The 141570-nt window shown below is 55.9% G+C and overlaps 1 protein-coding gene across 1 annotated transcript; it reads right to left on the bottom strand.

The window, feature by feature from the left end:
* Nucleotides 1–87962: 87962 nt before the first annotated feature.
* On the bottom strand, nt 87963–137782 carry EFNB1 (ephrin B1). Its single transcript, XM_050310756.1, has 5 exons — nt 137591–137782; nt 108534–108811; nt 94459–94551; nt 93418–93546; nt 87963–92486 (listed from the first exon to the last, which is right to left on the bottom strand). The coding sequence occupies exons 1-5, from the start codon at nt 137704–137706 to the stop codon at nt 92098–92100; spliced, it is 1005 nt and encodes a 334-aa protein (XP_050166713.1). The 5' UTR covers nt 137707–137782; the 3' UTR covers nt 87963–92097.
* Nucleotides 137783–141570: the final 3788 nt, after the last annotated feature.

Raw genomic sequence — 141570 nt, 5'->3', positions numbered from 1 at the left:
GGAGTTTCACCCTGGTCACTCTTACTCATTACCAGTGTCTCCAAACACCTTTAAATTCCTCTTCCCTCTCTGCTTGATTTCCCTCATGTCCTGCATGCTGAAGTCTGCAAATAACTCCCTGAAATCCCTCCCTTCTCTGTGCATTAGGCTTTTAACACCCGCTGCACTTCCCAACAATGATGCAGATCCCATTACAGCTCCTTAAATGTTAATTTGTATTGATTCTACATATATACATAAAAATACACCCCCACACAAACACACATATGTATATTGAGATATATATTGATATCCAGCAAGTGGTTCCCGTAGGTGGAGGGTACTGGAAGTTGGTTGCTGGCACCCCAGGGAATGGGGGAATCCTTCCTGGTATAAAAACAGGGAGGCCAAAGGCAGAGCAGTTCCATCAGCAATAACTCATGAAGCAAAGGGACTTTCCTTGAGGCTTTCCTGAGGTAAAGGACTAGAGCAAGCTGCTGGGCTGGCTCGAAGCTGAGGTGATAGAGGAGCTTTCGTAAACATACCCTGTTTTCAGAGGTTTACCGGTGCTTTTGTGGGCTTTGGAAGGTCAGCAGAGCAGGCTGGGTGCCTGGATCCCACAGGGACCTGGCTGGGGATTTCTCATCTGGATTGTCATTCCTCAGCAGATGATGCTTTAGGACTTCTCCCAAGGGTTCAGCAATGCAGGAGGGGCAGCAGTGCAGGAAGTGTCTGGGGGTTGGGAGCCCTGTTCCAGTGGATCCATGCAATGGATTTGGGACTCCACAGATGCCACAAGACTGAAGCCAGTTCCCTGGTTTTGCCTCAGTTTCTCCATTCTCCATCAGCTCACTTCCATTTGTCAGCTGGGTGGTGCAGTTTGATAAAACTCACCATGGGGGAGCCCACCTGGACCTTCTTCCAGGGCTGGTAAGGGTTGGCCGGGCTTGGAGCAACCTGGTCTGGTGGAAGCTGTCCCTGCCCGTGGCAGGGCTGGAAGGAGATGACCTTCAAAGTCCCTTCCAGCCCAAATGCTCTGTGATTCTATGACCTACCTGGTGGATGGCACCAGGAAGGGAGGGATTCCCAGGGGTTTCTTCTGGGATGAACACCTTGCTCCCCACATCACCCCCCAGCAGCCCCGTGCTGGCACAGTGCCCACCAGGGCAGGCACACAGTGAGCATCCAGCACCCATCCTCCCTGGAATTCTCAGGAGGAGGTGGATTTCCCCAGGGAAAGGGCTGCTTGCCTCCCGGCACAGCTCTGTGTGGCGGTCACGGCAGAGGCAGAGCCGAGGAGCAAACGGCTTTGCTAATCCTCTTGCTTTGATTTCGCAGCTCCAACCGTTTGCAAACACAGCTTTAATCTCCATTCCCAATTTCCAGCATGCAGAGCCTGAGCTCCTCTAAGGACGCTGGAGAATGGGGATGCTCAAATAGAAGTGGATCAGCAGGAGCTGGGCTGAGGACGACCCCACTTTGCACAAGCTGAGAGCCCCTGCAGAGACACTGGATGTCATTAGCCAGACCTGCACCTTCACAGCTGCCTGGTGACCGTGTGCAGGTGCCTCTCAGCATTGGAAAAACTCATTCCCAGTTTCTTTGTCAGGAGAAAATACCTGTGCTGGCTCAGAACTGCTCATGAAGAGCATCAGTGTCACCTGCAACGGGCCAAAGCTTCAGATGGGACTTTGCAAGGGGGAATATTATGGTGCTTTTATTTACCTCAGCATGAGGGGGGACATGAAGGAGCCACAGGGTCCTACATGCCCTCAGCATTCAAGGGGAACCCAGGAGGGATGGGAAGCTGAATGTTTACCTGCCATCAGTTTTCTACTGCATGAGCTCCATCCAAGCCCTCTGTGCATCCTCCCAGTGCACAGGGGCCAGGTTTGAAAATAGAAGAGGGGAGATTTAGATTAGGTATTAGGAGGAAATTCTTCCCTGTGAGGGTGGGCAGGCCCTGGCACAGGGTGCCCAGAGAAGCTGTGGCTGCCCCATCCCTGGAAGTGTCCAAGGCCAGGCTGGATGGGGCTTGGAGCAACCTGGGACAGTGGAAGGTGTCCTTGCCTGTGGCAGGAGGTGGGACTGGATGACCCTTACGGTCCCTTCCAACCCAAATATTCTGGGATTGCATGAGATGCTGCTGAGGGATGGGATGTCACCTGGTGGCAAGCAGTGACCAGCCAGACATCTGCCAACACCTCTGTCCAACACCAGGGGGAAAGCACTGTGTCCCCCCCAAGAGTGTTTGGGAAATGTGAGGCCATGAAAAATTCCCTCTCATTATTAGTTCATTGTCTCTCATCACAGACCTTGGTCCAACTCCTTGAATGATGCCTGAGCCATTTTCCAGTGTGGCTGATGAGTGGGATGGCAGCAGGAGCAGCTCCAGACCTGAGTAAAGGACCTTGACAGGGGAAAGGGAAGGATCAGGAAAGGGCAAGGGAAGGGTTCTTCTCACCCTCTCCTGCTCTTCTCCATCTCATTCATCACATCCCAAACACATTAGCACAGGGTAATTATTAAAGATCAAAGGAAGACATTTGCAAAGGCTGCCCAGGCAGTGGAGCCCAGCAATAGGTTTGGAGAGAGACTGTGGGATTTCAAGGAGAGTGTCGGACAGAGCTGCTGGAACAGCTCAGCTGTGCCTCCCAGTCGCTGTTACTGTGCTTCCTTTAAAACCTGACCCATTTTCCTTCTCCATATTGGCATATTTTGTCTTTTTAAAGTGGAGAATAATTGAGCACACCCAGCAAAACTGCAACAAATGTTTTGTTTGAGCCAAATCTGTATTTTTCAGGGAAAAAGCAGTTGGTGATTTTTTTTTTCCTCAGAGTGAGAATGAGGGAAAACAAGTATGTGCATGAGGGGGAATGGGCATGTGCAAGGAGAAAGGTTTTTACAGTGAGGATGGTGGGGCCCTGGCACAGCTTGCCCAGAGAAGCTGTGACTGCCTCATCCCTAGAAGGCCAGGCTGGATGGGGCTGGGAGCAACCTGGGCTAGTGGAAGGTGTCCCTTCCCATGGCAGGGGGTAGAATAAGATGGGCTTGAAGGTCCCTCTCATCCCAAACTGGTCTGTGATTCCATGTCCAAGCTGGTCACGACACCACAGTGCTCCATGGAAGCTCCCCACCAAGGATCTGGAGTGATGCTCACCCAACATCTGCTGGGTGCTGCTGGCTCAGGATCCACCACAGCCTCGGCTCAATCCCCAGCACATCAGCACGTGGAGCAGGCCAGGGCTTGTCTCTGCTCCCCCCTTTCTCCACACTTGCACCCCCCTGCAAGGAACAGCTCCTGCTGCTGCCATGGCTGCAGCTTCTGAGGGGATTTAGTCTCCTCTAAGTAAACACGGAGGCAGTTGATACACACCTTATAATTACATTGCTCCGCTCTGCAATTATTACATTTTCCAAGCTACAGCTGCTTCCTACTCATTATCAGGTTAAGAAACTTCTCCTGATAGTAACATGGCATTAGCCCTGTAATTAAGAGGCAGAGACCACCCAGGGACTGGCTTCTCCTAGTGAGGGGTGGTGTGCCTGAGCTCCCAGGTGGCTTTCCATGCTGCAGTCCCTTTTCCATCACCCCCACACTGCTCTTCCCTCTCCTTTAATGTTATTAGTTTTAATGACATGCAGGAGCATCCTCACAAATCTGCCTCCATGGTGGAGATGAGCTGAGTGCTCAGCGAGGGAGATGTGCTGAGCCCTGTGTTTTGGAGACACGGACACTGGAGTTCTCCAGGAGCCTCATTCCCAGCTCCAGCAAAGAATTTACCAGGCAATTTTTGCATTTTCCAATTTGCAAACGTGGATTTCCTAAAATCTTTGTTGTTGCAAATGCCTGTTTTCTGCCACCTTGCCTGTGGGTTGGGTTGGAGGCTTCTCTTTGTGTCTCCAGCACGACAAGGATCATTTCTGAAAGGTGGAGCATCATCTGAAGTGACACAGAGAGATGCCAGGGAGGCTGTGACGGTGCCCAGCCCTGGTCCCTGCAGTGCCCACACGTGTTCCCAACCCCAGGATGCAGCACAGCCGCTCCATCCCCATCCCTGTGGTTGAGCATGAGCTCTTTGAGGGGACATACCCAGAGAGGACAAAGTGTGTGGGCTGGGGATGAGCCCTGAGCCACAGATCGAGCAATTCTAACCCTGATCCCAATGAGCCAGGTCACTTTTAATTTGTTTGGGACCTCTTTTGGAGAAAAGGGCAGTTCTCAGCCCCGGGAAGTTCAGAGCACATCACCTCCTGTGCGAGGCTGTAATTTCATGGCACAAGGTCTGGATGGTTTAATGTACTTGGGAAGGACTTTGCTGCTGCTGCTGAATTCAGTTCGTGGCATCACTTGACACCTTTAATTAGAGGAGGCAGAGCCAGGCTCCAGCTAGAGCAGCATATCTGGAGTGGGATCTCATCGGTGCAATCAAATCCAGGGAGCACCCCGGGATGGCCGGGCAGAGCTGGGCTGTGCCCCAGCTCCAGAGCCAGGGCTCGAGCTGCTGCAGACATCCAGCTCCCTCCTGCAGCTGCTTCTCTGGCTCGAGGAATAAATCTGGGAACTGTACTACCTGCTGGAGCAGTTTGCAAAGGAGGGATGGAGCAAACATATTTAAGCTCTTGCTGTGCTCGCCAGGAGCAGCAGAATGTGCGTCTGTGAGCAGAGCGCTGCAAGCCAAGGGACAAACCTCTCCCCTGCAGGAGAGCCGGCAGGTGAGCTCCTGCCTTCCATCATCCCTGCAGCAGAACAAGAACAGCAGCAGGACGAACTGATGATGAAACAGTGCCTCGCACACCTCAGCATCTCCATGTTTGACTACTGCCTTTAGTACCTCCACCTGCAAACCAGGACAGCTGTGGGAATCACCTCCTCGTGGGTCCAAGACTGGGAGCCAGAGGCTGTTCCCCAACACGGGAAAAGCAGTAACAAGTGCAACAAATGCAGGCACAAAACTTCCCTGGATTTGTTTTCAGGTTCACAGGCAGAAAAACCAGTGTCCCCAAGGATTTTTAGAGCATGACCCTGTGGCTGCCTTCTCAAACTCCCTCCCCAAAAGGATAGAGTGACTCTTGGCTTGGGGGGCCACCAATGTCCAGCATTCCCAACACCTTCACCCCATGAGGAGACCAGTAAAGAGCACTAGAGGCTTGGGGCAGGATCACAGCATCAGTGGGTGGCATGTGCCAGCCCCAGGGACAGGGGGACAGCAGCAATAAGCCACAGGGGGCCCCTCCCCAGGCTGTGCCCATGGCAGGCTTTGGGGGATGACGAGGTCAGTTCTTGCTCCAGAAGCTCCCCCTCTAATGGGACATTTCCCGTGTTATCCCGACAGCTCTGTTTTCCAGGCAGTTTATCACCCACCTAAAAATCGATGACAGGCCGGAGTGAACCCCTGACCTGGAGGTATAAATTGCCCTAATTATCACAGTGGCTCGTCATGCGCTGGGTGCTCCGAGCGGGGCCGGGCTGGGAGCAGACCTGCCCTCTGACCCTGCTGCATTTCTCTTGGTTTAAGGGCTTTTCTCCCCGTCCCAGCCTGAAATTCCCCTGGCTGGTGGATTCCGCATCATTCCTGCTCCCTCCAAGCCACCCTGGCACATCTGGAGTCACCATGGATGCTGCCAGGGCCACAGTCCCTGTCAGGCTGAGCACGGGGAGTGGAGAGGCCAGACCATTAACTACCATCATTCCCCTCCTGGCTTTTATTCCCAGTCCTCAGAAACGCTGCTCATTTTCATTTTCTCCAGCCAGTCCATCTTTAAAATGGAGCTAAAGCACACCCCGAGGAGACATCTTTAATTAAAGTTTGAGGAGCGTCAGATAAATAAAGAGGGACCACAATGGCACAGACGTATTCCTGGGAGTGATGGGTGCCCGGGGAACCACGGCAGGTTCCCGGGGAGATCAGGGGAATGCAGAGGTTTCTCCCTGTCTCCTTCCCAAGCCCTTGGCATTTGTTTAGCCCCGGGCTCTGTCCAAGGTAAACGGGGTGTCCGACCCTGCCACCTCTTCCCGCTCCAGTTGCCAGGGGCTGCTGAGAGCCCTGGCAGTTGAGCAGCCCTTGAAAGGCTCCTTTCACTGTAATTAGACATGTAAAAATGAAAAACCTAAGGAAAGGAATTTATGCATCTTCTAATAGCCCTCAAGTGTCCATCCAGCCACAGCCTTTTTTTCCTAAGCTTTTATTTGGAGAGTTGCTGTAATTTATGTCATGCAATTAGGTTTTTGTCCTCAGGCTGTGGGAGGAGCATGAGTGTGGAGGAGAAGGAGCCCTAAGTGAACAGAGGGAGAAAGGGCATCAGCTGTAGCATATGTTGCCTCCGCTCATTCCAGAGAGCCAGGATTCATCCCAGCCCAGGACTGACCAGCCCAAAAGTGTGGACCAGAAGAATGATCAAATGGGAGCAAAATTGCCCGTGGAGCCTGGCTCTGATGGGAGCGGTGCCCACTCCTCCAGAGGACTCGCCGGGTACAGGGTGGGTTAAAGCCACGTCCTTCAGCAGTTGCTAAGTAACAGTGTCCTGTCCTCGGCATCACCCATCTGCCAGAGGAGCATCGGGGTGGGACCCTCTCCCTCCTGCTCCCACCTCACTCCTCCTGCATCTGGGTGCAGGAGGGGACAAGAGGGACCAGCTGAACAGGAATTGTTGAGAGTGTCCATCCCAGAGCCCTGGGGCTGAGCCCCCGCTCCAGCCAGGGGAGGCTGCCACGAGTGCCTGCCATGCAGAGAGTTGCTCCTCTCCTCATTCCTCCAGAAAGGCTTCTCCCGCTGTATTTTCCTGCATGCAGCAGGATAAACCCGGCAGATAAGCCAAGCACGGAGCACAACGTGCTTCCTGTGACTATTTGCTTAAAGTCATGTGAAAATCGGATTCAGAGAAACCCACGGCCCACAGACTCTTTCTTTGCACAGCAAAATCCTTCAACTCAAATCCCCAAAAGAGGGTTTTTAGCTCAATGTCCACTTCATGCCCGTTTTGTTGCCCGCAGTCTCAGCGTGTGGGGGCCCCGCTGGCCACGGGCCACCTCCCGGCCCCTCACTGCCCGACATCTGCCACAAACCCCGGCGGCTGCAGAGCTGGAGAGAGCGGCCACGGCTCCTGCCTGCCCGGGGCTGCCTGCTGGGGAGGCGGGAGGAGACAGAACAGAGGTGGAAAAAAATCCCAGAAACAGTCGGGAACTGCGCGGCCAAAACCTGCACACTCAGCAAACGCTGCATCTGGGCTATCAGCAAAAGGGATCGCAGCCCGGGCAAGGCAGATCCCAGGGTGCAGGGGCCTCTTATCTCCCCCAGACCTGCTGAGTGACTGAGCAAACACGGGCCCCGCTCCCTCATGGAAAATCGAGTCCCTCCTGCACACGCAGGATTTTCTCCTCGCAGTGGTTTCTGAGCCCCCTCCCCGGCGCGGTGCAGCCCCGGCAGATGTGGGAACCAGATGATGCTCCCGGCTCCTGTCTCTGTCAGGGGAAGAACATCACCTAATCTCACACACAGATGGTGCCGCGGATTCCCCGGGCCGGGTCTGACACCTCCCGTGATGTTCACAGGTCACTGCTCCTCGGGGGACCAGGGGGAGCTGCCCGGAGGTGCAGGATGGTGCAGGGGGCTGATCCTAACTCTGCATTCAGGGATCCTTCTGACAGCAGGGGCAGGGAGATAAATGCAGCTCCCGAGCAGCGGTGCCGCTCCGGGGGGGCCCACGGCGCTCCCACCTCCCGGGGGTCTCATCCTGGGGAGGAAAACGCTGGAGTCAAAGAGAAATTGGGTCATATCCCCCTGATTGTCGGAGTAAATGGGACACTGTGTACATTTTATTTACCTTCCTACAGGGCAGATGTAGTGAGCGTGCAATAAATCATTTGTGCAGCTGCTGGGCAACCTCCTGCTGCAGACCCAGCAAAATTCACGCAAACCAAACCTGCCCTAATTACAGCTCCCTCTCCACTCCACTCCTCCCAGCTCCTCATGCACATCCACTTGCTTGTCACTCTCGCTGTCTTGCTCCTGCTTTTCTCCATCTGCTCCTTCCTTCCCCTCTGCTGTTTCCAGGGGGACTCATGCACCAGCACCGTTCCTAACCTCAGCTCCAGTTAGGATAATGCCAGATGGGATGGCTTGGAAAAACCCCTTGAGGGCTGACACATCCAAACCTGCTTTTGGCTGTTTGACCCAGGGTTTCCTCTTTTTCAAGGCAGAGCTAAGAACTCCCCCTTAGATTGAGATTGGATACTGGGAAAAAATCCTTCCCTATGAGGCTGGGGAGGCCCTGGCATGGAGAAGCTGTGGCTGCCCCTTCCTGGAAGTGTCTGAGGCCAGGCTGGATGGGGCTTGGAGCAACCTGGGCTAGTGGAAGGTGTCCCTGCCCGTGGCAGGGGGTGGAAGAGGATGACCTTGAAATGTCCCTTCCCACATAAACCATTCCACCATTCCATGATTCTTTGGGATGTCAGCAGGATGGGGAAGAACTCCTTGGGATGTCACCTGCCACGGGTACCCCTGAGGGTCTGGGAAGAACCAGATATTGTTCAGACCTGAGGTTTCTCCAGCACTTCATCCATCAGAGCAAACAAGCTGGGTCTGCCTGGATGGGACACATGACAACAGCCTGAAATGAAATTGCAGCAAAAAAGATCCAGATTGGTGTTTACAAAAGCCTTTCTAAGGATAGCAAAGCTCTGGAGCAGATTGCCTGGGGCCGTGCCAGGCTCCCCAGCACTCAGATCTTGTGGGAGCTCAGACAAAAAGCTGGGAATCAGCTGGGAAGAGCTGGTCCTGCCTGGGATAGGGGAGTGGAACAGGGTGGGGGGACCCCTATGGACCCCCAGGACACACCCTGGAGTCCATCCCTTTGAAGGAGGCTGGTGGGTTGGAGCCTGAGGCTGGTTCCATAATCACAGAATCACAGAGTAATTTGGGTTGGAAATGACCTTGAAGATCATCCAGTTCCACCCCCTGCCACGGGCAGGGACACCTTCCACCAGCCCAAGTTGCTCCAAGCCCCATCCAACCCTGCTTCCAGGGCTGGGGCAGCCACAGCTTCTCTGGGCACCCTGTGCCAGGGCCTGCCCACCCTCACACCCAGGAATTCCTTCCCAATATCCCATCTAACCCTACCCTGTGCCAGTGGGAAGCCATTCCCCTTTACCCTGTCGCTCTATCCCTTGTCCCAAGTCCCTCTCCAGCTCTCTTGGAGCCCCTTTAGGTACTGGAAGGGGGTCAAAGGTCTCCCCAGAATCTTCTCTTCCCCAGGCTGAACAGCTCAGGCTGAATCAGCTTCCTGAGCAAGGGTGAGGCAGAAGCAGAGCCACGTGTGGACACAAGGTCAGCAGGGACTGCAGCTGAGCCCGGAGGGACATCCCCAGAGCAGGAGGGGCAGGTGGACAGGCTCTCCCAGGACACACTGCAGGGCTCACAGGGACCCCTCATCCCTGGGACACAGCCTGGAGCACCCAGGGATGCAGCAGACATCATTCACTCAGCAATGAGAGCCCTCAGTCCCCCAGGGCAGAGAGGAGCAGCACAGCCAGGGGGACGTGACCGTCCCCCATCGCCTGCCCTGGGAGCTGTGGGTGAGGGAACAGCCGTGCAGCACATGTAGGTCCTGCCTCTTGAGCTGTGGGACCTCGAGGTCCTTAAAATAATCCCAGAGAAATAAACAAACAAACAACAAAACTAATGCCAAAAGCAAATGGAGAACAGACTTATTCCAGTCATTTTCTCCAGCAGAGTCTATTCAAAGCCCAGAGAGAGGATGACACGCTGGGCCAAGCCAAACACCCCTGCAACACATCCCAAACAATGGCTTCACAGAGCACGGAGCCAGAGGGAATATTGTGGTCATTCACTCGGATTTTCTGCAGAACACATGCCATGGCACTTCCCAGAATTCATTGTTTAAACGAGGCAAGGCTTGCCGAAAAACAGGCACTCTTCAGCTTTTCCAGGGAGGGTGGATGCACTGGGATGCTCAGGGAAGAGGGGGAGAATTTCTTTCTTTAACCAGTTTGAGGACTGTGTGTAACTGGAGTGAAAACCCCATTGACTGGAAACAGCAGTTCCAGGGAGATGGAAACTATTTGCAATTCTGGGCTAAGACCAGACTTAACTGAGCCGGGCATTTTTAGCACAAAGCGTTTGGACTTCTCATTTTCTAAGATTAGTTCATCTCTGGAAAGGAAGGAGGACAAAGGAAAAATGCCACCACCTAAAGCAAACAGTAAATATTCTGTTTGAGTTTGGGAGTGCTCCCTCCCTATCCTTTGCTTTTAAATTTCCCTTGCCTTTAGCCTGGGGCAAGGGAAGGGCTTTTGACTCACTGGAAATACTCTCCTTGCTCTCCATGTCTCCCCAGCTGTGATGCCAGCTCATCATTCCTGCTGCACTCTGCATTCCAACACCCTATTTTTCTAATCTTCTTCTTTGTCTGCTGTGTCTGGTCAACAAATACAGCAGTGCCAGGGAAGGAAGAATCCTCTTTGCCTGAAAGAAGCAATTTCTCCGTGAAAATCACGACACTGTTTGCCCAGAGTTACCTGAACCCGGCTTTGCCCTCACATCCAGCCCGCAGCTTAATCCAGACTAAGATCCAGCCAAAATATTCCCTCAGTTTAGGGCGTAGAGGAATATTTCCTGCACCTCAGGAATCTGGACCTTGCTCTGCAGTGCAGGGTTTCTCCACAGCTGAACCAGACCTGGCAGGACAAGCCGGCAGAGCCGACACCAGCGGAGCACTCGCATGGAGCGAAGGCTGCATTCCATGTGGGAGCCATGCCAGAGGGGCTGCACCCCAGCAGATGCACACCAGGGTTTCGGGGTTGTATTTTGGGTGTCCTCCTCCTCTGAGCTGCAATGGGGATGAGCAACGTGCTCATCCCCCACTTCTGCACAGCAGGGTCAGGAACGGGAAAGAAGCCAATTTCCCTTCCAGTGTTCCTGGGCTCATGGAAACGAAGAAAAACCAGAGAAGGAGAAAAATAAAGGGCATAGGGAAGCTCTGACAGATGAAAGGGCAAGGATTGGGCAAGGGGAGGGAGCCTGGGGAGCAAGGAGGTTGTAAGTCATTGCCAAACCACTGCAAATCCAGCGACAAGATTACACTTGGATGAGGCTCCTGGAAAAACCAGCTGAGGGAGGGAGGCAATCTGGCCAGGGATTAATGAGCACTGAAATCCACTTCCCCTGCCAGTGCCCAGTGGCTGCTGGAATTGACAACCGAGCCTGAGTCAGTGCTCTTGGAGAGGTGCAGCCGCTGCTCCAGCGGCACAGAGGCCTGGAGTGAGGCAGCAGACACACGGACAGCATCCAAACCCCGGGACACTCCCCAAGCCCTTTCCCACTCCCCAAGCCCTTTCCCACTCCCCAAGCCCTTTCCCACCATGGCTGGGGCTGACCCTGGGCCCAGAGGGAAGGGGAGGGGGTGGTTTGAGGCTGGCAGGAGCAGAGCCAGGAATCTTGCTCAGCAGGAATAACAATGGGCATCATGCACAGCTTCACTAAAAGAAGGGCAGAGTGGACAGGGAGAGGGCAGAGTGTGGTCCAGGTGGGATGTAGGAGCTTCTGGGCTGCCCAGGGAGGTTTGGAGTCCCCAGTCCTGGAGGTGCCCAAGGCAGGCCTGGCCCTGGCACTCAGTGCTCTGGACTGGGGGACAGGGTGGGGATGGGGCACAGGGGGGATCCATGGGCTGGGAGGGCTTTTCCAGCCTAAATGATTCTGGGATTCTTCCTGGAGCTGGGAATGGAGCCTGTGTCCTCAGGCACCACGGAGCCTGGGATCCCCCAGAGCAAAGGGAGCACCCATGGGATGAGATGCTCTGGTTTTCACCCAAAAGAGCAGTTCAGGGTGGTTCATGTGAAAGTTCCTCTCCCCCATCCCTCCCCACAGCCTGTGCCACCCTAGCCTGGCTGCAAGACAGTCTCCAGTGTCTTCAGAGGGGACAAGCAGGAACCAGGAGCAGGTTTTTGTGTGGGTCAGCCTCCAACCAGGAGGTGGCTCTGGCGAGGGAAGAGCCCACACATGATGGATGAATTCCTGAGGTGAATCTCAGGCTGGGGCAGGACCCAGCTGCCCCAGAGAGGCTGAGCCCAGGAGCTCATGTCACCAGCCATCCACAGACCAGTTGTGAATGATTCAGAGACCAGGCCCAGCAGCAATTCCTCCACAATGACATCCTTGTGGCAGGAAAATCTCTTTTATTAAGGGAAAACCACTAAACAGAAGCACTGGTTTCAGAGAAACAACCATTCCAGGCCCACCAGAGCCAGGGAAGCCAAAGGCCATCCCTGTGAGCCCTGGGCTGCTTCCAGGGGCTGATGGATGTCAGATGCCCGTCCAGGCTGCAAACACACCGGGCTCTCATTTTAATGACAGTGATTCCTGCATTTCGGGCAAGAAACGTCAACATCAGCGCTGCCTTCCTACCCCTGATGAAAGGGAAACAGATCTATTACTATTTTGTCAGTAAATGTTTTTCCTGGCTACGGGACCTGCTGGCTCTTCAAAGGCAAGTGAAAATTTGGTTCCATCCAGCTGTTCCCATGCACTGGGAGCGGGGCCGAGGTGGGAAACCAGGGCTGGCTGAGCTGGGACGGAGCAGACGGCCAGGGAATGACAGACTGGGGAGAAAAACTCATCAATCACCGCTCAGGACCTTCCCTGCTCCCAGGTCTGCCTTCTGGCCACAGATGGAGGCTCTGGGAGCAGAGGCAGCAGCAGGGGGGAGCCCCCCATGGCCCCTGGCTGGGCAGGGGTCAGGACTGGCATCCCTGTGGTGAAGGGCAATGCTGGCTCTGGGGGGGCTTGTTATGGACATCCCACTCCAGCCAAGCTTAGTGCTGAATGACTGGGATGGATCCTTCCCTTCCCAATCCCCATGGGAAATGAATACCTTTGGAATTACTGAGCCAATTCCTACCATCTGCCCAGGAAAGGGACTTTGAGCAAGGGCATGGAGTGACAGAACAAGGTGGAATGGCTTCCCACTGCCAGAATGCAGGATTAGATGGGTTATTGGGAAAAAAATCTTCCTTGTGAGGGTGGGGAAGCCCTGGCACAGGTTGCCCAGAGAAGCTGTGGCTTCCCCATCCCTGGAAGTGTCCAAGGCCAGGTTGGACAGGGCTTGGTGCAACCTGGGCTGGTGGAAGGTGGCCCTGCCCGTGGCAGGGGGTGGAATGAGATGGTCTTTAAGGTCCCTCCCAACCCAAACCATTCCGTGAATCTCTGATTACTCCCTGGATGAGCCTTCTGCCATTGCTCACCAGGACATCAGGGTGAGTCTCAGCTGCAGGGATGTGAAAAGATTTGCCTGAGGAAGCCAAAGGCTGGTTTGCCCAAGTAGCCACGGGCAGCCAGTGGCAGAACCAAGGCTTGAGTGTAGATCCAGTGAGCCTTGACTGCAAGAGCATTGGGATACCTCTCACCCTCCTGAATATTCATGAGCAATCAGTGTTAACAGCTCAGCGGGGAGCTTGACCGAGGTCTGCTCAGGCTCTTTCCATCCTGGCCTGGGTATCCACGTGAGGCTGCCCGGAGCCAGGCGGTGAAGAAAATTAAATGAAACCTCAGCCGACAAACCTGACAGTGGCCTAATTTGGGAAGGCAACATGCCCCAGGCCCTGCCTGCGGGGCTGGGAGAGCAAACGGCTCTAAACGCTCCAAAAATCCCTCCATCCTGCGCCCGCGCCCCAGGAGACTGAACAGCCCCGGGAGCGCCTCCGACTGCTCCCGGATCCGCCGCTCCAGCCGGGAATGCGCCGCGCACCGGGCCGGTCGGAGCCGTCGGAGGGAGCTGTCACTGCCAGCAGTGCATCACTCCCAGCTAATTGCTTGGGATGACTCTGCAGGGCCGCGGCTGGTGCTGCAAAAACCAATCCATCAGCCTTTCCCTCGGGAACATCGGGAACACGGCGATGCGGAGCCGCTTTGCCTCCCTGGGCACCCACCTGGGACAGTCCTTAGGCAGGTGAGGACCCAGATTTTCCTGTGTCTTGTGCACTGGCTGATTTTGCTGGTGCTGCCTTGTGCTCTGCAGCCCTTCAGGTCTCATCCACGGGCTCTCCATCCATCCCTCCACAGGCACCACGTCCTCCCCGAGCCTCTTAACCTTGTGCATGTTTTTAAATGATGCTTTTTCCTTTGGCTTGCACAGCATTTTATCTGTTCTTTATAGCTCTGGTCTCACACAGGGTGGATGCTGCTTGGAGAGAAATAGATGCTGTGGGGGAGAGGATGGGCTGGCTCTCGAGGTGTAACCCTGGCTTTGACATTGACTCTCCACAGGCCAAGTGTCCCCTCTGCCTGTAAAACAGGGACAATGACACTGCCCTGCTGCTGGAGAAGCTGGGAGAGAGCATCAACCATCTTAGATAAAAAGCAGCTTTTTTAAACCAGGTGGTCCTACAAGTGTGGGGAGAGGGAAATTATGAATCATAGAATCATTAAGGTTGAAAAAGACCTTTAAGATCATCAATTCCAACCATCAACCCAGCACCACCACTGTATTATGAGCTCATATTGCTCATATTATGAGCACATCTGGGGTGGACAAGGCTCATGTGCCTTTGGGTCACCTCTAGTGCTTGATACAGACACTGACCACAAAGCCCAAGGCAGAGGGGTGTCTTCTCTGCTTTCAGGGTCTAAGGAATTTGGCTAAATTCAGCCCAACCTCAGTGCACACATCTGTTCCCTCCAGGGCTGTGTGAGTCACAGCGCTGCTCTGATGCCAGCGAGGATGAGGAGCCAACAAAACACCCTGGCACTTGTTCTTTTCCCTGCCAAGAAAGTTGCAAGAGGTGCTGGATGCTGCTCTTCCATGCTCAAGAGGGAGGGAAAGGTGGATTCAGCTCCTTCCCACCTCCCAGGGAGCTGAGGGGATGCTCGGGCTGGGGCAGGAGGGATGCACCCACCGGCTGTGGGATGGTCATCACCCAGCCCGCTCCTCACGGCGTGGGACGAGGTGTGAGCTCACACCCTGCACCTGTAAAGTCCCCTCCCCCTGGAGCCTTGTTTGGCAGCTGTTTCCTAGTTTATTAGTTGTGTTTCCACATTAATCTCTCCATCCCTGCCTGAGAGTTGCCTCCCTGTGAAACGCCATCAGGCTTTTGCCGTTCTGTCCCAACCATTCCCTTTGTGCCTCCTGCAGCCAAAAAGCGGGGTGATGGATCACCTGGAGGCAGTGAGCACAGCACGCAGCTTCCTGAGGGACGCCCGGCCAGATTTCTCCACAGTGGCAGACCCCAAGTCATACCTGGAGCCAGCCCCAGCCAGCTGGCCAGCCCAGGAGGAAGAGGAGCTAATGGATCCCACCGGCTCTCACTCAGCAACAAACAACAGCGATTAACACGAAGTGCGAGAGACTAATTGGACATTTAACCCAACTCTGGCACCGCAGGCCTCGTGCTGTAGCTGAGGAGAGGAAAGACAGAGCTAGTCCTCAGCTGCAAGCCCCTCTCCTGAACCCAGAGCTGTAACCAGATACACCCTGGTTGTACCCCGACTTCCGACAGCCAAAGCCCCCCTGAGGGATGCTCACGTTTGGTGAGCGGAGGAACAGGAGGAGAGAGGAGCTTCATAGAAGTTGACATGAATAAAAACATTCCCAATATGGTTTTGTTTGTCTTTTTTGTTAGTTTTTCATCTCATTTTTTATCTTTTTCCAGTTCTCAGAGAAAAACAAGTTTGGAGAGGTTTCAGCTTTCCCTGCAGTGCTCCAAACACAAATGTAGCGGCATCAATCATCTCCATGTAAACAAGCAGAGAGCCAAGGCCACTGCACCAAGAGTTAGACTTCAGTTATCCAAAATTACCTGCAAACTCCTTAATTTTCTGCCACTGCCTATTATTCAGGGTGAAATCATGGGAAATCCATAGAAGCTGTGGAGTCCCAGTGGCTCTTCCCATAGCAGCAACCCAGAACGGTTTAGATGGGAATGGACCTTAAAACTCATCTCGTTCCATTCTCCCTGCCTTCCACTAGCCCAGGTTGCTCCAAGCCCCGTCCAGCCTGGTCTTGGACACCTGCAGGGATGGGGCAGCCACAGCTTCTCTGTGCAACCCATGCTGGTTTTTTACCACCTTCATCGTAAAAAATCTTCTCCCTTAGTAGCCACACCAAATGCCAAATGAACAGTCAAATCTTCCTGACAGTCTTGGACTGGACAACTCCCAAATCCACAGGCACTCTCCCAATAACCAGCCCAGCATTCCCATCACACATCGATATTCAGGGGAGTCAGTGTTTGTGTCCTTTACTGTCGATCAGCTTTACTGATGAATTTTTATTGGAGCAAATGAGCATTTAGCTCATCTCCCCATGGACCCTTCTCTCCCTGTTGGCCACCAAACCTCCTCTCCCATGTGCCACCTCCACAGCCCTTCCCTCGCCATTCCTCGTCTCAGTACCAGCCCAAGCCCAGCCTGGAGTTGATTAAACACCTCCAAAGGGTTCAGGGAAGGGATAAAAATGCACAGACCACAAAAAGAAGCACCAGAAGGAGCCTGCAGCCCGCCCTCGGGCAGATAAGGTGCTGGCAGAGCGGGGACCCGCAGCTGCCCCAGGTAAGCAGCCGGGATCCCGTAATGCTTCCCAGGCGTGCGGGGCCACGATCAGCTCTCCCTGCCAAGGCAGCGGGGCTAATAAGGGTGATTTATGCAGCGGTCACTAATGGCTGACCTGGGCTCCCATCAATCTCTCCCGGAGCTTTCTGAGGACCGAGGGAGATTACAGCTTTACTGCCAGAAATATGGGAAGCGGCGCAGTGCCGGGATCGGCGCTCCAGGGGGGAGCACGGTGCCTCCCAGGCAGGGGAGGGGGGGCAGCAGGAGCACCCAGCTGGGCACCAGTCCCACCAGCAGCTGTGACGCCTCCAGACAGTGCCAAACTGGGGCAGAGGAGCAGGATCCACCTCGAGCAGCAGCAAGAGCCACTGCTGGAGGTGCCCTGGGCACATCTGGGCTCCCATTGCTCCAAGTGTCACTGCCACGCACAGAGATCTCATCCTGCTCCTAAATTCAAACCCATTTCTAAATTCCCTGCTCTACAGGAATTGAAGCCTTGGGAGTGAACATGAGAGCAAAACCTCTGGGCTGGGATGTTCCACATCAGCCTCCCATGGGCACCCTGGCAGGGATGTGGCGCTATTTTGCTGAGGCAGACATGGGAGTTTGCTTCTGAAATCAAGTATCCTGAGCCAGCATCATTTTTACAAAATGCAAACAGCAAAGGAAGGGTTAATCCCACCACAGACCAGAAAAGGAGGTGGAAATGGAGATACAGGAGGATAAAAGGGCTCTCAGGAGGGGTCAGCTTGAGAGGAAGAGAAACAGAGGAGAGAAAAGGAATTTGCTTCCACAGAAACCCCAAAGGGTTGAAAGAATTTGTGAAGCAAAGGGCCAAAAGGAAGGGGCACAACCTGAGCAAGGTGAGATGTCCCCAGGAGGGGCAGGGACTGTACATCCACAGTCCTGGGTGGGTGGGTGGGTGCTGGGGTGGGGGGTCAGCCTATTTCCTGCTGAAAGACACTTTAATGAAGAGGAGGAGGAGGAGACCAGGCTCATGGATGGGCAGGGCAGGAGGCTCCAGCAACACCTGAGCAACTGCAGTCTTCTCCTTGGCCTGGGATCATTAGACAGAACATTGGCTCAAAAATGAACCCAGGGGCTTTTCAGATGCTCCCAGCTCCTGCCTTTCCCTCTGCACTCTGGGCTGGCTCCTCAGCTGGTTGCTATGGGGAGGAATGAGCAGTGCCCTGGATGGATGCAGAGGGGACATGCTCTGCTCGGGGACCGCCACTCCTCAAAGCAACGCTAAATTGGGCCTGATGGATTGGGAACAGATGAGACTCCGGGGACACAGAGCCTGGCTTTCAAGGTGATGCCTCTACCCTTGAACACAACAGTTGCTGGAAATATCCTGCTAGGACAGAGGCTGTGGGTGAGGGAGCAGATCCCACCCCACTGCATCGTTTGGGGCATCAGGGAGAAAAAATGGGAGCCGAACTCCAGGCAGAGGCTGTGATGGATGCGGCACCTCAGTCCAAGCCCAGCTGAGCACCGTGGGCACGGGCCGTCGGCTATTCTGGCACATCTCTCTCCTCTTGGCATCGTCACCCTCCCTCTGAAGCACATTAAACACTTAGCAGAGCCCTGGAGCTGTCCGCCTCCACGCCAGGCAGCAGCTCCAGCCGCTGGGAAGCGATCCCTTCCCTGGCACCGGCACGGGGGAAATATGTATCGAGGAGAGGAACAGCTCCAAAAGGAAAGACAGAGAGACAACTTTGTTGTCCTGGCCAAATTCGAGCCTGCCAAAATCCGCTCCTCTAAAATGCTGCCTGCATTTTCAATAAATAACGAGAAATCAAAACAAGCCCCGCTCCCTCCCGCTCCGGCTGGTTCGCGGTGGCTGAGCAGACACCTGCCACATCCACTCCTGGCATCGCCGCGAGAATGGATCTGCCCGTATCGCTTGCACGTTTGTCTGTAAAGCTCATTAAGATCCGGCAAGATGAAAGGCAGTACAGAAATGTAAGATCATTATCGGTATCAAAAGAAACACAGAAAACTGCTGCTATAGAGGCAGATTTGTTTCCATATCGAGAGCTGTTCAAAGTTCGCCGAGACGCTCTCTAATAAGGTGGCTGTTATAGGAATCAACTTCAAGAGCTTCTCTCACGCTGGGGAAAACTTCCAAGGACCCCTTTGCCTCTCTCGTCTGTCGCACAAATTTTCCGTGTCACTTCTGACACATCGAAGGCGTTTTCAGTACAGGGAGGGGGATCCTGTCTCCCAGCACTCCTGGCTCGGGTGCTGCTGGAGTCACAACACGCAGTGTGGATGGTCTGGAGAACAGAGGGATAGGACAGACATCGTGTGATGTGACCACAGACATCTCTCAGCTCATCCCCAGCTGCCTCCTTGCCCCTCCCTGGGGAGCGAGTGCAGGCAGAGGCACCCACACATGGGATGGGCCTAGTGCTCACCCCAGCACGCCCTGGGCAGCACCAGCCGCCTTCCAGAGAATAACAGTTTGGATTTAAACACACCAAATCCAGTCCAGGGTGTTCTCCCCTGCAGAAATTCCCCACTGAATATCCCAATGTGCATCAGGTAACCGTGGGGGCAGGTTTAGCCATGGCCATCACCAGGCAACGCCACCACCTCCCACCTCCCACCAGTGCCTCCCAGTCCCAGTGCCAGAGACCCTGGTGTGTGGAGTCCTGCTTGCCATGGATGCTCCAGGAGCCTCCAGGGAGGGACATCACATGGGATCACAGACCCCCACACACAACCTGCAAAGAGGAACCGGCTGTTTTAAAACAGACTCCTGTTCCTGCACTGGGAGGTTGCTGGTGCCAAGCCTCAGGCCCAGAGCTGGCTGTTGGGAATTTGGCTGCAGCAAATCTGCTCCTGCCTGGAGGAAGCAGAAGAGTTAAACTTGCTCAAGGCACCATATTTTTTCCAAGAAGAATCAGCTCTTCCCACACAGGGTCAGTTCTTTTTTGAAACCAGCCTCCCTTTTATCCACAAGAAAATCTGCTCATAATTATAAACCAAGGAAGAAGAGGTTTCTGGAAATATTCATTTGCAGCTGAGCCATTTTCACCCTGGCACAGGCGGAGCCTTCCTCGCTCCCATCTGTCGCGTTCGCGCGGCGGCGATGCCAGCCCGGCTCTGCCACCCAGCGTGGCACAGGCGGGAGGGAGAATGTGACACCGGGGGGGGTGGCACGGGGGGGCCGCCGTGAAACTGGGCAGGACTCGGAGCGCGCGTCCTGCCCAAGATGTTCAACTTACACATGAACAGCTTGGCACCACGAGGGGCTGGGGGGGGAGGAGGAGGAGGAGGAGGAGGAGGAGGAGGAGGAGGAGGAGGAGGAGGAGGAGGAGGAGGAGGAGCAGTGTCTGAGGCATTGTCTGAGCACTGTTAGGGAAGAGATGAATGGGAAAGCCTCACACTGCTGAGTTTGATGGAATCCACTGAGCCCAACCACCTCTTCAGCTGTACAGCACTGAACTGGAGCACGAGGTGCTACTCAGCCCCGAACCAGGCAGCCCACACTGCCCACCCAGCACCCCTGCCTGGCTCCAGGTACTGAGCCCAGGGGATGGGATCCGTGCTCCTTCTGCAGGGAAACCTCTACAGCTTCTCCCCATCTAGTCTCTCTCTCCCTCTTCCGTAGCCACATCCCATTTATGGACGTTGCCATGAATAAATCAATCTGCTGCTTGGTGCCTCCACCTTCAAATATTTATAGACTGTTATTATACTTTTCACTCCCTCCCTGTACACACGTGCCCTTTCCTTTAAATGTCTCTCCACCAAGCTCTGTATATTTAGTTCTTTTAATCCCTCCCCATAAATCTACCCTGATCCACTCCCGGCACTGTATCCACTCATTCCTGTGGACGAGGCACCACAGTGGCTGGACACAGCAGAGCCGTCCAGGAAGGGCTGTTGTCACCTCTCTCAATGGCACAGTGCCTGGGGACCAGGCTCACAGTGTGTTGAACTGCTCCAAGCATCTCCTGGGCATCTTCTGCAATTCCCAGCTCCAGGTTCCAGTCAGACTCCAGCTTTCTGCCCTTGTTGGATTTTGCATGTTCTTATTTCTCTCCTTTTTTCCCCCTCCTTTTTCCCAACTGCAAATGACAAAATTGTGAGCAGCTCCCAGACAAGTTGCAAACCCAGAAATCAGCTATTTCTGGAGATTGAATTTTAACTTCCTTTCTTATTTGCAAATTGCCTTGGAGCAGCTTGTGAGTACCAGGAAATCAGGAGTCAGGGAAGGCTGAGAGTTCACACACCACGTGGGATCCTTCCTCAGTCTGGCAAGCTCTGAGCCATCAGGAGCAGGAGCCCCATCCCCTGGGCTCAACACCCCCATTTGGGAATCACAGAATCATGGAATTGCATGGATTGGAAGGGACCTTAGAGCTCATCTCCCTCCATTCCCCCTGCCATGGGCAGGGATACCTTCCACTAGACCAGGTTGCTCCAAACTCTGTCCAACCTGACCTTGGACACTTCCAGGGGTGGGAAAAGACTGCTGCTCCACAGCACCCAATGGCATAATTCCCTACCCTCTCCAAGCTGAAATGGGGATGGGATATGCAGGGAAGGAAGGTGCTCAGCCTGGTAGCTCTGCTGTGGCCAGCCCTGCTCAGGGAATGTTTGGTTGAGGAATGGGAGAACCAAGTTCACCTTTAAGAGAGGAGCAAAGAGGGAAGGCAGAGCCTGCTGAGGGAAGCAGGTTTGCCCGTGCCAGGCAGGCCCCAAGCAGAGCTGCAAAATCTACTCAAGTTTATAATTTGCTGTAATGAAGCTGCTTCAGGTAACAAACCCTGAGTGGCCACAGCTGAATGGAGCCTTGTGTTCCATGGGGACACAGCAGCAGGCAGGGCTGGAGCAGGGTTCCAATCACTGGGCAGGGTGGCACGAGGCAGGACAGGCCTAGGAGGGTCAGCAAGGGGCTGAACAGGAGTTTTAAAGAGAGTTACAGTGGCAAAGAACCTGGACCCTCCCCAAGGCTTCAGTGGAACATCCCCCCTCCATGGATTGACCAGCTTTGGGCCATCTGGAAACCTCCCCAAAGCCAGAGCATCTCAGCCATCCCACACCATCCCAGCCCCTTCTTCCCTGAGCTGCCAGCCCTCACTTCCACAGGCAGCTCCACAGACTGGCTGCCTTCACCCCAAGAAATGCACATGGAGCTCCTGCCCCCCATAAAGTTGGAAGAAGGGATGACCCTAAAGTCACTGGGGGGTGATGGGCTGTGTGAGACTGAGCTCCAGCCTGGAGTTAAACCCGTTCAGCCCCTTAATTTCTGAGCCCCTTTTTTTCCCCACTCAGCCCCCCAGGACTTGCCCTCAGCCCCGTTTCCCACCCATCAGGCTCCACAGACTGGCTGACTTCACCCCAAGAAATGCACATGGAGCTCCTGCTCTTGTGCCATTAAACCAACCTCACTCCCCTCACAGCTGTTTCTGTGTCCCTCTGCAACTTTGGGGGCTCTCAGCCGTGCAGGCAGAGCCACGTCACAGGACTTTCTGTTCACCTTCAGGGGCTGCTGCTGCTGCAGAACGAGCACCACGTTCCTGCCCTTGGCTGCTGTCACGGTGAACTGGGATCTCTGAGCTCTGTCCCAGTCCAGGTCAGGTGAGGTGGACCAGTGTCCTCGAGCAAGGGGTTCCCCTCCATCAGGACACAGGCTGCTCCCTGGTCCCCAAGCCCTGAGCAGTGGGGGCTGTAATTATCCTCTGGCCCTCGCACAAATTGCTCATTTGACTTTGAGCGCCGAGTGCTGACGCGCTGGCTGGGTTTGGAATTGGGGCTTAAATCAAAGCGCTTCCTCCAGGGAGCTGGGGGAGAAGGAGACAATTAGATTTGAGCCCTGAAGTTTTACAAGTCTAATAAATTTCCTGGTAGCCTGCGGCTGCCGGGGAGAGCCGGGTGGGAGCCCTGGCTGAGGGAGAGCCAGCATTTCTCGGGACAGGGAGCCACAGAGGCACCACCCAGCTCTGTCTGCAGCGGGGTGACTTGTCTGACCCCCCCACTGCTGCCCCTGGCTGCTCTGGAGCTGGGATGGGAACTGGGGGTGCAGACACCAGATTCCTCATGTCCACTGTGACCTCGGCAGGGGGACAGCACAGGCAGCAGTGACAGTCCTGAGTCCCACTCTGCACATCCAGTGGCCTTGGAGCTGGTGGGTGGCAGAGGAGAAGAGGAAGGTCAGAGCCAGCACTGTGGAGAGAAGCAGCTGGACACAGCAGGAAAAGAGCATCTTCTTAATTGTGTTTCACAGCACTGCTGGAAAAGGGGTGGTGGCAGAGAGGTGGCAGAGAGGTGACAGAGGTGTTGGCACTGACACAGCGGGCACCTGGCAGGGACAGGGCAGGGCAGGCCTGGGAGGGGCAGCAGGGTCACCCCCAAAGCTCCTACACTCTTTGGAAGGCACAGCCTGGCCTGCAGCTACTCATTATCCTGCTGGAGCTGCTCTTCTACCGGGACCTAAACACACCCTTCCTCACCTCAGCCATGCTAATGGAGCAGAGGATGGAGGAGGGAGCTCCCTTTCCCCAGGAAACAGCTCCCGACAGCCCCTGCAGCGAACCCGCTGCTGCCACCGCCAGGGCTGGTCCCACCTGGGCTGGCTTTGTGTCTCCTCCCACGGGCAGGTGAGATGGCGCAGCTGGGTGAGCTGCTCTGGGGCTGTCCCGGGGGGAGCACGCACAGCGACCTGCCCGCGCCTGCCTGGGCTCTGCGGGGATGGCAGGCAGCACACCCGGGGTCCCTGGGGTGCTCTGTGCCATAGGATCATGGAATGGTTTGGGTTGGAAAGAGCCTTAAAATTCATCTCATTCCTACCCCCTGCCATGGGCAGGGACAGCTTCCACTGCACCAGGAGGCTCCAACCTGGCCTTGGACACTTCCAGGGCTGGGGCAGCCACAGCTTCTCTGGGCAACCTGTGCCAGGGCCTGCCCACCTCACAGGGAAGAATTTCCTCCTAATATCCAGCCTAACCCTGCCCTCTCTGGCAGTAGGAAGCCATTCCCCAGCTGGGACAGCACAGGAGGAGCTGAGGCAGAAGCACAGCCCAGTGAGGAGGGCCCTGGGTAAAACTGAAGAGCCTGTGGCTCCTGGGCATTCTCCTCCTGTGCTGCCTTGTCCCGAGTGTGGTGTCCCCTGTTCCAGACTGTCCTCTGTTCCTGCCCTGGCACTGCCAGGTGCAGCAGTCGCAGTGCCAGCAGGTCTCTGGAGAGGAACAGAAGTGCACTGGGCAAAACCCCTTTGCTGCCCAAAGAAGCAGCTCCTCTGCTCCATCCCCCACTTTTGTGGCCGCCTCCAGTGTTTGTTTAACATCAATTTGCTGTAAATTGCATATTCCTCTGACACGATGTAAAATATGTTTTATGCTCTCATTTTCCCCCTGTCTTCCTGCTAAACCTTTTTCTTTTCCAATTTGAGCTGGATACGCTGTGCTGGGATTAGCAGAGATGTGTTTAAGCAGCCACTCAACCCTCAAGCATTGCTCATAAAACCTGGAGGTCTCTCTCAGTCCCCTGCACTTGTCGCTGGTGACCATAAATCCCCGTTTCAGGGGGGCTTTTCTCTCCCTCCCCTTTTCTTTCCTCTCTCCCACTTGAGGCAGGTGAGGGATGTGGAGTGTGTGGTGGCTGGAGCTCAGCAGCACCAGGTGGGTTTCAGCAGGGTCTGTTCCCCACCTCATCCAGGTCACTGGGCAGGGGGGCACATCAGGACTCATCCCCCCCATGGTTTTCCAGGCTGAAAGCCCAGGTGGGGATTTGGGGGGCCTCAAGGCAGCAGACACAGACCTGAGCAGGTGAAACACCTCCCACCACAGCCCATCAGCTGGGCTGGGAGCCACTGAGGGAGACACAGCGGGGCGACACTGGCGTCCTCTCCTGCCAGAGGGGCAGGTTTGGGGGAGACCCAGCACAGTCTGGGAGCACCCCACATTGCAGAAGGGGGGCCCTGTGCTTGGCTGGCCACTGTCCCCACTGTGCCCTGTGCCACGTGCCAGCAGCAGCATGCAGGACATCTGGCAAGGCAGAGGAGAGAGCTGGGCTGGGAGGGGGATTTGATCTCCTCCCTTAAAGCAAATATTTCCTTACATGGGCTTTTCAAACCCCTCATCCCAGGCTGAATTCCTGCATTTGTCTCCAAACAGAGGTTTCCCCGTGGATGAATCCGGGGTACCCGCTCTGGCGCTGGGCTGCGAGGCCGCCTGTGCTTCCCCTGCTCGTGTTTTGTCTTGTGTTTTTGGATGGAAACTCAAGTGTTGGAGCATTGGCAAGGAACAGCATATCCTGAACAAGCAGAGCCTGGGCTGGGTCCAAACGCTCCAGCCAGGATGAGGGGGAGTGGAGATGAGCCCTCACATCGTCAGGGTCCCCATTGCCTGGGGATGGTCAAGGAGGGATGACCTGGGCTGATGAGGCACCAGCAGGGCTGTGAGCAGGTCCTGTCTCCCTCCAGATGGGCTTTAAGGTCCATTCCAACCCAAACCATTCTGGGAATCTCTGTTGGTCTTCCACAGGAAATCCACTGAAGCCATAAGGACTTAGGCAGGGGAGATGTATATGGATACATATAGGGATTCACGTATTTATTTATATAAAATGGAGACAGGACCCTTTGTTTTCACTGGGAGCAGGGTCGGATTCTGCTGCAGTGTAAAACAGCGGGAGGAAGGGCTGGCACTGTGCACAGGAGCAGGATCAGGCAGGAGGCTCCAGGTTTGGTTCTTCCAGGTGGGTTTAAGTTTTTTTCCCCTCCTTCCCCAAAGCGGGTGAAGATGGGGAAGGAGCAGGTTATGCAAGTACTCCTCGGGCAGCTTTTACCTGCCGTCGCCCTGGCAACGCGGGGTGCGGGCAGGGCTCGGGGGGGCGGGCAGGGCTCGGGGTGCGGGCAGGGCTCGGGGGTGCGGGCAGGGCACAGGGCTGCCCTTTGCGGGCACTTTCTCCCGGCCCCCGCCCGCCGGGAGGGGCAGCCGCGGAGCACCGCACCGTCCCTCCACCCTGCTCTGGTGCAGCGGGACAGCCCCCCGGGTCCCCGAGCCCCTCCGGGAGGACAGAGGGAGGCGAAGGGGGTCTGCTCCCCCCGGGCAAACCGCCCTGCAGAGCCCGGACCCCCTCGGGCATCCCCAGCAGTCCCCGGGAGCGAGGGGACCAGGACCGCGGGAGCTCGGGGCAGAGGGCAGCAGGGAGTGAGGAAGCCTTATCACCTTTTTCTTTTAATTTTCCGAGCGCTCCATAAAAATTATTGTCCCGGGGACATGTGTAACTAATTAAATGGTACAGGGAGAAGAAAAACACGGATTTTTTAAGAGACTTTGAATTATGACTGGAGGTGAAGGAGTCGGCAGGCTCAGGGGATAATTAATCACCAGAGGTGAGATGTCCTGGCTCCCTGTGCCAGCGCTGGCTCCCGGCTGCCAGAGCTCCCGGGGCACCAGGCACTGCCAGCGCTGGGAGCAGACAGAGAGCTGGCACAGGGAGCTGGGGTGTCTGCAGAGCCCTGGGAAGAGCCGTGTGCCTGCAGAGCACAGGATTCTGCACCTCCACACCGGGACCACCACCGCAGCGGGAGCATCTTCCCCAGCAGCTCCATGGAGTGCACCCATCCCTTTCTACATGTTCTGCTCCATTCATCTCACCCATCAGGATCACCCAAAATCCCTCAGTGTCCTCTCAGCAGCCTGAAAGCAGCACAGGGAGCCAAACACCAGGATTACACTGCTGCATCCCTCTGTCGGAGCAGGTAATTTATAAACCATCCCAAACCCAGCAGTGGTCCAGGTAAAGAAGCCCCCCAGCCTTCTGCTGGGAGAATTGAGATTATTAAAATATTAGGGCAATTATTATCTCGAGCTTCTCTGCCATTTCCATCTCCCAAGCCAATGTCCTGCACATAGCTGGGCTGAGAGCAGCTCTGGGGGTGCTCCAAGGATGGGGGGTGACAGGGGCAGCGTGGGCAGGGTGGGTGTGATCATCTCTGAGGAGCACAAGCATTTTTGAGAGGTGACCAAACACTTTCCAATGGAATGCTGTCGTCAGGAAATGCTGATTCCACACACTAGAAGGGTTTTGTGGAAACATATATATTTCATCAATGTGTTTGGTGAATAACTATGAAAACATACTGCAAGGTCCAGAGGTTCCATTCCAGTTTTAGCATTTTTCCTCTTAGTTAAAGCATCAAAAATCAAAACAAAATGCTCCAAAAAATACTTCCAAGCTTAGTGAGGTTTTTTGTTTTGGTTTGTTTTTTTTTTAAAGATAATTCCTTTATTTATTTATTTATTTTTATTTATTTTATTTTTATTTATTTATTTATTTTTCAATTTTAAGTTCAGGTGAAGTTTCTTCTCCCCGAGAGTGAATAAGGAACTGTCAGGGCTTCCTGGCTGCACCTTTACTGTGAACCTGACCCGGAGTGGGATGGAGCAGCCACTGTCCCCTCACCCCTCGCTGCTGGGCACTGAGCTGAGCCCGCTGCTCTGGTTTTACTGGAGCTTTACTGGTTTTCCTCTGCCCCAGTGACACCAGTAGAGCCGGGTCTGAGGCGTGGAGGCCAAGCCTGCAGCCTCTGCATGCCGGAGGGATGCCTGGTTTAACATTCAGCTCAGTCCCAGCGATCTGAAGCTGTCTGCCAACGCTGCCGGCCCCGCGGGGGGATTTGTCTGCGTCATTGCTGGTCCTTGGCACAGGGGTTGTCAAGGTGTGTGTCTGCCTGGCAGGCTCTGGGTGGGGTGGGCTCTCTAAGCAGGGGGGACCAGTGGAGCAGGGCCCCCACTGCCAGGACAGTCCCACAGGGTGCAGATCATGCTCAGGTCCTCGCCCAGGGACCATAAATGAGACAGTCAGGAGGGAAGCAAATGGAATATGAACACTGAGACTCCTGGTCACCTCCTGCCAAAGCCCCTGGAGCATCCTAGAGATGTGGTCTGTATTCACTCTGAATTTCCTGAAGTATCTTGGGGCTCTCCTGGGAGCATGAATTTATTGGATGTAATTTCGTTTTGGGGTGGTTTTTAAGTAATTAAAAGAGATGACAGAAGAAAAGGCAAAAAATTAGAGGAAGGATCAGCAGGGCTGTCGGGGAATTCCCCAGGGAGAACGTAGCCCAGTGCAATGGGCTTCAAATCTTCTCCAAACAGCAGTGGTTTTACACTGCTCTGCATAACCAGGGGCTGAAGAGTTTGTCTGAGGTACCAGGCACAAGGCACTGCCAGAGCTCCACATTCCTCTCCTTGCACAGGGAAAAGGAGCAAATCCTGCCTGTGGGAAAGATTCCAGGACCTGCCAGGGCTCCCTGTGACAAGGAGAGGGATGGAAGCTGAGCCAGCAGTCCCGGTGGGCAGCAGGTCGCTGTACACGGCGAGGTTGGCTGCTCTGGTGGAATTTGGCAGGGCTGCCCGGGAACAGGGGAGCCACCCCACTTGGACGAGTGTCTGAGATGTGTCCTGCTGGAAATCAGCACCGGGATCACTCAGACAAGTTGTGCTGCTGGGGTCACTGCACAGTCCACGGCTCTTGCCCGGGGATGTGTGCTGAGGAAGCAGAAGTCCCTGGCTGCGCTCCAGGAACAGATAAGCTGTTTAGTTATAGGATAACTAGATTAACCAGGCTGTGTGGGGCCAACAGGTCCCAACTGCTATGCCAGAGATGTGGGGCTGATTTGCCCCTTGGCCTGTTAGGATAAAGCAGCAGGTTCGACCTGGAGCAAAGAGAAAGGTGGGAAAAGCTTGTTGCAATGTCAGGAGCAGCACAGGTACCAGGGATCCAGCTGGGACAACTTCTGTGGCAGCTCACAGAGACAGAGAGGTGATGTTGGTACATAACCCTTCCCATCTCCTTATCCCTGGTGAGCTACTGGGATCACATGGACCTCCTGAGGCTCCAGCTGTGCCCACCCTTTGCACCAGGGAGCCCCAAGCAGTGCAGGTGGGAGGGTGCAATGAGGCATCACACTGGCATTGATTCACCTCTAAGCCCAACCTTCCTCCTCTGGCACCTGGGCAGTCTCCAGCTGCTCCCCACACTTCATCCCATCTGGGACCTATCCCAGAGCAGCCTTTGCAGTGAGAGCTACCACATCTCCCTGGAACAAGCACAGGGCTGTGAGTTGGTGGCCCAAGTGACCCACTTGGCTTTGCTGCTGGCCCTGGATAAGGCATTTAATGCCTTTGGCTCTCAGCTCATGCTGACTTCTGGAAGCAGCACCACAGACCAATCGGACATGACTTGGTTAGTTAATGCTTGGTAGGCACCTGAAGGACAAGTCTGACTCATAACAAGTGAATCTGGGACGGTGAGAGCACACAAACCCTCCTAACCATAACACCTAAGCCATAACAGCTTCTTTGGGATCAGCTGGAGAAGGGAGAGCCTGCTCATACCAGTGACAAGCAGCTCATTTGCAAAATTAAAGGACTAACCAAGAAACCAATTTTTGGGGGCGTAGTTTCTCGCTTGATTGTAGGTGGTGCTTACCCTGCTAATTGTCTGTGCCCAGAGCGAGATGTGTGGGGTGTTCTCCCAGCCCCCAGACCTGGGGGCTGTGCTGGGGCAGGAGCTGGGGATCCCTCCTGTATGGAGGAAGGGCTGAAGGTCATCTCCTTCCCAGGAAGAGGAGCATCCACTACATGAGCTGCTCCCGCAGGCTGGGGAAGTGCCTGCACTCAGGACATGGTCCAGACAGCACAGTTCCAGCTCATCTTGACATCCCTACCTGGGATCAGAGTCTTTGCTGGCAGCCTCTTTTCCCGAGACATCCCTTTTCCCACTGGCTTTACCGTGCAGTTCCCAGGGTGTTTGATTTAAATGAGGCTGATTTCAGAGACCATGAGTGAGGCTGGGCTCAAACCCACTGCCAAATCCTCTCCTCCAAAGAGTCAGCAAGTTTTCAACACTCCTTCAAAGTTCCTCCAGAGGACATGCCCAGCTGCAGACCTGTTCTCCTGCCCCAGGCTTTTGGATGTCCTTCATCCCAGTGGATTTATACTCTCCCTGTTGCTCCAGTCTTGCTGCACCCAGGACCCAACCAGTTTGTCCTAACATTGGCCCAAGCGTGGCTCATTTTGGCTTTCACAGTGGAGCAATCCCTCACACCACGTGCTCACAGAGGAGGGAAAACAGCCATTTCCATCCTCCAGACCGTGGGGTGCAGAGGAATGGGCTCGTGGAGATGGAAGAGGTGTGAACGGATGGGCAGAGACACAGTGCTGGCTCAGCTGGTCCCTGCCCCGTCACATCCCACTCGGTTTTCCCGGCGGGTTCCCCCCTCCCGGCCTCCTGGGGTGCTTGCTTTGCACCGAAGACGTCTCCACTTTCCCCACAACACGTACTGAGGCGGCCACACAAACCAGAGGATGTGAGCCGGAGCAGCCCCGAGCGCACCGGGCAAACCTGATCCTGCCAGATTAGGGAAGGCATTAAGGAGGCTTTGAGCCCTCGCCTGGGTCTGGGCTTTATGTATGGCCCCGGTCAGCGCTCCGAGAGTGCCATTCCATCCGTCACGCCCGCCCGCCGCAGCCCTGGCACCCCGCCAGCCAAAGGTAATTTTGTGCTGAGTGATATCAGAAGCCGAAACGAGCCCCACATACTTTGTGTAATTCCCAGCGGCTGTAAAACACCTCAGCCGTCTCCCATCCAACATTTATGTGTTTTGCATTAAACTTCCCCAAATCAGTGCTAAGTGCATTAAAGTTGTAAAAATGCCCTGAGTAAAACCCCATTAAATGCTTAAATGGGCGGATGTGGTGCACCCCCAAACCCCTGTAATTTGGGTCCAAATTCAGGAGCCCCGTGAATCCCAGGGCCTGTGCCGGGAGCAGCCCGGGAGTGCCGTGGTGGAAAGGATGAGCCATCCCATTGCCAGCCCCCGGAGCAGCTTCTTCCCAACAGGGGATTCCTTTGAGACGTCAGACTTTGCAACTCTATTAATACTCGCTGGAGCATCGGATGCAGACAAGACAGGCCGGGGGGACAGGAGGGGAGGAGGGAAGCGGGGAGGAAGCATCCAGGCTTGGATTGGTGTCCCAGTGTCCCCAGCATGTCCGGGGACAGGGCGCCCCAGGGCCCGTGGGCTGGCCCGTGCTCTGCTATTGTTGGGGTGCAGAAACCTCAGTCCTGCTCCAGCTGCTGGGGATGGAGCTGCTGCCACATTCCAGGAGGAGCCAGAGGGCTGTCAGCATGTTGGCAGGAAGCTTTGCAGAATCAGAGGGGCTGGTGGAGAACCCCCCAGCCTTGCTGGGGGACCTGAGTGACCTGAAGCACATTTCCCAGTCTCTCCCAAATCCCCCAGGCATTCTCTGTACCCCCAAAACACTCCAGCAGCCCCAAATGCCGTGTGCCACCGGGAACCTGGCACTGAGCCCACGTTATTCATTTCATCCCATCTCCTCTGGCAACCCTGCATGTGTTTGGTGTTTACATCCCGGGATGCCTGGATACAGCCGACCACACTGGTGGTGCTTCCCGTCAGGGGCTGACATCTTCCTCCCGACAGCCCATGGCTGGGAAGCAGATTGGCTGCTGCGGTTTCTCCTGTGCCAGACTCTCCATGTGAACCCAGCAGTGGGAAAGCCATGGCACCAACAAGCCCGGGAAGTGAAATGTCCCACGGAATGCCTGCAGAAGGAGGGATGGGGATGGAAGGCAGGGAGACTTGTCCCACTTGCCCTGGGGGAAAGCAGCTCAACTCGGGCAGGAGCTGCTCATGGGGCAAGGGGAGGAAAGGGAGGGTGATGTCCCTGTGTTTGCTTTTCCCATGTGTTCCCAGAAAGGTGGGGATCTCTTCCTGGCTGGCTCCCAGCTGAAGCAGTCTGGGAATTGTGCAAACATCCATAAAATCACCCAATCTGAGGAGGAAATAGCCCTGCCTCCCTGGTGGCTTTTCCTATGGGAGAGAATTATCAACTCAGCCTTCAGCTCAAGGAAAGCAGTCCAAGGGTCAGGGACAGGGATTTGGCTACTTCAATCCAGAGAGTCAAACTCCAGAGGCTCTGTCCCATTCTCTCTGCTGTGCTCCTGCCTCCCCTGCACATTCCACACCCCCACTGTTTCCACAGGCCCACCCAGAACTCAGCCCTGTGGAGAAGAGGCTTCCCATCCCATCCCATCCCATCCCATCCCATCCCATCCCATCCCATCTCCTTTGCCATGGCCACTTCCCACCCTGGACCCTCCTCACTCTGCTCCTGAGGCAGGAGTTGGGTGCACGGCCAGGTCCGTGTGGGCTCATGCCCATTACATCCCATTCCTGCTCTCAGAGGTACCTGTTCAGTTTTATTGCTTTATCACTTCCCAACCCTTTGGACACCTTCCCAAGATGTACTTACAGAATTACTGTTCCTGCTCTGAAGAGAAAGCAGCCAAACCTTGTTGTACCTCCTCCCGTTACCATCTGAAAGGAGGATTATCCTCCCCACAAAGGGCCACATATTTGGTTAATGATGTTTGCACTTGTTTGAAAGTGAATTTTAGAAAGTCTCTTTCCCTCCTGTGTCTCCTCCTGTCTCCAGCCTTCCCCGTTCCCACCAGGGACAGAATAAGCCCTGGTCACCTGTAGTTTTTCCTGCTGGAAATGCTGGTCTCAAAACCACTCCGAGACTGGGGATCTGGTTTGGTTTTGTGCAAGGTTCCCAGTTATCTGCATCCCCCATCATAGAATGGAGGGTCTCAGAGTGGGTACGGGATGGAGGGAGCTGCCACTGCTGGTCCACAGAGAAATCCAGGAGAAGAATTTGTCCAGTCCCCAGGTCAGGGTTGGAGAACTGACCCAAGAAAGGAGATGTGGTGCCCTCCCTATTTCAGTGCCAGGCATCCTGCCCATTCCAGCAGAGCCGAGATGATCCAGCTCCCAGCGAGGCAGGACAGGGATGGAAGCACATCGAGAACAGATTTCCCCACGGTCAGGAGCAGCTGCATCACGTTTTCCCTCAAAATCATCTCTAGGACACAAAAATTAGTGGAGAAACAGGAACAAAAAAACTCCAGACCTGAAAGCCTTCCAGCAGTTCTGAGTTGCTGCCGGGATCTCCCAGCCTGGATCCCCCATCCCGCCGGATCGCGCTGCCGCTGGCACCGCTCGCACGGAGCACGAAGCCTCCAAAGCCTCGTGATCAACTGTGTTGTTCTTTTTTAGCAGCCACGGTATTTATAAATGGTTGGTAAAATATTTATGTTATGGGCCACTTTGCCTTGCTGCTTTAAAAAATTAATACAACATTAACTCGGCTCCGCACATTTTGGTTTTTAAAAATTGAGCTGAAAATTAAACAATCGCTGAATTTGTGGTGGGAGTAGCATGGCAGCAGGAGTATTTATCACACGCATAAAGCAACGGGACCGCCACTTCTCTGCCAAAGACATCAGAATTCAGGGGTATTTTTATGCCTTGAGTAAATATTCTCAAGGTTTTTTTTGAATAGTTTAAAAAAAATAACAATAATAAAACCTGGTCGTTAAGGACAATCAAAGCAAAGCTGAAGACATTGATGTCATATTTAAAAAATACAGGAGACTTCAAGATAAACTTTTACATTGGTCAAATATAGAAACTAATTATACCTCCACAGGCCCTACAAGGATTTCTCTGGAAGGTCCCTCTGGTTTTGTCCTCTTTAAAGAACTGCTGATGCTTCGTGGAAAATACAGATAAACAATTTGTTCTCGAGCCCAGCCTGGTTCTTCCCTCTTCCCTCTTTCTCTCTCTTTTGTCCTCTGCTACTGAGCTCCACAGATGGAAGCAGAGGCCAAACTCATTTTTGGTGACGTTGCACTTAGGGGTCCATTCCAGGGCTGGTGGTCCCACCACGGCCACCCCCGGGCAGCTCCTCTGTCCCCTCCACCACCTCCACTCCCAGGCAGGACTCAGGCCAGGGAATCACAGCAGCAATTTGTAAAACCTCAGGAAAAACTGCATTTTGCTTTCTTTTCTAGGACCTTTCCAAGCCACAAGAGTGTGGTGGTGCCAGAGGTCCACGGTCAGGTGGAGAAAGGGCAGAGTCAGAGGAGGAAGAGGAGAAGGAGGAGGCTCTTGGATGGTTTCCTCCTGCCCTGGAGGCAAATGTTTCTCTTCAAGATGGAACACGCCAGAACCTGCAATGAGCCCTTGAGTTTGCTTTCCCAAAAGAAGCAGAAAAGGGTGAGTGAGGAGACAGAGCTCTTCCCATGGGGATAAATACCCAGTTGAGTAACCCCCGTTTGAGTAACCCTAATAACCCTCTTCCATTAATGCTCAGTACGAGCTGAGTCATCAGCAGGAGAATGTTCCTGCATTTTCAGGAACAAACTGGGATTTTAGAGCCCAACTGGATGATGGCACTTAGGAAGCAATCAATTCCGTGTGCTCATCCTCCCGACCTCAGGGGGCTGTAAAAGGTCTTGAGATGGGCACCCCAAAAAACCCTTCTGCTTTCAGCTGCCAGGGAACGCTGATGGCGAATCCAAGGAACGTTCTCATGGAGCAATTGTGCAAGAGCAGGCTTGTCCATTAGCTGTCAGACCTACCCATGGTTATAAAGCCCCAGGTGAAAGGGCTGGGATAGAGCAGCCAGCTGAGGAAAAGAGGGGGATAATAAACCTCGCTGAACACTGCGGAAGAGAAAGGCTGCCCCGAATATCAGATTGGACGTGATAAACTCAACCACCAAGGGAACCAACCAATTACTGGGAGAAAAAGGACATAATGTAGGAGGTCGGGGTGGATTGTCCTGCTGTGGATGTGCCAAGGTCAAGGAGAAGGAAAAACAAGCCCAACCAAGGCGTGGCGGCAGTGAAGGAGTCACCGGCCTCCCCTACTCCTCACATTCTTTGAATAGCTGCAATAATAACAACAATAAAATCCAAACTCCACCGAAGACACTGATGTCATCTTTGAAAATATTCTAGAGACCCGCATTTTTTATACTAATAAAATAAAGGCAGTGATTAATTCAATCCCAGCAGGCCTTAAAAGGCATTTCTCTGGCCGGCGTGTCTGCTGTCCGTGAGGCGGTTTGTGTGCAACGGCGATGACACAGCGGGCGGGAACAGGCTATTCCTGCACGGGAAAGGAGGTCACGGAGCCGCGGAAGGGCGAGCTCTGGGAAAGGGAGGTGAGAGACAGAGACATGCCTGTGTCATGGAGGAGAAAGGGTGACGGGGAGAGGGCAGCGGAGCGTCATGGAGTTGTGGGATCATTGAGGTGGGAAGAGCCCTCTAAGATCATTGAGTCTGACAGTCACCCAGCACTGCCAAGGTCACCACTCACCCATGTCCCCTGGTGCCACATGCACAGGATTTTTGGACACTTTTAGGGATGGTGATTCCACCACTGCCCTGGGCTGGACAATACTATCCATGAAGAAATTTCCTAACACCCAGCTTAAACCTCCCCTGGCACAACTTGAGGCCATTTCTTCTTGTCCTGTCACTTACTGCCTTAGAAGAAGCCAAAGCCCACCCGGCTCCACCCTCCTGTCAGGGAGTTGTAGAGAGTGAGAAGGTCCTGCCTCAGCCCCTTTTTTCTCCAGGATGAAACCCACCAGCTCCCTCAGCCGTGCCAGGACTGGGGTCTCAGTCAGTCTCAGCAGCCTGCAGAGGCTGAGAGCCCAAAGTGAGCTGGGAGAAAACCAGCAGGGGACACAACACACTCTGTGTGTGCAAAGTCAGGCAGGCAGGGAAGGTGTCCTGTGCACCAGCCTTCCAACCACCCAGCTCTGGTCATGTTGAGAGTGTGGCTGGGCCACCCAGCAAAGCCCAGGAGGATGTGCTGGGACCACCACCAGTGCAAGGAGCTGTCCCAGCCCAGTGAGGGGGACTCTCACCGTGGGCTGTCCCCACACCTGAAGGCTGCACTCCAGCCCAGCACAGGAGTGGCCCTGTGGGCCTGGCAGCAGCAGAGGAGCCTCTGCCTAAATTGCTTCATTTAATCTATTGTTCAGCTGACTACATTGAAAATGGAGCATGTAATTGTTTCCCCGAATAGAGTCGAACACCATTAAACGTGGGTCTGAAGCTTTGCCATCCAGCAAATATTCCAGCTGGCTGGGGATCCTCCGGGATCGGCTCTGCGTCGCCATGGTTACGGACTGTCCACGGCTTCATTCCTCTGGTTAATTAAAAAGCCCGTTTTACGAGGTGGCCGTGCCCGGGGTTGGCTGGCACTCGGCCCCTCTGGTGCCCGTCCGTGACCTCCACACGCACCAACAGCCGGAGGTGCTGCCAGGGATGGACATCCCATCCATCCTTTGGGCTTTCCAGGGCATTGGGTGTTTGTCAGCAAGAGGTTTGTCACCCCAGGTGAGGGACTGCATTGTCTCTGCTGTCTGCTCGTCCATCTTCCATGGATGTGCCAGAGCGGGACCTGCAGCAGCAGCGGGTGAGAGCTGTGCCCATCGGATGTGGATGAAGGGAGAAAGTGGCTCCTGAAGAACTTTGTGCCCTCAGAAAGCTGAGTGGGAATCACAGCCCAGATCCAGGAGGAGGTTGTGGTGTCCTTGGGCACGTTCTTAGGAGAAGGGAAGGGAAGGGAAGGGAAGGGAAGGGAAGGGAAGGGAAGGGAAGGAAGGGAAGGGAAGGGAAGGGAAGGGAAGGAAGGGAAGGAAGGGAAGGGAAGGGAAGGGAAGGGAAGGGAAGGGAGAAAGGGAAGGAAGGAGAGGAGAGAACAGCAAAGGAAAAGCCTGCACACAAATGAGGCTTAATTATCCTAATGGCCTGTAGCTGATTATCAAAGCCAACATTTAGGGCTGGGTATTGGATCCCATCTGGTCTCTGCACAGCCTGGAGAGGGCTGGGAGAGAAGGAACTCTGGTGAAATCCCTGTGAGTGCTGGCTGGGGGGGAGCTGTGCCAGGGGCTCAGCTCTCCCTAGGCCCCACACAACATCCTCTGCACCCCAGCTCCAGAACCACCCTCCAGGGCTGGACCCTCGAGGGGGGAAACCCCCCCAGCCCCCTCAGCCCCCAGATGCAGCTCTGGGGGCTGTGCTTCACCCTCAGGTTGTTCCCAAAGCAGAATTCCCCATTGCATGAGGAATGCAGCGCTCGGGTTCAGGGAGGGAACCGGCTGCTTTATGAAAGAGAATTTTTGAATCCTTTTGTCAACAGCTAAATGTTTCAGTTGACAGAGTCAATGCAAGATGTGATATTATAAATATTAGATTAATTGTATTCTATAGGATTTATATCACATAAAGATCCAAGGAGTTATTTTTACCTCTGTGAAAAATAAAGCAAGGGACTTAAAGTGATTTGTTCAGACACATTCCTCTCAAAAACTTTGTCAGAAGCAGCAGATTCCCCGGGAATACTTTGATTTCGATAAAACTGCATTTCTCAGTAGGAAAACAAACCTGTCAACAATTCCAGGCTGAGCCCTCCCACAGAACCAAACTGGCTCCAGAGAGGCACTTCCATGGCTATGGGGGCTGTTTTCCTTCCAAGGGACCGTGAGAGCTCAGTGGTCCCCCAGGGCCATCCTGTCCCTCCAAGGGGCTGCACACCGTGACAATTAGGGGGTGCTATGAATTCCTTCACCCCATAATGCCATGTACATCCTGCCCCTGTGCAGGTGAACAATGGTCCTGCCAGTTCCTGAGAGTCTCCAACCTTCACTTAAACCCTTCACAGGCGATGGAACTCAAACACTCGAGCCATGTCCTTGTGTCCCTGGTGATGCTCTCAGCTGGATCCACATCCCTGGAGTGTCCAGAGCATCTCCAGCTGCTGATGGATGCACTTGGAGCAAAGATTATTGTGTGTCTGCTCTCTTTCCAAGCAACCACTTTGCTCCTTGTGCTGAGTGTTGGGCTGGTGATCCAGCAGCTCCGTGGAGGGGGTGCCCCCAGCCCCCTCTGCTCCCACCTCACCCCAGTTTCCCACAGCCCCTTCCCGGGGCCGCCTCTGCTGCTTCCCCTCCCGTCCCAGCTCTGGTGGCTGCTGCTAAATTTAGTGAGGAGCTTCTGTCCATTCTAATACTAATAGGCCCATTTTTAATAATGATGTTTTCACAGCAATTTCAGCCCATCACGGTGTCACAGGGGTATTGATGAAAAAAAGCCTCTAATCCCTGTTAATAGATTCCATTTGACAGCGAACGTGTCTCAGTGTTCATTCCCAAAGGCCCCAGTGGTTTCGGTGTCACTTATGGCTGACCTTGGAGGGTAACAAGACCTTCTCCAGAAGAATGGCCCAGTGTCCATCAGGAATGGGGCTCCTGGCCCCCTGACTCCCTTTCCCCACTTCTCAGATGACAGAGCTTTCTCAGAAGGTCTGTTTTGGGAGGTCTCATGGGGTGGGTGTATTTTATTTGCTTTTTCTTCTCTCCTGAACATGAGCTGGGCACAAGGGTGGGTGCTCCTTCCCTCACAGCTCAGGAGATGGGGATTTTCTCCTCAGCCTGGCTGCTGGGAAGAGGAAAATCCTCCTTCTCCATGCTAGGAGATGGAGAAAGAGGAGATAAGGTGAGCGGAGCAGGGCCTGCTCTGAGGAGCCAGTGGGAGCTGCTGATCCCTGTGTCCCAACTTACCACTGAGGGGCACAAGGAGCCATCCTGTAGCCTTGCAGCTCTCCCAGAGCCATTCTGCCTGACCTGTGTACATGAATATCCCAGAATACACCTGCTGGAAGGTGTCAGAGAGCACCTAACAAAGCTGTGGGTCCAGAAATCATTAAACAGGAAAGAATAATTGACAGTTCCTCTCCAAGTGTGGGGAGGTCAGACAGGGCCCTCCAGCTGGGTGTGGGTCCTACCCATTGTCCTGCTTGGGAAGGGGATGAGAATCCATCCCCCAGCACCCCCCAGGATGGACAAACAGGGGGACATGGTGTGATGGAAGTGCCCCGTGGCCAGACCCCCTCCTGCCGAGCTGCGATGGGCCGTGAAGGTGTGAGAGCCTCCCCCACATCCTGCACAGCCCAGAGGTGGTCTGGAAATGGCCAGGTCATCCCTGTCTGGCTGTGAGCCCTGACCCTGCCAGCCCCCAGCCCCTGACCCCTGCTCCCCCTGTGTGCTGTCCAGTTCCTTCCCCTCCTGTCCCCTCCTTTCATCCCCCTCGGATGGAGCAGCTCCATGTGTGTCCAGGGGCTGCAGGCATGAGCCAGGGGCCCCTGGCAGTGGTTTGGGGGCAGGAGGAAGGGCAGAGCCCTGCTGTAGCTCACAGTTAAATGCTGCCTTTCACTCCAGCATTCCCGAGGAAAGTAATGAGAATAATTAAAGGTAATTTCATTTATTTCAGCTCCAGTGTGTAAAGCAGACGGGGGTGGGGGTTTCCAGCCTCTCACTGAAGCAGGGGAGGGCAGATAACAAAGCTCTAACACTGAACTGCCCACAGGGACTGCAAGGACCCCGTTTCCCTCTTGGGCCCACCTGGCTGTTTGTGGGGCTCACCTGAGAGAGAGGGACCCACAGCAGTGTGGGGGCACTTGGAGAGTGGTTCTGGGGGAGAAAGGTGGTCCCAGGGGGGAGCCTTCCCTTCGAGAGACCTGTGCTGGATACACCTGAGCCCTGTACTAAAATTAGCCTGGAGAGAGGCGTGGAGCAGGCAGAACTTCCCTGGAGCAGGGTGTTCCCAAGCCCTGCTCGGGGAACACAGAGTGATGCTCGCTGAAGCAGTGCCAGCTCAGCTCAGCCTGGGGAGGCGGGGCTGTGCCTGAGAGCCCGTCTGAGGGTGGGGATAATGGTCCTGGGGAACCAGACCCTCCAGAGCAGTGACAAGGGCACTAGCTGCACCCTGCATCACTGCCTGACCCCAGGGAATCAGCGCTGGGATCCTGGAGCAGGACTTTAATGGGCTGTTAGTCACAGAAACACCCCGACTGAAGGGACCTAATTGGATGGTGACGATGCTGAGCTGGGTAATTAGGAGACCATAAACCACACAGGTCACAGCTCCTCCAGCAGCACATTCCATCACCGCTCCATGAGCAGGGTGAGCCTCCCCGAGCCCTTCTGTGTCACACACAGACACTCTGTGGGGACTACAGAAATTCTTCCTTCATCCCGAGAATTCATCTCCATCCTCTGCATCACAACAGTGGCCCTGGGTGGCTCCTGGTGATGGGAGAGTTGAGAAAGCCCTGCTTTCCAAAATATGATCATTCCCCAACACATTCAAGCGTAGGGAATTGTATCCCAGAGCAACCCAAACCAGCTCCCTGAGAGAGGGGCCGGCTGGGGACAGGGTGGCAGCACTGCCAGGAGGTGATGGAGCAGCCTGAGCAGAGACACCCACGTCCCAGGGTGCCGGTTGTGACGCGGGGATGCCTCAACTCACCTGAGCTCTTGACCCCATTGTGTCTCTTCCACATGAATTCTGCCAGCGCTCGAACTTCCCTGGCACACGCGCTCATTAAATATAAATTTTATCCTCAAATATTCAGTAGCAGTGTTTTGAATGGCGTGTTTGGGTGCATTTGAAATGTTCCCTGTGCAGGGAAGTGACAGGAGCCATCCAGCTGTGGGAGAGGAGAAACACCAGGCGATGCCCCTGGACAGGTGACACACGCAGGATGAGCATCTGAGCATCTGGTCCACAGGGATTCATGTGCAGGAGTGGATGTCAGGGATAAATTTGTAAATTGTTCCTTATTGTAAATGTGATTCAGAAAAGTGTCCAGAATCATAGAATCAGAGAGTGGTTTGGTTTGGTTTGGTTTGGTTTGGTTTGGAAGGGACCTTAAATATCATCTCATTCCACCTCCCTGCCACTGGCAGGGACACCTTCCACCAGCCCAGGTTGCTCCAAGCCCCATCACAACCTGGCCTTGGACACTTCCAGGGATGGGACAGCCACAGCTTCTCTGGGCAACCTGTGCCAGGGCCTCCCCACCCGCACAGCCAGGAATTTCTTCCCAATATCTAGTTCTGAAGTGCCATTAAAAAACAAAAGCAGGGAGAAAGGCAAACATCCCAGAAGGAATGCTTTCCCTGCATTTTTCCCTGTCTTCACATCACCAAAATCACATCTGTGGCTTTCTGGCATGAAGGCATCTGAATGTCCTGTGGGTGTACCCGGTACAAGAACCAGGTCTGGCCGCTGATATCCGTCCTTACTCCTCCCAGGGGCTGTGGAAACAAGCTCAGAGGGCACCACCTCACCCTCCAGCCCTGGGGCCTCTGGGCTGCTGCTCACCCTTCTGGCTGCTCCCGGCTCCCGAGGTGACTGTGTGAACCCACTGCCCCTTCCCGGTGCCCCCAGCCGGGGGGAAGGTCTGTGGGGGCCGAGGGCTGGCAGGGAGCCCGCGGGTCCCCTCGGTCCCAATCAGCTGTGATTGAACGCAGCCCGAGCCCCCGGTTCCTCCGCACTTTGACGACGAGCATCCGTGGAATCTGCAAGCCATTAGCTCTCTGTTATCTTTCTGGAGATGCTGAGGTGAGCCATATGGAAGCACTTACTCGTCAACAGCCTGGGACAGAGTTTGGTGGGGTGGCCAGGACTCAGCCCTTTGTGAACTGCAGAGAAGCTGGAACGCGTCCATTGACCCATTTAATGAGCTCCGGCAAGGGGAATTTCACACTGTGCCTGGAGCAGCAGTAACCTTATATGTAGAGAGAGGGGGAGATAATTTCTAATCTTGTCAATCACGCCGTTGTGAAATCCGCAGCAGGGTTTCTTGGAGCGGGAGGGCCAAGGAGAAGGCGGAGGGCCTGATCCAGGTTCTTGCAGAGCAGGGCTGCACAAGAAAGGCCTTTCATTATTTTTCTTTGCAGTCTCCTCATTTCCTCGCTGAAAAAAACAACAATATATTTATTAACTAGACAAATATTTGACTGGGACAACATGCTGAAATGACCTGCAAACGCCTCCTCGTTCCCACCAAGAGGGGTTCCTGCTCTCACCCGCAGCCCCAAACCCTGCAGGGCCTCCAGCAGCTCCGGCCATCCCCTCCTCCCCCTCATCCAAAGGAGGGGGAAGAGAGGAAAACACCTCCCTCAGGTACCCCACTGGCTCAGTCCTGCCTGCCACATGCCAAAGTTACTTGGAGGGGCTTGCAGGGGCTGCTGGGGGGCCACATCGAGGCACATCCTTGTGATGGGGACACAGCTGGGCCAAGCTCCGTGGTCCTCAAGGGAGGACAGAGGACACAAGGGTCTGTATTTAGGGGACAACGGTGTTACCCCAAGCCAGACCTTCACACATCAGAGAATCACAGAATTATGGAGTCATTTAGATTGGAAAAGACCTCTGAGCTCATTGAGTCCGAGCATGGACACCGGCGGGACCCCCTGATGCCGCGGTGCTGCTGCTCCATCATCTCCACCGCGGGGAACCACGCCAAGACTGAGCTCCAAGCTAAAGAAACAAACAGAGCCTTTTTTCCCTGTTGTTTTTCCTGTTTGCCTAAGAAACATAATCTTTCCCCAAAATGAAAAAAATAATAATAACGTCCAGGAAGGCCCCAAGCATGAGCCCCTTTGTGTGCCATTTCAATCAAAACAGGCTTTGAAAAACAAATTCCTTCGATATTCATCACATGTGTAAAACACATTAAAGGGGGACAGTGGACTGGGCTGGAGGGCCTGAGCCCTCTGGCTCCTGCCCATGCTGGGAGATGTGGCTGAGCATCAGTGAGAGCTTCTCCAGCCTGGTGGGACCCTGTCATAGGACTGTTTAGGTTGAAAAAAGCCCCCTGAGAACATCAAGTCCAATGATTCTCCCAGAACTGCCATGGCCACCACCAACCCATGTCCCCAAGTCCCACATCCACAGGTCTGTAAATGCCTCCAGGGATGGGAATGCTCTGGACAAGGGGACAAGTTGCTGCTCAGAAAAACTGCTCACATTCTGAGTGAGCAGGGAGCAGGAGAGATCCATGTTTTCCTGGCCTACATGGAGCCCCAGAGACACGAGATTTTAGTTCTGCATCTTGGGGTTCACTTTACAGAATCAGTGTTTGAATTCCCATCTTATGTTCTGCTTTGAAGCCCCGATGTCCAGCACCCTTGTGGCCCCAAGGATTGCCATATTCCTGGGTTTGATGCTTGCAGACAGGCCAGACACCACAGTACTGGGCTCTCCCTGCCCTTGGCAGCCATGTGCTTGCAGATCCCAGCTCTGTGTGACCCCATGAGCCGCCTGCCCGGTGCCTCTCACACCTCTGTCCCACACCAGGGGACATTTGAATTCTGCTGTTATTTTTTCATCTCATTACTCTGGATTCTGACTTATTTGCACATAAACCAGTGCAAAGTGGTGGACACACAAACAAGCCCACACGTCCCCCAGTGCCTCTGGCAGGGTCCCTGCTCTCTGCTGGAGCCCCAGCCCTCGCTGCTCCATGCCCTGATCATTATCCTGGAGCAACACAGCCCATTTTCGGTGGGTTCCTCGTTTTTACAAGGTGTGATGGGGAAGGAATGCTGTGTACAGTTTAATTAGGGACTGAGTGCCTTGGGGGGAGTGGGAAGCAGCAGATACCCCATGCACCAGCCCCAGACACTCAGCCCCTCCATTACAGCAGCCCCTTTGATGTCTGCAGTCCCAGTGTCCCACCATGCAGCCGAGGGCAAGGGGAGGAACTGGGAGGCTGCACAGCCTGGCAGGCCCTCGTTTGGTCCCTGCTCTGAGGGGCTGAAACCCGCTTTTCCCCAGCTCCAATTTCTGCCTGAGTATTTTGTCCAAACACCTCTGGGAGTAGGAGCTGAGGGTGAGCACAGACAAGCTGCAAAACAGCCAAGGATAACAGGATGTCCTGGCTGGAGGCTTTACCTCCATGGACAGGGCAGAGTCAAGGGCTTGACTGGCTCCTACTCCCCCAGGAACCTGAGGCTGGGTCCTGCTCTTCCCTGCCTGGGTGTCCCTATTCCCTCTCTGGATGCCCCTCTTCCCTGCCTGATGCAGAGCAGTGACACAGAAGCGGGATTTGGCCTCAGGAATATTTAAATTCCCAGCACCCTCCCCAACAGGGAGGCTGTGGCTAACTCCTCTTTCCCAGCCGTGGTCCCTGCAGTGAGGGGAGACCCCACGTTCATCCCACTCGGGGAGTGCCCGGGAGCCCAGGGGGTGCCAGGCAGGGATCCCAGCCGGGCTGGGAGCTCTGCTCCCACATGCTGGAGAGGAGCTGCTCCTCACCCCGTGACTCACGGCTCGGTCCTGGGAGGCTGAATCAGCACCTCGAGGGCAGGAGGGGGCCCTTCCCTCCCCCTGCTCCGGGGAAGACGTGATGACCTACCCCTGCTCCGTCTCCCGACTTGTTGCGGGCTGCAGGCACATGCTGCGGGAACTCGGGCTGTTGTGTCAGCGCTGGCTCATCCCGCCCGTCGCACGGCGAGCCCCGCGGGCCGGGGCTGGGGCGGCCCAGGGGGTCCCACAGGAGACACTCGGGAGCCGGAGCATCGCCCACGCCGGGGAGCCACGGCCGTGCCCCGACCTGCCCCAGCGGAGCGGAGCGCACCCAGCCCCGGCCCTGGGTGGGGATCCGCGCCTCGGGAGCTCCCCCGGGTGCAGGGGGGCTGAGGGCACAGCAGGGAGGGGATGCTGTGCCGCTCCAGTGAGCTGGGACCCTCCTCCTCCAGGAGCCTTCCCCCACCGCAGCCCTGCCAGCTCCGCAGGGAGCTCTGTCCCGGGCTGCGGTCAGCGGGAACCAGGGCTGATTGCGAGGCTGGCGGAGACCCCCGTCCTCATCCTCGTTGTTTCCCATCCCCACAGGGCTGTCACCGTGCAGGGCAGGACAGTGCCCTGCCTGCACAGACACCCAGCACCGCTCTCCTGCCTCCTCCTCCTCCTCTCCCGCAGTGTGACTCCTCCGTTCTGTAAATAATTCCTATTTTCATTTCTTAGCACCAGGGTGACACATGGAAGTGGAGATGTGAACTCGGCACACACACACATGCCTCCCCTGATTAGGACAACTTTTAAGTAGGTCAGAGCCTGGATTGGAGATGCTTGACAGCTCCCCTATAAAACATCCCGACTTTAATGCCCTGCATGTTTTTGTGATGTGAAATGGGAGTGGTTTATAGGGGCAGTGTGGGGGAGCAGATGTTCTTTCCGTGCTGGGGGAGGGCAGCGGTGGGGAAAGTGACTGCTGTAAATGAACTGGTGATTAAGGTCATTAAGGAACCTTAACCCAGGGGCACTGGGGGGATGGGAAGGGGACAGACAGGCTCCATCACCACTAACAAGCCACTAGCCAGCCATCCCATCCCATCGCATCCCATCCCATCCCATCCCATCCCATCCCATCCCATCCCATCCCATCCCATCCCATCCCATCCCATTCCTGTGCAATCCTGCTGGACAGCCCTGGCAGTCACAGCCTCCCAGAGTCTCCACACACCTCTCAGTTTAGGTGCCAGTGGGCACTTCTGACTATATTTCTGTATTTCCTTAAATCTCCAGCTCCCAGAGTCCTGTGATTTCAGGAGAAAGGTCATTTTTAGCATTGTGTTTCCTTTTCTAGTTTTTTTGAAGAAAAATAGTAGGTCACCCACATTTGTGGCTGGGAGAAAACCACATTTTGAAGAGGATCCTTCACCTGGCCTCTCCCAGCTCAGCCTGCAGTGCCCACAGGCAGCTGCCTGGGGGCTCATCTGCCAGCCCCCAGCCCCCACTCCCCCCACACATCTCCAGCCCCTCAGCGATGCATTTGCTGATGAGAAAGGAAAGAGGCACGATTTAAACCTGACCTCTCACCCCAAGCTGTGTCTGTAATCTGACGAGCAAACGTTAATAGGCCGAGCCAGGCAGCGGAGCCCAAAGCCCAGATAAAACCCAGCCCCGACGACAATTCAATTTCCTTCCATGAGATCAACTTGCAGCTTTAGCAAACCCACTTGTGCGGGCGCTGGGCTGAAACAATCTGGGCTGGCAGGCACAGCCACACTGCCTTTGGTGGGCACCACCTGAGCCCAGCACCCTCCTGGGGCTGCCCACCACCCCCAGCACCCTCCTGGGGCAGTGCTTCACCCCCAGCACCCTCCTGGGACTGCCCATCTCCCCCAGTGCCCTTCTGGGGCTGTGCTTCACCCCCAGTGCCCTCCAAGGGCTGCCCACCCCCACCAGCACCCAGCACAGCCCAAGGACCCTGATCTTGTGCATGCCCTTGGACCAGGGGCACATGGAACTTGGCACCTTGCAGGATTGGGGTTTATTTCCAGAGAAGGCTCTTCCAGGCACGTGTAACCCAGGGGGGCTTTGGGGCCCTCTGAAGGATGCCAGGCTTGTCCCCCTCCCCTGGGGCACTCATGGGCACCACGGGCCAGGTTGGCCAAGGTGTTGGGGAGGTCACAGTGTGTTGCTGGGGCCAGGACAGTCCTGTCTGCAGGCTGGCCATGCTGATCCCTCCACAGGCACGTAACCCTCCTCCTCCTCCTCCTGCTCAGCCTGGTGTGGAGACTGAAGTGCAGAGGGGGATGTGTTCTCCGTGCTGAGCAGCAAATAATGTCCGCATGAAAGGCATGATGCTTTTGCTTTCTCTCCTCTTTTTTTTATTGCTGTTGCTAATCTTTGACCTAGATAGCAAAGGAACTTGCTGGGAGAGGAGGAGGGTGCTGGGTCTGGGGCTCAGGCAGGGCTGGAGCTGAGAGCCTCCTGCCAGGGCACGGCATGGGGGCTGCATGGGTAGGAAGGAAGGCCCTAAAAACAGGGCCCTTCATGACAGCAGTGACAGCAATTTTTGAGAAAAAGCAAATTAAAAAAACACATCAAGCCAAACATTCCTGAAGAGCATTCACATGGATGGAGTCCATGGAGTATTGTTGCATTATATCACGGCAATGCCAAGTTTTCAGTGAGAATTGGAGTTTCTTCATGTCTTTGTGTGTGTTCATTGATGTAGTTCACATATATAGAATTAGAGTCACAGAAGGGTTTGGGCTGGGAGGGAGCTTAAAGCCCATCCAGCTCCAGCCCCTGCCATGGGTAGGGGCACCTTCCACTCGACCTGGTTGCTCCCAGCCCTGTCCAACCTGGCCTTGAATGCTACATAGATTTTATTTTTTTATTATTATTATTATTTATTTATTATTTATTTCACATGTCCACGTGATGCAGGCAGGAGGCAAATCTCTTCCAGGAACCAAACCCCACTTTAGGTCAAGGGCAGGAGACCAGAGCATCCCCCTACCACTCCTTTCCCATCCCAGCTGCCTCCATCCACATCCAGTACCCCCACTGCCAGGCAGAATTGCTTTTATTTCTGAAACAAGCCCTATTAGATGCCTCCAGTTTACAACCCTCTGCCACCCATTTCCATCCCACTGCCACCAGTTTGGTGCCTGCTCCTCTCGGCTGAGCACACACAGGGATCCTTTATCAGCAAAGTAAATCTGCAGGAGGAGGCTTTTACTTTAAGCATGCCCCTCAATAACCACAGAAAGACCAAATGTAAAAATAATCATCCCAGCCTCAGTCCTGCGTCTCCTGCATCGGCACTCGCTGGCTTTGCTCGGCGATCCCAAACTCCCTCGAGTGCCTCGTGCACAACTCCAGCAATCCCAGTCTCAGGGAAAAGATTAGCTCTTAATTCCCCGAAGCCAAATCAGGACACGACACAGCCCATATTGTTCCAATTTACACCTCCTTATGAGCTTCCTCAGCTCCCTTTATAGTCTCAGTCTCTGTGCTGTGAATCTGCCCCATTTCCAGTCGCTCCAGTCTGGGGGCCCAGCAGCCCCAGGGTCCCACGGCCCCTCTGTGGGGCCCCTCTGGAACCCCACAGCTTCCCCTCCATGGGCTGCACTGATGGGCCCCCCAGCATCTCCTGGACAACTCCTGGGCTTCTCCCATCCCCTGCACGAGGCTCTGGGCAGGATAACCATCCCGGTGCAGAGATGGGGTGGCTGTGGCCCTGCCACAGCTCCCGTGGGGACACAGCAGGAGTGGTGTGGGGATCAGTGTCCCTCGGGAATCCCTCCATGGCTCAGCACCTGGAGCCCTGTGGCTGAGCTGGGCGCAGGAGTGCCCTGGCCAAGAGCTGGGGCTCAGCCTCGCTGGGGATGCTCCACTCTGGGAACCACATCTTCAGGAATGAAGGCTCTTGCTATTCTGAACTGCAGCATTTCTTAATTTTTTTAATGGAACATGAGGATCTGATGAACAAGGCAGCAGCCTCAAATAACCTCTAGCTTGGCGTGAAGGCAAGTCACGGCTGTTTGGGATAAACACAAACCCTTTCCCAAGGCCAAAGCAGGGATGTTTTGGGAGGGGCTGCAGGGGCGGTTGGGAGGGACCCATCCTGCTGTGGGCTGGGTGCCCTGAGCACCCATCTCTGCTCTCTCACAGCACTTTCCACCTCGGTACCTGTCAGCAGGTCAGGTCTCTGCATCCCTGCACTTCCATGGTCCCCGCACACAGTGCTCCCTGCCTGGAGCAAGCACCAGCACCAGCACCAGTTCTCTGTGGTGAGGACCCTTCAGACAAACCCACCAGTGCTGAGCCACACACAGACACAGTGAAACCCCTCCTTGTGAGAAGCAATTTATTCCCAGACTCAATCTGCTGGCTTAAGGGATCTGATATGGTATTTTCTGCTGTTAAACAATGGGATGAGAACCGGGAAATGGAGCAAAGACTGGGAGGTTTTGGTGAGCCTGGGCTGGGCTGAGGGCAGAACCCTGGGCCCTCATCTATGGGGAGAAGATGATGATCTTCCCCACGTACAAGGCTTTGCTTCCCACAGCTGCCGAGTTCCCACGGGATGATTTTCCCTGTGTCCTTCCCCTCCCTCCATCTCCAAAAAGCCACCAGCTGCTTCCCACAGCTGCAGCGCCCTGGTCAAGGCTCTCAGCAGAGCCTGGGGCTTGATGTGGCCATGGTGGGGTTTTACCCTCTGTGGTGCATGAAGGAGTTAATGTGCTGAAAACCCCACATCCTCCTCGGGGGGGTTTGCAGGGATGTGGACCAAATCCTATTACAGCAACACTTACCTGGGGAGCCGTGGGGAGAGCAGCCATGCAGCAAACCTCAGTGGTTTGCTACTTGATTTGTTCCCCAGGAGTGGAGAGCTGATGGTGGAACAGCCCAGGAGCAGCTGGAGAAAACCCTCACCACCCAGGAGCTGCTTTTCTGCTCTAAATACCATAGCAGGGGCCTTGGAGGTGGCACTGCCAAGAGGACATCACTCCCCTTGAGCCAGCACACTGTCGAGAGTGGGGACTATGGCTTGTTGTGCTCACAGGCACCCTTGAGCCTTAATTTTGGAGGGTTCTGGACATCGAACTCAGGGGTCTGGCTGGCACCTTGCCCAAGGGGCACCAACCTCATCGAGGAGCCACATCTCAGCCCAGCCAAGCAGAGAAGAACAGAAAAAAAAAGCAAACAGAAGAAAGATGAGAGCGATTGCCCCAAGCAGAGGAGGGGGAAGGCGAGAGCAGCCATTTGCCACAGCCACGACCTGGATTCAGCCGACACGTGGGAAGGCGCCTCGGCACGGCCGCGGCTGCCGGGCTGTCAGAGCACGGGACGGCCGGGGCTTGTTTTGTGCAGGCTAATAGAGACCTAGCGGGATAATTGGCACGAGTGAGGGAATGACACAGCCCTCTTCCGGAGAACGGAGCCCTCCTAATGGGAGCCAGGTGGCAATGCCCCTCCAGCCCTGACCCCGCGCTCTCCGGAGCGGAGCCGCGAGCACGACCCCGTCTGCGGGATGAAAGCGGCCCTCCCTCACTCCCCGTCACCCAGCGAGCGCAAACAGGTGTGGGAACGCCGCGTGTCCCCCGGGATGGCTCTGGCACAGGCAGCAGCTGCGTCCCCAGGCCGTGGCACGTTTCCTGATGGACGGCAGGACAAGCGAAATCGCCAGCGGGTCACAGGCGGAGAGCGGCTGAGCGGCTCTGCTGGAATGTCAAGGACGGAGGGGACAGATGGTCTGTGTCCATCAGGGAACGGAGCGGTCCTTGGCCCTTTCCCCCCACGCCGCCTGCGGGAATTTGCTTTGTGCTCGGGGGCAGCTGCCGGGAAGAGGCAGGCGATGGGATCGGGGGATGAGCCGCTCGCCGCGGACATCGCCACCTCCTCCCCGGTGCCGGATGCAGCCAAGCCCTGCATCTTCTCACACAGCATCAGCCAGAGGGGTCCTTTTTTGGGAAAGAGGATTCGGGGATCAGGCTCACTGCCTGGAGACCCCAGCCAGCCCCACTGGGAGCTCCCTCCTGGCACTGAAGCCCGTGAGATGGCACCAACCCAGCCCTTGTTCCGCTCCCCAGCCCTGGGAGCAGTGGGTGACTGGAAAGTACTTTTTCCTTAAGCCACTATTTCTGGAGGTACAGTGATCCAAGAATAGAGTTTATGCATAAAATTGGACTCCTCAGTCAGGGTCTGTAACAGCAGCCCAGCCACCGGCCCATAAATCATGGCTCATAAATCCCGATAATGCAGAACCTGCGTGCTGGCTGCACAGCAGCCCCAGGTAACTCAGCTCCAAGAGGAACCAAACTTGGCAGACACGTGGAAATCAGAGACAGGGCAGACCTATGGAGTCCCCCCAGCCCCAGCATGTTCCACACCCTGTGCTGCTCTTCTCTGAGCTACTCCAAATGCAGATTTTGGGAATGGGGACAGTGGAGGGGGCAAATAGACCCCAACCTGCCTGGGGTCCAGCTGCTTTTCCACTGAGAACCCAGCACTGGCTATAAAATCAGGGAAGGGCAGGATAGTCTCCCATGGGCAGTCTGGCAGCTCATTAGGAAGAAATGCCTCCCTGTGAGGGTGCTGAGGCCCCAGCACAGGTTACCCAGAGAAGCTGTGGCTGCCCCATCCCTGGAAGTGTCCAAGGCCAGGCTGGACAGGGCTTGGAGAAACCTGGGAGAGTGGGAGGTGTCCCTGCCCAAGACAGGGGGTGGAACAAGATCTTTAAGGTCCCTTCCAACCCAAACCATTCTAGGATTCTGTGATTCCTCCATGAAGGATCACTATTCCCAGACAATGAGCAACAGCACCCTGTGTAGGGGAGTCTCTGGGTGTTTGGTTAAAGCATTCAAATGCAAAAGTTTTTATCCAAAGCTTCTTCTAAGCCCATTTAAGCTTTCCAGCTGAGCTGGAAATCTTGTGAGATCCCCATTACACCAGATTCCCATGGGGATATTCTCCTTCACAGGCATTTCCACTTCTGCTCATGCCTCCACACTGCAAACTGCTCAGAAGATAAAGGAGCCCGTCCGTCCCTCTGTTTGGAAAAAACAAGACCCCTCTGCTGTCTGCTCATCTGAGGAGTATATCAAGAGCACCTCCTCTTCGATGCAGCCTCTCCTGTGGGCTGGTGCCACGCACAGGCAGGTTTCCTGCCAGGACGTGCCCAGAGCTGCTCTGGCAGCCTCACACAGGGTGTGCAGGACGGGAGGCTTTGCATAAGCAGCAGTTGTTATTTATGCTCAGATTTCAGCAGCTCAGCAGAGCACTCACACTCCCGGGCCCAGCGTGCCTCCCATGCACAGCGGCACGAGGGGGGAATCACCCTTTTCCAGCCACGAAAAATGGATGTGCCTCTCGCTATCCGAGAGAAGGGAGGTTGTCAATCCCTCTCAGTGGAGCACATCCCACCCAAATCAAGGCTAACATCCCACCAGTTGTAGTGAGGAGAAGAACCCCAGACATTCCTTCTCCGCAGTCGTGCAGGGGCAGGGGCTGACACGAGCCCCATCATCTCCATCAGGAAAGAGGAACCATCCCAAAAAAGCCATGCAATGCCAGGCCAAGGCTGTCTCCAGCCCGTGCATCCCTGGCCGTACCATGGAGCTGGAGAGTGGAGCTCGCAGCACTGACATCCCAGACGGAATTTCCTTCCCTGCCGCCTTGCACGTATTTATTGTTTTTTATAATGTGAGGTGAGACTGTTTCCATCCTGGCTTCCAAAATAAATCCCATTAACACTGGTCCCATTGCAGCAGGGATAAGTGGAGCGGCACAGCCAGCGAGCAGCTCGATGGGAGCTTCTCAAAGAGGGAATGGGCACATGGGCACGGCTGCAGCACGACTCCAGCTGTGGCACCTCTTCCCGAGGCCCTGGAGCAGAAGGATTGGGGCAATCAGGCATTAGTTAAATGCAAAACAGTGCCAACAGCACGGGAAGAGCACTATGATGGGAACCTGCCACCCTGGGGTGCACCAGCGGCCCTGAGGAGGTGGATTTTATTCTCCCACCAGGGAAGTAAATGGATACTGTGAGTGCAAAAATCGCAGCTCCTTGGCCAGATGTGCCCCATTGCTGTTATCATGGAATATTAATCAGCAAGGCCTGCGTGTAATTTTGGAGTTTTGATTAGAGAAATCTCCCTTACAATAATAATCAGGCTGGGGCCTGTATAAATACCAGCGGCTCCGGGTTTGTTGGCGGGATAAAGTGGCATGTTGATTGCTCCGCTCGCCTGTTCATCAATCATTCAGCATTGCCCCCACCTTCACCGTCCTCCTGGACAGCCCCTTCTTCCCAGCTCCCCTGGTGCCTGTCCTTTCACTAAGAGCCACCTTCCTCCTCCCCTTTCTCCTCCGTCCCCGCCGCCGTCCCCTGCGCTCGCTCTCGGCTCCTTTCCTCCTCGCCTGCTCCCTGATCCCGGCATTCGTCTCAGATTATAGAAAGTTTGGCTGCCTTGAGTAAAATAAATTGCAGGCTTTTGAAGGGCTGGGGCTCTGTATATTTTTACGGTTAATGAATCTTCCTGTTTGAGTTTGGGAGATGGGAACGTTACTTTCCAGCTGCCACGGGCGGCTCTGGCCAATTGAGTCAGCGGGGGCTGGAAACTTCACCCTTGTGTGGGAGAGTTGGGTGGGAGAGGACTGAGTGGGAAGAGAGTTGGATGGGACAGCACTGGGCGGGAGAATGGCCAGTGAGAGATCATTTGGTGGAAGAAGTGCAAATGGAAGAGAGCTGTCTGGAAGAGAGTAGAATGGGAGAGCATTGGGTGGGAGAGTACTGGGAGCAGCTGGGTGGGAAAACAGGGGTGGGGAGAGCATCGTGTGGGAGAATGGCAGGTGGGAGGGAGATGGGTGGGAAGATGGGTGGGAGAGATCACCTGATAAAACCTCTGCTTCCTTCCCCCATACCCTCAACCAGCACCCTCCATCTGCATGACCCAATTCACAACCACACCAACCCCTCATCCCAGCTGGACCCGGATTAAATGAGACCAGCCAAAAAAAGAGGATAGGGAGGAGGCTGCTCCCAGCCACAGGGATGCTGCCTGGGTGGCAGCCACCCGGGGTGCTCTGCATGGGGTGCAGCAGGTCCTCCTGTGCAGCTGCTGAACACAAAATGCTTTTCTTCACCCACCCAAAGCCCTGAAGAGGCAGCACAAAGCCTGCCCAGCCCTCGGGGCCACAGGGAGAGGTTTGACTCGGAGGAAAAGTGAGCTCTGGGCAAATAACTCACAGTGAGCCGTGTGCGTGCTGCCTTTTTCCTCCTCGCCCTCCCCGAGCCGCCCATGGGCAAACTGTTACAGCCCCTAATTTATTCATCATTGCAACTGATTCATCATCTACTTTTTATGTCTGGTTTCTCGGCCTGTAGATTATCCGCCAGCAGTTTGTTGAGCATATTTGACATGTGAAACTCAAGCTGTGTTTACTTGTAGTTCATGTACCATGGCGTTTGGGTTGGCCGCCTGCCATCAGGCACGTGGTGCCTGCGCCGTGCCCGGGTTGGCGGAGCGCGGCTCTCGGTGGATGCTCACACGCACCGGCTCGGCCCTTCCCGCTCCGAGCGTTCCCTGCTGCTGGTAGCACTCGCCTCGCTCCTCCCGGCCCTCCCCTGCGTCAGGCGCTCGCAGAGCGAGCACGGAAACCGTATTTCTGTGAACATTCAAAGGCATGAAATCCCATCAAACCTGGGGGCAGCGCTGGGAGAGGAGCCGGGGAGGGAGGACTTGCCAAGCCTGGAACGGCTTTCTTCCTCCCAAATTTTCTGAGCTATACAGAGCACAGGGGAGTCTCCAGACGTGTATTTCCACTCTTGCTGCATCTCCGTGAGCTCAAGTGAAGGAAAGGAAACCTGTCCCGGGTCCCACGGGGAGCCGGAGGGGCCTTGCCCTGGTTGTGAACCCACGAGGGAAGGCTGGCGGGGGACTCCAGCCCCCGGCACGCGGCCGAGCTCGCCTGACCCAGACAGGGGAAGGCGACTCGGTCTCCTGGTGTCACACCCCGGCCACAATAACCCCATTAACGTCCACACACATCACAGACGGGCACACGCCGAGGGAGAGGCGGAAAAAAAAGAGCCTTTTCTGTCTGATAGGCTTCAAAAATATGTATTTGATTTTCAGATGTGAAGCTGGAATTGCATCCAGATGGACTCGGGGTCACACTCCCTGACACTGGCTTCCCATTACACTGATATTGGATGCAGATATGTTTTATACAGATAGCTGACAAATATAGCGTGGGGTTGTTTCAGCTGAGTTTTTTTAAGCCATTTCCCCCGCCGGTCCCTGTGGTGCCGTCATTCCCATGTCTCCAGTTCCCTGTTGCTGCCTGCTTGGTGTCCTCAAATCTGTCCCAGTAGGACAAGGGCATTTGGGAATGATTCCTTCCACCACTCAGCTCTCATGGTCTCGCTGTTTACACCCCCTTGAATGTACAATATGTCCCCCTCCATCACCGCTGGAGACAGGACAGCATTTCTGGGGACAGATCAAACTTCCCATCCACCAGGATCATCCTCCCATCGTCCTGAACAACAAACAAACACAAACATAACGGGAGCAAGATAAAAAGCAGCATTTAATAATATGGCAAGATTTGTGGGGCTTAATGCATAGTGTTAAATGTGGCCATAAAAATGCACAGCTATTAATTGGGTCGTTCCGGCGCTGAGGCCCTCGGGCGATTTCAAGCCTTGCTCTTCTGTTTTACGGTGTCAGTGTGATCTGTTGATGGAATTACTGCCATCTTATAATAGCAATAGTAATAATAATAATAACAACAATAGCAGTAATAATATATTTTCTTGCCTCCCAACTCTCCCAGGGTACTTTGCAATTGGATCCTTGGAGAAGCCACAACACATAACCTTCTCTTCAGCCTGATTTACTCAGGGAGGGATGAGCCAAGTGTCTGGGGGAGCAGCGAGCATGGGGGATTTGCCCTTTTCCTATCCATTTCCATGACCTGCCCTTACCAGGAGCCCCGTGGGACCCTGTGGAAGGGGATGTGTGGGGCCAGGTTGCCATTGTCCTCACAGGAGGTGTCCCATGTTGATCCCCATCACCGTGAGAGCTGCAGCCATGGAGAAAGGGATGTTGTGCATCCCACAGCTCCCTCCACGTCCCTGGTGGCCGGGGAGGAGCAGATGCAGCGGGGGCGAGACACTCTCAGGTCGTTATTTACAGCCCGTGACTTCTCTCAGTGAAGTTTTGCTCCTTTTTTTCTGGTCGTTGAGTTATCTGGGAAAGGATCACTGTTTTCTCAAATGTATTCATTATCCAGAATTATTTGGGGCCTAACATAGGGGGATCTTTCCACTGACTTAGCTGGGTTTTGGATTAGGCCCTTAATGAATAATTTCTGCAAATAATTCTTGGCCTGTGTCTTGTTCACAGGCAGTTTACTGCAAGAATTCAAAACTCAAGCTGCTTTATTGGCCGTATAGGTCATTGGGGATTGTTTCCGTTCCCTGAGTAGATGACTCTCTGCACCGGGGCTTCAGCACACACATTCTGTATTAATTCAAAATTTGCTTTCTATGAATATTTTACAAGAGAGCCTTAAAATTCACTGTTTCCATGGACATTCCTCCTTGTAACTCATTCTGTTTGCTTGAATATTAACTGAAGGCAAACAGAGCAGGGCTGTGAGGGGATTCCAGCCGAGCGCGCTGGAGGAACGGGCTTGGAGACTGGGGGGGAATTCCACTGAGGAGCGCTCCACAAATGTCAGTGCAGATGAAATAAATAATCCTGCTTGCTCCGGCCCTCGCCTCTGCTCCCTCCTGCCTCTGCATCCCACTGGCTGCCAGCGCTTACTCCAGAAGAAAGGGAAGCAATCCATTCTTAGCTGGTGATCCGGGCTCTCCTTCCTCACCAGGATGGAAGGACTTGTGGCTGGAAGCACTAATGAAGTGTGGAAAATGAGTTATGGGGAGTGGTGGTTGTATGCACCTCACAAAGCACCTGTGACAGTCCTGTCCACACCACGTGCTCCGGGGGACCCTCATTCCTGGCACACATGGGCTGGCAGGGACGGACAGGGCGACCTGCTGAGCATCTTCTGCTGGCAGAGAGCCAGGCAAGGCACTGATTCCCATCCATCTCCAGCTCCAACACCCATCCCTGGAAATGTTCAAGGCCAGGTTGGACAGGACTCGGAGTAACCTGGTCAGGGGAAGGTGTCTCTGCCCATGGAAGGAGGTTGGACCAGATGACTCTTAAAGGTCCATTCCCACCCAATCCATCCCATGACTCCATGATTCCATGTTGCTCAGATGTGTTACTGGGAGGCAGCAGGGAGAGGAGCCCCTGCCACAGCCATTAACTCCCCTCAGCCTCAGACTTCCCTCTCCTTTGAGCTGTTTCTGCAATCCCAAAAGGAGCATCCTGGGACCTGAGTCCTGCACTAAGTTCTGGAGGTGGAAGATCAGTGGGAATGGAGTGTGCTGGTGCAGACTGGAAGGGACGGGTAGGATTTGACCTGGGCAAGTTGGTTCTGCTTCGGACCTGGAGGGAAAAACAGTTCCTGGGGGATTGCACTGCAGGACCAGGAGGTTTGCACAGTCCCCTCCTCTGAGGGAACCAGAGCTGAAGGGTCACATTCAGCTCCCAGTTAGAGAGGGGGAAAACCAGAACACCCCAGTTGACCTCAACCCCTCAAGTGCCTATTTCCACCAGTGCACTCCAAGGGGCAATCTGGCCGGCAGCTTCCAGGCTGTCACATCCATCACCTTCCCAAGAAGCTGGAGAAGAAAGCACATGTTTCCTGGCTGTCATGTATCAAGGAGCTGAGTAACGGGGAGGGCCCTGCCTGGCGGAATGTGCGTTGCATTTGGGCTGAGATTCTAATGCATTCTGATGCGATTTTTTTTCCTGATTTCTACCAGGCCATCTGGATTTGTTTCTGTGAGATGCTGGTTTAATACACTTAAAATTTCCCATTGAGTCTCATGCACCAAAGAGGGGGGGAGGAGGCGAATGAAAAGCAAATTTAATAACAGAAAGACCTGAAATCTATTAAATAGACATTAAAATACATTTGGTTTCCCAGTGGGTGCAAAGTGCCATAACGTTTTACTGGGTTTATGACGCTGGCAGAGGCTCTGAATGAAAATGGAGGAGAGAGTCCAGGGTCCCTGCTCAGTAGTTCACGGCGGAGAGAAGGAGTCGTCTGCAGTTTGCTAACGCAGCAGAAACGGAAAAGGCTTCTCGGGTAGATCCGCGGAGAGCGCGTTCCACATGTGTTTCCGTTAAGGATGTTCGCAAAACCTGAGCAGCGAGAGACGTTCAGGTTCTCGGATTAGTTGGGACTCTCGTTTTCCCTCTCGTGCGACAGCTTTGGCAGGGCCCCTCCACGAAGCCTCCCCCTGGCTCCCTCCCGCTGCTCCACAGCCATGGCCTTGGAAAGCCGTGCAGGGGGCTCTGGGGCTCCAGGTTGCTGCAGGGAGAGGTTGGTGACGGCAGCACAGGGCAGGACACGGGGGTTCCTGCAGCCTGTCCTGATCCGTCACACCGAGAGCACATGGCAGCCCTGTGGGATGGTCTGGGAGCCTTGGGATTTTTGCAGCTCTGTGCAGCACCTCTCATTTTCAGAAGATTAAATCCCCCTGTGCATTTTTGTGAGGTAAAACACCAGCACAGGCCACCCAGAGAGGTGGGAAACATCCAAGGTCACGTTGGACAGCACTTGGAACAACCTGGTCTAGTGGAAGGTGCCCCTGCCCATGGCAGGGGGGGTGGATGAGATGGCCTTGGAAGGTCCCTTCCAGCCCAAACTGTTCTGTGATTGTGCCCTAGGCACCCAGTGCCCATTGGTCCCATCCCCACAGAATCCCACTTCTCTGCTCCTGTTCCCACCCCATTCCCCCAGCACCCAACCATCCTCATGGGGTGGCACGGCTGGTTTATCTGGACCTGCTGGTCTGTCTGCTCCCTGTCCCACCCTGTGCTGTGCCTCACTGGTCAGGACCAGCTCAGGGGCTTCATTCCTCCCTTCACTGATTCAGGCTCTGGCACTTTCATCCAGAGAGTCCGATCCTCATGGAGCAATTTGCCAACGGGCTGAGATGAATCCCCGGATCCTTCCAGAAAAGGACAAGGGGATGCCCCAGGTGAATGACCTTCCCCTTGGTGAAGGTCATCCCGTGTAGGCTCAGTCCCTCTGCGTTCCAGGCATTTGTATCCAGCAGAAGGGGCTTTTCTTGGCACCTGTGTGTGCACATGTGTGTGTATGTCTGTGTGCATGTCTGTGCTTATGGGTGCCTCTGTGTGTGCACATGTGTGTGCGTGTCTGTGCATGTCTGTGTGTGCACACACGAGCAGTGCCAGGGCAGGGATGGCAGGAGGGATGTGATGGGATGCAGAGGAGTCAGTGTGTGCACGTGGAGGTGCTGCGATGGGTTTCCCAGGGACTGTGGGGAGCTGGAGGCCCCCATCCCAGGCTCTGCCTGGTGCCCCAGCCCCAGGCATGGCACAGCATGGCACAGCATGGCACAGCATGGCACGGCATGGTGAGGCTGTGTGTGTTCCTGACCCCCCATGTCCGTGCCAGCCCCGCTCCCCACCGAGCCAGTAGCAGATGTTTCGGGCAGAGCGAGTCATCACCCGGCCAAATTTCCGTGCTGGGAGGGAGACTCCTTCCCGTGCCAAAGGCAGGATGAAGCTCCCCCAGGCTGGGGTTAGCCAGCAGTCCGGAGATAATGGGAAGATGTTAAGGCAACACAGCTGGCAACCATCAGCACGCGGCTCCATTGTTCGGAGGGAAGAGGAATACCGACCTCTGGCCGGCAGTGGGTAGGGAACAGGAACAGGACAGGCTCTGGAAAGGAGACCAAGACACAGCCCGGATGGGTCACAGATGATTAATCTCGCAGGGAGCTGCTCCCACAGCTCCAACAGCTCCAAGAGTCCCGGCGCTAATGAGCCGGTGGATGAATCCCACCACGCTGACTTTTAAGGACGAGCTGGACAAGATCCAGCCCTTCCTCTCCCCCTCCCTGTTCCCACAGACACCCCTACCAAACCCCACCGAGCTCTGCCTGGCCCTTATAAATCCCTCCTCGTGTCAGCACCAAACTTGGGAAACTGGGTGAAAAGGACAATGCTTGGAGGGAGTTATGGGGGTGGACATGGGTGGTTGGGTTCCCTCTGCTTTTCCTCTCCTGGGCAGCCCTCCAAGCCTCCAGCAGAGCCAGTGGTACAGCTCAGCCTGAGCATCTCTGGCTTGGGGAACCCGAAACAGCCGGGTCCTGCAGACCTGGCAAGTGCATCCACGGCCAGTCCTGCTCCCAGAGCTGGCAGCCACGAGGCCAGAGCTGGGCTCTGGCTCCCCACACCCTCCAGCCAACACCACTGAGCGGCCCCGCAGCGCCAGGAACGCGCTCCGGGGACCGGAGAGGAGCGTCATCCTTGGCTGCAGCCACAAAGGAGGAGGGAGAAAAGCCATTCCCCGGCCACATGGCACAGGGAGCCGGCTGCAAGGATGCTGCCTTCAGTGCTCTCGTCTGTGCTTCCAACCGGAGCAGGGGAACTTGGAACGGGTTCAGAAAAGAGCTGGGAGTGAGTCAAGGCAGTGGAAAATATGCATTACAGTGACAGAGCGAAGAAGCTCCGGCTGTTTGGTTTATTGAGGAGACCAAGAGGTGGCTTGCTCACGGTCCACAAGCATATGCACGGTGAGGAGATTTCTGATAGCAGACGGCTCTTTAATCTAGCAGGAAAAGGCATTACTACATCCCTTGTTGGAAGCCGAAACAAGACAAATCCAGATTAGAAATAAGAAGCACATTTTTAGCAGTCAGAGCAATTAAGCGTTGGAACGAATCCCCGGGGACGGAGCGGGATCTCCATCACTCAAAGTCCTTTAATGGGGACTGAGTATCTTTCTAAAAAATAAGTTCCAGTTTGAGCATAAGCGATGGGTTCTCTGCCAAGGCAGCGGCTGTGGAATGCTGGAGGTCAGCCTGCCTGGTCACAGTGGGCCCTTCTGGCCTGGAAATCCACTGGCTGTGCTGTGATTTTCTGAAATGGGCAAAAAATAACCCAGGACCCGGTTGGTGCATTTCTCACCCTGTGCTTTAGGGTTTGCATGGAAAGCTCCAGGGATGGGGTTCAGTCCCACTGCCCAGGGAAGAGCTGCACACACTGGGAAGGTGAGGATGAGTCAGGTCTGGAGTAACTGGTGACTCCAGAGTCACCACAGCAGATCACTTCTGCTCCACTGCGTCCCCATGGCCAGCAGCCACGAGGAGTGTTAATGCTGGGGGACAGCCACCATCCCCCAAGGCATCCCTACACAAAGAAACCTCCCCTGGGCAGGTCTGGGAGATGCAGGTTCATGCCCAGCCCAAGGTGAAACAAACCCAGATGGGAAACCTGTCAGGGCTAGAAGGAAGCTGGCTTTGAGTGGCTCCCTTTTAAATTAATTTAATACCATCTTTAATGATTATTTTCAGGTGCTTTTAGTCCCTAACAAAAGGAGCTTTAAAGTCTCCAGGAGCAGTGAGTGGTGCAGAGGGGGCGAGGGAGGGTGGGAAGCCCCTGGGACTTCGTTAGGAACGCTGATGCCAATCGGAAGCGGCCGCTCAGCACGACACACACCAGCCTGAGCAAAGCCTGGCAATTACTACAAATCCACCAAAACCCCCTTATCCCTGTCCTTGACCCCTGGAAAGGCTCGAGGAGCAGATCCAGGTGATAGAGCGTGGTCAGACACAGAGGCACCATGCCCAAGGCAGTGCTCCCATGCTGGGAAGCTGCCTGATCCCAACGGGATCCAGCAAATCCAAGCTGCCCATCCCACAGCCATTCAGAAGCACCACTGAATCCCTTACACGATGCTAACACTGGCCCATCATTGCTCCAGAGGGACACTGGGTGGCCTTATCTCTTCCAGCTCCTCCAGGCCCCGAGTGCTTGGCCACCGGTGCCACCACAGCCCTGGGACTGTGGAGATGCTCTGTGAGCACCACATGGAGTCACAGAACCACGGAATCATAAAATAGTTTGGATGGAAGGGACCCTTAAAGACTGTCTAGTCCCACCCCCTGCCGTGGGCAGGGACACCTTCCACTAGCCCAGGTTGCTCCAAACCCCGTCCAACCTGATCTTGAAGGATGGGGCAGCCACAGAATCTCTGGGCAACCTGTGCCAGTGTTTGACCATCCTCATTGTAAAAAGTCTCTTCCAGCAAACCACTGGAGCTTCCCAGCTGTGGGATGATGCCCATGGATGATGCCCATGGTCATACCCCATCACCAGACTGGATGAGGCTCAGCCTGGCAGGGACAGCAGGGAGAGAGCACACACTGAAAATCCCTCTCCAGTGGGTGGGATGTTGGAGGACTTGAGGTTACCTGGTGCTGCACCTCTGTGCTCGATGGAGGTGTGAAACAAGGTCAGGGATAGTCAGTCCACACCAGAATAAGCAGCAGATGGACAGAAGGAAGAAGCAGCAGCTCTAGGGGTGGAAGGCAATCCAGCAATACCTGCCACTTGCCTACAGAAACCCAAGAGATGGTTATGACCCCATCAGCTCAGAATCTTCAGGCTTTTGATACTTTATTTAATTTAATGCTCCTCTCTCTCATCCTTAATTGCATTTATCGTCATTAAAATATCAACAGAAGATCCTGGCTCCGGCCCAGGCTCTCTGGTGCTCCCAGGAAGTTTCCCATTTATTTGATGGATTTAGCCAATGCCCTGCCACCTGCTCTTGGCTCTGCCCTGCTCTGTTTGCAGAGGGCAAAACATAATCAGGGGTGAATTGAGAGCCAAAAAATAGAATAAAATCAATGTGGGCACAGAAATTCAGCTGTTTTGAACCAGTTAGAGTAGAGGTGAGGCAAGATTCAACCCAGAATTCACAAACCCTACCCTCAAAGGCTGAGGGATTTCTGGTGGCATCAGTCCATCTCTCCGAGCTGTGAATATTCAGTATTCATGGACCCGTTTCTCTCTTTCAAAAGGAGTAATAAATATGAATTAAGTCTCCCAACCACTTTGGCACGACTCAGATTCTACAAATGGCAGAAATTAAAGGCAGAGCAGAGAGTGGCTGACTGATTGTTGATGAAGGCAGGGCTGAAGGAGAGGGAGGTTGGTACCAGCACCTCCCAACACCAGTGCCTGGAACTGCAAGCCAACCTTTGCCTCCTCTCTTCTGTGACCTGCTTCAGCCTCTGCCCCTCTCTGGATTCCACAGATGACAGCAAGGGCCTTCCCAAGCCCAGGAGCCAGAAAGTGATGGGAAACCACTGCCTTATCCTCCCTCTGGAACCCAGGAGATGTCTCTGTGTGTGTGTTCATGGTCCCTGAACTCATCTCATAGACCAGCCTCCATCAAGGCCAGGGTGGACAGGGCTCAGAGCAACCTGACCTGGGGGAAGGTGCCCCTGCCCATGGCAGGGGGTGGAATGGGATGGGCTTTATGGTCCCTTCCAACTCAAACCTTGGTGTGATTCCATGATTCTGAGGCTGTCCCCTCTCCAGTGGTGGGGAAGAAGCAGGAGGGCACAGGGAGGCTCTGCCTGCCCAGGGAAATGTTCTTTACACCACTGAAGTGACACAAACTGGGGCACCAGCTCTCCAAGAACACAGAGTAAATCATCAGCTGGTCTCTGTGAGGAGACAGGAAGAATCCCATGGCAGTGGAAAAATCCCATGTCCTGTTTGGGGATGTCCTCAGGGGATAAGAGACCCAGAGATAATGCAGAGACTGACAAAAAGACAGCACAGCTCTCCCCTTCCCTTTGGGCAGGGCTTTGATTTCCTCCAAATCACAAGTCAGCTGCTCCCTCCTGTTTTCTTCCCAGAAGAAATACAATACAGTTCTTCAGCTTTCCAGCTCTGCCCAGGGCAGCTCTGTCAACCAGAAAATGGGAGGCACAGGGTGACTTGGGGATCCAGAATGGAAGCAAAACCCAGACACATTTGCATGTGAGCATTTTTGCCGTCTCTGGAGCAGCAGAATTGCCTCTCCGTGGACTTCTGTGGTTTCACTCCAGGTTTGTGATGAAATGTGTGGCATGGGGAGGGGCTCATTAGCAAAGCCTTGGGAAGGTCTTGCAAAGCCCTCAAGTTGTCCAGCATGTTACCACAAGGAGAGCCAAAGAAAGTTTCCTGGCTCCAGCTCAGGGCTGCCTTTATCTCAGGAGCCCTTGGAGCAGGGCAGGGAGGAGCAGAGCTCCAGCTGCTGCCAAATGCACAGCTCTGCCTCCATCCCGTCCTGCCCCATGGTGAGACACCCACGAGGACGAGCTGTGGACATCTCCAAGGGTTGGAAAGTGTGGAATGATGCTCTCAGCATGCAGGCTCTGAGTGATGGAGTCAGATAGGCAGAGCACAGCTTTCCCTGGCCAGGGGAACCCCGTCCTGCCCCCCCAGTGCTCATGGTCACGGCCCCAGCCCCAGGGCTGAGGGTGGGATATGGGATATGGGCTGCACCCACCACATAAGGCACAGACTGGGTGCTGTTTGTCTTTGCTGTGCCTTCCAAGTCCTTTTATTCCCCCTCCTGAAAGGAAAACTTTCAGACTTTGAACTGGTGGTGTTTGTCAGACAAACCCCCTCCAGAGAAGTCCTCTGAGGGGAACAAGGCTCTGGTTGTGGCTCCCCTCCCACTCCCAGGGTGTTCTCAGGTGTGTCACCAATTTCTCGTGTGTGTGGAAGCATCCCAGCCTGCTGAGCAGGGCCCACCCTCCCTGGGCACTCACAGGGGGCTGAGGGGAGGTGGGAGGGTCCCCTGGCCCAGGGAGGGGACAGAGAGGATGGGATTGGCAGTCCCATGCCTGATGGTATATCTGGAGGACGGAACAAGATGAATTTTAAGGTGCCTCCCAACCCAAACCCTTCCTGATACTCTGACTCTTCATGCTCTGGGATGTCTCAGACTGCTTTGCAGCACGGATGGGTCCACGGAAGAGCTTTCCTCCACAGCCTGGCAGAATAACCCACGAAAAAGGGATGAAGCAGCAAATGGATGGTTCCATCCCTCCTTCTGCAGCCCAGAGAGTGAGAGGTGCCTGGAGCAAGAGGCCAGAGGAGGGCTGGGCTCCAGTGAGGACCTCTCGCAGTGGCACAGGGCAGCTGGCTGGTGGGGGACACCCAGCAGACAGCCGTGTGCCACACAGGCAGATTCAGCCCTCCAGATGGCACAGAGATAACTAATTACTTGCTAATTAATAATCAGTTCCCTGTGATTTTATCTTAATTGGGCTCTTTGCTATCCATCCTTCTCCAACATCGCCTGGTTTGGAGCGAGCGGTGCTGAGCTGTGGTCCCCTGGCTGCTGCAGTCCCATTCCCTGGCTGTGAGTGAAGGGAGTGTCCCCATTCCCTTCCCAGTGTGGGAAGGGGGTGAGTGGGGAAGCCCTGGGGGCTGTCAGAGCTGTTGATGGGAATGCTGTGCCTCAGGGCATCACCACAGGCTTTGTTTGCCTGTAAAACCCAGAGCACTTCTGGTGGATCACGAATAATAAATACATTAAAATAATCAATAGTGGGAGAAGAGCTGGGTCAGGGCTGCTGGGAGCATGCAGCAACATCCTGCCTTTCCTATCCATGCCTTTCCTATCCAAGTCAAGGCAGGACATTTCCTTGCCATCCCCAGTGGAGCTGACACCACTCCACCCTCCCCAGCCTCTCTCTTACCAGACCCCAGACTCCCCTAGATCCACAGGCCCCATTCCCTGAGATCCCAGCTGGCACAGGCTGATCCAAGCAGCCTTTGCCAGCCTGGCATGTGGTGACTGTCCCCCTGGACCTGCTGCTCTCCTGCCAGCCCTGGCCATCCCCAGGGGAAGCAGCATCACTGCCCTGGATCCCCCACCTGGAAAGTTCAACCACATTCACATGGATGGGGAAGGGAAGAGACACAAAGCAGGGACCACTGCTGGGATTTCCTCCTGGGAAAGGAACTACTGCACAATTAGCACACAGGGCTGTAATGATCCCTGGCAATAATTGTGGGTGGGAAGGAGACGTGTGAAGGCAGGTGCTGAGTGATCCAGGCTGGGGGGTGTCCTGTGCCAGAGGGGTTTGTCCCCCAGCCCTGGGTGCCAGCAGCCAGAGGGGATGGAGGGGTTGGGAAGAGGAGCACTGGCTTCCAGAAAACACGGATTGTGTTCAGTCTTGCCGCTGCCTCCGGGCACAACCGAGGGGCAGGGGATGGTGAAGCATCACACCACAGCAATTCTGGGCTGGTAAAGGTTGGCAAGGTCCCCCCTGGGTCCTCCCTAACATGCAGCCCCACGTCTCCAGGATCTGTCCAGCTCCTGGGCGAGAGCTCAGTGGCACGTCCGAGATGTGCCGACACCGCGGGGCTGAGCGGGGTCCCCACAGGGACCCCTGTGTGGCAGCGAGGTGGGGAGAGCTCGGGGCACCAAGAATCCCTGGGAGAAGATTTTGCATGATTTATTCATATTCCAGGTATTTTGGTGCGTTGGCTGTAATTAAAGTTCAACATCTGAGGCAAAACAAGAGCAAAAACCTTCCAACCACTTTAAAGAGCAACTTTGAGTGAGGAAAGTAATAAAACACACCGTGCTTAAACAAATCCTTCCGACCTTTCATCATTCCCCTTCCCAGTCCTGGCTAATTATCAAAGCTATCTGTGTTTCAAGCATGGGCCCCTTTCCCCCTCCACCCTGCCTTGCAGCCCCACTCCTTCCTCCACTGTATCCCAGTTCTTCCCAGTAAGCACCAGCAGTGCCAGGCTCTGGCTGGAAGGAGCTGGGGGGGTCCCAGCCCCAGGGGTGCTATCTGGGGACCCCCAGCAGTGGAGGGGAGGTGACAGCAGCCCCCTGGGAGGGGACATCCTTTCAGAGCAGGACAGGGTGCTCAGCATCCCAGGAGCTGCTTTGCCTGTGGCTGCCCCTCATCCCCACAGAATAACGGAGCCCTTATATCCCAGTCATGGTGGGGCTGGCATTGTTCACTGGCATGGAATTCACCCCAAAATGATTTATTTTAAAAAAGGGAACAAAGTGGGGGTTCTGACTTGGCTGCAGGGCAGGCGAGGAGGGACTGAAAGCTCTCTTTGAGAGCTCTGGCCCCGGGACAGCGCTCGGCCCTGGGGAAGCTCTGGGTGCATGGCTGGGCTCTCTGTGCCTGCCCCTGCCCTGCTGCTTCCCAGGGCTGCCTGCCCCCCACACCAGCTGCATTTTCCCAGGAGAGCAGCATCCAGACAATGTAACATCACACAGCAGCCCCTGGGGAGATGCCACTGTTCCCACCCCCCCAGGACCACCACGTTCCTGCTGTGGGCCCTAGGAAGGAGAGGCAGCCCTGCCCCACCCTGGGGGCTCAGCCCCAGGCCCTGCCCCACACAGGCTGGTTGTGGTGGTGGGATGGAGCAGCAGGAGAGCAGCTCTCAGGATGACAAAGGGAATGCCCATCCCTCCAGGGATCTGTGCAGGTGTTGCTGGATCCAGTGGTCCGTGCTTCAAAGCATCCATCTGATCCCAGCAGCACGGGAAAAGCTGCTCCCACACCTGCTCACAGCCCTGATTTATCTACTGAGGTTTCCCCTAAAGCCTGGCAGGAAAACAAAGAGGGAAATATGAGCACGATCGCTAAAATAACAATCGCTTTAATGCATTATCAGGCAGAATGATTTCCTGGTGGCAAAAGGATGATGGAGTGAAGCCGTCAGGGCTTGTGGGAAGGCAGCACACAACACTCCAAGAGGCAACAGCAGGGCCAGAGCAGCCTTGGGAAGACCCATGGGGATGGGAACTACCTTGGGAAGAACTCTGGGGAGGGTGCTGCAGGAGGGGCTGAAACAGCTTTTGGGAAGGAAACACCAGGAGAGGCAGGAAAGTGAATTTTCTCTTCCATTTGGAAAGTGGGAACACAAGCAGAGAGGGAGACCTGCTCCTCCATGGAAGGAAAACAGCCTTCCTCCCCACACAGGAGGTTCCCAGAGCCAGCTGTGTCCTCTGGAGCAGCGGCTGCTGGCCAGCAGACGAAGGCAAAAACATGGATAGAAGAGAAAACTCCGTGAAATCCCGGGAGTGCAGAGCTCACAGCGTTCCAGCAGCACCCGCACAGCCTGCCAGAGTCCGGGGATTTCCCTTCCCATCTCCAAGCCAGCTCCTCAAAGAGCTGATCCCGGCTGAAGCAGCTGCTCCTGAGGGAAAGCTGGATGTTCTCCACTTGAGTGCTCGTTGGCAGCAGGGATGTGCAGAGAACAGGAAGGGAACCTGCCAGTGCTCTCCCCGCTCCCTACTCGGACCAGCAGCACACAGAGGATGGAGCAGAGATGGGAGCTGCTGGCACCTGCCTGTGCGTGGCATCTGTCCCAGTCCTGGTGGCTCGTTCAGCCCCCTGAGGCCCTTGGACCTGCCAGGAGCTGGGATGGGAACTGGAGAGGTAAAACAGGGGGGGAGAGAGGGCAGGCACGGAGAGGGTGCCCGGTGCTCTCCAAGCCAGCACGGTTTTGGTCTGGGTTCTTTTTCCCTTCATTGCAGCCCTGGGAGGCGTTGGCAGGTCAGGCCTGGGCAGTGCCAGCCGGGCCAGCTGCCTGTTTGCCACAGGCTGCCTTCTGGTTCCAGTTACCCGGCTGGGCACATTCCAGTGCAAAGTGCATTTTTTCCCCTCTCTCCCCCTTCCCCCTTCCAGGAGCCCCCTTTGATTTAGTGCTTGTGAAAAGCTGCAGGACAAGGCCCCGAGCTGCGGTTCAGGTACAGAGCAGTGGAGTGGAGCACAAATTGCTCGGGATTAACCTGCCTGGGAATGGGGCCCGGCAGCCAGGCTGGGAGCAAGAACACCTGCTTCAAATCCCGTGGAAAGAGGTTGGACACCCCATATTCCAGGGGGGAGGTGCTGTGAGGGGTGTGGGAAAAGTCACCAGCAAAGGCTGTGCCAGGGACCCCAAATCCCAGTGAGTAGAGGGGCTGTCCTGGCACTGCCGCTGGAGTTGGACCATGAGCACCAGGGAACATTTCCCCCAGGTTCAGATCTGTTTTTTCCAAGTTCCCAAAGTTTTCTCTCTGTTAAAGACTTCACAGAGCACGTGCATATGCAGAAAGGCAATAAAATAAAATCAGCTACACCTGCACCAAGGGAGGAGGGGATGAACTGCCTGGCCTTACACAGCCTCCCCGACAGCACAGGCAAGTGGAATTGAACAGGATCGGGCCTGGATTTGGAATGGAACCCAGGAAAGCTGGAGGTAACAGTGCTCTGAATGAGTCCCCCACCTCACTGGGGCTGCAAAAAGTCAGGAGCTCCCAGATGCCACGGTACTGCTGGGATGGACAGGCAGCAGAGCAGGGAAAGATCAATTCCTGCAGCTCCATCCCTGCTGCTTCATTCCTGGGCTCCATCCCTGTCTCTCCATTCCTGCAGCTCCATCCCTGTCTCTCCATTCCTGCAGCTCCATCCCTGTCTCTCCACCCCTGTGGCTTTATCCCTGCACAATCTCCAGCCCAGCTCTGCAGCTCAGAGGGGCCGGGATACTCCTGGGATGAAGCCACACATCAGGATGATGCTTCGGAGCGTTTGAAATTTGACCACCGCTAACGAAAAGACGAGGAAACCGAAAAAAAGAAGGAGGGTTAATGTGAAAATAATAAATTGCAAACATTCCTGTGGTGGAAGTGGATTCTCTCCTCCTTTTATCCCTGCATATTGTCCTCGCAGCAGCCGTCTGTGAAATTGCACTGTTATTGAAGTAATTCTGGGGGTAATTAGAGTTAATAATTCAGTATTTTATTTCTATTCTCCAGTTACTGCAGGGGGAAAAACACACATATATATAATCCAGGGAGCAAAGGCGCAGTTCTCCTTTTCATGGCAAAAAATAACTTTGGCTGGGTCCAACCCTTCCCTGTGCCCACCCACATCCCACAAACCCACCTCCTGCCTGTTCCCTGCCTCGGGAACCCCCATCCCATGGACATTCCACAGCCTTTGCACCATCCCCAGGTGGCATTTGGGTTACTGGAGCAGGGAGAGAGGGTGATTCAGGCACTCACCGAGCACAGCTCTGGGGCATTGGGGCTGCCTGACCCCAGTGGGCACCCATGGGGTGCCAGGGACCCTCACCAGTGCCTCACACTTACCCCTTTGAAACGTTAAAGGACTTTCCTGTTCAATTATTTGGAATGAAGTTTGGCAGCAGAGCCCTTTGGGAGGGATCAGGTTGATTTCCTCAGTGAAATGAGTTTGGAGAGGGCTCGGGCTGGTTCCTCGTGCTAATTATCCCAGGCAATAATTAAGCCGTCAGCAGTTTGGGGGCTGGAGGTTTATCTGGGGAGGGAAGGGGAAGGTGAGCCCACCCCAGGGGCTCTGCTCCGGCCCAGGGCTGGGCTCAGCCTCTCCAAACAGGATTAGGGCAAGAGACAGACCCAGCGCAGGAGTTATTAGAGCAGGAAATTTCAAATTATATGGAAATAATCTTCTGAGTGAGAGTTTATTTTGGAACTTTAGACTTAATAATTCAGCACTTCTGGGATTTGGCATGTGAAGTGACAAAGATTAAAGGCGCATTGTCAGGTTCACAATCCGGTGTTTTCAAACAGCACGGGCCTTACCTGGGTTACAGACGCAGCGGGACGCGGCTGATCCTCCTGGATTCCCACGCTCCCCGCGTGTGGAGCCTCCCCCGCTCCCCGCCGAGCCACGGGGATTTCAGAGCCCGGACAGTGCTGGGGCGAGGTTTCAGATTACCGAGACTAAAATATTCCTCAGAACATGTGCGAGCACATTATGGAGTATAATCATAAATAATTAAAACTCAGCTACACTTGTCAAATAAATGAACAAAGTACAGTTTGTGCTGCATTATCCTCGCCTTCCCCCGCCGCTGTTTGTCACCAGCTCCTCGAACCGGGCAAACTATTTATAGCAAACAACTTATTCAAAGCATTTTGCCCTTTTTTTTTTTCTTTCTTCCTGCCTGGGAATTGTTCAGGAACAGACTCTGATTCTTTACTAATTTCTTCGCTCTCCATAATTGCTCAAAATACGTTTCATGTGCATCGGCTCCAGCGCTGGGGCTGATTGCAAACAGCTCCCAGCTCATCCCAGTGCTGGCTTTGTTGCTTCCAGCCTTGCAATTGCTCTTTCAGCCCCCGATGCCACAGGCAGGGACCAGGGCCAGGGTTTACCTGGAAAACTGGAGCGTGCTGGGGGGAATTAAACAGTTTAGCCTTACAGAGGCTTTTCATTTTCATACCTGACCCTGCTGTAACCCCACAGATATTACAGATGGGAAGGAGAGGACTCACATAGATGAGAGAAGATATAAAGAGATATCGTGGTTTATATCATAGGTGTGTGAGGGAAGAGAGATGTAAATTCATGTATTTATTTTTTAATAGTTGTGAGGATTGGGAGAACTAATTCCCACTTTGTGTGGTGTTTTATAACAGGGAGGTATGAGAGGAGGGCTCAGGAGAAACGTAATTCATATTTTTGTGGTTTTTACGGAGGAGGAGTTGGAGGGTAAATAAGTCTGTTGATATTTTAGACTTTGGGAGGAAGATTTCAGAAGGGCTTGCTTATACAGAACCATGGAATCATAAAATGAATCACAGAGTGAATCACAGAGTGGTTTGGGTTGGAAGGGACCTTAAAAACCATCCAATCCCACCCCCTGCCAAAGGCAGGGACACATTCCACTAGCCCAGGTTGCTCCAAGCCCCATCCAATCTGGCCTTGGACATTTCCAGGGTGTATGACCTGTACCTTATTTGTCCACATTTGCTGCTGGGGAGATGGATGGGGGTCCCTATTCCCACCAGCAGGATGGCAAAGGACCCAAATTTGATGGAAATCCCCGTTCCATGTGCACTAAGCTCAGCCTCTACACCAGAAGAGTTTTCAGCAGCCTCAAAGCACAGGAGCCCTTTGCCCCCCAGGAGCCGGGGGTTCAGCTCTCCCAGCCCACTCCCCATCACTCCGGGGGAAGGCCCAGCCTGAGATGTGTCCCAGGAGGCAGGCCTGGGATAACAGGGCTCAGGGCATCACTGTGTGGGCTCTGGCCACAGAGCAGGATTTCACAGGAGCCAGCAGCTCTCTGTCCTGCACCCATGGCAAACATGCAGAAAAAGCTACTGGGGTGGGGAAAAAAGGAGTTCAGAGCAAGCCTGAGCCTTCGGGTGGTTCCTCGTTCCTGGGCTGGGTTATTTTCCTACGGAATTACTTTGCTTTGGTGGGGGATTTTTTTAATAAAGGAGAAATCACCTTCAAAGCAGCGTTTCCGTTAACCCCTCGCTGTCTGTGAGCCCAGAGCTGCTGATGATTCCAGCCTGGAATGAGGCAGGGGGGCAGCAGGGGTGGCTTGTGCAGGAAAAGAAGAGGGAGAATCCCCCAAGAATTCCCCTGACCCCCAGAATTCAAGGGAAGCCCCCAACCCCCAGGCTGGCTTCTGCTGCCCGGAGACCAAGACAGGGACCAGGAGGGTCCAGGCCACACAAGGCGAGATGGGGCCATGGGGAGCTGCTGCAGTTTTAGTGTCCATTTTAGTCTCACAAAAAAACATTGTATTAATAATTCAGCAGAAGAAAATACAATTAAACCAATTCAACAGACACTTCTGAGAAGGCAGAAGAGGAACAAACCGGTGGCCAGGGAAGAAAGCTTTGCCATCACCACCTCCCAGGTGCCGGATGCTTCCCTGGTGCCAGGGCAAGCCAGTGCCAGCGGCAATGCAGGATGTGGTGGCAGTGCCAGCGCTGCCCCCACTGCTGCCAGTCCCTGGGGTGACTCACGGGATGGGAGACAGCCGGCATCCCCTTGGCCTGGCATCTCACCTCCTGCAGGGAGGTGCTGAGCCCATCAACCCCCAACCAGCGGCCTGAGAGCGGAGCTGGGGTGGGGGAGATGAAAGCGGGATGACGGGAGGCACCCACAGACAGCGGGATCCGGACACACCCGGTGGCTTCCTGTCCGCCCCGGTCCCCGCCCAGGTGAGCACAAAGAGCCCGAGCAGCAATTTGGCCGCGGGCTGGTGTCTCGTCAGGGCATCGTCATGCCGGCCTCGTCTGGGATGTGCACGGCTCGTGGGAGATTTCCACCTGGATCACCAGAAGCACGTGGCACCTCACACCTTCCCACCCGGGGGGCAGCTGCCCCACACCTCCCTCACCCTCCAGGATGCTCCGTGCAGGCTCTGCATCCTCCGTTCCCCCTCCTTGGCAGCTTTGCCCACACCTTTCCCCCCTCCCCAGCTGCAGACAGGCAGCTCCCCGGTGCAGCCGTAATTCTCCTGGTATTTCTGATGCGTCGTTGCCCCGAGGGAGCTGGGGACCTTCCAGCTCTCCTGTTCCCGATGTGGTTAGTCAGGAATGGCAGCCCCGTCATCGTGCTGGAGTCACAGACCAGCTCCCTGGAGCAGCAGCGCCCGGCCCGGCCCCACTCCAGGACGCAGCAATGCCAGGGGATTTGGGAGGATTTCAGGCCTTTCTGTGTCTTTCCTAAACGCAGAAAATGAAGAGGCACTTAAGAATCTGCTGTTTATATTGAAAGCCAAAATCCCTTTAGAATTTAATCTCCTGGTGATGGATTTAATACTGTTACAGACAGTCGGGTTCTTTTTATATCACGGCAGTGGTGGTGGCTCTTTGAAGCAGGATTTTGTTGCAAACAGGGTGTTTGTCCCCGAGGCCCTGTCACGGCGATGGGCAGATCTGAGGGGGACAGAGTGGCCAGGGAGGGGAGGTCCCACAGGGCCATTCCTGTGCTGTGGCATATGGAGGTCACGAGATGTCACCTCAGGGTGCATGGTGGCACCTCTGGGTGCACTCCAGAGAGCATTGCTGCCAGGCCCAGACCTTTGCTCTGCCCGAGGCCTCGGGAAATGCCAGTTTTCCAAGGAGATGGGTGATGCTCTGGGCTCAGCACAGGCACAGGTTGCTGCCCAGCACTCACAGGGATGTGCTGAATGCCAAGCTGCTGCTCTGGGGTTCTCAATCCCTCTCTAACATAAAAGCAATCCTTTAAGTTGCAAAAGATACCCCATCCTTTCTTCTTCCAAGGAAGAGGGGATGGCCCAAGGGCCGGGCCTGCAGCAGCAGAGCACCCTGGCCCTGCTGAATCAGCCGTGGCTCAGTGGGAGCAGCCGTCACCCTCTGACTCACCAGCGGGTGCTGTGAGTGCCAGCCCCAGCTCCCACTGCTCCCACTGCTCCCACTGCTCCCACTGCTCCCACCACTCCCACTGCTCCCACTGCTCCCACCACTCCCACTGCTCCTACTGCTCCCACTGCTCCCCAATCGCTCCCACTGCTCCCACCGCTCCCTTCACTCCAGATGACCCAGTTCCCACCCCGCATGGAGGAGCTGGTGAGATGATCCACCATGTGCCCACAGGCCAGGAATGATCATCCCGACGGAATGGGAGGAGAAGGATGAGGGAGAGGGAAGGGGATGGACCCCCGGGGGTCACTGACCCCGCCATACCCACCATTCCACCCCTCGCTGAGCCCAAGGCAGGCGATGGATGCTCCCTCTCACCACCACAGGGTCCCACCTCTCTGAGGGGTCCTAGTGTGGCAGCAGCCATGCAGAGTGGAGGAAAGCCCAGAAATATGGAGGGATGGAGGGAATAAAGACACATCCAACCTTCCATCCCCAAAGCAGCCCCATCCCTCTGCAGTGAGACACTGCTCCCCCCCATCCTAGAGCTCCCCACAGGCTGGGGAGGTGCAGGGATGTTTGTGTGGAACCTCGGTGAGTGTCCTGACAGCGCTGGCAGCTGAACCTGGGGCCGAGCTGCCTCCCCTCCTCAGCAATAAACCTGCCGGCAGGAGTCACTGACCTTGTCCCCATCTTTCAGCTGCTGTTTCAGGAGACCGAGAGGGGACACACAAGGTCACTGTCTCTCGCCCGGCAGCGGCTGAGTGGCCGTTTCATCACCGAGGAATAGGCTGGTGCTGAAGAGCGCCTGGGCCGGGGAGAGGAGCTGACAGACAGGCGGGGGCCAGGACAGCGGGGAGGGGGGGCTGCGGGGACTGCGGGAAAGCTGAGACCCTTTGTGCTTGTCAAAAGACCCCGTTTAGGTTCCTGTCCTGTGGGGGGGTCCTGACGCAGCCCGGCTCTGGGGCACAGGGGGTCCATGCCCGCACAGCTCCTTCCCTTGCACTGAAAGAGCAGTTTTAGCCTCAAATCCCTCCCGACGTTTCCCCGAGCACTGGAGCTTCCCATCGGAAGCTGCCTCGCTACCAGGCATCTGCCTCGCTGGAGACTTGCTGGAATGACGTGCTCGAGAGAGCTGTCAGATTTGGTTAAAATTAGGCAGCAGACTCCAAGTTATTACTGGAGGACAGATGGACACTCTGGGGGTGCGGCGTGTTCCCGGCAGCGCTGGAAAACCGAGCCCCAGCCACCGCGGAGAGACCGGGCTGGGAGGGGACGCGGGAGCGGAGCCTGAGCGGGGCCGTGAGACGCGCCGGGCTGGGCTTGGCAGATGGTGTCTGTGGCAGAGGGGCTGGAAATTGGGCTAAAACCTGTCCTGGGGGGAAGCTGGCCCCGAGCCGGCCCGGTGGAGCGTGGGGCTGCTGCTTTCCCCAGCCGGAGGAGTGTTGGCTCCAGCACACAGGATGCTCCTGAAATCCTTCAGAGCGGGAGAGGGAGAGTGGCCACCACCCAGCCTGGCAGCCCTTTAGCAGCCGTCATCGAGGAGAGAACAAAACGCTCAGCAGAAAAGCCTGTCATTTGAGAATGAGATGATAACCTTCTCCTGTTCCCCCACGGCTGCAGGACTGGGAAGGACAAATCCCGTGTCCGGGCAGTGCCCTTGGACAGGCAGCGTGTCCTGACCATCCTCCTCTCCAGGGGCTGAGAAAAGCTGCTCGGGAGGCACAAAGGAAGAACCAGGGGAGAACCAGAGCTGGAAACCCACCCCAGGGCTGCCCAAGCTGGAAAACCCCCTCCGTGAACCGGGGCTGTCAAAGATCCCAAAAGTCCCCCCCCCAGCATGGGCTGTAGGGGTTCAGGGTGCTGGGTGCAGGTCAGGCTCTTCCTTGGGGGTCAGTTCTCCCCTTTCCCAGACCCTGAGGTGTCTCTCTACCCTGGCTTGCCCCTGAGCCTGTATCCATCCCAGTAAGCATCCCCGGTACCGGTGAATCCCTGGAACCCAGAGCCCATCAGCCAGTGCTGCTCTCCAGGCGGGTCCTGCCCCTGTTCCCTCACAGCCAGGTAATTACCATCTCCTCCACTCGTTGTAATGAGCCCAGGTGCTCACTTTGCATCCAGGCAATTTACTCAGCAGATCCTGCAGCAGCAGCCGAGTCCCAGCGAAGGGCCCAGCGCGCGGCTGTGCCGGTGATGGATGCGCGGGACACGGCAGCAAAATTATCTCCCTGAGCAGGGGGGGAAACAGCAGAGCAGGAAAAGGGGTGGGCAGTGAGGGGAGGGAAGAGACAAAGGAAAGAAGGGTAGTGAAGAGGACAGATAACAGTGAAGGAGTAGTGAGGGACAGGGACCATAACTGGGGGCTCTGGGAGAGGAAAAGGAGAACCAGTACCTGCAGTTGGGGCACTGATGCACCACGTGCTTTGACTGAGGGATGTGGTGACACTCCTGTAGGTGACATTCCCTATAGATGACATTCCCTGCTGCCCCACACAGACAGCACATCCCAGCTCCCAGCCTGGATGCTCAGATACCACTAGTGGAGTAATAAAAAAACCCACCATAATTCACACAAACAGTGAATCACCTCCCTCCAGATCCTTCAGTCTGACTCAAATTCCTGTTGAACTTCACGTTTGTGGGTTTAATGCCCAGCATCACAAACCCCTCTGTAATTTTAAAGGGGCCTCTGAGAGAGATGGGGACAGGGATTTTGGCATGGCCTGTTGCAACAGGACAAGGAGTGATGGTTTTAAACAGAGAAGGGCAGATTTAGATTAGATACAAGGGATGACTTTTTATGATGAGGGTGAGGCAGGCCCTGGCACAGGTTGCCCAGAGAAGCTGTGGCTGCCCCATCCCTGGAAGTGTCCAAGGCCAGGTTGGACGGGGCTTGGAGCAACCTGGGATAGTGGAAGGTGTCCCTCCAAGGCAGGAGGGTGGACTAGGTGACCTTTAAAGGTCCATTCCAACCCAAACCAGCCTATGATTCCATTCTTTGAAACCCTTCAAGCTCACCCCTGGACCCAGCCAGGCTCCTGGTTCCCATCTGGCACATCCCTTTCCCCAGGGGCTGCTCCAGACTTTCACTCAGCTGGTCAGAACCTTTCCCTGCTTTCCACCTTAAATTAATTCTTCACTAATTTACAATCACTTGATCTTACACTGATACAATCTCTGGAGTTAAACACCTTCCCTCCCTCCTTGGCTCCTTCTCCCTCAGACGTGTTTACGGGAGTCATTACATCCTCTCCCCACCTCCGTTTGGTGGAGCTGAGCAAACCTCTCTCCCTCCATCTCCCGTGGTGCAGCAGATCCGGGGATGCAGAGCCGGGAATCAGCTCCCTGAGCCAGAGGCAGGTGCCTGCAGCGCCCGGGCTGAGCAAGGTCAGGCCCGCCGTCGCTCTGAGCGCCGCGCTGCCCTAGTTCTGCTCTGCACATTTATCTCGTTTGCAGCCGGGCAGCTGATCCAAATGTGAATGTACCCAAAACGGCCAGTTCAGCATTCCCAGTCCCCGAAATGGGTCTGTTCCTCGTGACTCTGCTGCAGAATGAGCAACTGGGGTTAACACAGGGGAGGGGGAGGCCCAGGCAGAGATAAAACACTATTAAAAAAGCCAAATGATCTAAATGTTAAGGGAGGAAAAACTTAATAAATTAAATGTAAATCTATTTTTGTTACATCTGTTCAGATCCTTTAAGGAGCTTTAGGACAGCTGTTCCTATATCCCATTTAATCTTGATGTTATTGTAATGTGCTAAGGCTTGGGGGCTGAGCTGATTGTCTCTCCAGGCAAATTCTCGAGCCACCAGTGAAAACGCTGCTCCCAGCCTGGAGCAACATCCACAGCTCCCGTCCCGGTGATGGGGGCAGAGGGGATCCCACAGTGCCCCCCTGGCACAAGACCTTGGCAAACCCTGGTGCTGAGCGTTGCTGAGACCCTGGGCTGGATTTCCTGGGCATGGAGGGGGGTTGGGTGGCCAGCAGCCCCCAAAGTCCAGTGGGAACACACCGTGCCAAGCTGCTGGAAGGAGGGACCCCCCGGCACTGCCCCCTCCCCACCCCACAGCCCCCCTCACCCCCGGTGCCCGGGCTGAGCTCCAGCCCCACTCCCGCTCCTCCTCGCAGACAGGGAGGGAAGGCAAAGCTGCACCCAGATGCCTGTCCCAGCCTGCACACCCAGCACACCCCGGGGGCCAGGCTGAGCCCCCTGCCCGCCGGGCCCCCTCCCTCCCTCCCTCCCTCCCCATCCCTGCCAGGTCGAGCGCGGCCGCTCCTCTGATTTCCTCGCCCTGAGTTGTCACGTCCCCCTTTGCTCTTCATCTCTTCCCCCTGTTTGCTGGCAGAGTTATTCCTCTGACATTAGAGGCTTTGTTTTTAATTTCCTAAATTACAGCATAATTTAGGCTAATTATTGCTTTGTCCCTCTGATCTTATTAAACCTTTAATCCCTCGGTGATTCCCCACCCAGAGCAAAGTCTGCTTTTCTCACATTCATTCCTGCTCTGGGTCTGCTCTTGCCTCTTGCCCGGGGCAGCCTCACCTCCCAAACCGGCTGCCGATGCCCTGGATGTTCTCTCCCCAGCTCTCCTTCCCTCCAGTGCCTTGGAATGCTCTTAGATAGGTGGAGAGGGGCTTGGCATGAGGGCCTGAACTCCTGAAGGGAGACCCTGCTAGGCCAGGCAATATTCCTGTCACCAGTCCTTAAGCCCTCCTGGCTTTTATCCTGCATGATGATGTCTGGTTGCATTTTGATCCCGGGCTCTCTGGAGTTGCACATCCCATGGAGCATCATGGTGGCCTCAATCCCCCCATCTCCAGCTGGGTCAGGGCCAGCTTGGACCTAAAGGTCCCTTCCAACCCAAATCATTCTGGGATTCTATGATGGGCAATATCTAACGGGAATCAGACCCATTCCCTCCTTGCCAAGCCTACTCATGACTTTCAATTATCCTTTCCTTCCTCCCACCCAATTGTTATTGATTTCCCAAGGCCTGGAAGGCTCCTGTGGGCACCATCTCCCCAAACAACCCAAGGTTCCTCTGTGCTGGGATGTGCAGGGAGTGTCAGCCCTCCCTGGGCACTCAGCAGCCACCTGAGCCACTGCTCCTGTGTGGGTAAGGACCTTACCTCAGCATCCAGAAGAATCCTTCTTCCCTGAACCAGGGGACAAACTGGCAGGAGGTTGGAGCCAGGTAAGGGTTGGTCTCTTCTCCCAGGCAATGAGTGACAGGACAAGAGGAAACAGCCTCAAGTTGCACCAGGGCAGGTTTAGTTGGATTTTGGAAGAATTTCTTCCTGGAAAGGGTTGTCCATCCCTGGCACAGCTGCCCAGGGCAGGAGTGGAGTCCTCATCCCTGAAGGGATCTAAAAGCCCTGTGGATGTGCCACTTGGAGACACAGGTTAGGGGTGGCCTGGGCAGTGCTGGGGAACGGTGGGACTCGATGACCTCAGAGGGCTTTTCCCTCAGGTGACCCACGTTTGGATGCAGCCAAGGCGCCAGCCCTGGAACACTCACCTTCATTTGCTTGGGCAAAACAGATTATGGAAATTTACTTTTTATAGCTACGAAGTTGAAGGATTTTCTGACCACAGGCAGCAAAAATCCCCTTAATGAAGCCCCAAAGCTCTCCAGGGCTTTGGGAAGAGCTCTGGCCCCCGGCCCCCCTTCTCCACTTGAAGTATTGTTTCTGTCTTCAGTCTCCTGCCAAGAATCTCTTCAGCTCTGCAGCTGGATTTGATACAGGGGTGGGGAGAGGAGCTTAATCACAGCAATAAAGAGAGAAGCTGTTCTGGGGGAGTCTTTCAAGAAGCCGGGTTGAAAGAGTCCCCGAGAGTGAAGGGGCTCCCAGTTACACTGCCCAAGCTGGGGGAAAAAAAAAACCACCACAGAAAGGCCAAACAAAACCTCTCCCAGGGCTTTGCTGCCTCTAATTTATCCCAGTCCCTGGATTAAAAGTAGGTCATTAAAGCGGCTGCGGGAAGGGGTGAGGGCAGCCCTGCCCGTGGCACTGGGATGGTGGTAAATCACAGCCCTGGCCCCACCATGGCTCCTGCTGCCTGGAGAGGAGCCCAGTTCCCAGCCCCATCTGGGGGGCACCAAAGCAGCCCTGAGCCCTGGGAGAAGGGACAGAACAGGCACAGCAAACCCAACCCCCAGCATCCCTTGCAGAGGATCAGGAGGAGGATGGGGAGACACAGGGATCAGCTGGAACTGAGCGAGGGAAGCAGGACAAGGATGCCTCTGAATGATTTCCAGCTCAAATTAACTCCTGCTATTCAGCTTGAGAGCTGCTGGGCAGGTGAGACATCATCCAGAACCAGTAGCACCCAAACCCCAGAGCATCTGGATGAAATCCTCTCTCCTGCCCCCAAAAGCACTGGGGGACCAGGGCTGCTCTCCCTGCAGCCTCCAGTGCCTCTCTCCCAGCTCTGTGCAGCCTCTCCTGAGTTTTGCCTGTGTCCATGCTGCCAGAGGGTACCAGGAGGGATCCATGCCAGCATCCTGCTCTGCTGCCATCCATCCTGGGAGCAGGACCCCGGTGCCAGCAGGAGAGAGGGACCAAGGGTGACCACAGAGCAGCACGTGGCTGTACCTTGTTCATTAGTGCCACCAGAATTTTTGTGCTCCAGGAAGGACTGTGACACATTTGCAGCTTGAAAAAGCCAAGAGGGAATATATTCCCTGTGGTCCCTGTGATGGGGAATGGCACCTTCCCCACAGGTGGCTGTCCAGGACCAGAGAGCAGCGCCAGGGGCTCGGTGGCTGCACACAGAGCGAGTCACAGCTCCGCTTCTCCAGAGCTGAGCAGCATCCCAGAAAGCCCTGAAGGGAGAGGAGAGTGGGGGAGCTCAGCCCCAGCTCTCTGCTAGAAATAATAACAAAAATAAAAGACCTGCTTGCCTCAGCCACAGAAGGAAGTGCCTGTTGGATGCCACTGGCTGCAGCTCCCAGAGCCCAGACTGGCTCTGTGGAGCCATGGGGAGCGCAGGAGAGGCTGAGATTCCTGCTAACACTAATTCCAGTGAGCACAAACCTGGGTGAGGGGCAGGAGCTGTCACATCTTCCAGGGCTGCTCCAGGTCTCTCAGCCTCATCACTGCACACTCTGGCCCCAGATTCCCAGTGAGCTCCAAGATTTTCTGTGGAAGCACCTGGCTGGGGTTGCTGGATCTCAGCAGGGGCTTGGGGACCTGAGGGGGTGGTGGGTCTTCGAGGCTCATCCTCAGGATCAGACCCACCAGCAGAAGGACTGAGGCTCCATGGCATGGATGGGGACCATGGAATGGGGTGTCCATGCAGAAGCATCCTGCTCATCACCCCACACAGGGATGTCTGCAGGGGCTGCCCCCGTGTGCACTGGTTCATTGAGGTCCTGAACTCCTGGGGGACAATATGGGACACAGTGGGGACAACATCACCTCACCAGCCTCCAGAATCCTCAGCCAGGCTGCAGCAGGACTGCGCCCTTCCACACCGCTCTCCCTTCTCTCTCACTGAGCAGGGAGGAGAGTGCCCAGCAAAGGTGGGGTCACCCTGTCCTGGGGCACAATTACCCTCAGATCCCCCCCCAGCAATGGTAAGAGGATCCAGGCCCCCTCTCTCTCCTGGTGCACGTGCAAGACATTCCAGGTGGGGAGACGGGGTCCAAGCCGCTCCAAACCAGCTGACTCCCGGCGGCTTCCAGGTGGCCGAGCCGGCAGCCAAGGGGATGCTGAGAGCTGCAGGACCCTTCTGCTCCTCCCGGAAGGAACCCGCAGCCTCCCACCAGGCACCAGCATTTGGAGGCCGAGGAGGAGGAGAGCTGTGGGGGCTCTCCATGCCCACAGCACCCGCTGCCATCCCCCTGTCCCCGCCGTGGGGGACACAGATCCTTCCCACTGCCTTTCCCGTCCCCTGCCAGCTGATGGCTTGTCCTGTGGCCAGGGGGCCGGAGCTGCTCCAATGCACGTTCTATGCCAGCAGTGTGGCCAAATCCAGCCTGGCATTGAGATCTTCAGCTGGCCACGAGCATCCCCTGCACTGCTCCAGCTCCTGCCACCCGCTTGGGGCTGGAGGATGTGGGGACAGGGAGGATGGAAATGGCTCAAATGCTCTCCTGCCCCTGGAATGGCTTGGAGGTGTCCCTACCCCAATCTGGGGGGCTGATGTCTGCCTGGCTCTGGGGTCTCTCTGGTCCAGAGCTGTGCCAGGCTCTCCAGGCCCCAGCGCTCCGGCAGCTCCAACAAGAGCGAGGCAGAGCCGGCTCTGCTGGCGCCGCGGATCCTGGGCAGCCAGGCTCGCCACCCACGGCACAAAAGCAATTAAAAGTTGCACAGAGAGGCCACAGTGAAGAATGAGGTCACATAGCCGTGTCACCACCGCGCTCACTCCTGTCACACCAGCCCAGCCGGTCCCGGGGACGCAGCCGGCACAGGGATGCTGGGGAGGTGCTGGTCCAGCAGGGCCCGGGCCTGGGAAGCAGTCAGGAGCAGGGAAAAGGAGGCCTTGGACAGGCAGAGCTTCCTCTCCCACCATCCTCTCCCTCAGCCACAGCTCGGTGCTCCCAGCACATCAGGCCAATGACCGGGAGAGCATTCCCGTGGAGAACGCACAGGAAAACGCCGCGGAGCGGAGCGGGACGCGGAGCAGCCCGGCAGGACGATGCACACCCGTGTCCCCCGCCGTGCCACACGCACGGGGGGTGTCCGCGGGGGGGGCTCGGTCCCTGCAGTCCCCCCGTTCCCCTCCCCAGCACAGCCCATTGTATGAGATGGCCGGGCCGTCAGGACACATCTCGTCATCCACGCGGCCGCGCTCCCGCGGGAGCCGCCGGCTCCAGCTGCCAGGACACATTAGGAGCTCTGCCCGCCCCGCAGAGCCGGGCACGACAGAGCGGGGGGCAGAGGGAAGGGGGAAGGGCTCGGCTCACATGGGAACCCCCCCACAGGAACCACTGCTTGCTCCCCGCGGAGCATCACCCGTCACCCAGCCCAGAAAAAACACGGAATCCTGCAATCATTTATGTTGGGAAAGACCTCCAAGAAGATCAAGATCTGGGCAGCTCCCTGAGGAGAGGGTGGGTGGGAGGTGGAGTGGGATGCATCCCTGGGGATCCCTATCCCCATGATCCCCACTGCCTTCCACCAGCTTTGTACTACAAAATCCTCCCAGACAGGACACACCCACACTAAAAACCCAGAAAACCCCAAAAAACCCTAAAACACATGCCCAAAAAAACAACCGACCACCCCACAAGGACCCATCCATGGGAAGTGAGACCCCAAAACCTTTTTTCTGCTGGTGGGTAACAGGACAGCGCTGGAGACAAACCCACCACAAGACCTGTGAAAATAATGGATTTGGGGTTTCCTTCAGAGAGCAAATAATAACAAAACCAAATCATTTCAAGGATGCCAGAGGAAACAACAAACACCACAAAAGCAAACGTCGTGGTCTGCATGAGGGTAAACAAACAATCCCCAGGTTAAACAGAGCCAGAGAAAAGGCCAAGTTTGTTTGGGAATGGAGAATTAGGTTGAAAAAAATGTTTTTTAAATTGTTCCCTATAGTTTCACCTGATCTCCCAGCCCTGATTCCAAAAGCAAAATCAAAATATTTGATTTTAAAAATGTCAGAGTGAGACATTTTTATATTTTTAAAAATCCATTCTTTTGGCCCCAAACCCAGAAGGAATGAATAGTTCAGTTTGATCCAAAACTGCATATTTTTGTCGAGCGCAGCATTAATCGGACACGTTTCACCCCACTCTGGTGGAAACAAAGGGGCCGCGTTGGAGCTGCTTCCAGGGCTGGTGCTGGGAAAGGGAGCTGGGGGGACACCGGGCAGGACACCGGCCCCGTCCCTCACAGGGAGCTGGGTGGGGGCACACTGAAGAGGGAAATGTTAATATACGTGATTTATAGGGCAAAAACATTCCTTTAAAAACCTTCCCTGATGGGAAAGGGATCCTTCTGCGGATGGAGGGTGAGAGCCAGACACCCCCAGCCCCCCCAGCACCTCCCAGCTCTGGAGTGATGCTGGAGCATTCCCAGCTGCCTGCTCCTGCTGGGGAGAGTGGCAGGATGAATCCCACATGGCCGAAAAGCCTCTTCCCCCCTCCAGAATCCCACCTGCAGCACGTGGTGCCGGACACGGAGGGACCGGGGCTGCCCAGCCGAGTGCCCACCCCGGCTGGGACCACCCCATCCCCAGCGGGAGCAGCCCCGCTGCGGTCAGGATGATCCAAAGCACCCAGCTGCGAGCCATGGGGCTCCAGCTTCCCTCGCTCCATGGATTTCGCTCCCCCTGGGCTCGCAAGGCCCCTCCACGCCCCAGCAGGACGGCGGGGACACGGCCAGTGCCACCTCCTGCCCGTCCCGCCGGGGGCACGGGGCCTCCCCCGGCTCCGGCCGCCTCCGCACTTGGCTGCACTGCCTGAAAGGGCCTTTCTCTCCCATTCAGGACAGGATTCTCCCGCCGTCCCTCCCTCCGCGCCCGCAGCGCGGCTCCCGCACCGGGAGTGCCCCGGGATGGGCGCGGGGAGCGCGGGGAGCATCGCAGGGCAGGGCAGGGCAGGGTGAGACCCCATCCCGCTGCTCGGGAGCCCCTGGGGCTCCTGATGAGCCTTTCGGGCTCCCGCCGAGCCCCCCGGCCCACCCCAGGCTTATTTTCCCCGTTTATTGGAGCTAATTACCCCTCTGTTGGTTTGGGGAAGGACAGCGGGATGTTTGGAGGCTCAGCCTTCATTAACCCTTTCCCCCCGGGCCGGGACAATTTCCGGGTGACCCGCGGGGCTGCAGACACTGGGGCTTTGTTCGGCTGCCGGGATATCGCCGGGATATCGCCGGGATATCGCCGGGATATCGCCTTACGCGCCACGCTCCGGCCCCTCTCCAGCGTCCAAGAGCAGCAAAGCCCAGCAGGCACCGGGATTATTGTTGGAAGGCCAGGGAAGGAGAGGAGAGGTGTCAGGCTCTGGCAGGGCTGTGGTCAGAGGTTCATGGGAGGGACCTCGCCGGGCGGAGGTGGGATGGGCATCCCCATGGAGACCCGCCCAGAGCTGCCTTCTCCCACCGGGATGAAGCTCAGCCCTTCCCACCCATCCCTGGGAAACCTCTTCCCCTCAACGTGCCCCCCAGCCTGGCCTGTTCAGCCTGGCCTGATCCTGATTCACATTAAGGAGTGGGAAGCAACAGTTCATCCTGCATCCTCCTCACGAGCTGCTCTCTCATTTACAGCCAGCCCAAAATCATGGATACATGGTTTGTATGGATGCTGCCATCCTTCCAAGTTCCTGCAGCCCCAGCGCTGGGGGGAACTGGGCATTGGCACATCTACAGCTGCTGGAATACCGGGGGTTCCCACAGGGGACAGTGGCTGTGGGAGCCCACCACTCCTTCGGCCTCCCAGGAGGAGGCCACTCCAGCTGGGACACCTCCCAGGCACCTGGAGAAGCCCTTGGCCTCCTGCTGCCAGCCAGGTCTGGCACCCCATGGCAGCCCCTGCCCCATGCCTCAGGAAGGATCCCACCCCAGCTCCCAGCAGGATTCAGAGCTTTTCCCCAGCCACCAGACCCCAGCTGGGCCACGTCCCCACCGGAGCTCCCCTCGCCCCGCGTGGAGGAGAGCGAAGCCCCCGCAGCCCCTGCCCTTTGGAGTCACGGGCTCGCTTTTCCTCCTGGCTCAGCTTCCTCACAAAGAGCCCAGAGCCACAGCAAGAGCCAATTTCCAGCAGGAACCTGGCTCTGTGCTCACTCGGGAGGATTACACCAGGCTGCAGGAATTAGGGGGGGAACTCGGCTGAAACCGAAGCCTCGCTTGGCCCTTCCCAGCCAGGACAGCTCCAAGGCTGGAGGTGATCTCTGGGATGGGGACAGGAGCTGCAGGAGACCCAGCAGGATCGCCCCAATGCACAGCTTCATCCCATGTGTGTCCCCAGGGCCACGGAATGGGCAGGAAGGCTCAAGCACATCCCTCCATGGGATGGGTGCCTGGATCACACCATCCCCAGGGCGTGTCCACCCTGCAGTCACAGTGTCCTTATTCCCCTGTGCTCCCAGGGACAGGAAAGAGGCACAGAGTGACCAAAGAAATGGGGTAACCCCCCCAGTGGGATTCTGAGCTGGCTCAGAGGCAGAACCCCCTGTCAGTGCCCTGTCTGCTGAGAGCCAGGACATCCCAATCCCAGCGGGGTCACAGGCTGGCTTAGAGGCAGGACCCCCCCAGCTCAGCTCCTGGGGTGGCCCCTGCACCAATATTTCTCATTTTCCTCTCAACAAAAAGGAAAATCTCTGTTTCCTTCAGAGTCATTCCAGCAGCAAGGGGACCCTCTCCAAGGGTTGTGTTTCAGGAACATTAAAACCTTGCACATAATTAACTGATGTTTGCTGTAGAGCTCGACTCGTGTTCATTCCTTCTTAATGAACAAAAAACCTACTGGAGTTATCCTGAAGGTCCCTGTTTTGCTGGGAGAAAGCTTCCTCCTCATCCCTCCATGGCTTCCCAGCACACTCCCAAGGGTCCCTTGACTTCCCAGCCCTGCAACCCCTCCAGCCCAGCCTTTCCCTCGTGGTTACCCCACCAGGATTCCCAAGGGGGTTGTTCATGGGCTGTGTGTGTCCCAGCTGGCTGACCAGAGAAGAGCCTTTTCAGGATGCTGGAAGCCCTGCCAGGGGAACAAGGCTGCATCCATCCCCCTGGCTCTGGGCCTGCCTGTGGAGGAAAACCTTGGCAGCACGTGAGTCCTTTCTCTGAGCACTTGAGCTCCGCCGGGTCGAGCTCCAGGGAACTGCGGGGCCTTTGTGCGAGCGGGCCCGGCCCGGATCTGCTCTGCCTCGGGCACAGATGGCTGCACTGGCACAGGGACGGGGCTGGCAGCAGCACAGGAACACAGGGAGAGCGCTGGAGCCTGACCCACTGCCCTGACAGCACCAGCCATGCTCTCTTCCTCCTCTTCCTCATGCTCCTCCTGCCATCCCTTCTGAGAGAGACCACCATCTGCATTCCCATCCTGTCCCATCCCATCCCCACCCCCATCCCCGTGACAAACAGCCCCCCAGTGCATTCCCGTTATTGCTCTCATTACGGAGCCCGTGGGACTCGTTGCATTCCAGGACGGCCTAATGGATCTTCCAGGCTCCTCTCCGTGGAACCAGGTGCAGGAGAGCGGGTGGATGCCTGGCTGTGGGAACAGCCCCGCGCCTCGACCAGGGGAACCTGTTAGCTCTTTTGGATATACTGTAGGGAAAACAAGGATAAACTTCCCAATCCTGGCTGCCGCCGCTGGCCCAGCCAAGGGTTATTGAAGGAATTGCTGTTATTCAGCCCCTTACAGGCTGGGGGGGGTTCAGATGCTCCCCTTGGAGCAGAAATGCCGGAGGAGGAGGCTGAGGGGGCTGGGAAGGGTGGCTGGATCTGGGAATCAGCCACAGTGATGGGGGATTGGAGTGTGATATTGAAAGGGGAACTTGGGGTACACTGCCCTGCTCACCCTCAGCCCAGCTGAGATCCAGGGAATCCAGCCAAGGCTGGGAGGAGCAGGAGCTGGAGGCACTGGTGCTCCAGCTCTATCCCTGCTGCCTCCCAGGGCCGGCTCATCCCACAGATGGGCAGCAGCAACCACTGCTCAGGGCAGGAAGGGAAGCTCCAGGGGTGCCAACACCTCGGCAGTGCTGGGAATAGGATGGCGAGGGTGGGGGAACTCCAGAGCACCCTGCCAGCACCAGTGCCCCTGGCACAGCCCTGGCACATGGAGCCAATGATCTGGGAATCCTGGGGGTGGCCCTGTGCTCCCCACACCAGGGCTCATCCTGAGCCCCACAGCAGCCCTGGGTGGCCCACAGCAGCCCTGGGTCCCAGCTCCAGATGAGCCTGGCCTCAAACTGGAGCTGTGAGTGCTGTGGATGTGTCATTCCCTGACACCTCCAAGGTGCTTTGAGTTTCCCATCCCTTAACCAGGTCATAAAGGTGCTTCCCATATGAGCTCCCCTTCCATGTGGGTGCCACCCTGGCCATGGCATGTGGCAGTAGCACACTCCCAGCATCCCATCCCCCCAAAACGCTCCAGCTCCGCTGACCAGGCAGCCGCCCCACTCCTGAGTGGGATCCGGCCAAGGGCGAGTTAATAAACTCGACAAAAAGCTCCTTTATGTGAAATAATTAAAATAACTCCTCCATTCCTGATGGACATCCAAAACCATCAGCAGCTCCGCAGCTTTAATGAACTTTCCAGGTCTGGAGGCTCCTGGGTAAGATCCTGCCGATCCCTCCCTGCCAGCCGGCCCTCGGGAGCGGAGCCACCGCGTGTCCTCGGCTCCCCTGTCCCCCTGGGCACAGGCACTGCGGCTTGATGTCCCCTCCCACCACAGCCAGAGCCGAGGGTGCTCCCAAGCAAACCCTTCCCAGTCCAGGGGCTTCCCCAGGACCTTGTGGGGAGTGTGGAGGCTCCCAAGACTCCGTGTAACAGGGATGATGCAGCCCTGGTGCACCCCCACCCTATGGAACCCCCCCTGCAGCAGCCTCAGGACACACAGGGAGCACCAGGAGTGATCCCGTGGGTCTGGCAGGGTCCACACCCCCGAGTCCATACTGATCCCACCCGGAGCAGCCCCAGAGCAAGGGGGACCTGCCGTGTTCCCGCTCCCCAGCGGGGTGTGGGCTCCAGGAACCTGTTAAAGCACTTATCCCTCCTCTGGCAGGCCCCGGCACGCTTGGCACTTACAGTTCTCCCTTCAGGCATCAGGGACCAGCAAAGCTGTTTAGAACTAAAAGTGTTATTTCATTCCCACTGGGATCAAAGCAAGCAGAGAGGGAGGATTTTCAAACCAGTAAACCACATTTGAGCACCGCTGGTGCACCCAGAGCCCCCTCACCCCCGGCCCCCTCCCGGCAGTCCCAGTTCGCTCTGGCAGACTCTTGGCACAGTCCCAGTAGCTCTGGTTGTGCCCAAGAACCAACCCCTTCAGCACAGGGTTTGTGTCCAAGGGGAGTTGGTGGCCTTAGAGGAGCCTCTGTCTCCTCATGAACAGAGCCACAGAATCAGTCATTTGGGCTAGAAAAGACCTTTAAGATCACTGAGTCCAGCCACATCCACCAAGTACCCTACTGTATCCATCCACATCCAATCCTAAAACCACTGAGTCTATCCAATCCTGAGTCCATGCTGCAAATATTGGACAAAAAACTCCAAACTTTGCTCCTGACCAAACCCAACCCAACAGATCCCTCCAGGACAAGCCAGGGAGGATCTGCACCAGCCAACTCTTCCCAGTTCTCTTCAGCCCAGGCTGTGGTTTCAAAACACAAACTGGGGCAGGAAAAAAGCACACAGGAGACAGCTGGGATTCCATAGGAAAAAAACCCTTTTATTTAACAATATATCAGGTTCCATCACGGCTCCATGGAGTTCAGCTGCCACAGAGCTGGTTACCGATGCCGATGATATGCTACTGGGCGGGAGAGCTGGGAGAAGGTGAAAGGAATCAAACCGAGGAACATGACACGAAGAAAGAAAATCTGCGGTGCCGGGGAGCGCGGCCGAGGGGATCCCGGCCCCTCCGGGGCCCCACCGGGAGCCCAGGAGGATCAACCAGCGCGGGGGTGCCGAGGCCTGATCCGGGATGTGCCCCTGTCTGGGAGCAGCCGCTCCCTGAGGAGGTGCTGGCACAGAAGGGCCTCGTTCCCTCCATGCCCGGCATCCCAAACCGTTCCCGTGTGACCAAAGCCCCATCCCGTGTGCCCCAGCCGGGACCGGCCGCATCCGGGCTCCAAGTGCACATCCAGCTCCCGGCTCGTGGCAGTGGAGGATGGACAGGCAATCCGGCAGCCCGGATGCTCCGGCGGGGCCGTGGCACAGGGCTGGGCGGCAGCAGCCCCGCGGTGGTTGATTGTGGGGACAGACCCCCTCGGGACACGGGACGGATGTGACGCTGTGGGATGTGGACGTGGTCACAGCTCTGAAATGTGGGAGCGTGGTGTGGATGTGCTGGTGTGAGGCACTGCTGGGATGGAGGGAGGGATGTCCATCCCTGCTCCAGTGCCTCTGGATCCTCCAAGGACCCCTCCATCAATACAATGCAGATTGCCAGTCCAGCTCCTGTGAGCCACTGGGAGGACTGGGAGCTCCCAGCTGCTTCTGGCTGCCCACAGGGAAGTGCCAGGAATGCCGGTGACACCAGAGGTGGCTCTGGTGGGCACGGCCACCTCCCTGAGGGCAGAGACCCAAGGTGGGCCTGGCTGAGGAGGAACAACCCAGCCCGGGCACCAAGCAGAGACGGGGATATGGTGTGCTGGTAGTTGGCAGATGGAAAACAGGGATAGCTGGGAAAGGAATCGGCACCAGGAGCAGCTCCACAGGTCTGGAAAAGCAGAGCAGGATCTCAGGATGGTGCACTGAGTTCTGCACCCCCAGGTTGGGTTTTTTTGGTTAAAGATAAATAAGGAGATAAATTCACTGCTCCTTTAGGTCACCGTGTCACCGAGTCTCTGCCCGTGCCCAGGTCAGAGCTCAAAGCTCTGTCCAGAACCAGGACAGCCAGAAACTCACTGGGAATGAGCCAGGCCTGGGCTAGGATCAATAGAATAGAATCCCAGACTCCCAGTCTCACTCTCTGCTTGGAGCCCATCCAATGCTGCATTATACTGAGGGCACAGCCCCCACACCAGCACAGCCCGTGGGCTCCGGAGCTGAGCACTATGACAATGTTTTACACCCGTTCTTGTGGTTAAAATTTCTTTTTTTTTTCTTTTTTTTTTTTTTTAAGTTCTCATTTGTTTTTCTAAGAAAAAGCAACCAGAAAATAATTCGGAGTTTATACAAAACATCTTTACATTATTTCTTCCAAAAAAGACTAGTATTTACACAAACAAAACAGGGGGGAAACAAAAAAAAATAAAATTAAAAAAAAAAATTAAAAAAAAAGGGGAAAACAAAAAGAAAAAAATCAACCAAACTTCAATACTTTCCATGAAAAGAACCCGAGGGACACACTCCAATCCAGGACCCAGCAGCCTGAGGTGCTCAACAAAAACTGAGAGTTCTGATTTCACCCTTTCTTCACATATTTACAAGGTTTTCCAGCTGTTTCCAGCAGGAGCTGGACCGATGGGGACTTCAGTTGGGGACAGCCACTGTGGGAAGCCACCAGCACTGTCAGATCACTTTTGGTACAACCTGTGGCCAGATTCCGTCCCATCATCTCCAAAATCAAACCAAAACTACATTGTCCCTTTCCTGCCCCTCCACTCCAGCCACTGCTCCCAAGGGATTCCACTGCCACTGTCACTGCTGCCAACACCGCCCAGCCAGGGCTCTGCTGCTTTGGGAACCACAGGCCAAGGTTTGGCAGATGGGAGAAGGAAAGGGGGATTTTTTAAGACACCATTTTCTGGGATTTCCAAGAGCAGATCCCATCCCCCAGCAGGGAATGAATGGGGTGTCCTGGTGGGGATGGCTCCCGGGCCGGGGGGCAGCACTGGCACGGATGCCATGGAGAGAGGGACGGAAGGTGCTACACGGGGAAAAGCAGTGGTGGGACAGGGGGAGCAGGGAAAGGGGTAGGGCAGGGAGGAGCACCCACTGCAGCTCATCCCTCCCTAGGGAAGCAGCTGGTTTGGGGCCCTGGAAACCAAATCACCTCGGGATGCTGAGGGCAGGAGAGCTGGGACACCCTGCTCTGCTCCAGCCCGAATTCCTGCCTTAGAACACCCCAAACCCAACCATGTGACACCCCGGGATGCTCCCATCCTGCTGGGGGCCAAACCCCCACGCAGCACCCGAGCCACCAGAACCCCCGAGTCACCGGGACACCCCGAGCCACTGGGCCCCCCGTCCCTGCTCTGCCCCCCGCCCCTGCCCGCTCCTCGTCAAGGCACTTTAGCAGAGCAGCTCCCTCGCTCTTTGGGCACTTCCTAAGGCGGGACTGGGGGCCCTGGGGACAGGCGGGAACAGCCCGGGCAGAGCAGCCCAGCCAGCCCCGCTCCTGCTCCCTGAGCAAAAGCAGCTACTGCTGGAAGGAAAAGAAAGGGAGGAAGGGGGGACAGCCAGAGGACAGGTGGGTGACAGGGCACTGCCAGCTCCACCATGCCTGCTGGCATCAGCCACAGTGCCAGCAGGTCCTCCCAGGAAGAGGAAGCAGGGAATGATCCCACCAGAAAAGCTCAACCCCGTCCAGTGTTGGGCAGGAGATGGGCAAGGCAAGGGCAGGGGACTCCAGGCTGTGGGACCCCCAGGAGGTGGCAGGACAAGGATGCTCCTGTGCCAGGAGCAGGGTGGGGGGACAGGTGTGGCAGAGGCTGGTCCCCAAAGCAGGTCTTACCAAGGGGCATGGAAAAGCCTTTGGCTCAGCTCCCAACCAAGCCAAGCCTGGTACTCCAGCCTCCTCGGGGGCTTCCAGCCCCAAGCGCCGGCCTCCTCCTGATACCCCCGGCACGAGCTGCGGGTCGGGAATGTTTGTTTTCCAGTTTTCCTTTCCAAGGACAACCTCCCACAGCATACCCAGCCTGGGGGTTCTGCAGCTATCCCCTGCCACCCCCTACTTTGCTTCCAGCAGGCTCAGCTCCAGCCCAATGGAAACCCAAAGGCTTTTCTCCACAGCGGGATGCTCCGGAGGGGTCGGGAGGAGCTGCAGGGCCACAGCTGCTCCGCACGGGGCAGGAGGAGCCCCGGCCCCTCATGCACTGAATGCTTGAGACAGGGTGTAGGTAGAATTTTTTTTTCTTTCTTTCTTTTTATAAAGAGACTAAAACAAGAGTCAACAGCTATGAACACAAAGGTTTCCAGGGGTGGTGGTGGGAGCGGGACGTGCCCCGGGGCCGGCGTGCTGGAAGGAGGTGATGGCGTGTGCCCGAAGGCGGCGGGCCAGAGTCCCGCCCGGAATTCACAAAAATAAAAATGTTACAAAAAAATTAAAATAATTATAATAATAATAATAGTAGTAGTAGTAAATCGGGTTTGCCAGCTTCCTCCCTGCACAGTTGTCTGCATCTTGGCACCGTGGCAAAGCTTCCTCCTCCTCCTCCTCATCCCCCCACGGCCGCTTGCTGCTCCTCGGACACGGCCCCGGCGTCGCTCCAGGCTCCCGGACCCCCATGGCACCGGCACACGGGCACTTCAGCAAGGACGGAGGGAAAATCCCAGAACGAAAAGGGGAGGTGGAGTCTCCGGGTTTACCAGCGGTGTCCCGAGCACGGAAAGGCACGGCGCCCGCCCCCACGGCCGGCCACAGTCTGGAGAAGAAGAGGAGGAGGCTGAAGGCTCACCCTCGAGTCTCGGGATTACAAAAGCTGAGAACTACAAAACTAAATACAAAGGGGAGAATCAGCGCGTGAGCGTGAGCCATCCGCTCCCCGGCGCAGCCCCGGCGCTGCCCGCCGTGCCGGGGGGTCGTGTCGCTTCCTCCCTCCGGCGCCAGCCCGGGACGGGGGGCCCCCGCGCCCGGCGCTCCCGCGCTCCTGCATCGGCCGTTCCCAGGCTGCTCCTCACACCTTGTAGTAAATGTTGGCTGGGCTCTGCGGGGGCATCTCCTGCACGATGTAGACGGGGTGCCCGTAGTCCCCGCTCACCTTCTCGTAGTGCGGGCAGTAGTTGTTCTCTGTAGTCCGTAAGGGGATGATGATGTCGCTGGGCTCCGAGCCCGCGTTCCCGCTGCATTTCGGGCTGGCCAAGGTGCTGAGGGACAAGGCTGCGGCTCGCTGCTGCGTGTGCTTCCGGTGCCGCTTGCGGATCTTGATCAGGAGCACGACGAGGAAGATGATGATGAGGATGAAGATGACGCAGCCGGCGCCGATGGCCGCGAACACAGCCACCTTGGAGCTCAGGAAGCCGTCGCTGGGACCTTGGGTCTCCTGGCCATCCTGGTTGACAGAGCCTGCAAGGCAAAGGGAGAGGGGATTCAGACCCTGCCAGGCAGCCAATTCCGTGCTCTGTCCGTGCATGGATCACATCGCCCATCGGAGCCCCTCTCTGCCCCCCCAAACTTAGCACAACATCCGTGCTCCCAGGGAGGGGAGCAGCCCCCTTGCCTCCTCACCACCTTCCCACCCCAGTCAGACCAACACCTCCCTAGGAATGACTGGGCAGGGCAGGCAGGGCCCTGAGCACCTGCAGGGAGGGGAATTATGTGTCCTCTCCTCACTCTGAATCACTGCTCCCCCTTCCATCTCCCAGCCTATGGAGCAGAGTATTGCTCGTGTCCAGGTGACCACCAACCTGCACCCTGTGAGCCCTTGCTCCCCAAAACCAACCTGGATGTCCTGGTGAAAGTGGGCCCTGACAGCTAGAACTCCCCTGATATCCAATTACTGACCCCTGGGCCAGGGCAGCCACAGCCTCTGAGGGGGGGCTGATCCAGGTGGGAATTAAAAAGCAACTCTTCCCTACTCTGTCTGATTTCATTTTGCTCTCAGTGGGGTCAGGAACTCAGGAAACCATCCTCAAAGGGCTCTCACATGGACTCAGCCCACAAACCCAAGGACCTCACCTCCTTCAAGCCCTCTCAGATGTCCTGTGAGGAACAGCACTTCCCTGCAAAGCTCCTGCCAGGAGCTGGGAAAACAAACCCAAGCTGCTCCACACCACAGTCAGGCTGTGCCAGGCGTGAGGGTCCCTGGGCTGGGGCAGGAGCTGCTGTGAGCAGCGGGGATGGCAGAGGCGGGCACAATGCTCAGGGGAAACGCATCCAGATCCTTGATCCAGAGAGTCTGGCACCCCTGGGATCCATGCAACAAGGCTGGCAGCCTCCAGCCGTGGCAGACAGAGCCCCATCCCTCTGCAGGGGTCCCTGGGAAACCCAAACCCACCCGGCTTGCCGGGCTCCTCCACCGCCGGGATCTTGCTGCGCGGGCTCTGCGTGACGACCTTCAGCGTGTCGTCCGACTCCTTGCTCGGCCGACTCGTCGTCAGCTGCTCTGGGATCACCGCGTTCGGATCTGGGAAAGGGGAAGGGAGGGGTGGGTGAGAAACCTCAATTCAACCTGAATGCCAGCAGGTTGTTCTGCCCCTAAAGAACAACTGCCCCTAAATCCCAGCCGCTCCCACGGGGCACAGGAGCGATGGGAGATGCTGAGAGCAACCGAGCAAGGCTGAGCTGCTCCAGGGCTTGTGGGAAGCAGGTCCCCACCCTAATTCCCTGGATTTCTGTTTTCAGAGCTCCTGTGCGTGGGCTGGGGCAGGTTTCTTGCTCGGGCAGGGGGAGGAAGGGAAGGACAGGCAGGAGGCCAAGGCTGCAGCACAGCTTTGCCTGTTTATTATAAATATTGGCCCCAATGTGCAAACACAATAATGAGAAGCAGAATCGGGAGCTGCGCATCCGAGTCGAGGCCGAAACAAGCCCGGGGCATGGCTGGGGCTGGGAGGCAGCTCAGGATGAGAGGTGGTGGGGAGTAGGAGCTCCAGGAGAAGAGCCCCTGGTGATATGCCTGGTGTCCCACTGCCACCGGTGACAGCTGAGAGCTGCCAAGCCCAGTCCCTGACCCCTGCCCAGCTCCAAGCCCTCCTCGGATACAAGGAAGTCACAGGGACACTGCCTGTGCCAGCCCCTCCGAGGCACTTGCATGGCTCATGGATCCCATGCCAAGTTCACTTCCCACTGGGGCACGGACCACGAGGTAACTGGGAACAATCACTCCCTTTTAATCCCAGTGCTCTGCACATGTGTGATGTTGGCAAGAGAAAAAAGGGAGGAGAAAAGATCCTAAAAATGGAATTCTGCTGAACTAACCCGGGCTCCCAGGAGCAGCTGGCGTGGCCTCAGATTCCCCAGAATCCTGAACCACCCCCAGAGCAGCACAGGGACCGCCGTTCAGGGGCAGCAGGAGACCCCAGGGCGCGGCAGGACTCACCCTGCCCCACTTTCATGACAATCTTCATGGAGCGCGTCTGGCAGACCCCTCCTTCCCGGTTCTCCAGGCCATCCAGCGTCCCATTGGAAGTGGCTGCAAGGAAAGAGAGGGAACGTTATATGAGGTTCCTGGGAGAACAGGCAGGCAGGTCCCTGCTGTCCCCTGGCACTGCCAGCTCCCAGCTCTCCCCCAGCACCTCCCACCACGGGGGTTCACCCTTGACCCCATGTTACAGCCACATTTTCACACCCCAGGCTGGAGCCCAGTGAATTCCCAGCTCCTGCCCCTTCAAAGCTGCCTGCAGCAGTGAGGACGTGATCCCTCCAGCTTCCCCTCACTGCCACATCCACACAAGTGAGCCATTCTCCCTGCCTGCACCCTCCTCCCCCTTTAATTCCTGGATAATTTCCTTTGCTCCTGGTGCAGAATGGGAACACTTGCATATGCACAGTTTAAATTATACATCTCTAATTACACCCTGTGCCTCGGTGAAGAATGTAAACTCAGAGCCCCAGTGGGCTCCAGGGGCTCTAATTGCAGGGCAGAAGTCACTTAAATTCACATTAACTTTTCGCTGTAGCCGGCACAGATTTTGAAGCCTTTGGATCCTGCGGGAGTGCAGGGAACCACACAGTTCCTGCTGCCATCCCACAGGGAACAGCCCCACCCTCCAGCCCTCTGCCACAGTGGGGACGGCTCAGGGCAGGGGACACAGGAGAGATCAAAAACCCAAACCAGGCGACTGCAGGATTAAGCACCTAAAGGGCAGATTCTGCTGAACACAATCAAAAATCTGGGTTTTGACCCCAAAAGGGCCCTGGACACAGACGCTGTGCCAGGTGTGGAGCAGTGCTGGCACACAGCCAGCCCTGCCCAGGGATCAGGATGCTTCCCAAACTGTCACCTCCATCCATCGTGGCATCCCAGTGCTCCACCAAATCCAAGCACAGCAATTTATTCACCCAGGGAAGCAACAAAACCCAGGGGAGCTCAGCAGCAGCGTCAGGAATGCGATGAGACGGAGAATCACGGAGCTACAGGGATACTTTTCCAGACACAAGGCAGGACTTGGCCCGCACGGCACAGCCAACACCTACCCGAGCCTCAACGCCAAAGCTCAGCCCCAGGGTTTCAGGTTCCCTGTGCAGCCCAGTTCCTGCCTCAATCCTGCAAAAACGGGGGTGTGGGAAGGCGGGGGTCTAGTGGAAATTTGGGATGAATCCATTGGACCCTGCTGGGTGTGAGTGTGGGGACAGGAAGAGGTTGGAGTACAGAGCAAGGTCGTCCTTCCGCACTCCCCTTCCCAGAGCAGGACCCTCGGGTGCCTCCACGAGCCTCCATGCTGGGTTACTCCGGAAAGCACATCCAGATCCCGCTGGGAAGCAGCTCCAAGTCCATCAGCTCTTTCCAAACACCTCTGTGCAATCCAGGCTCTCTCCTGAAACACCAGCAAATGTTCCACTGATCACAAAGTCCCTGGGCCGTATGCTGAGTTATTGCCTCTCCCACGGCTCCCGGGATGGAGCTGAGCATCCAGGCAGCTGGGATCCACTGGCAGGCGATCCGACAGGGGCACTGTCAGCACAAATCCCCACACAAAGGCCTGTGAATACAGAGGAATGCCCCCAACAGCCTGCACAGGCTCTTTGGAATCCAACCAGGAGGGGCCTGAGCTCAGACTCCCCATAAAAACATCTCGGGGAGAGAACTCCAGCAGAGAGTAGGGCAGCCCAGTTCTCCCAGGCCAGAGGCACTGGTCTGGGGGTGAAATAAGCGGATACATCCCAGCTCACGGCACTGAAGCAGCTCCATGAACAGTTTCCCAGCTTCTCAGCTCCATGCCATGGGTTGGTCCATGTCGAAGACATTCATCCATTCAGGGAGAGCGGGGCAATCTGTAAAAACCAGCCTCTGTGAGGCCTCGTGAGTCTGATTTATAAATCATTACCTAATTATATCAAAACGAGGTACAGAGTAATCGTGGCTCGAGTGTGGAAGCCAGAAGATCCCACAGAGGCAGCAGTGACAGGAGACAGCAGTTCCTCCAAATAACTACAGAGACGCTGTGTCTGGATGCAACAAAAACATTAAAGGTCCAAAGAGGACAGAGGGAGCAGCTGGAGCCACAGGGATGGACAGAGGGACACAGCTGAGCATCTTCCTTCCCATCCCACACACAGGACTTGGGCACGAAGGGCTCTTCTTGTTCTGCTCGTGGTAATGATGAGGGAGAAAGTAGCTTTGAGAGGGAACCACCTGGAAAAACGAAGCAGTTGCCTGAGGAAATGCAAAAAGGAGCAGCTAAAAAGGCAAAACACTTGTAAAACCCACAGTGATAGTCTTGGAATGGCCTCTGGAAACAAGGACACACACTGCCACGCTCCTCATAAATCCACAACGGGCCAGAGCAAAGCTGGATGCTCCACAGGGCTGGTTGGGCTTCCAAAAGTCAAAATCCCAGAATCATCCAAATGGTGAAGAGTCCAGTGGCTGGTGGGTTTAATATGAACAAGCAGAACAGGGGAATGTGCTGAGCAGCAGGTCCAGAGGCAGGCAGGGGCTGTGGCCAGGGGTCCCCAAGGACCCGGGGGTGAAGGCTCCTCCAGTGTGGTTCCCGTGGAGAGCTGGTCCTCCCACTCTGTTTCCTGCTTTCCCAGTGGAAGAAGCCCGAGCAGAAGGCTCCAGGATCAGGTCAGCCCAGCTCCAGTGAAGACAAGGGATCCAGGAGGCACTCAATGGATTCCCAAAGCGCCTGTGCCACTCGCTCAGGGTGAGTGGTGGTGACACCCCCAATCCTCAGCTGCCGATGGAATCCAGCGTCAGCAAACCCACAGGAACACAGGAGGAAAAGGTTAAATCCACAGGCACAGCAGCAGCTGCAGGAGAGGTGGGAGAGCCCTGAGCTGGAGAGAGGCAGCTGCAGGGCGGTAGCAGGAGGCAGAGCTGTGACACCACGAAGGAACCAGGCAGGGAGCTGGGAATACCCAGGCAATAGGAAATGGCAGAACTCAAACAACACTGTCAGCTCCACTCACCACAGGAGCAAGGCTCCATCCACACCCAGCGACACCGAGTGTACAGGAGCATTTTCCAGCCCTATTCCACTCTGGAGGGATTCACAGGTTGGCTGTAGGGCTGGGAGAGCAAAATTACCCTCTGTCCAGGTGACTTCCAGTGAGAGCAAGGCCTCTCCCAGCCCCCAGAGCCATCAGATGCCTTTCCCTAACGGAGCATTAAGCCCCGGCTGGTGAGTGATGAGGATTTACCAATGATACCATTAACCATGTAATTGCTTGTCAATTTAGAGGAGATGGTCAGCCACCATGGAAGCACAGGCAGGACCTCCACTGCTGGCATTCCTCACACCGAGTCCAGCCTCGTGACGCACACCAGGAGCCAGGACAGATGACTGAGAGCCCCCACAACCCCTTGGTCCCATCTCCAAGCAGACTGTCCCATCTCACTGCTTCCCTACACCAGCACGCAGTGTCACCAGAGCTTTTCTTCCTCCCCTAAAAATATTTCAAAGGAGAACTCGGGTTTTGGCAGATGGGAGATGCTGGAAGTAATACCTGGCAGGAGATGAAGGCAAGGGTCTCTTAAATGGTCAGTCTTGGACAGAGCGAGATGTTTGGTTTCTCTCCTGGATTCCCTCTAGCTGGGCTGCGTTATGATTTGGGCCCCAAAGCACAATTAATGTGCTGAGACTGTAGCAAATCCAAGTCTCTCTCCTTTTATTGCTCTTAATCACTCTTCCATCTGTGCACCACAGCCCTGCTCCAGCCCCAGCCAGGCACGGCGTGGCCGCAGCCCGGACACCTCCCCCAAGCCCCCCTCATCCCCAGCCCTGCACAAGGTTCGTGTTTCCATCACTTTAGGCGAGGTGGTTGCATCCCACCGGCACCCACCGGTGCCCCACAGCCTGACCCTGATCCCAACAGAGCTGAGAGACCAATCCTGGCAAGGGGCAGCCGGTGCAGAGCAGCCTTGGCTCAGCCAGGACACTCTTGCCAGGCTGAAAGCCCCTCCTGGCACAGGTGAAGGCCCTATGGGTCACACTGGAGATGTGCCTCACACATCTACAATGTGCTCGGACAGCGCCACAGATCCTTGCAGGAATCCACAAACAGACTCTACTTAAAATAGAAATCTAGTTCCTGCCACCTCCCCTCTCCTCCAGGTCCTTCAAGTGGTTTTATGGCCCTTGGTGCTGACACAGAGATGCTGCACTGCTGCCCAATCCATCATGGGCACTGAGCTCCCTCCTCCCCCATCCCAGCCAGGGCTGGCACCCCAGGGGACACGGAGCCACTTCCAGGTCACTGAGCAGAGGCACCCGCCTGCTCCACTGCACACAACTGCCCGGGGCCTCCAGAGAGCTCAGCTCTGTTACAGCCCCTTCTCCTCCTCCTCCTCCTCCTCCTCCTCCTCTTCCTCCCTGGCAGCAGGGACACACAGCCCCCACTCACTGCATCACGTTATTGTTAATATCAAGATCACTATCACTGCTACTTCCTCACTGTCAATGGGGAGTTGAGCTCCCCATTTCACACACATCCCCCCACCCCGCACACATCCCCCCACCCCGCACACATCCCCCCACCCTGCACACATCCCCCCACCCTGCACACAGCTCCCCAGCCCCTTCCATGAGCTCCAGCACTCTGGCTGGGGTGGCTGCCAGGCCTGGGGCAGGGGCTGTGCGGGGGGAGCCCCCCACGCTGTCACGCTGCCAGCGGGGCCGGCAGCAGCTTTCCAGCCTTCCAGCCTTGCCGAGGCAGCTGTGCCGGGAAGGGGCCCTCCGGCCCCCAAACGTGTGTTTGAGCCAGCCCGGCCCTGTCCCGTCCCCGCTCGGCACAGGAGGTGCAAGGCTTGGGTTTCACACACCCTCCTGCCAGCTCCAGAGCTGCTCCAGAGCTGCTCCGGCCACCCAGTCCATGGAAAGAGGAGGTTGCTCCTCTAGCACTGCTGACCCCAGGTGTGCCCCCACTGCTCACCACCCTGGCATCAGGGGCACTGCCAGGCCCACTGCCATGGAGCCAACTGGGATCGTTCTGTCCCTCCCCACCATCCCTGCAGTCACTCTGCAGACAGCCCTGGAGCCCTGGGGATCCAGACATCCCAGCCCGCACTCCTGGCTCCAGCAAACACAGTGGGAAAATCCCCAGTTCAAATGCGCTGCTGGAAACAGAAATGAAAACCATTGCAGAGAGTCTGGCTGGGCCAGCACCCCCAAAATCAAATTGCAAAGTTTGATTAGCTCCATCCTTTATAGGGATTGGAGGGACACACGCACAGCGCAGGGCTGGCAGTGCCAGCCAGCGACAGGGGGAAGAAGGGAGGAGAACACACACCACACTCATCCTCACCTGCTGCAGCCCCACTATCTCACATGCTTTCCTGGGGCAAAGGGAGAACAACAGCAAGCACTGAAGTATCCCATGGAAAAAGACACTTTAACACAAGTAACACTGAAGTGAAAAGCTAATTTCCCATTAAATCAGCTTTCCGGTGGAAAATTATAACCAACCCCTAATTAGTATCATAATTAAGAGTCACTGTTATATTGCAGGGAACCTCATCCAGGCCAGAAAGCACATCTTGGCTGCAAGACCACAGATTGCTGATTCGCTCACAAGCCCTTTAGCAGCAGCACTGCAAGATGTCCATGTGGATGAGCCGTGGAAGCTTCACACACTTCTGTCCTGCTCCCTGCCCAGCACAGGGGGAACACGGCACTAAATACACCCTTTGTCTTCAGGTCTATCCACAAGAGGAAGATGATTTGTGCAGTCTCTGTGGCCGCCCCAAGCAACTGTTTACAGGTTGGGAAGAAAGTGCCACGTAATTCCCCACCTGATGCTCTGCCAGAGTCATTTGAGGGCCCCGCTGGGAGCAGGAGGGGAGGAAAGCGCTTATTGCCTTTTAACAGGGTGTAAATCTCTCCTGTTAGGTAGGAAAACATCTGCAAGATGACTCAGAAATCCCTTGGGAAGGGGATGAGAGGGACAGTGCCATCCCCACACAGAGCCAACACTGCCCCCCGGGACCACTAAAGGCTCCATCCTCGCTCCAGTGGCTCAGGGAAAACTCCAGGTTATCAGGGATGGAGAGGCTGATTCATGTGCAAATGTTCTGGAAGCTCCAGCTGCCTGGAGAGCCCGGGAGCCGAGGAGGTGCCCTGCAGCAGGCAGGGACAGGAGCTCCGAGAGGAAACCCTACTGTAATTAAAGGTAAACTTTGCATAAGCACCAGGAACCTGCTGGAAGTGGGGAGGTGACATGGGTGCAACTCCTGGCCGAGATGCAAATAATCCCACGGCTGGGAGAGGAGCCAGCCCAGACACTGCTGCTGCTGTAGCCATGCACCCACAGGAGCCCAGCTCGGAGCAGATCACCCTTGGCTCCCTGAGCTTCACCCCACAAGAGCTGGAGCAGCAGCCCACTGATCCACTGCTCCCAGGGAGCACACGTGGCAGGACCCCAGGAGCTGGTCTCAGCCCTCTGCTCCAGGACACCAGCACAGCACTGAATGCTCTCCAGCAACACCCTGAGCTGCAGAATCTGGAGATTTCCAATATATGCCAAATAAGCCCCTGGTTATCCAGACAAGGACTTGCCTCCTCGCTGAGTAATGGTGGAGGAAGGGGCCTCTCTGCCCCCCAACATAGGGAAGATCTCACTGCAGAGGGGGGAGCAGACACCCCCAGTCCTGCTGCTCCCACAGCCGCCTCTCCACGAGCTGTGTAACCCCTGCTCTGCACTGCCAGGGGAGATCAAAGAGCACACTCATTACACAGCAGCAGCAAAACCAGCACTCCCAGGGCACAGAGACTTGGAATGGAGAGTGACACCAATCCACCCTGGAAAGGTGAGATGTCAGAGGTGCCTCACGCTGCCTGGGCAGCCCTGCCAGCATGGCCGCTCTTGTCCACAGGTGGACAAACACAGATCCTCAGAGATTAGGCAAGGAAAAGGACCCAGCACACACTGTCAGGGACCCTTCCACACCAGGTCAGAGCTGCAGTGGTCCCTACAAGCCTCTGCCCCACACCTCGGCAGCTACAGGAGCAGCAGAGTGCAATGGGGATCCCAGGGGAAAAGCCCAGGGAGAGGGTCTGGATGAAGAAGTGGTTATTTTAAAAAATATGCCAAGGAAGTAGCTGCCTGCACTTATCCATGCACAGATCTCCTGGATGCACCAGTATGCCAGAATTTGTTTCAATTCCTTGTCGAGCTGACGGCTGCTTCTGTCTTGAGAGTCTCTTAATTAAAGTTTAATCCAAAAGGAGCCACATTATCTCTCTTCCAGTGCCACGGAGGAAGCTCTCAGAAGTGACCATTGCTGAAGAGCCAGATCCACCAAGGTCTGTGCAGCTGCAGCTCCAGGAGGTGCCCTGGGATCTCCATGTCCTCCTGCTGCAGATGTGCTGGGGGAGCAGGGGTTGCAAGGGGAGGATGAGGAAGGGGAAGAGAGGATGCACCACAAACACTAAGGGGCTACTTCGGTGTGGGCCCCCACCACAGCTGCCGAGAGAGCACTTCTGGGGGGACAGGCAGATTCCAGTGTCCTACAAGTGGGGGCAGAGCAGGATCAGGCAGGTGATGCAGGGGGAGATGTCACTTCTTCACTGCCATCACCCCTGCATGTCACTTCTGCTCATCACCTCTGTTTTCAGGAGCACTGAGGAGTTAAACACGTTTTATTTTCTACTAATGGGTCGTGACAGTGCCAAAGAGAGCTCTTGGAAATTGTTTCTCATGGGGAACAGCATCCTGGGATGCAGGGAGCCCAATTTCCTGGACAGACACAACCCAGTGCCCATCTCCAGAGCCCTTGGCTGTGCCAGGGCTGTGGGCAGGGCCAGGCTGCCCAGCAGCCAGGGAGTTAAGCAGGCACCAGGACCCCGGCCGGGTGTTTGTGGCAGGCAGGGCCCCCCGGCCCCAGAGCAGATCAAAGCACAGGGAATTTACCTCCCGGCCGGGTGCAGGACACCGGCCCTTTTGGAGGGGGCTTTTCATCCCTATTAGGGCCATGAAAGGCTGAGCCATGAGATCAGCTGCCAGGGGCTGTCCGGGGACAGTGCTGAGCCGAAAAGGTCAGGAGGGAGGAGGAGAAGAGAAAAGAGGCAGAGGCTTAAGGGACAGGGCTCAACAAAATCGCATTTACTGTGGTCACGGTCTTCAGACAAGGCTCCAAGACAAGGAACCGCGTGCTGTCTAAGGGCCATTATTTGGGTTTGACATGTCCAGTGCCTGGCTTTGAAGTAGGGAGTGGGACACGTCAGAGATCCACCGGCTCCCACGCGGCATCTCCCACAGGAGAGGGTCCCACCCACCCTCTGCCATCAGCTCCCAGCGGGACAGGGATAGAGAGCAAAGCCCCAAGATCAGATGGATGCCACCAGGCTTTGCTTGGCCCAGGTATGGGACAGGTATGGTCGAGGACTTGGCACCCGTGTGGGGGAAGAATGAGGAAACCGGTTAATTGGGTTTTATCAGCAGAAGTTCACAGCTCCCATCACGGCATCAAACGGCACTCGGGCTTTCAACTCATCTCCACCAAACAGGTTGTGGGATGGAAGATGAGGAGCACATGAAAGTGGTCACATTCAAATGCAATCAGCAAAGAGCTGGCGGGCTGACAACCCCCCCGGCACAGCCCCCATCCCAAGGAACCAGGGAGGAAATTATCAAATCCCAGGAAGGAGCTCCAGCGGCCCCGCAGACACACGCTGGCACCGGCTAAAGGCTTCCCAAACAAACGGAAGCTGGAGGAGCACAGCCAGAAAGGCAAGTATGGCAACGTGTCCCACAAAATTCCAAGGGAGGAAGGACGCTCCTGGCAGCTGGAGTCCATAGGTGACCCCTTTCTCCGCACTGAAAATGCTGACGTAGCACGGCCCAGGGACGAAGCCGCGTTGCAGCGACAGCGCTGGTTTACAGCAAATAACTCTTGCCAGGTTAAGACTAATTGCATCTAAAAACAGAAATGCAAGACAAGGGGTTTAACGCAACACTCGGTAATACATCCGCTCCCGCCGGATCCCGCTGCCAAAAAGCGTTAGATTGGATTACGGACGTTATTACATCAGAAATGGATTGAAGGGCTTAAAGACTCACAATAAACAGCAAAGGCGTTGGATTTATGGGGAAACATCTACCAGGGCCTCGCTTTTACTTCAGCATTGTCATCAAACAAAGCTTTTGTGCTTTAAAGAGGCTCAGGGGAGAGGAGACACTGCGGCCGTGCCCAGGGGCTGGCCAGAGGGACAGGTGAGAGATCCCACCTGGAACAACACCTTGGCACTGCCCACCACAACTGCAAACAGCTGCCTGGAGAGCACCGAAAGGCTGAGCTGGGGGTCTCCATTGTCCCACCCCTCACTGAACACAGAAGGGGCTTCCAGGAGTACCAACAACCCCTAAACCAAACAGAGAACGAACTGTGGAACCATATCTGAGGATGGAGCAAGTGCAAGACTGAAGAATGAACCACCCAAGCAGGACCCTGCCAGAGCATGGCAGCACCAGCACAGCTGGGCACCACCAACACACATCTCAGAGACCTGACTGAGCTGAAGATCATGGAATCATGAAATGGTTTGCATTGGAAGAGACCTTAAAGATCATTCTGCTCCATCCCCCTACCCAAGGGCAGGGACACCTCCCACTACAGGGGTTGCTCCAAGCCCCGCCCAACCTGGCCTTGGACACTTCCAGGATAGGGCATTCCAGGGATGGGCTAGGTGACCTTTAAAAGTTCCTTCCAAACCAAACTATTCTTTGATTCTCTGATCCAGAGCTCCGACATGGCAGGGAGCTCCTCCTCACACCGCCCTGCTGCCAGGACATGGGGATTAATGGATCTCTATCCAGGCACCTCATTACCAGAGATAGTGAAACTGGAGCAAGTTCAAAGAGGAGCAGCAAACGCAATTAGGAGCTGGAATGAATTAGGAGGGGAGGTGGAGGGAGCCCAACCTGCAGGGCTGGCTGAGCCCTGGCGGGGCCAGAGCTGCCCACGAGCATCCCAGGAGCACAGGCCCCAGGGAGAGGGGAGGCCACTCCAGTGGGACAGGGACTGCCAAGGAAACAGAGAAAATCACCAGAAATCCACAAAACCAAGGCTGAGGAGAAAGGTTGGTATGGCCACACTCTCACACCTGCGGCAGGGGACCTGTAGGCCCAAAGCAGGGCCCCCACCTCACCTCTGGACAGTATCTTCCCAGAAAAGTCCTCAGTTTTCCCTTTCCTGTGTCCTTTTGCTCCTGCCAGCCCCAAACACAATCAAATGGATAATTTTGAAACACTGGGATATATTCTTCCCTCCCATTTCAGCCATTCACAAGCCACCAGCCTCTCCACCAGCTCTGCAGGGACAGAGGGCGGAGGAAACACGTGCCTGCTGATGAGCCAGAAGCATCTTCCTCCTTGATGAGGATGCTGTGAATGATTCAAGCCTCACTGCTGGCCAGAAGAACCTGCATCCACATACCAGTCTGCAAGCACAAACCACCCCGGAGTCCCCACGGATGCTCCCAGCAGCCTGCCCATGGCTTTGTGTTTGGCCCAGGAACAACCAAAAAGACTTTCCTTTGGGGAAAAAAGCAAGAATTCCTTCCTGTTGGGCCTCACCTTCCTACCTCCCACACAGCACAGCAGGCGGAATCACCCAGAGAGCCATCAGCACGCGCTTCCCCCTGTCTGCCCCTGGCGCAAGATGGTCTTGTAGGGAGGGGACAGGATGTCAGGGACAGGGAATCCCACCCAGGCACCAAAGGCAGTCAGGGAAGCACCTGGGAGACCGGGGATGGAAGAAATCACAGCCTGCCATGGAGAAGAACACCCAGTTCCCAAACTCCCAGGTCCTCTGCCCTCTCAGCACCCCACCCTGGGGATGGTGCCTACATCCTGCTGGAGCCTCGTGCTCCCCCTGAGCCTCTGCATCCACCACGGACCTGCAGGCAGGAGATGCCACATCTTGTTCTTTATGGAAAGGCTTAGGAATAAGCATCATCCTCCCCTGTCCAGCCTCTGGAGTAAAGATGCTTTCAAGGAAAGCCTGGAGCTGGCGTGGAGGGGGCCAGTGCGAGGCTCCAGAGAGGACTGGGACAGGGGACTTTCAAAAGCCTTTTCATTGCTAAGCTGAGGGCTGGGGCCGTGTCCCTCCGTGATAAAAGTGTCCCTAAACAAGGCTTGGCATATCCAAAGCGAGGGCGAGGAGCAGCCCTGAATGGGAGGGACCCCGGGAAGCCCCCGGCTCCAGTGGGCAGGTTTTCCAGCGGCACACGTCCCGCTCCCTCGGCTTCAGCGGCGCTTCCCCGGCTTAGAAATGAAAAGGAAGGAAAAAAACCCTTTGTGTGGCCAGGCAAAGCTTGGGGAGAGGGAGGGGGGAAAAATGGGGGACAAAAAAAAGACAACACGTGGGTGGTCTGCTCGGGAGACTTTTGACTTTGTTTTTTTGGCTATTTTATTTCTTGGCAGAAAGAACTCCTGGGGCTGCTCGGCAGAGGGTATGGCCAGATCACAGGAGCATCCTCGGCCCACCCAGGGGCCAAAGTTCAGCTGGCAGCTCCCGGCTCCAAGGGGTTTCGCATCAAAGCATGGAGGAGTCAAGAGAAATTAAAGTCAGAAACGGTCCAAGGGAGGGGCAGAGGGCAGTGCCAGCCCCCTGAGGGGACAGGGGGCACCCCACAGGGATGCCCCGAGCACCCCGCTCGCTGCTTCCCTAGACAGCCTGAAACTGGGAAATAGAGGATAAATAGGATTTTATATTAAAAAGACGAGCTTGAAAGGCTCAGCCAAACATCGGACAGGACGCACAGCCGGGATTTTGTAAACTGCTACGGCGGCTTTCCAAAATCCGGGCAGTGCATCCCGTCGGATCACAGCGAGCCGGAGCCGGTCACCTGCAGTGCCCCAGGTGTGCCGGCAGCGTTGGAGGGGAGCTGGCACCGACTCAAAGCCACGGGGGCCCTTGGGGAGCCACGTTTGGAGTTGGCAACGTGCTGTCAGCTGCTTGTGAAAATGCCTCCGAAAGCTCCAGGAGGTTGATTTTCACTTGAGTTTTTGTGTGAAATGCAAAACAGCTCCTTAAAATTTGGCTAATTCAGAGCTGGTAAATCCCTCTGCCCCCACCTTCCTGGACCTGGATGACATATGAGGGATCCCATGTTTCTTCCCATTGCTTTGCTCCACTTCTGAGCTTGTTTTGGGGAACATTTTTGTCTCTGAGGGCTCTTTACAGCCTGAGGGTCCCATGGGATGTAGCTCAGAGGACCCCTTCTTTCAGCCCTTGTTAGTTTGATGACCGTATCAGTGCTTGAACTTGACCCCCAAACACAGAGGAGTCACTGACCAAGTGCTTCAAGATGTTTGCCTGACCTAAGGCTGTGATTTTGGCCCCTCTTCCCCCTCTTTTCCCACCATGGGCAAAGCCTGTGTTGAATCAAGCCTTTCATCAGCTGAGGGACCACGAAGGGCTGAACTTTGGCATCCCAGGGTCATCAGGCTGGTGCAAAATACAGGAAGGAGATGGGAGTCTGCATGGGAGTTGTACCAGTGCTTTTGGCATCCCAAAACCAGACTGGAAACATCCTGCATCCCTGACAGCCGCAAAGCTGGTGTTCCCTGAGTGACACGGGGCAGATGTCCCCAGAGCTGCACCGGGACAGTGACCATCGCTCCAGGACAGTCCGGCCTGGCAGTGACTCAGCCCACGGTCGCTGCCAGCACCGCGTCGTGCCAAGCCGGCTCAGCGGGTTGCTGTGCCAGGTCCTGCTGCTGTCACCTCTCCTGTTAGCAAAACTTTCCTGTCTGACCATCCAGAAGCCACTCTGGCATCTCCATGGCCACGCAGAGAGCAGAACCCCCTGTGAGTCCCATCATTCCCGACGCACTCAGCCACACGCCAGGAAGCACTAGGAAAAATTTCCCAGGATGGAACCGAGGGGGGCTCAGGGCTGACCTGCCAAAGGTGGGCCTGGCTGCTTCCTCTGCCTCAGGTTTGTTCCCAATTATTCTGCAGCACAACTCCAGCCCCGGTGGGCTGGCTGGGATGTCCACACCAGCAGCCTCACTGTGGCACCGCGCCTCGGCAGAGTCCCTCCTGCCCTCAGCTCTGCCACGGCATCGCCGCCCCCTCCCACAGATTCCAGGCTAAAAATACCCTGTTTACAGAGGGGAACACGGCGGCTCCCCAGCCAGCGCTCGCCTCCCACGCGGGCGGCTGACCCCTGTGCCGGCCGCTCGCTGGCGAGGGATGATGGCGAGGGAGCCGAGCCACGGCCACCGTGCCCTTTGCAGGGGCTGCGCCGCCGGCACGCATGGTGCACAGAGCCAGGCGGGAACAGCCAGGCTGAGCGGGAGGGGAGGGCAGGAGGAGCGAGCTGGCAGCACTGCCCGGACACGGCCGAGCTCCCCAGTGTCCTCCTCCATCCACACCACAGCCAGCACAGGCAGAGACACCCCTGTGCAATGGTCCCCTGCACAAACAACAGGCACCAAGAGAATTCCAACCTCCTTCACTCTCCCCTCCATAAAAAGCACTAAGACACAAAAGGGACAGGCCAACGTGCAGAATCCTACAGCCATTTGGATCACAGCACACACTGCACATCACTGGCACTTCCCGCTGCCGGAGCTGCTCTTGGAAGCAGCACCCATGGACAAGGACAAGCCTCTCCTTGGACACCATTCCTCCTTCTCCCAAACCCCAAAGCAAAGTCCTGCAAATGACCTGCAACACCTCCAGCAAAGATGGCAGCAAAAAATAAGCTCCAGGCATGACAGTGCTCTGGACACACAGAGCCAACCCCGTCTGGGGTCATGTTCCTGCTCCTGGCCATCAGCAGGGCAGGGACAGCAGAGCAGCCAGACACGGACCGGTGGCCCCGCTCAGCCAGTGGCACATTCCTCCCCCTGCTCCCATCCAGCAGGCCAGCGGGACATATTTTCCGTACGTGTCAGCTCTTTGCACTGGCCAAGTCCCACACGAGTGCCTGGCGACACTGTCCAGGCGCCCGCAGCCCTCCCGAGCCAGGGCCAGCGGCGAGGAGGAGGAGGGCGACTCACATGTGATGAAGTAATCCTGCTGCCGCTTGAACTCCAGGCCCATGTAGTTGGGGCTGAACTCCTGGAACTTGATGGTGAAGCGGATCTCCTGCTCGGGCCGGTTGCACGTCACCAGCACGTTGGGGTCCATGACGGTGCTGCAGGCATCCGCCTGCTCCTTCCTCACCAGGTACAGCTTGTAGTATTCGTAAGGCTTGGACGGCTCCGCCTTGGGGCAGATAATGTCCAGTTTATCCCCAATCTCCGGGTAGATGACCAGCCCCTTCCCAGTCATGAACCTGAAAGAGAGGAGGGCGAGAGGTTACCACGTGCTGGAGCAAGAGCCACACCAGCCCATCCCATCCCATCCCATCTCACTCACAACATTTATTTTGTGCTTCAACTCTGCTGCTTCCCCTCTGCAAGATGGTTTTTGACACCAGAATTGAGTTCTCCTCTTCCCTCCCCGTCCCAGCACATGACAGAGCCAGCGTGGGCTCCCTCCAACAAAACCAGGGCTGGCTGGGGTCAGTCCCACTTGCCAGCCCCGACAAGGGCGGGCACCCTTCCCAGCCCCAAGCCTGGCATCCAACAGCAATGGAGTCTTCCCACAAAGGGCTGAGGAGCAGGCGGGCTGGAGACGCCGTGGCTCTGCCCGACGGCCAGGCAAGGAGCTTCCTGCAGGGACAGGCAATAATTAGGCACAGGGAGAAGTCCTGACAATGGGGCGCAGGGAGGGATCCCTTCCACGCCCCGGCTCCCCAAGGAATTCCTGTCCTTAAATGGAAGGGAGGGAAGCATCCTGCAGGACAACTTCTGCCTCACCAGGCTCAACGGCGTGCCCAGGAGCGTGGGAGGACCGGATGGAGAGGAGCAAGGAGGGAGGAAAGCTATTCGGGGCTGGAAGGCAGGGCATTGGGAAGGGAAGGAAGGCAAGATGCTGATAATTAGCATTCGGATCTCGTTATGGTGGGGCAAGGCTCTGATTAGGTTTTTCCAGCATGAAGGAGAGGATTAGGGCAGCAAGGAGTGAAGCAGCAGATCATCTACTTTGATGTAGGCAACAAGCGTTCCTGATGGGAGATAAGGTGGGAATGGATGTTCCTGCAGAGTTATCTCTGCTGCAACTCCCTCATGTAATCTGGGTATGGCAAAAAACAAAGCAAGTGTTTTGGCTGCACGGTCACGCTTCCCCTTCTGCTCTCAGACACAGCCCATCCTTGTCCCAGTCCATCCTGGCGGTCAGATGGGGTCTGGGACACCTTCTGCCCCCAGCCAGCTGCTCCAGTTGAGCTGCAGGCTCCATAGAAGGAAGATCAAACACACAAGACCAACCTGCTCCGTGGCTCCGGTACAAGTTTTAGCAAGAAGCCACGGAGCTGGAACCAGCACCAGGCCTCTGGCTGCAGGAACCCAGCACATCCACATGCCGGGCTGGGAGCTGGCAGGCAGAGCCGGAGCCCACGCACCCCCCAGTGCCCTTGGCACAGGCTCTGGACTCGGTGCCAGCTGTAGCAGCGGGACAGACACACCGACATCATGTGCACCTGGATGCCAGATGAGACGGGCAGCCCGGGCACCCGCCCTTTCCCAGCCCAGGACAGTTGGCACAGGGATGGTGGGTACAGTCCCCTTCACAGAGCTGGATTCCCTGTGCGGCTGCAGCTCTGCCTCCACCACATCAGCTCCAGCAGTACCCACAGCAGCTCCACAATGGGGCATCAGGCACAGGGAGACTGTCGGGATCATCCCAAGCCTGGCACCGCCATTACAGCAGGGCTTTGGCCCCACCAAGTTTGGGAAGTGATTAAGGTTTGCACAAGCCATGATTCTGGCATAAGGTGACCACGAGAGAGTTGGGAACTCGACCCCTGAAGGGCTCCCAGGGATGCAGGTGGGATGCCGACCGCGGTGCCAGCACGGCACAGCCCGGCTCCATCCACGGCACTGCCGGCAGGTAAGCCAGGTTCGCTTCATGCTACCAAGTAGGTCACCTGGCCAGTGGCCAGCACGGCTTCCAAAGCCTTGGGAGCGATAAAGGCTTCCCCACCCACGGCCGGAGCCCTGACGCAAGGCCGGAGCGGGGCAGGAGCAGGGGAGCAGCCCCTGCCCCTCCCTCCCCGCCGCAGACACGCAGTGCAAGTGAACACTTGCACGCTCGCTCCGGGTTCCCACCCCGAGAGGCAGCTGGATCCCACACTCGTTTCTCCACGGCTGGGCTGAGTCAGAGGCTTCCTGGCACAGGACTCTGGAGTGACTCAAGCTCCCTCCTCCAGCCCCTGCCAGCTCCCTCCTGCCCAGAAGATGCCAAACAGGAAGCCACAAACAAGTCGAGCAGATGTCTTGCACCGCCGGAGCGGGAGGAGAAGGCTCCTATCCACCCTCATCTCCATACCAGGAGGACCTATTACACCTTCGTGGCCAAAACCTTGGCCAACACCTGCAAACCAACCGGTCCCCACGACACCAGCCTGTTGGGATGGAGCCAAGCAGATTTTTAACCAGGGGAGGGGCCATGAAGCAACCGAGGCAGCTGAGAACATCCCAGCACCACATCCTGCTGGCACCTCTTCACCTGAGGAACTCCAGGACCAGGGCCCACGTTTGGTTTATTTGCTTTAAGGATAAAACAACAAGGGGAATCCCTGCCATGAGTGCTCAGTCCCAGCTCCAGAAGCACACGGCTTTGGCCTGGAAATGAGCCCAGGAACATCTTCCAGATCTCCTACACCAAGCAAGACAGAGCCACCTCACCGTGCACGGGACTTCTGAGGTGCTCCCTCCAACTGCTTCTCCCTGCCAGCCACATTTCCCCCCAACACACGTTTCCCTTTGCCCTCCAATTTCCCTGTTTTTTCTCCTCTGTTTCCCCCTTAGTGTCCTCTCTCTTCTCCAAAAGCAGAGATGTTCCCAAAAAATTTTGCTCTGTCACAAGAACAGCTTGTAATGACCATCGTAGAGAAGACCAACAGCTCCCACCATGCAAGAGGCCAGTTCTCCAGGAAATTCTCCTTTAAAATACACAGTAAAAAGCCACATTTATCCCAAGAAAAAGAGAGGAAAAAATGAGAGTCCAAAAATTGTTGCGTGTTGCCTGAACACAAGACTTCAGCCAGTTCTGGGGACGAGGAAATTTAGTTCAGAGGAATGGCTGAAGACAAAAAGGAATTACACTCTTGACTTGTCTTCACAAGGACATGTCTTCAGATTTATCTTAACCGGGAGGAATGAACAGAGCAACTTCTAAATTAATAGGGAAATTCATCGTGCCCTCAGAGCACCCGCTGTAATGTTGGGGAGGGAGGGAGGGGGGAATCTGCTGTTCCTCCATAAAATACAGTTTGATTTCTCTGCTTTAAGGTAGAGAGGGAAAAATATAAGGAAAACTAAAATTTAACTCAACCTTAATGCTGAAAAACAGTTTCCACCCTGTATCACCCTCCTTTACCTTGCCCACTGCTCAGGAGGATGGTCCAGATTTATTCCTACCCCATCCCTGGAAGTGTTCAAGGCCAGGTTGGACAGGGCTTGGAGCAACCTGGGAGGCGCCACTGCCCATGGGGATCTTTAAGGTCCCTTCCAAGCCAAACCATTCTGGGAGTTTGTGATTGGCACCATCACCAGCTCACAGGTAACATCCTTCCTCCTGGAGTTCAAGGGCGTGGAAATGATTAACTACAGCCACTACAGTTTAAAACAAGTATTTTTTGCCAGCTGAGCAGGTGGGGAGCACTGGCCTCCTCTCCACTTATTGGCAGCTTCATCCCTTAAAGCCCCTGGAGGTGGTTTTTGGGTGGCACCCGTGGCTGCCCACCCGCAGAGCCGTGCTGGGACCATCCCAGCCATCCCAGCCAGGCATCCCCCCACCACCCCCGGCCCCCAGCTCCCAGCCCTGCAGGTTCCTGGGGACCGATCAGGTGGCGGCATCCAATTTCCTCATTGTTTCGGGAGGTGTTTTCTGATGGGAAAGGTGAAAAGGGTATTTGTGAGCCTTGTAAACCGATTCCTCCGAGTTGGGTAAACAACGGGAGCTCTGTTGGCAGCGGGATGTCGGGATGCTGGAGCAGAGAGATGGGATTAAAGGGCAGCCTCTCCCCTGCCCTGAGCTGAGGGGCTGCTGCTGGGGACCCCCAGCCCTTGCAGAGTTCCCCCCTCAGCAGCACAGAGGGCAACGCTCCCATCAGGGGTCCAAACAGTGGGATCCGATGGACTGAGCGGAGCCTACAGATGGGACCTGCTGGAAGAGCCATGGACTCAGCCAGTGCCCGTGGAGGCACCACCCTGACATCAGCGAGGGGGGTTGCTGGGAGAGGACACAAGTGTCCTGCAGACAAGTCATCTGGAACCTCAAAACCCAGCAGCCCTTCAGCTCGTCCTTAGGGGAGACCAGTAAATTGCTTAAAAACATATTGTTTAAAAATCAGGTTGACACACTTCCCAACCTCTCCTCTCCCCCTGATCCAGGCATTCCTTGCACCACGTCAACTACCAAATCTCCAGGGCAGCATCACCTTTCCGCACATCCACAGCACACGATGCCCCTCACCTGATTTCAGGCTCTGCAGCAACAGAACAACATTTACCAAGAACCTGCTCCTCGCAGAAGACGCTCTGAAGCCGATGCTGACATACATACAAGATGACATATGCTAAATGCTGTTTGCTTCAAAGAAATCCAAAAATAACTGTATCTTACATGCAGGACGTGTATGTCTGGCAGGGGAGGCTGACAGTGCCCAGCAGAGCGAGGCCTGCAGGAGCTCTGTGGTTTTCCTGGTGTCTGGGCAGCTGAAGACCCCGTGGGCCCAGCTCTCCACACCAACAGGTCCTTCCAGCCAGATCACAGCTCCCACGAGCCACTGCGGCTCACACCCACTGGGAAACACCTCACAGAAGGATGGGAAAGGGCCAGATGCAGTAAAAAAGACAAAATTCCCTGTACAAACTGGGTGTGTGCTCCTGAAAAACACTCCTGAACCCTGTGAGAGCTTTGCCGGTGCCCAGACACACACCAGGTTCAGTCCTGCCCCCTCTGCCTCGCTCTCCTGCACTTCCCTGGGACACAGCAGCCATGCCCAGGCACCAGGGACTCCCTGCCTGGACCCCTGGCTACCAGCCAGAAAAATCAGTTCTGTCCCCAGAGAAGTCCTGCAGACCCCAACATCACAGAGCTCCAGCCACTGGAGGGCCACTGCACAGCCCGTGCTCCCACCATCGCTCCAAAGCTCCCCTGCTGACACCCAGACTCCTCTGCCCTTGCCAGAGTCTGTATTGCCACCAAGAAAGAGACATGGAGGGGTTGGTAGCAAACACTGGGACGTCTCCTGGGTGGTACCATCACAGCTGGAGTCAAACAGCATCACTAGACAGGGACAAGTACACAGTCCCAGCTTGAGCCAAGAGTATCAGACACTCCATGTCACAGGGACAGGTTCTCAGGGTGATACCAGGAGATATCAGTGGGACACCACAGCCCCCCACCCAACTCACTTCACCTCTCCAGAGCTGAGGACAACCAAACCAGAGGAATTATACGCTAATCCCAACGGCCCACCTTATTCCAGTACACCAACAGCATCCACAGCCGCTTCCCAGAGTGGTGCCAGCACCCGGGGGCACAGGACCTATTCTCCTTTCTGACTCCCATTCAACTCTTGGGAACAAAGAAACCCCGTGGAAGGAAGTTAATTACAAGTGGAATGAAAAGGTTCCACACTCTCCTCTGCCTCCCTCTGTATCTGTCGCCTTCTGGCCCGTCCATCGCGCTCTCCGTCACCGTAAGAGGGTAAATTGGAGCACGCGAGCCCCCATGCTCTCAGATCCCACTTCTTTCATGTGCTCCTCTATTATTAGTCTCCTTTAGAAGAGCCTTCCATCTCTTTTCCCCCTGTTAATCTATGTATAATTATTTTCCTTGCCCTTGGCAGACCTCTGCTATTTCTGCTCTGTCCTTTGGAGCCGAGGTGGCCACACAGACCCAACAATTCCAGGTAATTCTAAAAGCAGTATCATATCTCCCCCACTCTTTTGGTCTCTGCTGCTCAGAGAGATATTTTTCACCTTCCAGCCCCCCCCAGTCTCCTCATTGTCCCCAGGAGGGGGAACAGCCTCTGCTGAGCCCCCACGGGCTGTCCTGTCCCGTCCCCCTCCCAGACACACTCTAAGGCCCTTTTTTTTTCTGCATCTCGGGTTTAATGAGGCCCATTCAACCCTCCCAAAGACAAAAGGCCCTTCTCGTTTCCAAACGGATTTACACGACGCATCAGTGAGGCATAAACGAGTCGCCATGGCAACACACACCGGCCCCCCCAGCACCGGGATGCCATTTTCCAACTCCACTGCTCCCCAAAACCCCTTTGTTGCTTTAATGCAGCTGGGAGGCTCCTCACCGGCTGGGAAAATCCCCCACCCACCCCAAAGTGACCCCCGGGGGCCAAGGATGACATTTTTGAGGTGAAGTTAAAAGATGTAGCCAGTGCAGACACCCCCGAGAGCTCCTGCCGTGACCGACTCCGGGTCACGGCCAAGCCAGGGTTTGGACTGAGCGGAAGGGACGGAAACACCAAGTGCAGGGGGAAATGAAACCACTGCCCAGAGATGGGGGTGATGCCCACGGCAGCACAGTCTGTCCACGCTCAGACACCAGCCCCAGCCACAACCCTGCTCCCAGCACCTTTCCATAGGGAAGCCGGTGGCTTTGGGAATTCTCATGGCTTTGGCAATGGCCAAGAGGCCACTCCAATGCTTCACAGGGAGGTTTGGCAGCCACGAGCCTCATGTTTGTACCATAACTCTCCCCAGCCAGCCTCCATCACTGAAGCTCAAGAGAGCACCTTGTTTGCTCCATGCAGGGAGGACGGACACAGGGAATGTGGGAAGCAGTGAAGGTCCCACCACAGCTCTTCGAGCTTTGTTCAGACATTGCACAGTTGCTGCCGTATCTCTGAAGACTTGCCCTTACCCAGCATCAGGGGGACAGACAGCTGTACCTGATCAGACAACAGAGAAAGACCAGAAAGACTCCATTTTCCATGAAAACACCCACAGGGTCTCTGCAAGGGGAAGGTGGAAGCAGGACCCTGGTTACAGCTGTGAACCTGCAGAGTGCAGACAGGTCTGGTCTCCCCTCCTCCAGCCCAGACTCCTTCTCCTAGGGGAGAGAGATCCAGAGCAACACCTGGCAAGGTGACTGATGACATCACCTGTCACAGTGCCCCAGCACATTCCCACTCACGGAGATGCTCTTCAGCCAAAAGAACCACCTCAGAGCAGCACTGCCGCCCCTCTGTATGGGTTTGGCTTTTTCTGTCCCTGCACCACATGCCAAGGCAGGGGAAGTCTAGAGGAGGGACAGCTAGCACAGGTCACCAGGGACAAGGGACGATCCCCACAGGTCCTCTCTGTCCCTGTGCCACCTTTCTTGCCACTGGGCTCGGGAGCCCAAGGGCTTTTGGAACAGGTGGCTCAGCACCAGTCACACCAATCAAGAGTGGAGGAGGTCTCCAGCCATCAGGACACTGTGGAGAACAGGTCACCAGGGTCAGGAAAGCCAGCACAGATGCCGGCCACACCTGAGCACCCACGGCCAGCAGGAGCCACCGCGGCCAGGGATGCCCCAGTAGCCAGGGTTGGCCCCAGTGACTCAGAGCCCTCCTGCACCACGGCAGGGCTGCAGGAAGGGCTTTCTTCTTGAGCTATCCCGATAACTAGAGAATGCCCAAGGAAAGCACCTGAGCCCCAGATTCTTCATCAGCTCCAAGGAGGATAACAGCAGCCCCCATTCCATCACCACGCTGAGCACAGCCAAAGGCAGAACCCATAAGAAAGGAATGTTCTCCTTTGTCATGACACGTGCTCGGCCAGGACGGTTCCCAGTGCCAGTGCATCACCTACAGGGATGGTTGCTGCCCACCCCAATGTCCCGAGGAGGAGGAAGAGAAGGGGGAGGAGGAGGAAGGCTCACAGCCCTCGCAGGAGCCAGGCCTGGCATGAGCAGCCACGTGCTGCTCCATCTTCCCACCCCATGCACTCAGATGTTGCTCCCAAACAATCCCAATCCAAACCCTGTGAGGGGGAGAAACAAAAAGTGCTGGTAAATGAGGGAGTTTGGAGGAGATTTAATTGGGGCCAGAGCACTGGCGCAGGCTGCTGCTGCCACCTGCAGCCGGTGGCGGGGGCTCGGGGGACCCCAGGCTCCTGCCCGCCCCGGCCTGGGGTGCACACCCAGAATGAGGAGTGCCAGGGGTCCCCCGGGCTCGCTGCCACTCCGCACACCCCCCTGCAAACCGCTTATTTTGAGCACAATAAGCAGCTCCAGCAGCGATGGAACCAAGGGCTTGGCCAAGAAACCCAGAGAAAAAAAAAGCCATATTTTGTCCCTCGAGTCGTATCGTGGCGATCTCCCCACGGAGGAATCCGGAGGAGCCGAGTTATCTAATTAATGCTGGCAGAAGCAGAGGCCGAGGGGCGGCGGGGCCCACAAAGCCGGCGTGGGGAGCGGTCTCCCCGCCGCCGGCATCCCCCGGCAAAGGGGCCCCACGCTGGGAGTGAGGTAAGAGGGGATTCAAAGGGGGGTTTGTCAGGGGTTTTGTTTTTGAAAACGGGGGAGGGGAAGGGGACAGGGCTTGACAAGAGCTGACAGACAACTGAACAAAACCATAAGGGCCATGAATGGCAACACGGCGCTTTAATTGGCGTAGGAATGGAGAGAGAAGTGAGACAATGAGGCCGGGCAGTGGCAGCGGGGCCGAGGTGTGGGCAGCCGGCACTCACCTTCTCCTGCCCGCACTGCCAACCCCATCCTGACAGAGGTTGGCACTGGATGGCCCCCATCCCAAAAAACAGCACCCAAAAACTCAAGGGAAAACATGGAAGCCATAGTGACAGAGCCCAGCACCCATCAGGCATCACAAAACCCTGACAGCACCAGAAGCAGCACAGTCCCAGCCCGGGGATGCAGCAGATATTAAATGATCCATCGGAAGCAGCTCAGGTTCCCGCTCAGCTCCGTGTGTTTTCCGGCCTCAGCTTGGCCGCTCGTGCCCTGGCTGCAGCCCCGCTCATCCGGAGGACGGGGGGCCGGGAGGGGGAGAGAGGGAGAGGCAGGTTAAAAGGGAACACGGTTGGATCAGCAGGGTTCCCACTCCTTCCCTGACCCCTCCGAAATAGAACGGAGGAGATTTCATCTCCCGCTTCCAAAGCAAAGAATTACTTTGGCAGGGCCTGCGGCGGCGGCCGGGCGCCCACTTGGAAGGGAAAGCGACAGGAATATGCCCAAGGAACCCAAGAGCAGGCCCTCCCCGCCAGGCCCCGCTCATTCTCATGCAGATCCATGTCCAGCCAGCACAGAATGGAGGCAAAGTGCAGTCCCCCCTCCCCAGAGCAGGGGAAGGCGGGCAGGGGGCTCAGCCCACCAGACCCAATACGAACCCACTGTTTTCCAAGATACCTCCCTCTTCCCACCTCTCACTTTTCCGGCTCAGTTGGAAAAATGAAGGGCTGAAAGCCAAGAGCTGAAGTTACAGACAGTGGCTGGGTCTTGGGAGAGAGGGAGCCCCTTCCTCCCTTCCTCCCAGAACCTGACACTCCGCTGACCCTGCACCCCAAAATCCCAGGCTGCAGCCAGGAGACCCAAACCAGCCTAAACCTGCCCACAGGACAGTGGGGACCCTCTGCCCTGAACCAGGCAACACTGAGTGCTGCAATCACTGCTGCTGCATTCCCAGGGGTACAGGACGGGTCCTCAAATCTCTCAGCTCCCCCCTTCATACTCTGCTGGCCGCCTCCAAAGCAAGGGAGAGGAGCCACCAGCCTCCCCCAGTTTTCTGAGGACTACCACAAAAATAAAGCCCACACATGCCCTGGGGTGCACCAGCAGCTGCAGGGTTCTCCTGGACTTCCCCTGGCTCCCTGGTGTCCCAGGGCTCGTGTCTCCACCCCCGGAGATCCCACTGAGAGCTGGGTGACAGCCCTGGAGCATCCACCCAGGTCCCTGGGAGGGCTGGGGCTCTGGCTCACCCCAGGGATGCAATGCTGCGGTTTGAAGGATTAATCCCAACATCAGGAACTGGGCAGGGAGGAGCAATCCCTGCAGAGGGTTCCCCACAGCCCAGCTGCGGGATGCCCTGCCCTGCCCCGACAGGTCTCCCGGGTTTCGCCAGCCCTGCCAGCCCCTGGCCCAGGAGCAGCATCACCCCCCTGACTCACCGCCAGGCCCTTTGATCCCCCGGCTCCCCAAGGTGGCCAAACCAGTTCTGTCATTCCAGCTCTGTCTGGAAGCGCCATCTTCCCAGGCAGCTGCAAATCACCAGCCCTCAGCCCTCGTGTCATTACCAGGAACTCGCTCGGCTGCCACTGGCCTTGGAACTTACTAATGCAGGGCACGTCCACATCTGCCCACATCTGCCCACAGCTGTCCACCCCAGCTGTGGCTTGGAAGGGACCTTAAAGCCAACCCAGTGCCACCCCCTTCCACTAGCCCAGATTGCTCTAAGCCCCGTCCAACCTGGCCTTGGACACTTCCAGGGATCCAGGGGCAGCCACGGTTTCTCTGGGCACCCTGTGCCAGGGCCTCCCCACCCTCACAGGGAGGAATTCCTTCCCAATATCTCATCTAACTCTGCCCCCTGGCAGTGGGAAGCCATTCCCCCTTGTCCTGTCCCTCCATCCCTTGTCCCAAGTCCTTCTCCAGATCTCTTGGAACTCCTTTAGGCACTGGAAGGGGCTCTAAGGTCTCCCCAGAGCCTTTTCTTCTCCAGGCTGAAACAGGAACCAGGTCACAGAGTTCCTCACTCCCACGTCAGCCCCACCACTGGCACGTCGAGCTCGGCCGCCCAGGACCTTCAGCCCCGCTCCACGGGGGTGGATGGGGCTGGGTTAGGTCTGGGAGAAAAAACTAAAGATGAGTCACAAGACCTCAAAAGATTATTTGTTTTTTCCCCTCTTGTGTGTTCCTGCACACACAAACTGAGCCATCACCAAAGCCTGGAGAGCCAGCTCCGCAGGAAAGCCGGAATCCAGTCTCCACTTTCAGTCCTGGATGTCACTCAGCAGGGAAGAAACTGCCCCTTTTTCCCCAAAACCTCTTCCCAGTGCTCCCCACGTTCCCTCTTTACTGTGAGGTCCTGTTCAGGTGCAAAACCCCCAATTTTCTCTGTATCTACAGCAAAAAGACAGACCCTCCTAAAGGTTTCACTACTGGGAGGGGCTGGGGCACTCTCTGCTCTCCCTGTCCTCTCCTCCCAGTTTACCCAGTTCAGGGATGATTGGAACAGCAGCAACTGAGAGAGGGGCCAGGAGAGATGCCAGCACAGCACAGGAGTGTCAGGTTTAAACCTCTCCTCCTGCCCAAAGAGATCTGGTTCAGACTTGCTTTTATTTTTAGGCCAGATACACGTACAGCTGAACTTTAATACAGTGTACAGCATCCAGCTGGGAACAGCAGAGGGAGAGGAACCAGAACCCAGCACGGCTCGGGTGTCACGGGAGCTGCCAGAGCCAGAGATCTCGGGACTCGTGCTCCTCTCTGTCCCTGAGGATGTCACTAGACACTGTTGGGACACACAGCTCCCACTCCCAGTGGGACCTTTCACGAAGCAGTAAGGGAAGCTTGAGTTTAAACCTAAAAATAACCCAGCCCTTGGGCCTGGGGGGGAGGGAAACGGGGCAGAGCACCCAGCCTGCCATCCCGCTCCAGCACCAGCAGTTTCCAATTGCCTGCGGACAGGGAGCGTTCCCAGTTCCCCCCCCCCCAAGACAAAAACCTCCGCCTTGCCACCCACACTCATGGAATAAAGCTGGCAAGAGCCACAGGAGAGAGCAAAGTCTCCCTCAACCACATCCTGCCCCCCCCTTTGCTACCAGATGCGATTTCCCAAAGCCTTGTCCCAAAATCCCGCTAGCTCAAGCATTCCTGGTGGCAGTCCTCGCCCTCACACTGCCCGTGTGCCACCGGGCTGGGGACACATCCCAGCGATGCCACCACACCGGGAGCCTGACAGGGCTGATGCCACTAGCCCAAGAGGGACTTTATTCCAAGGCTGGTGACTTTTCTGCCCCACTGATCCCCCTTCCCTGTGTCCCACAGGCAGAACCAGTCCCAAACATGGACTACAAGCATCAAACCCACCAGAGCTGGGAGAGCAAACAGCGACCAACCCCCACCTTGCAGCGACGGTTTTGAGGTGCCCCCCCAGGAAAGGGGATGATTTACCATGGCTTAGGAAAACTCCAAGTGAGCACCAGTGCTGCTGCAGGAACACCCCATCCTGCCCTTTGGCTCTGTGCCCCAGTAGGACTTAGCTCCACAAAACCCTTACTGGACCCCAAATCTCCTCTCCAACCCCCAGGACTCTCAGCCCCCCTGTCCCTTCCTGCCCCCCTATCCCAGAAAAGCCCCTCATGAGGCTCAAGTCTCTGACCATCCCGCTTTACTCCAACTCCCTAAATCCACTTTAGTCTTTCTTTGCATTTAAGGTGCTTTTTTCCTTTCCTTTCTCTTTTTTTAACTTATTAAGGAGAAAGTTCAAACCACTGGCAGCGACTGCGACGCACTAATTTGGAACTTAGTGCAGAGTCGACATTGCATTAAGTATTTCTGTCAACCGTGAGGACACACCATGTCTGTGTAAGAAATTACACCAGCAATTATAGCTAAAGAGGCATGTAAAATTCAAAAAAAAAAATTTAATGTATTCAGAAATGATAACTGACATTCTTATTAGGATTAATCTAATTTTAGTAGACTCATTTATATCCTGCCTCTGGATAAAAAATGAGTTTCAATTTTAAAACCTGGATAAAAACTGGCATTTTTTAAGAAAGTACTTTTAGAAGTCACCCTGCATGATTAAGCGGGATGATAATGTGAGGAAGCTTAACAGAAAGCTGTGCCATTAAAGAAGATATTTGTTAAACAAAACAGAAGCAGAGATATTTATCAACCCCAGCAGACTATTCCAGGGTAACTCCGGACCTGGCGCTGCCGGGCGTTGCTTGTGGTTGCAGGTTAATGGAGAGAAAATTGGGAATGGCAGATAACGGGGAAGGGGCAGGACGATGCTCAGGGCTGGGTCAGAGTTTTGCTGGGATGTCAGGAGCACGGGATGCATCCTGCACCCGTGAGCAGGGAATGGCAGGCACCAGCGAGAGCCATTTGGTGCACCCATAGCCCGGATGAGCAACGCCGCCCAGTGTAGCCTGGACAGTCCCATCAGGCTGGGACAGGGGCAAGGGAAAGCACAGGAGTCACTCAGACTGGGACAAAAAACCCCAAAGGTTGAGTTAGTTTAACTTATCCAAAACCTGACCTTTAACACCGAGGTCCTTCCCAAGGGAAGCCTGGGGGTGCCGAGGTTTGCCGGAACACCGAGCAGGGCTCGGCACAGCTCCGCATGGCCCACCCTCCGTGGCAGCGCCATGGGCTGGTTATCTGGGACAAACATGTGCCCTTGGCCTGTTGCTCTGGTCTCATTGCAACCCCATGGAAATGGATGGTTTGAGTGGCACAGGCTGTGGCAGAAGCAGCTACAGGAGCATCTCTTCTCCCTGTCCTGACCCACCACAGTGGATGCCTTTCCCCAGCACACGCTTCCTGCTATGGACATCTCTAACAACTAAATAACCCCAAACCACATCATTCATCAAACCCAGTTACCCCAGGAAAGGAAAGTAAGATGCCTCCTCCAGTCATGCCTGTTGCTCCATGTCCCCACATCCAAATCCCTCACGGCAGCAGAGCTGCCACTGATGTGTCCTTGACCACCATACACCGTGGGATACCAAGGAGATGCTCAGCCAGCCCCAGGGTGGGAAGATGAGAAGGCAGGAGGGCGTGGGGAGCCTGCACCCCCAGGATGGGAGCCAGGCACTCACCAGGGCTTGGCCCCCTCCTCTCACCCACATCCCCCCATTCAAAGGGAATTATAAATGGAAGCAAAGCACCAAATGATTTAAGAATACGTGGAAGGAGTCAAAAGCCAATGAGGGAAAAAAAAGTCCCAGGCTGATTATTTTATTTTCTCCTGACAGTTTGAGCCACAATGGCCAATAAATCCCAATTACAGATTTTAAAAATGCTTCCTGCAGACACTTGGAACATCAAGGCAATTCTGGGTTCCCATAACTCCTGCTTTATGATGGTCATACATGTCAGCTCTCCGCAGAGCCCAGCATTTCAATAAAATGACCATAAACCTAGATTAGAGATTAAAGGACTGACTCAGAAGTTGTCAGAGGAAGAAACAAGTTTCCCTGCAATTGCTTTGCCATTTTTACCGACTAACAGTTTGGCTTTTGGATGGTTTTATGCCAGCAGTAAATCCTGGGCTGCTGACAGCTCGGTGTGGAGAGGCTGGAGCAGCGGGGAGGTGCGGGGAGGACGCGAGCCCAGCCCCGGGCTCAGCGACAGCTCCACGATCAGAAGTGACAGCTCTCCTCCCGGGCTCCCCAGCGCCTGCGACGGCACAGGGACGTGGATGCCGGCTCCGACCGACCTTCCCAGCCCCCCCTCCTGCGCCCCCAGCCTGTCAGACTGCTCTCCAGGGAGCAGCTCTGTCCTCGTTTCTCCTCCTTTCGCTTTGGCAGGGTCAGGAGCTGCCAAGCATGCCAGGACATGGGAAGGTGACAGCGGAGTGGTGACCCCTCGCTCCCACCCACAGGTTCCCCGTGGCCGGACAGGACCAGGGACCCCCAAATGATGCGCTGGGGGAGCAACCCCGGCCCCTCACCAGCAGCTGCCTCTGTTCCCCAGCCTGTCACAGCAGTGACAACTCAACGGAGACGCCTTTGGAAGGATAAACGCCAAGCGTTTGTTGTGCTCGTGTTTCCTGGATGAACGCGCCGCTTCCTTTTACTAAGTGCTCTCTTAGGAGAAGGGAAAGGGAAAAATAAAACAGCAGCAGAAAGGAAGGGGGATGACTCACGGCGAGGCCACATCTCCACCGACACGCGAGAGCTGCGAGACAGTGCCAAGGACAAGGGCTGGGATCAAAAGCATGAGAGCAGATCAAACACACGCCCTCCCCGGGGAGGGGGAAGGTTTGCAGGAGCTGCCAGGGGGAGGAAGGTGGGATGGAGTCAGGCCCATCTCCCTTTCCTGAGGTTCAGCCACTGCTTTCACGTTCTGAATAGGATCTCTGCTCATTTGAGTTCATTGAGACACACGCACAGTGCTCCACACCAGGACACAGGCAGGGATGGGGACGGGGAGGACCAGGAGGAACCGTGGCTGCACCCAACAGGAGGTGAAAAAATGCCCTTTTCCCGAGGAAATGAAAGAGCCGAGCCCGGAGCTCAGCACGCCAAAGGGGGCCGGTGCCCTTTCTGCCGGTGCCTCTCAAAGTCTATCAAAAAGTCCCATTTACATCAAAATGCCCTTCCAGACATGTTTCGATTTTACTTTTCCCCTTTCATCTTGCCCCCCTCCCGCCCCACCTCGCAGCCCCATTGTCCTCGCAGCACCGCGGAGAGGGCTGAGCGCGCTGCCAGCGGGGAAGGAACGGGAGAGAAAGAAAAGAGCTTTAAACTAAGAGAGAAGCCGGAATCGCTCCTGGTCCCGCTCCAGCGGGAGCTGTGACCCCATCTCCTCCCGCCTGCTGCTTGGCGGCCGCCCCGGGGGCCGGTGCTGGCCGTGTCCGCACACAGGGACAGGGACCCGGGCACAGGGACCCGGGCTGCCCCAGCCTCCTGCCACCCGGGGCTCTGCTCGGGCGCCGGTGGCCACAGATGGTTTCAATGAGCTTTCACAAAGGCTTCGGGCACAGGCTGTGGGATCCATGATCCTGCACGGCTCAGCTCCACTGTTCCCACATGGGCAGCACCCTGCACACCCGCTCCCAGCAAGGCGGCTGCTGGTGGCACTGGGAGAGCCTGACAAAGCACTCTGGGTACCAACAAGCTGGACACGATGTGGATCAAGTTTGAGTCCTTCACTCTGGCAGATGAATCCTAAAATATGCCAGGGAGCTGGAACACTTCCACTGGTGCCAGTGCCGGGCTCTGCTCTGCCCCAGCCCTGTCCCACCTGTCCTTCTCCACCAATTCGGATTTACTGAGCTGTTTTCTCCCCCAGCCTTGGCGCTGGCAGCACCACGTTCTCCCTAAGAAACTCTTCCAAGACCCTTACACAGAGGTGCTTTCCCCAGGGTGCCAGTTGGATGCCCAAGCCCAAACTGAAATCTACTCCAGGTTCCATGTGCAAATGCTGTTTAATTCCAGTCTAACTCAGCAAAGCCCAGCTCTAGCAGCTCACAACCCCGATGCCATTCACCAGGCTCTGTCCACCTCCTCTGACACTGAGCTTGTCCAGTCCTCCCTTCCTATTGTCAGCATCTATTTTTAACCCCCAGCATTATTTCTCCCTGCATGACTTCAGACTCTCTCTGGGGACAAGGTGGAATTGCTGAGCTGGTTCCAGCCAAAGTGACTCAACTCTCACCTTCACAAGCCACACAGGAATCACAGAAGGAGTAAATTTTCCTCTGTTCACATTTTCCTTTCTCCTGCCCACCAAGCTCTAAAAGCAGGGAAGACTGAAGAGAGGTAAAGCCCACGGCCATCAGCAAGAACACACAGCAAAGCCATTTCCCTCCTGTTCCTTCCCTGGCACCTTTATCATCAGCTGGATTTACCTCTGTGGCAGTTACCTCAGGAAAAATCCTGCATCAACACCCACTGCCGGTGTAAAGGAAGGTCAGAACCACAACCTTCAAACAGGTGTTATGAGCGGATGCTCCAACCTGCCAGGCACGGGGAAGCTTGTGAGAGGCACATCCCGGCAGAAGGGAGGGAGCAGCGTTCCCCTCGCGGGGCCCTGGGCTGAGCGCCGGTGCCGACGCTTCATTACTCCCTTTGAGCCGGTCCTCCCGGCGCCGCGGAGCAGTAATTAAGGAGAAGGTCAGCAGTGAAGCCCTTCAAGAATCTGTCCCTTTAGGGGAGCATCCAAACAACCCACCATTTGCTGCCTTCTCATTCCTAAAGCGCGCAAACCCAACGCCAACCCAACGCTGACCCAACGCCGAGCGCTCAGAGGCGGCTCGTGGTGCAGGAAGGCGTGCGCCGCGTGAGCCAGATGCTGGCATCAGCGGGCATTAAGAACCAATAAATGATCATTAACGCTGCTCCAGGAAGGCGGCTCTCTGAGAAAACCCGGGTGCCGAGACGCGGTGTTTACGGCACCAGGGCAGCCAGGCTCCTGCAGGCGGGTCCGGGACAGCCGCCTGCCGTGTACAATGCAGCCGGCGCTGCCAGCTCCGCATCGCAGCCCAGTCCCACAACACTCGGCATTCCTCATAAGCCCCAGCTCAGGGGCTGGCTCCGAGAGCTCCAAACTGCTCCCATGGCCACACAGGACCGCGCTGGTTGACAGAAACCACGGTGACACGGAGAGCTGTCACACTCCGAGCTGTCTGACACCGCTCCGGCCAGCCCTGTGTTTTGGAATGACTTTTGCTCGCCGGAGCCAGCAGGATGCTGGAACACATACAGCCCTGGAGACAAGGGGAGGCAGCATCTGGAAGCAATTATCCCAACGCTCTTGTATCTGTCACCCGCTCCCTGGCCTTCTGTAAAGAACCACTCACACCATCAGCAATCTCTCCCTCAGAAACCAGGAAAGGGATTCCTCTCCCTCTTCCTGATAAGGCAGCAGAGCCTTTCTCAACGGAGGGCATAAGGTGGGCAAGGTCCCTCCTGCCAGGTCACACAGGAGAACTGGGCACACCAGGAACAGGTCCCTGTAGGTACCTGAGGGAGGAAGAGCTCCCAGATAAGGAATACAACAATTTCTCTGCTCCATCTGTATCCCACAAACCTCCAACTGTTTTACAGGCATGGATGAACTCCTGGGAGTTCTGCGGGATGGTCCACATGCCTCCAACTCAAGTCATGCATCTCCATCCTCAAAACATGTGCCTCAGTCCTCAACCCACACGTCTCCAACCTCAAACCATGTGTTTCCATCCTCAACTCATGTGCATCCATCCTCAAAGAGGAAAAATAAGGAGGAAAGGGCTTTGTCTAGGAGAGCAAGAGCCAGAAGGAGTCCACAGCCCTTCCCCAGGTTAGGGACAGCAGCAGGAGTCCCTGTACTCTCCCTGGCATTGTCCACATCCCACAGTGTGCCCACACAGACTGTGCAGCTCGCATCCCAAAAGGAAAACCCAAATGGTTGATGGGCCCCAGGGCTTTTCCAGCTGGCTGTGACGTTCAGCAAACCCTCAGAACCCTAAACGGGTGGCACTCCCACCCACCTCCCCAAGCCCACAGGCTCCACACACAGCGGAGGGAGGCGGTTCAGGAAAACTTTCGTGCCTCTCCTGGATGTTATGAAACCAGGCAGGGAGCATGAAACTGCCTGCCGTGGGTGGGAGCACCCAGGGCTATGTGAAGAGTGCTGTAGGATTCCTCCGTGGTCTGGGAAAGCACGCGGGCTCCCCCGCCCCGCACACGCCCTCGCAGGGTGGGTTTTTCTTCTGGAGAGACCGGGTGAGCACAAACACCCAGCACAGCCCCACATGAAGGGGGTAATTAGGGAACAGCACCAGCCCTCACCAAGTTAGGGCAGAGATCAAAAGCAGCATCAGGCGTTAAACCTCCCCAGGATTGGGAACTGCTGCTGGGAAGGGACTCATGTGGCACCCCTCCTCACCCCTCTCCTCCCCTGCACCCTGGCACCCCTCACTGCAGGGAGGGAACACCAAGACAAGCCAAGCCAGTGCTGTCATTCCCAACACCCTGTGTGCAGGCTTCCCTCCATCCCCTACTCCCAACAAGTCTTCCTGTAGTTCAGGCAATCAAAAAAAAGAAGGAAAATAGGAAAAACTTCTCCTACTGCCATAAAACCAGTAAGAGGTATGAAGCTGCAAGGATGGAAGGCTGGGGGGTCCAGGAGACACAGCTGCACAAGGGACCCTCCTCTCCCTTCCCTCTCTCCGCTGCTTTGCTGGGATGTTGCTGCCCTAATTATTTCAGCAATTAGCAGAGCTGAGGTGCTGCTAATGGGGCCAGGGGAAGGGGGGCACAGGGAAAGGGAAGGACGGGGAAAAGGGGGAGCACACCAGCAGGGATGCACAACTAGCCCACAGCCTCACAAAATTTCCATGAAAGAAGAATACAAATCTTAAACCCAAACACAGCTGAAGGGGAAATTCCAGTTGCCTCCAGCCCTTCACACCTCCAAGTGCCTTCCTGACATCCCAATCTGGCCAAGCCCCCCACTCCCCCTGGCCCAGTGAGAGGGAAGGGGTTGTGCATCCCCCCAACAGCACTAGGACAGCCCTTCCCACCTCCTGGGGAAGCATCTCCTCCTCCTCCTCCCGCTGCAAAGGAAGTCAGGAACAATGGGATGCACCAGTGCCAGCTCCGGTTGGGATGGACACTCATGGACACCCCCGCCCGGGCTGCCCAGGAATGAGGGGTAGGCTGAGGAGGGAACAGATGAGGGCAGAGGGCACAAGCAGCTGCCAAGACTCCCTCCCTTTCATGGGATGAGGGGCAGCTCCCTGTCCTGCCAGCATGGGAGGGATATGGGGGACACAGGGGGTTCAGTGACTGCAGGCAGTGGTCACTGTGGCAGGGCCATGCAGAGACCCCCAGCTCACTCCCACCCCAGCTCTTCCCACAGGAGAGGGGCTGCCAGCTGATCCACCGGCCAGACCTTCCCTTACAAAAATAACATTTCACCTTCTTTTTTTTTTTAATTTCTTCTCTTAAAATAATTGACTAATTGGCCGAGTCCCAGGTCCGTGCTGGGAGTGGATCCCAGGTCTGCTCTTGCATGAAGGGTTTATTAAAGACATCAGAGGACGACAGGACGAGGGGGGGCAGGCAGAGCCGGGGCGGTGCCCATGGCACGCTGGAAATTTCCCATCGCACCCAGAGGGAGGAAGCCCAAAAATTAATCCCGTCATCCCCCGCAGCTCAGCTCTGCCCCAAGCAGGGCCTGAGTCACCCGGGACGGGCATCACCCAGGGCGGCATCACCCAGGGTGGCATCCTGCCCCCAGCACCCTCGGAGCAGGAGCAGGGCTGTGAGCATGTTGAAGGGAGGGGGTCCCCCTCCTCTCCTCCCTTTAATCCCCAGCCCCAAAGCAGAGCCCTTTTAGGGGAAAGTGTAACGCAATACCTGGAAAATTTCTCCCACCCGCTCTCCACTGCTGGCTGCCAAATTTAAAACATATTTGCTGCCTGGCCTTGAAGAAACGTAACCTGCTGCCTAATTCCGACACGTTTATTCTTCGGGGGCAACGAAAAAATTCGCAGAGCCGCTGGTGGCTCCTCTCCTTACGCCCCACAGCCCTCGGGGTAGGAGCTGCCAAAATGCTGCCTGGGAGCCGTCCACCAGCACACACCGGAACGCTGGGAAGGAACAGGAGGGAGGGAGCTCTGCCTGTCCTGCAGCACCAGGGCAGGAGGTTTTTGATGGATGAGCCCAGAGCCTCAGCCTGGGGTGCCATCGGCCAAAAGCCCCTGGAATACACAATGTCCAGAGCAATGCAAAGCTCCAGAGCACGGGAATGGGGAGGAATCACCACCTGCCTACAACAAGAACACTCCTGCTTGGAAGCAGGGCCACTCCATCTCCCCTCATCACACAGAGACCCAGGGTAGCAAGTGGGTGCCCACACAGCCCCCACCCCTCATCCCAGTTCCTCACCAGGTGGAATTTTCCAGCAGGGCTGGGGTTGCAGTGGAAAGGGGCTGGGGGAGGGCACAATGTGTTTAGCAGACTGAGCAATCCGACAGGGCCCATTAAAGGAAACAATTTGTAATACAATAATTATTATGTCGTTCCTCTGGCCTCTTTCCTAAGCCTCTCTTTAAACAGTTTGAGGCTTGAGGGGCCTCTAGAAAGCAGATGGGATCTGTGGGGCTGAGGGTGCTTCAGTGTCCACGTGTGCCGGGACGAGGCAGATGGGATGGACACATGGGGTGGATGCACACCTGGAGCTCTGCAGTGCAACGGGAGCTCATCCCGGTTTGCTCACAGTTCTTGAGGGATCACTGGGAACACACCGGGCAGGGGAACTGCTGCTCCCCAACACTCCCCAGCCACAGGGGAGCATCCCCAGCCGAAGGTCCTCTCCCTGTGCACCGCTGGCTCTGGATCCACGCTCGCCCCAGAATCCACAGCCTGGCAGCGCGGCCGGGCCCCGCGGCGGCTCCAGCTCAGCTTTTCTGCTCTGAAGTTCTCGGCCACACATCTGAAGAAAGCGGCGGTAGCGAACAACAGAGCGAGAGCAAGCAACACAAATCCCCGGGATAATGAGCCCGGAGGAGGGAGACGGTGGGCTCTGTCTGAGGAGGGAGCCGTGCTTTTATTGGAGAGGCCTAAAAGGGCTATAAATCCTCAGATTCAAAGGCGAACTCGAGCTCTTTCAAGTCGGAGGAAGGCCTGGGATGTGTCAGCCGGGAGGACTAACCACGCCGCGTCCCCTGCTGAAGTGGCCTCTTCAGCAAAGCCGCGGAGCAGCCCGGGATATTACACCCAGATCCCTTCCATATGCTGCCCGCCCGGCCGCAGGCAGGGCACGCAGGCATCCCTGCCGGCACCGGGAGCCGCCCGACCCCCCGCACGGGAAAAACCGGCCACCCTGCTTTAACAGGGAAGTGCCTCTGTGCCCACTCCCCTTCCCAACGCCTATGGATGGTTTGCCCCTCGAAATCCTGGTGGGAGTGGGGGGCTGCGTCCCTCCCTCTCGCGTTTGGCTGCGATACTGCAGCGAGCCCAGACAAAGACATTGGAGCCCAGCACCAGCACATCCCCGAGCATCCCTCCTTATTCCCGCATCCCTGCCCATCCCTGCCAGATCCAGGGTTGCCGGCCCTGCCTGCTGACCCACACACCAGGCCATGCTCCCACATTCCAGAAATCCATTAAAAGGGTAAAATCGGTGGCAAAGAGGAGACAGCGCCGAGCCTCAGCCCTGAACGGGCAATCGCAGACGCCTCCCAGCCCTAATGAGAAGAAAAACACGGACATGCTCCGGGATCAATGGAACAGTGTGAGGGCATTTATAGCTCTCAAGCCATGAAAATGCACTTTGCTTTTCCTAAAGTACCTACTCAGAAGAGATCGAATGGCAAGAGCCAGCCAGTGCAGCCAGTCCCCAACGCTGGCTCATCCTGCACACCAGGATGCCAGGGGCAAAGAAAGGGACAGCTGGAAAGGGAGATGCTCCTGTCCCATCACCAGCAGTGAGGCAGGTGCCATCAAAACCAGCCAGAAACCCCGTCCAGAGAAGGCACCCACCTCAGCTGGCCCTTTGCACTTCCCAAACTCCAGCATGAAGGTGCTGGGACAAAGAGCTGGTGCGGCATCCCCTCCTGGCACCTCTGTGTTGGCACAAGCAAGAGCCAACCCGTGCCAAAGCAGGTAACTCCAAGCCTCTCACCACAGCCCAGCCCCGGCAGACACGGCACATGTGGATCTCTGTGCAGGCACAGCACCGGGGGGGATGGAGCCGCTGGAAAACACCAAGGGGAGCTCACAGCTGGACACCAAACACCCCCTGCCCCAGCTCCCCACGCAGCCCCCCCCCAGCAAAGCCCGGTGCCACGGCCTCGGAAAGGGCGAGCAGCCCACCTGGGAAGGGCCTGCTGCGGGGAAGAAAAGGTTATTCCCGAGCAGCCGAGCCAGGGTTATAAATAGCTGGCATTTTTGAAGTGCAGCTGCTCGGCTCAGCTCGGCCGGGGCGGCACTGCCACGCCGGCACCTGAGCCAGCTCGGATCCCGCCCGGGGGCTCCGGCAGGGAGAGCTCACACAGGAGAAGCCACTGCTCACTGGAACACCAGGAGTAACCCCCAAACCTGTCCCCCACCATCCTCCAACCCTCCCCAGGGAGGAGGGGACTGGAGGCCCCAGAGTCCCGCTCCAGGCATCGCCCACAGCCTCTGCAGGCTTTGGCTCCAGCCCCAGAAGAACCTGCTCCACAAAAACACAGGGGCCAGGAAAATCCCACCGTGTGCACAAATCCAGCCTCACCGAGCAGGACGTTTAGCCCTGGCTTGTCCAACTCATCTGGGACCAAGCCTGGACAGGCCAAGGCAGGCAGGAGTGCCAAGGATCCCAAGGCTCTGGCACAGGCAGGAGCAGAGCACTGGGGCTCCAACTGAAGATGGGACCTTGAGACTCCAGCACAGCCATGAGCCGAGCACCAGTGCTCCAACTGGATATGAGATCCGGAGAATACAACAAAGCCAGGAGCAGAGCACCAGTGCTCCAACCAGGGGCAGGATCCCAAGACTCCTGCACAGCCACGAGCTGGTGTTCCAAAAAGAGACAACACACCAGCAGCAAGAAAACCCTTCCCGAAGGATGGCAGGTGTGCACCAAACCTCTCCATGAGAAGAACCACCACCACTACAATCACCAACCCTCCTGCTCTCCGGAGGAGGATCCTCCGCCACACCACCCGCCCCAAAATGAGGGATGGGAAGGAGAAAAGCATCAGGAAGCGGTAGGAAAGACCTGTGCTCTCTCTCAGCCCAGCACAACAAAAGCCCGGCCGCGCATTCCTGCCCAGATGTGACGCTGCGATAGCGCCGAGCGAGTCCTTCTCCTGCTCCCCATCCCAGCAATCATTAATTAGAGACAGAACGGAATCAGCTTTGTTTCTCCCCACCCTGTTCCAGCTGCCAGACTCCAAGTAGCATGTGCTACTGATCGCTCCAAGATGTTTTCCCACCGGAGCCCAGCGTTCCTCGGGCAGACAGGCTTCCCAGCAGCACGGCCACCGCTGGCCAGGAATAGGGTGCCCTGCCAGAGGGGCAGGGACGTGGAGCCACAGGGAAGCCAGGGAAAATCCTACACAGAAAAAGGGATCATCCCCTCCTTTACAGGGGCAAGCCAAACAGCTCCTGATGTGCATTGTGCGAGGGGCTGCACAAACACCCTGGCTCTTGGGACTCCCGTGATCCCAACAAACATGGGCAGCGCTCGGGGGGACCCCCAAGCACCCAGAGCTGTTTGGGGGAATTCCCAGCACTCAGTAAAGCTGCTTAGCAAGACCCCTGTCTACAAGGGACCCCTGCTGAGCACTCAGCAAAGCTGTTTGGGGGGACCCCACAGCACACAGTGAAGCTGCTCAGAGGGACCCCCAGCCCAGCGAGGGCACAGGAACATCCCATCCCACTCTGCCAGACACAGTCCGTCCGGGAAAAGGATCCCAGGAGCACCTCAGACCCTCAGAGTGGTGCAGGGGTTCATGTGCAGCAGCGGCAGAGGGAAGCAACCCCCTCCAGCCCCTGCCAGCCCTTCCTGGTCCGAAGTGGCACGGAAGGCCCATCCAGCCCCGCTGCCAGGCGGCTCCGAGGAGCTGCAGCAGCTGTTTTGCTCCGAGAAAGCTCCGGCTCCTTTTACAATCAATCAGCCACCCCATCACGGCTCTTTTTTTCTTTTAAAGGAAGCAGTTAAATCCATTTTATGGAATCCAGTGGTATTTACCCGGCTACTGCAAGAGCCGCAGCCTTGCCTTCCCTTTTTCTTAATTTAAGTTAATGAAGTCATTCCCAAACGACCCGCACGGAGCCCTGGGTGCTCCTTCCCCCGGGCACCGGGACAGGGGGAACCTCACGGGTGAAACCTGGCTGGGCACCAGGGTCCCCCCAACCCCCTTGGGAAGGGTTCCAGCATTCCAGAGGGAAACTCCAACCAGGATGCTTTGCCCAAGCCTTTGGAGATGAAGCAAAGCCCTGGGGGGCCATTGGTTTCCTGATGGGACCACAGAACCAAAAATCCTGGAATGGTTTGGGTTGGAAGGGACATTAAGGATCATTAGTTTCCACCCCTACCCGTGGGCAGGGACACCTTACCCTAGCCCAGGTTGCTGCAAGCCCTGTCCAACCTGGTCCTGGACACTTCCAGGGATGGGGCAGCCACAGCTTCTCTGGGCACCCTGGGCCAGGGGCTCCCCACCCTCACAGGGAAGAACTCCTTCCCGTTATCCAATCTAAACTTCCCATGTTTTTAGTTTAAAGTCATTCCCCTGGGGAGCCCCCACCTCTCGGCCCCGGGAAGGGGGAGTCTCCGAAGGCTCCATGAGCCAGAAACGACTTTTAATTAAAAATAATCAGCATGTTCTCCCTATTTCCCAACTCCCGACACCCCAGAGCGCCCGCACGCCCATCGCTCCGGTAATTCCATTACATCTGCTCCAACAAGTGCGAGCCCCCCGCTCCGGAGCTCCAGGCCAGCCATCCCCCTCGGAAACAGCCTTCCCACAAGCACTTTGTCCCTCGTAAAACGGCATTAAAAAAGGCAAAGATACGCCAGGCTTCAAACCCGGCGCTTATGGAATTCCACAGGACACCAGCATGTCATTAAAGGCAGAATAAAAATACCATGAAGGATTAGACTTTTGTCTGAGGGTTGGTTTTTTTTTCCCTATTCCCTTCACCTTTTTCTTCTTAAAAAGATATATTTATTTTGTTTTGAGCAAGTTGCTGGATTGCTCTGTGGAGCGAACGGAGCCGAGTGAAACTTTCTCTAAGGGGAAGAGGGAAAAGCAGAGGCAAAAGGAGCCGTTCTCCGGAGCCGCGGATGATGTGTCCCATTTCCCCCACCTCCTTATTAAAATACTTTCTGGAGAGGCGAATTCCAGCCTGAAATGAATTTTCCAAACCATATTTTATTAGGAATGCTTCCTTTTAACGGTCGGTACAGGAGCCCACCAGGGTCAATATTTCTCCAAAATTACAGCCAAGGGAGTTGAGAAAGGATTTAGCCAGAATTTCTCGGGCAATTCCTGGCTGTTCAAGGAGAGCACGCTCCCACCGCCCCCTGGTTGGGTAGCAAAGGGGCCAAGTAAATCCCAAAAGCACTTTCTGCCCCCCTCAGAGCCCCTGTCAGACCCAATGGAATAAATTAAAGCCTTACTGGCTCCCCAAGACCCCTTCCAAGGGGCTCCACAGGCACCCCAGGGGAAGCTCCCTCAGAGAGGTGAGCTCATCCCAATCACAGGTTTGAGACAATTATCACCTTTTTTCCAACAAAACCATTCCTAGGTCTATTTTTTCCCCTTTAAAGACCCCAAATGATTCCCAATGGGAAGACTGTGATGATTTCACCGCTGGCTTTGGGACACACACCCAGGAGCTGAAGGGAAACGCTTCCCAACGCAGCGCTGCAGTTAAGCCTGCCTTAACTCGATTAGGAAATGGTTCCGTCTATCGGATGTGTTATCAGAGTCCCTCCGATAACACCAGGAGCCCCAGACCCGCCGGAGCTCAGAGCCCACAGCCCCCAGCTGCCCAGAAAGGGCAGGAAAATATTTTCCTTATTTACAGCGATCGCTCCAAGGCCGGCCGGGCCCAGCGGGCCACGCTCGCTCCTCGGATCCGTTGGAAAATTCCACTTAGCCGTGTTATTTTTAAAGGCTTTAGCTCTCTTTACTCTAAAAACAAGAGTTAAAGCTCGGCAGAGCGGGATGGGGGGCTGGCACAGCCCCGGCATCGCCCGAGGAAGGGGTCTGGAAGCCCAAAGTACAGTGGCGAGAGGTTTCAGTGGACCTATCCGGAAGAGCAGTCCCAGTCCAACCGAGAGCATGGCTTTTCCTCCAGCCGGAGACGGACTTTGCCCAGCACGCCGATCCCAGACTGGTTTCCACAGCTGGCTTTGCCAGGAGCGGTTGTTGAAAGGCTCTGCCAGACTCCACACAGCCAGCACAGACCGGGGGTGAGAGCACCAAGGTGTAAAAGGAAGTGACCGATCCCAAAGGTGGATCCTGGAGATCAGGGTCCAGGGACACTCCGGGATCATGGGATCACAGCCTGGCCCTGACAGCCCCCACCAAGGCAAAACCCTTCCATGGCTTTGCCCACACATGTCCCAGCACGTTCCTGGTTGGCAACACCAACATTTCGGGCACTTCCCACCCTCTCCCGACCCGGTGGGGATACGGGGATGGGGAAGCACCGGGACTGCTGCCCCACGGCAGGCACCCACGGGAGCCGCCCCACGCGGGATGGCACGTGCCCAGAACGCTGTGCCGAGGGCAGACAACCTCCGAGCCCCGGACTGGGGGAGAACCAAGGGTGGACTCAGATCCAAATTCAGGGACAATTGAGAGTGGCCAACCAGCAAGCTCCAGAGAGAACCAAAGGGGCACAACCTCCGAGCCCTGAATTCAGGGAGAACCGAGAGTAGGCAACCACTGCGCTCCAAACTGGGGGAGAAACAAGGGCAGACAAACACTGAGACCCAAATTCCAGGAGAACCAAGAGCGGGCAACCACTGAGCTCCAGACTGGGAAGAACCAGGAGCAGACAATCTCTGAGCTCTAAAGGGGGGGAGAATCAAGGGTGGATGACCACCAAGCTCCGAATTCAGGGAGAACTGAGAGTGGGCAACCACTGAATGCAAACTGAGGGAGAACCACAGGTAGACAACCACAGAGCTCCAACCTGGGGGAGAACCGAGGGCAGACGACCACTGAGCTCCAAACTGGGGGAGAAACATTCGCGGGCCATCTCCGAGCTCCACATTGGGGGAGAACTGAGGTTGGACGATCTCCGAGTTGTGAATTTGGGAAAACTGGGAGCGGGCAACCACCAGGCTGCCAGTGAGGAAACCCAGGAGCCCCTCGAGCTCTCCCCGGACACCCCACTGGAGGGACATCTCCGAGCTCTGCGCACCAGGGGCAGTGCGGGCAGCCCCTGGCAGAGCAGGGGGAACCTCCCGGTGCGCTGCCCCGTGCCGGCTGATTGCCACCACCTCCTCCAACTTCCAGGCCTCGGCAGCCTAAGGAAAGCTCGGGATAACGAAGGGGACCAGGGAGACATGGCGTCCCCCACCACTAAGCCCGAGCCGCCTCTACCTCCTCCAGCTCCTTTTCCCAAATAAAAACTGTATTTTCTGGAACTTATTTGCCTGCCCCTCGCCAACACCACGGGCTCAGGAACACAGCAGGACAATTCCCAAGGGAGAAGGCTCTCTGCGCTCCCAGCCAACTGACACAACTCCGAAAGGAAGGAAAGGAAAACACGCCGAGGAGGAGAACGGAGTGCCGGAGCCGCCGTCCCGGCGCTTCCAGAGCTGGGCACGCGCCTGTGCCGGCAAAGTTCCTTTTTCCCAACGAAATAAACGAAATAAATGGTTGGCTGGAATATGTGTCCGAGCAGGAAGGTTGTCCAAATTGTTTCGCTTCTTTCCAACCCTCAAAAACTCTTTGGATTATTTTAGGGGAATTTTTTTTTGCTTTGAAAAATGTGGTAGGGGAGGGGAAAAAAAAAAATCAGGCTAAAAGCAGGATTTTTTTTTTTTTTAAGCGAGAACGGGGTAAGATAAATAAACATTCCGTGATCTACAAGATAAAGCTCAGCAAGGGCCACCAAACCATCCCGACCACCAGCCACGGGGCAGGAGCGACCAAACACCCTCCACTCCTCCTCGTCCTCGCCCTTCATCCCAGCCCTTCGCATTGTTCCTGCACGGCAGCCGCGTCCACATCCACAGGTACATAAATAACTATATAAAAACATATATATAATTTGGGTGTCTGCACAGACGGAGCAGCCCCACAGCCCGCTTTGTTCGGAACCAGCCCGGGGGGGTGGGGGGGGTCCCCCGCCTTCCTCCACGGCCGATTTCGGATGAGAAAACCCAGGAAAAAAATGAAAAGGTAATAAATCCAAGTGGTGGAGGCGAGTGGCGATCCGGGGAGAGAAAAAAAAAAACACATCACAATTTAAGCGTGAAAAATTAAAAAAAAAAAAGGAACAAAAGGCGTGCTTAAAAAATAAAAACGGATTCATAGAGAGGAAAAGCTGCGGAAAGCAAAACATCATTAAAAACGGGGTGGGGGAAAAAGGAGAGGAGGTTGTGGGGTTTTTTGGGTACAAAAAGCAGCGCGGCGCCGCCGCGGGTCCGTCCTCAGCCGGGGGTCGCTCCGTCCGCCGCCCGCAGCCTCCGGGCGCGATTCGTTTCCCTCTAAATCTTTTTTCCCGTTAAATTCGTACGGATACCGCGGGCTCGGTATGGTTTTACCCACGGTGGGGGGGTGCGAGACGCGTTTTCCCCCTCCACTTCTCTCCCGCTTTGCTCCCCCCCCCCTCCTCCACCCCCCCGTTGTCGCCGCACGTACTTGGGGTTCGCGGAGCTCCACGACACCGGCTCCAGGCTCTTGGCGAGCGGCGCGGCGAGGCGGCACAGGGCCAGCAGGACACCCAGCAGCCACCGCCCGCCGCGGGGCCGCGCCATCGTCCCTCGGCGGCGGGACGGGCCGGGCGTCAGGCGCCCATCGCGCTGCTCCTCCGCCTCCTCCTCCTCCTCCACTACCACCACCGCCGCCTCCTCCCGGCTCCGCTCCCGACCCGCCGCCTCCGCCCGCCCCGCGCCGACTGAGGCGCCGCCCGCCGCGGCAGCCGCTCTACCCCTCCGCGCAGGCAAGCGGCGAGGCCAGCCCGCCGCGCCGGCCAATGGGAGAGAGCAGCGGCGGGGGCCTTGCGGGAGGGCACGCCCATTGTGGGGTCTTAAGGGGAGAGCGGAGATTTTTTTGGGGGGGTTTATGGTTTCCCCCCGGTCCCACCGGTTGCTGTCGAGTTAATGGGGTGGGGGGAGACGAGCGGCGGGGATGGGGACGGGTCGGCGGGGCGCCGGTACCGGCGCCCCGCCGACCCGTCCCCATCCCCGCCGCTCGTCCCCTGCGCCCCGCTTGGCCTCGCCCGCCCGTTCAGCCGCGGTCCTACAGCGCCCCCCAGCGGCCGCGCCCCGAGCGGGACCCCAAAATATTCCCAAAAAAAAAAAACATTCCATGGATCGGGGGGGACTTAAAAGCTTTATACTTTTTTTCTGTTTGTTTTCCAGGTGTTTTTTTAAGATTCGGGATTTTTTTTCCCAGTTCTTTAAAGTATTCGGGTTTTTTCTTTTTCCCTTACTCTTTTCCCGGGATTTTTAAAAATATTTTTAATTTTTTTTTTAACTTTTTTTCCCGTATTTTTAGTTGTGGATTTTTTTTTTTTAAGTCCCTTGAAACTTTTTGAAGTATGGGGGTTTTTTTAATTTTTTTCTTTTTTATCTTTTTGCGATTTTGGAGGTTTTGGGAATGTTGGGGGAGGTTTAAAGTATTTTTGATGGGTCTTTTTTCCACAGGCTTTTAATTTTTTTTAAAATCCTCTGATTATTTTAATTCTTTTTATTATTATTATTTTCAGACATTTTTAGACTTTTTCTTTGGTTTTTTAAGGATTTGTATTTTTTGAGAGTTTTTGAGCTTCCTTAAAGTCTTATTTAAAAGTTTTCTGATGGAATTTTTTTTTTAATTGTGTAGGAATTTTTAATATTTTTGGAGGTTTGGGATCTTTTTGCCACTTTTTAAATGTTTTTTTATTGTTGTTGTTTTAGTTGGACCACGGGGAGGGAAAACCCAAACCCCAGAATTAATTTTCTTCCTATTAAGAAAATTATTGGAGTCAATTCACTTTCTATTAGAAAACCAGTAATAAACCCCTTTGGAGCTGGTTTAATTTCTATTAATAAAGTTTAAAAATAAAATAAAAAGCCCACCCGAGTCTGTTCACTTTTTATTAAGGAGATTAAAAAAGCCCCTCAAGTCAGTTCCTTTCTGTTTCAAAAATAAACCAATAAACTTTGGCGTCACTTTCGTTTTTACTGAGAAAATTGAAAAACAAACAAAAAGTCGCTTTCGAGTGCAAAAATAAACCAAAACCTCCCCAGTCAGTTCCGTTTCTACCAAAAAATTGAAATTTGATCTCAAATCCCTTCACTTTCCACGACAAAAAACTACAAAACCTTCGGGTCGGTTCAGTTTCTATTGAGGAAATTATAAAAAAAAAAATAAATCCGGGGTCAATTTGCTTCTTATTAATAAAAATTTTTAAAAGCTCAAGACTTAAATGTGATTTTTCTGCCTTTTCAGGGAAAACCCCAAGCTGGGGGCATGGGGGTCCCTGGGAGCAGGTGGGCAGCGGGATTTGGGCTGTTCCAGAGACCCAAATGAGGGAATTCTGACCCAAAATAAGGGAAATAACCTGAGGAAGGAGGAAAAAAACATTCAAAAATGTTATTTTTATATATCTGAGTGCCTGGCCAGGCCCAGCTGGGTCTCAGGGGTCTCCTCCCTGCCTATTCCCTGCCCTCTCCCTGCCCATTCCCTGCCCTCTCCCAGCCCATTCCCTGCCCTCTCCCAGCCCATTCCCGCTCTCCTGCCCCTCCATCCCTGCGCTGACATCAGGGCCCGTTGCCATGGCGATGCCGCTCTCCCGGCACAGGCTCAGGTGGGATCCAGAGCCCTGGAATCCTTTGGAAGGAGGATCCTGTCCCCACGGGTTCCCTGTGCCCGAACCATCCCCTCGGGATCACTTTGGGAGCACTTTGGGATCAGCCCCCCACTCCTCGGACCGGTTTGGTGGTGCCGCAGGATGCCTGGGACGAGGGGAAGGAGCAGCCGATCCAGGCACAGGCAGAGCCTGACGAGGATCCAAAGGTCACCGGGAGCCACTTTATGGAGGGTTCAATGGCACAGCCACACCTGGCACTCCGGGATGGCAGCGGGACAGGAAAAACCCGGATCGTGTGCTGTGCCCGCTCTGGAATGTGTCAGCAGCACCAAACCAAACACTCGGAAGGTGGGAGAGGCCCCGTGGAATGGGGCCAGGCCTGACCCGGGGCAGTGGGACACCTTGGAGAGGTGGGCATTGCTCCAGGAGAACGGGATCCCCTTTCCCAACCCTTCCCAGTGCTGTCCCACAGCAGGAAACACCCGCCTGGCAAAGTCACTCAAGGACAAAATCCTGCTCTTCCCACCCAGCCATGGTAAGGGAATCGGTGGTGCCAAACCAGGGCAATTCCTCCAATGGTTTTGGGAAAAACCCCAATAAATTAATTGGGAAAGGGTTCCCAGCCTCAGCTGCCCCGGTGAGAACGGGAACAGGGCTGAGCTCCAGGTGGGAGCAGAGTCGGCACCAGCAGGAAGGGATCTGTGCCCTGGAGGGCTCTGAGCAGCTGGGGGGCAATGACACCCCATCCTCGCCCAAAATCCCGGCTGTGGCAGGTGATCCTTGTGCTTTCTCCAAGAATGACTGGGATTCCCATCTCCCTTCCCTTTTCCTGCCCTGCTCCTTCCCCAGCACTCCCAGGGCTGGCCTGGATGTCCCTGTGGTGTGTCACGAGTTTTGGGGACTCAGCTCCCACATAAGCTCCATCCCCGGTGTCCCAGAGGGTGACACTGCTCCAGGCTCCCATTCCATGAGGTATCCAGGATTCTCCAGCCACCCACAGACCTGGTGCTCCCCGGAGTCCTTTCCTACAACCGGTGAGGGATAAGAAAAGGCATCACTGAATTCCCAAATCTTCATCTTTTGGGGCCCAGGAGCTGACTCGTGCCACATCCCTGTGCCCTTCCCACACATGCCAAGATCCCATTCCCAGAGTTTTCCAGTCTCTTGGCTTCCCTCTCCTCCCTCTTCAGCTCCCTTGAAACCTCATTTAAAACAATAGTGAGATTCTGGGGGATGATCCAGGGAATTCACCCCACCTGCTCCATTCTAAAGGGACAAGATGGGACAAAAGTGACTGCACACCCTTTGGCATCGCTCCCAAAATTCTCAGCTCTCCATCCCCCCCAGCTGGCACCGTCTCTCTGTGCCCAGTCACACCCTCACCACATAATGAGCTGCAGCCCTGAATGTGTTCCACAGCCACTTCACATTTCAATTACCTGAGACATTTCCGAGCTGAAAGAGAAGTGGGATAAAACAGAGCAAAGAAAATTTAGGCTGAACACCAGGAAAAAGTGCTTAGTGCAGAAATCCGGGGGATGGTTCCCCCAGGAAAGCACTGGAGTTATTTAAAACTCACCTAAATAAAACATCGGTGGGGAATAAACTTCTCTCATCCCACAGGCACCGTGGGGCCAGGGAGATGTTTTCTGGGATGAAAGGGATGAGATCCCACCGGGCTGGCACGTGGATCCCAAATGGCTTGGCACTTGAAAAGTGCTTTTCCAAGGAGCCCTGCACAGGTGGGGCCAAAATTCATGATTAACCCAAATCTCTGTAAAAAAAAAAAAAAAAAGACCCAGAGGGATTTTTTTTAAGGGCACAG

The sequence above is a fragment of the Myiozetetes cayanensis genome, unplaced genomic scaffold (genome assembly GCF_022539395.1).
Source record: "Myiozetetes cayanensis isolate MyiCay16 unplaced genomic scaffold, myiCay2020 scf15, whole genome shotgun sequence".
NCBI lineage: Eukaryota > Metazoa > Chordata > Aves > Passeriformes > Tyrannidae > Myiozetetes > Myiozetetes cayanensis.
Note: the sequence above shows the minus strand (reverse complement) of the source record. Positions and strands in the feature narration are given on the sequence as shown.

Excerpts from the sequence above, each read along its gene's own strand:
- EFNB1 (XM_050310756.1), bottom strand. The coding sequence starts at position 137,706 with ATGGCGCGGCCCCGCGGCGGGCGGTGGCTGCTGGGTGTCCTGCTGGCC. Across the intron at positions 94,552-108,533 it reads GCAGGATTACTTCATCACAT|CCACTTCCAATGGGACGCTG; the intron begins GTGAGTCGCCCT and ends CTTTCCTTGCAG. Across the intron at positions 93,547-94,458 it reads TGTCATGAAAGTGGGGCAGG|ATCCGAACGCGGTGATCCCA; the intron begins GTGAGTCCTGCC and ends CCCCTTTCCCAG.